The 141,777-nt window shown below is 42.7% G+C and overlaps 5 protein-coding genes and 3 long non-coding RNA genes across 10 annotated transcripts; 4 read left to right on the top strand and 4 right to left on the bottom strand.

Moving 5' to 3' along the window:
• Positions 1–25,656: 25,656 nt before the first annotated feature.
• On the bottom strand, positions 25,657–30,097 carry LOC137843799 (uncharacterized). Its single transcript, XR_011089698.1, has 2 exons — positions 30,028–30,097; positions 25,657–27,062 (listed from the first exon to the last, which is right to left on the bottom strand). It is a non-coding gene; the product is annotated as an uncharacterized lncRNA (long non-coding RNA).
• A 4,112-nt stretch (positions 30,098–34,209) lies between these two features.
• On the bottom strand, positions 34,210–36,785 carry LOC137843788 (uncharacterized abhydrolase domain-containing protein DDB_G0269086-like). The gene is made up of 2 exons (XM_068659431.1): positions 36,728–36,785; positions 34,210–35,959 (listed from the first exon to the last, which is right to left on the bottom strand). The coding sequence occupies exon 2, from the start codon at positions 35,836–35,838 to the stop codon at positions 34,693–34,695; it is 1,146 nt and encodes a 381-aa protein (XP_068515532.1). The 5' UTR covers positions 35,839–35,959; positions 36,728–36,785; the 3' UTR covers positions 34,210–34,692.
• A 3,270-nt stretch (positions 36,786–40,055) lies between these two features.
• Positions 40,056–43,562, bottom strand: LOC137843783 (uncharacterized). Its single transcript, XM_068659428.1, has 2 exons — positions 43,406–43,562; positions 40,056–42,141 (listed from the first exon to the last, which is right to left on the bottom strand). The coding sequence occupies exon 2, from the start codon at positions 42,121–42,123 to the stop codon at positions 40,789–40,791; it is 1,335 nt and encodes a 444-aa protein (XP_068515529.1). The 5' UTR covers positions 42,124–42,141; positions 43,406–43,562; the 3' UTR covers positions 40,056–40,788.
• A 2,406-nt stretch (positions 43,563–45,968) lies between these two features.
• LOC137843731 (uncharacterized) lies at positions 45,969–52,123 on the bottom strand. The gene is made up of 3 exons (XR_011089655.1): positions 51,653–52,123; positions 51,392–51,567; positions 45,969–49,984 (listed from the first exon to the last, which is right to left on the bottom strand). It is a non-coding gene; the product is annotated as an uncharacterized lncRNA (long non-coding RNA).
• Positions 52,124–55,725: 3,602 nt separating this feature from the next.
• On the top strand, positions 55,726–106,851 carry LOC137843786 (uncharacterized). 2 transcript variants are annotated; one of them, XR_011089682.1, is made up of 5 exons: positions 55,726–55,892; positions 56,080–56,156; positions 56,639–56,732; positions 57,731–57,912; positions 103,270–106,851. It is a non-coding gene; the product is annotated as an uncharacterized lncRNA (long non-coding RNA). The 2 variants fall into 2 exon arrangements; XR_011089683.1 differs by lacking the exon at positions 103,270–106,851 and adding an exon at positions 63,742–64,228.
• Positions 106,852–111,598: 4,747 nt separating this feature from the next.
• On the top strand, positions 111,599–128,335 carry LOC137843612 (laminin subunit gamma-1-like). The gene is made up of 12 exons (XM_068659054.1): positions 111,599–111,631; positions 114,718–114,825; positions 120,223–120,415; positions 120,935–121,071; positions 121,560–121,784; positions 122,276–122,417; positions 122,729–122,852; positions 124,795–124,932; positions 125,506–125,688; positions 125,790–125,984; positions 127,379–127,525; positions 128,312–128,335. Exons 5-12 carry the CDS (start codon positions 121,754–121,756, stop codon positions 128,333–128,335), a joined length of 984 nt encoding a protein of 327 aa, XP_068515155.1. The 5' UTR covers positions 111,599–111,631; positions 114,718–114,825; positions 120,223–120,415; positions 120,935–121,071; positions 121,560–121,753.
• A 269-nt stretch (positions 128,336–128,604) lies between these two features.
• LOC137843798 (multiple epidermal growth factor-like domains protein 11) lies at positions 128,605–132,726 on the top strand. 2 transcript variants are annotated; one of them, XM_068659443.1, is made up of 9 exons: positions 128,605–128,801; positions 129,194–129,326; positions 129,413–129,553; positions 130,163–130,345; positions 130,733–130,804; positions 130,898–131,024; positions 131,282–131,421; positions 132,107–132,348; positions 132,432–132,726. In XM_068659443.1, the coding sequence occupies exons 1-8, from the start codon at positions 128,727–128,729 to the stop codon at positions 132,172–132,174; spliced, it is 939 nt and encodes a 312-aa protein (XP_068515544.1). In that variant the 5' UTR covers positions 128,605–128,726; the 3' UTR covers positions 132,175–132,348; positions 132,432–132,726. The 2 variants fall into 2 exon arrangements, with proteins under 2 accessions (XP_068515544.1, XP_068515545.1); XM_068659444.1 differs by lacking the exon at positions 130,163–130,345 and having other exon boundaries at positions 128,606–128,801.
• A 2,034-nt stretch (positions 132,727–134,760) lies between these two features.
• LOC137843611 (uncharacterized) lies at positions 134,761–140,132 on the top strand. Its single transcript, XM_068659053.1, has 6 exons — positions 134,761–134,847; positions 135,055–135,186; positions 136,149–136,325; positions 138,096–138,245; positions 138,389–138,492; positions 138,991–140,132. The coding sequence occupies exons 1-6, from the start codon at positions 134,761–134,763 to the stop codon at positions 138,992–138,994; spliced, it is 654 nt and encodes a 217-aa protein (XP_068515154.1). The 3' UTR covers positions 138,995–140,132.
• Positions 140,133–141,777: the final 1,645 nt, after the last annotated feature.

Here is a 141,777-nt window from a genome sequence, read left to right as displayed (position 1 = left end):
TTTGCTGACATTGGCACACACACGTGCAGGCGAGGATGTCTGCTAAGCACATGGACAGGCTTTGAAGCAGAGGAACACGGGCAGAAGGCTCACATCCTGTCGCAGGGTCTGTAGTTACCCAAACAAAACTGGCATTTAGCAATCGGTTCTGAGGCTAATTGCAAAAGGGTGGGCAAAGATTGTTTCTCTCTACCCTGTGATGCTGGTGTTTTGCCTTCTCAGATCATGATGGTTGGATTGCCATGGGATGAACCTCCTCCAGGAAACAGGGTTGTCTGGCTCTGTGGTCACTCTTCGTAAGTCTACACTGTGCCATTTTCAACTTGTCTATGCTTGCTGCATTTGCAATGACGCCTCCACCATGAGCTATATGCACACCTAGTTTATTCTGCTCCTCAACATTAGCTTCAAGCTGTAGAAATTACACTCAGAATGTGCTTACGAGGCATCCTTTCTATAGTTAAATGTGTTATATTACTTGGGAGAACCTGTCCTTTCCCACTTGTTTTTCCTTTTATCCTAAGTGCTAGCTGTATATGGCCTATATAAAAAACTTTAAATCAGAGGAATGGTTCCCTGCGAGCAGCAGCTTCTGTGCTGCTTGACAGGTGCTCATTGGGAAGCGTTTGAAGCGTTACAGTTTTGAATGAGGGAAGCGTGTGGCAGTTTTTCTAAGGCATTTAGGTATGGAGCTAGTTGTCAGTGTGCCACTGTGTTCTCCATCAGTGCCATATTTGAGTACAGCCTAAATACCATCTGATTTAGCTTCTTTTTCTTCCCCCCTTAGAATTCCTTCTGTTAAAAGCAGCTGTTATTCCTTCATTTAAGAAAGAGAATTAAGGCAGGGAAAAATGAAATTACTTGCCTGAGGTCACTAGCAGAACTAGGAACAGAGTGGGGGTCTTGCAAATTGAAGCTCAGAGCTTTAATCACAAACTCAGATTTAAAGGCTGATGTCTGAGGGTTTTCTTTTTTTGGGGGGTTACATATCCAAGGTTTTTAAGGGAACATTCCATATGGAGCGCTATAAGCTAGTTTGAATCTGGTTATGTGTTGATACCTGGCTTTCTAATTATAACAGCTTCTAGGGTGGCTTGAAAGCATAATTATTATAGGACGTTGCAAATAAACTTTAAGAATAACCAGAAGGCCCCCAGGAAATCATGAATATAGCCGGAAAGTGAAAACTAAGTAGATCTTAGCATCATTTTTGAGCTTGTTTTCCTTCTTGTAACCCTGTCAGCGCATGAACATGTGCCTGGGGCTGGCTAGCTGTAGACAACATGGGGGGAGTTGAATAGCTCTGCTCTAAATGTGTTTTGTCCCTGGATTTCCGGAGATTGGTTTGGATGATGGTAAATGTCTGAATTCTAATATATGCTCGTTGGGAGGCATTTAGCAATCAGGATCCTCAGTGTGGGAAGCCCAGCTGGGAAGACAGACCTGTACAGGAGCTAATGCTACAGCAAAAAAGGTCTTTATTTCAAGAACCTTAACGGCAAATTTGATTTCCACCAGCCTGGTGTTTATAGACTGGTATTCTCTCCTCTACAGGAAGCCAATCTGAGCTTTCACAGGGCTCCTGCTGGAAAAAATCAAATAGCAAATTCATGCAAGGTTTGCAGTAGCAAAAGGGCAGGTGAGGATGTAACTGGTTGTGTTAGTGGGAGGTGAGGGAAATAAGAGATGTGGGAGAATGGCTCAGCAGGGGAGGAGGAAGAAGTTGCTGTCGGCCTCATTGCACTTTGAACAGCTCATGGAAAATGCTGCAGTCTGCTCTGAGTCACCTTACCTAAACCAGGTTCTCTCTGGAGAGAGAGCTCTTTGTCCACTAGGGACAAAAGGGAAGATAACGGGAAGACAGTACCAGAATGCTTGAAGAAGTTGCATTCCTCAGATGGTGATTTCTGCATTCCCCTGCAATTCTAATTGTACCCAAAAGGAAAGCTTTTACCAAAGTAGTTTCATGCATGTATTTATTTTTATTGATGAGAATGAGCAAGGAAATATGTCAATGAAAAATGTGTAGGCTTCATTTTGCAGCAGTGAGGCTGACAGTGTGCCCTGAAGTCTGGGTCACCATGAGCATCCCTGGCCAGGTTTGGACTGCAGAACTGGTGTAGACAACGTGCCTCATGTTCCTTTTCCTCGCACGTTCACTGGAGTTTGCTGCCAAAGGAAACCAGGATGTGCAGGAAGATGACAGGCAGCCAAGACTTATCTCAGCAGTGGCAGCCGGGTTGCTTTCAGAGTGCTCTGGAAAAGCCAAATGTATGGCCATTATCCCTGCTGCAGACAGAGCATATATTCCTACTCCTTTGTGGATTCCCAGTAAGGCAAGCCAGTGTTGTTATCTAGAACAAAATCCTTTGATGCCCTTTACAAGATGCAGGGATTTTTCTTAACAGAACCTGAACGTGGCCAGAGGGATGTGTTCAATTATGATTCTTTTTGCAAATTCTGCAGGCTGACTTTGGACTACGAGTTAAATGGAAGTTTTCAAACGAAACCTGAGGGAAGCATACTTAGCACAAGATATTCACTACATTAAACTAAGCCTCTTCTTCATATAAGATTAATTTTTCAGGGCAGAGGTGCCCACTGGCCCAAAAGAATAATTATATCTTCAGAATGACCCTCTGTAAAAGGAGAGGAAAAAAGGTATATCATACCAAAAAAAAAATGCATGCTTCCAGCAGATGAAAGTTGTATGTTACAGAAAATAGCTTTTTGACAGAATACTGTTGTGAAAAAATAAGGTTATGTCTGCATATCTCTTGTGCTTTTTATTCTGAAACTGCAGCCTTTCTTTTTTAAATAAATAAAGTTACCTGGCCCTGCTTATTGGGTGAAATACCCTGCTTATTGGGTGAAATGAAGAGGGGGAAAAAAAGTACTTAATTGGTAAGGGAGTATAAAAGGGTGAACGTAGTGTTATTCCTCTTTGAGTTATGGAATAAATAAGTCATCGAGTCCTACGATTTCCTCGGAACTACCATGGCCTTTACTAGTATGTCTTGGTCCAAGCAGTTTGGCTTGGTTCAAAGTTACTTGCCTGCAGAGTGTCTGAGCACCAGGGGTTTTCACTGTACTCTTGTAGGATAGGTATGTATTTGTATTTCCATTCATGTTGTTAGCAATGATATTGCCATCATTCTTAGTAGCTGATGTGCAGTAAGTGCTGTACAGTGTGACAGATGTGGGACGGAGGCGCAGGAAGCTGAAACACAATGCATCTTTTTACGCTGTTACTTGCAAAATGCCAAGTTTTGCCCATCTGTCTGGAATCTGGGACAGATACTTAACTGCAAGACCACATCCTTTATGTAATCTAATGTAAATACTCTGTCATTTTTACATTTTACAGCTTGCCAAAGAAATAGATAAACGTTACGCTGGCCATCTACCATCCACTCAGCCTCGTGTTCCCTGTTTTGTCATGTAGGATCTTAATCAACACGAAAAGCAGCATCACATCCTCACCTGACACCTGTGGTAGTGAAAAGTTTGTAGCTCTTGCTTTGTGGAATTTAGTGCTAAAAGAAGTTGAAAAGAAAGCTCATGGTACACTGGTGATACCCCTTCTTTGCTCAAAAATTTAACCACAGTTCTTTAGTGAGACCAGGAATGTTGCTTTCAGCAAGATCTTATTTGGAAGGAGTGATGAACAAATAAGATCTAGGAATAAGCTATTATGAGGTATTAAATCCTCTTCCTAACTGCATATTCAGCACACACACAAAAAAAGACGTAATAAGGAATTTCCAGAATTGGTATTAATCCTACTCTGAGGCTTTCTGGAGGTAAAGGTTGGCTCCTCTGGGGCGTTCTCTCTCCTCTTCTATAAGCAATCACTCTTCTACAAATTCTCATGAGCATGGACGCTAAGTAAAGTTGATATAATGTGATCGATGTAGCTCTTAATTCAGGTAACACTCTGTAGTATCCCATGGACCTTGGCATTGCATGGGGAAGGAATTTCAGGATGCTAAAGGGCATTTATTCTTGCATAGGCTGTAATAAAACAACAGCCGCTCTTGTGATCATTGAGATTCTACTTGGCAAGAATCAGTGTGTTTATACAAAAGCTGCCATCAAGACATTGTGTTACCATTCCAAATCAATGCAGTTTGGGGCTTGTTTTTTGGTAATAATAATAATAATAATAAAAAAAAAAAAAGAATAATTATGTGGGCCTATGTAAAAAGAAAACTTCTTCTACAAAAGCTAAATGAGATAAATAACCCCAGACAGAGCAAGAAGGCGACCTCACTAAATTGAATCCAGTCAATTTTAACATTCACAGCGCTAGAGGCAATTTTAGACTGAGTGTAAACGTAATGGAAAAAAAAAAAAAAAACACAAAACATATTCCTGAAGCTGACTTAAAGAACTTACAGTTTGAGCCCTTAATGATGATAAATCAATGATCTAGAAAATAAAATCCCTTTCCTATTAACCAGATGGGCACACAAATTCATCTCAGACTGGGATGTAAGCACCCAAAATTTTCAATTAGTTTCACATACCACTACCTTATAATTATAAGTAATTAGGCTGGAACATAGTGCAGACCCACATATATAAACTGTCTTTCTCTTGCTTTCTCTCTATAAAATGTCTATCTCCCGATTTGATACAATTCCTTTAATTCAGTTGAAAGATTCTCTGCTAACATCATAAGAGATGCACTGAAGCAGAACTCTGAAATTGAATTACAACCTTTGTATTGAGCCAGAAAGGAAAGTTGTGATTATGAGGTCCTGCCTCTGCTATTTCTTCCTTCTGTGCTCAACTTTGCAAGGCTTTTTTTTTGCCTCAGTGATGCTTCTTATCTCCAGTACCATGGAGTGCAAGTGTACTGCTAGCTGCCTGGCATGCTCTGCCTTCACCTGTCGCAGGTGACAACTTCTGAATGTCTTTGCCAAAACAAAAGCAGAAAAGGTGGGCAGGGAGAACTTGTGGGAGCTTGGGTCTGAGTGGAAATTCTCCTGACTGGCTTAATTGGCATACATTCATCGAGTTTAAGGTAGTCTGAACTTCATGCAAGCTTTGGAAAAACTAGCAGCATCTACCTGGCTGTTCTTTCGTAGACTTGAGATTTTGCAGATTTCAGAGGTGTCATCCCAGCAGTGCCAGCAAAGACTTTTTACTATGCTGAAGCAACAGACATAAATCAATCTCCATGAAAGCCTGACCATTTTGCAAGTAGGATTTATTTTGCATGGCATCTGATGGTATTTTACCTCAAGTGTGGTGGTTATTCCCTGGGTGTTTCACTACTGCTGAGTTTAATACAGCATGCAAGATGCTTGCCTGTTGAAAAATATTGGTTCTGGGAAGCCTGTGTGCACAGAACCAGACAAGGGAAAAGAAGCAAAGGAAGCACAGCTTCTGAGACTGTGCTTCCAGTAAGGTAGAAGTGTTGGGGTCTCCATTTCAGCTTTAAGGGGAAAAGGAAACTTAAGATGATTAAAGAAAAAAAAGTCAAGAGGGACATCACTGTCGCAGAGGTTCTTCACTTTTTAGTTTTGTGGTATGTTTAAGTTTATGCATCTTTAATAGTGTAAAGAAGTAAAATAGGGTATAAAGTCACTTTCTGTAATACAATGTCTGCCATGACATAAGTTTTCTGTCTGTAATGACAGTGTAATTACATTCCAGTTTTGTTTCCAAATATGTAAATAATGCTTATTCCTATGACTGGAAGGTTAACTTTATGACAACATAACAACCTTGGCTATTACTCTTAATGAAGTGCTATTAAACTCCAGATATCTAACTACATCATATTTATGTTGTAATTATTGCTACTTGCTTGGTGCGTTTCCAGTTAGATAAATCAGTGGTAATTTCCAAACGGCTAAAACAAATGCCTTGTGTAATTGTACTGTAATTGTTGGGTAATTACAGAGTAATTATATGATTATAAAATATGGTCTACTAAAACTTTTATCTTGTTTTGGGTTTGGTTTTTTTTGCACTGCCATGCAAGGTTCTGAAGTAGACTTCATGACCATGCTGTATACCTCGAAGGCAGAGGGCCTTTGAATACCAGAAGTGTTGAGTCGTGGCTTCCCATGGGTTATTCCTCATGGTTAATGGACTTCAGCACCCAGGAAATTGTGGTGAAAGCCTTTCAGGGCCTGGTGCTTTGACTTCCTTCCTAACAAAATGCCCTCACCTTCCTTCTTGCAGAATACTTGCTGCATGTCTTTGCTTACCTTTACCTGTTCACAAGATTTCTGTGAGGGTTTATTTTCTTTGTCTCTTGTCCTTCTGTCACATTTAACCATGTTGTCTCAAATCTACTTGGAGACTCAGATGAGACAAAAAAAAAAAAAGACAGATGAGGACATAAAACCACTGAAAAATCTGAAGTGTTGTTTTCATGGGAAACAACAACAAAAAGCCCTGTATTTTCAATAAAGCTGTAGGCAGAACAGTCCATTTACACTGATGTTATTGCCCTTTCTGAAACTATAATTTCATGCAACATCTTAAAGTATTCTAGTCTGGCTTTGTACCAGTTAGGATAATGGAATTACTAAGCACGTAAAAATCCTTGTTCTAGTTTGTGTGCTCCCAGAGGCATGTTCACAGGTACACATTATTTCCCTTTCTTTAAACTAGAATCCGTAGCTACTTGACAGAATTTCAATATGAAATACTTTGTCTCCCCCAGTTATTGAAATAACTGGGGATAAAACCGTCCACAGAAACCTTCACAATGCCTTTTTAAACGGCCCTTCTCTTATTGTTCATCACTGAACAGAGTGTTCCCTTTCATGCGCTCTGCAGTGTTCAAAAACTTGTTGGAGAACCTTTTTGGTGTCTTGCAGACTATAACTTTGTGCAAGGTTTTGCTCCAGCATCCTTGTTCCTTCTGCTCTGAATATGCAAGGCATTCCCCCTGTGCCTCCCAAATATCTTAACTAAATGGACAGGCTTCCCTTTATTCTGAAAGCCTGTCCATGTTGGGCACGGGGACCGTGTCTGTGTTAGCCACAAGTCCAGAAGATCAGATACCAACACATGGCGTTCGAGTGGCTGCATCTCCGAGATGATCCTGTAAGTTTTACTGTGGCTGTAACCATGTAGATAAGCCTGCAGCATGTTTGTGCTCTAATTGAATGCATTATCTGGCTAATCACGAGAACTTGCTAGTGGAATTGTTTTATTTTCCAAGTCTAGACCTGAGTAGCTGTCAGTCTAAGCTTTGATGTTCTAATTCTGTTCATACAGGTTCCTGGGGGGAAAAGAAAACACTATTTCAGAAGCAGTCAGGCATGAAAAGCAAAAGGTTCTTATCTGAGCTAATAGAAGAGACCTAACACATACAGCTGATAGTTCAGAGTGTTAACTTACGGTGCTGTACACAGAAACATGCCCTGAGTAACTATTCCCCAATATGCTTTCACATATGTTTGTAAATTACATGACACTTTTGAAAATGCCTTGCACGCTGCTTCTTGGTTTCTTCAGATTTTTTTACGACCCTTGGAAAGGAAGTATTGGGATGCTGCTTCTGTTCACCAAGCTCTGTTTGACACAAGCGAGGTGGGAAACTTGCCACTTGAGTCACAGGAACTCCGGCTGCTCTATCACAGTAGGAGAGAATAGGCTGCTCGAGTTTGCAAACCTGGTTCTCATGCCTGAGGGGCTCACTGGGGCTCACTTCTTCCTTCCTTCCCTGCCGCTGTGCAGCTTTCACAAAGGAGCCTTGCTGGTTTTAACAGCAGCTGAGAACTTTCTCGTGCCAGTTTCTGTACTTTTTTATTTTTACTCTTCGAATAACGCAAAAAGCTTGACTACTGGGAACCACTTCTGGAAATCTTTTCGATGGGTAAAATTGTCTGGGGCCTCATGCTCTTGCCTTTTCATCATCATCAGAAAAATAACAAAATCCTGTTCTGTAGGGACTGAGCTATAGCTCTCTTATCCCTGTCTCTGACTGGAGTGAATCCAGAGCAGAAATATTTCCCTCACTGCCTTATTAATTTACTTATTCTCTCCATGTTAGCAGACATTAATAAATCATGTTCTGATGACTAGCTGACTAACTTTTCCAAGAAAATCTTTCTACTGAGATGTCTAGGACAAAATACAATGTCACGCCTTCATAGGTTAGCTTTCCACTTCCGAGTGAAATTCTTTAATTTTCTTGCTTGATGTCCTTTGTTCTTTTTCCATGCAGAAACCAATGAAGGAGTTGAAATGCTTGGTACAAGATGTCATGCAGTCCACTTATACACATCTATATGTGTTTTTCTGCTGCATGTATTTGCATGAAGTATCACTCTATGCTTTTATCAAGGAACGAGGTAATGCAGAGCTGAATACTACTGCATAGATGTGCATGCATGCTTCACACAAACATATTTTATAAGCTTGTATCTTCTGATGTTTGAATGCATTTTTTGTCACGTTGATTTTCTGTTCATTGCCGTTTAGGCTTATTCAGGAGATAATATGCTGTCATGGGTGCCTAGTCAACTGGGGGTAGAATATCAAGTCAGAGAGACAGCGTGACTAAGACTGGAAACAAAAGGTGTGTTATTTTTCTTGACAGGTGCTCTAAGTTCCAGGAATTTGGAAATGTTTGCTGAAGCACCCATAGCAGAAGCCCCTATCTTAATGCCAAATGTTCAGCACTTAAGCATTTCTAATCAGATTGAGGTACTCAGCCAACACAATCTTTTTCATGGTAAGGAGAGTTTATTAGGCTGCACTAAGTTGCACTTTCAAACCAATGATCTCAACTCTGAGAAGAAACCATTTTCATGATTAATCCTGAATTTCTGCTCCTAGAGCTTTTCTGAAATGAGAAAAAAAGCAGAAGCTTTGAAGCTAATTTCAGCAAAAGCAAGAAAGCTTGCACTCCATCTGTAATTCCAAACCTGCCTTCTGAAATAGTAATTAGAGGTATTTTTACAATAAAATTTCCCCATCATGTGGATGTCCAGATGGATGGGCAGGCTTTTTCTCCTCATGCTCAATGTAAATTAGAGTAGGGAACTGGTTAGGCAAGGCTCTTGGGTTTCATTTCCAACTTTACCACTTATTCCCTGTGTGACCTATGAGTAACAGTTTATTTTAGCTAATGCTTTGTTTGTAAAATTGAGATGATTATACTTTTCCTCTGGGAGAAGAGGGGAACTGTGCTAAGGCATAAATCAGACAGTGGAAAACAGTGTAGGAGAAACTTGCAAAAAACTTTGGTTGCTACCCTGGTCTCCCCCAGGCATTTGTAATGCTTTTATGTTGGGAGAGGGGTGTTGCACAAAACTAATAACCCGTGCAGGTTTATAATCTAAAGTTGTAATGATGCAAAGATTTAAATATTTAATGGGAGGATGCTAAGCTTGTTCCCAAGCCTTTGTAGGTTGGAGTGCAAAAAGACATAAAGGGTAAGAATAGTGTGTAAAACAGTGAAGCAGTTGGCTAGGGTAATAATGGACATATGTGTGGGTAGTTTCACATGTAAAAGTTTGAGCATGAATCTTGGTTATTAACGTGGTTTGAGAACACAACTAAAAGTGCTACTGTCCAAATTTGTTGTATTTTATAGTAAACTGAAGCATGTAGATTAGAAATCTTGTGCCTTAAGCTCCCTCTGAAGTCAGTGGATAGGAGGAGATGTGCAGAGCACAGCTCATCCCATTTGAAGTCTCTGCTTTGGTTGTGGAAGGAGCCTGGAGTAAGTAGGATGCTAATGTGGTTACCACGGGGAACAGCTTTAAAGTAAGGAGTGATAAATGCAAGGCAATATCTGTAAAAGAGCAGGCTTCTTCTTTTCATCCCGTCGGTAAAGTGACTGTTAAAAGCCAACACAAAACATCTAGGAAGAGAGCATGTGTGGTAGGAAGCAGCCATGTGGTATTAATTGGAGAGTGCTGTCCTATTCACAGGCAGGCTGCAATTCCCCTTCTTTTCACAAGGACAAAATACTGGGGGAAGAGCTTCAATGGCACAAGGGCAGTTACATGCAATTTATCAGATCAGGGATAGGTGACCTTCCCTTGGGTTTTTGAAAGCTCCTCTTTAGTCCTTGAATTCGAAACAAAGCTCTTAGAAACATGGGTGCGTGCACACACATGCTTCTTCTGCCAGAGTTTGGAGGGAATCTTTTACATCTTTTAACGAGTATTTTAAAATGTGTCAGAGCTGCTTGATTTCCTTGGCCTCATAAGGGAAGGAGCCAAGAGAGAGATTTAAGCATTCACATACCATCAATAGAACAGCTGTGGAAGTGGAATTCTTTTTCCAAAAATGTATTTGTTTAACAATATTCTGTGTATCAACTGAGCTGGACAAACTGTGTAAAACTGGAAAGTTACGGGTATAGCAGTAGCACAGGATTATTGCAAAGGTGTGTGGTGCAGCCCCTAGCTCCTCTTCACCCCTATGTGATGGATTTTCTCTCCAGAGAAAGCAAAGCTTCAAAAATCCCTTCCTCCAGAATTCACCTGCTGTGCTGTACCTTTGTACGAGCTGCACACAGATCGGAGGGAGGCCCCTCCTGAGTGATTCCCCACTGCTCGCTTGTGCGCAGTGGGTCAGATTCTGCCTCCCAAGGAAATACTTTCATGCAGGCTATAACAGGGCTACCTTCCCCAAACCTCCATCTGTCTTTCATGTTTTAAATTTGACAAATTGAGCCACAGTGTGTGTATATTTATACAGTCGGTGTATAAATATACCTTGACTTCCATCCAACCTCTCTTTATCTCCAGAGATCTAGGCCCCTTAAAGAAAATGTTATCTTTTGCCAGCAGCACATAAGCATCCATTTACAGAATTTTTCATAAATAGAGCCTTCCCGAGGGCTGTATTATTGATTTACTTTTCACCTAGCACAGCACCAGTATCGTGATCAGAAAAGGCTACTCTCAAATTGTGAGGTTCTGTTTTTCCTTTAACTCCATTATCAAAACATTCACTCTTTCCAAGACCTGTAATAAAGCAGCCTACCTCTGCCAGAGAGAAATAGTGTTTATGATCTGACTCGTGTCTCTGATAATTGAGACCTGAATTCCAGAAAGTCATAAAAAGTTCCCTCTGGTCATGGAGTTACTTCTTGTTTATTTTTCTTGCACTAATAATCTATTCTTTCCCACATTTTTCTTCCTGTTAAGCACAGCACATTGAATTATCCAGTCGCTGCAAGAAGCTCTAACAGTCCTGCTGTATCTTACGAGTTGTTAGGACTGCATTTCATTAACCGTAATATACCAGCATGCAGTGTTTACGGGAATAACAACGCGTGGTACAGACAGAGATAAGCTCCTGTCAGGAAGCGTCTATAAAGCACAAGCAATTCCACTGCTTGTTCTTTATGTTTCTGATATTGTTGGTGGAATTTCAATTTTGTATCCTGCAAATGCAAGCAGTGCTTGTGATAGTTATGTGCTACTGAGATAGCACCTGCGGGCTGCAGAGTAGGGAAACATCCGTCTTTGTATTTCCGTGCATGAAACGACGAGTCAGGGAGAGCAGCGCGGCTGTGCAAGGCGCTGCACGAAATAAACCAAGGCCGTGCAGAACTCAGAATTAAATAAAGCTACAGCAAGAGGTGAGAGTGGAATAACAACAGCAACAAAGTGGGACTAGCTTGGAGAAGGGGCACTATGAGCTAAACTGATAGCAGCATACAGTGGAGAAATCACCGTGTTCACTTTTCTAAAGTCTCCTTAGCAGGAGTAATTTTCTTCAGTAGAGCTTCATCCTACAATGAGCACAGAATTACTTCTGAGATTTGGAAATAGGCAAAGCATTTTGCAGCAACTAAATTCAGGCTGCAGCATTCTTAGGACGCGAGTATTGAAAGTGAGTTATTTGAAATGACAGAGCCCACTTCTGTGAGTTAGAGCGCTTCTGTTTCCGTTCGCACTGGGTGGAGGGAAGCATCATCCTGTAGGTAATGGTCTGGAATGTTTCACTTCCACTGCAGGTTCTCACCGCTTTTGCTGTTGGTTTTACTACCTGTTACAGTAGTATATAAAGAAGTTTTAGCACTGAGGAAAAACTTACTGTGACTGCTGCTGGGTGAAAACAAGTACACAGTTGTTGCCTCCAAGCCTTTTTATGTCAGTTCTCCTTTAGTCCTCCCTGATGACGCAGATATTTAAATTGGGACCATTTAAACTTATAACACGACTTGTTCAAATCTCAGAAATACATGTTTTTATACTAATATGTTGCTCGTGTGGCTCAGAATACATTGGCGTCTCCCTTATTTTTAAGATTAGCATATGTTGAGTAGAGAGTATATTCATTCATTGCTTTATTTGCCACAGAACCATCAAGTCAGTCTTAGACTCTCTCAGAGCCTGGAAAATTTTATAAGGCTTAGGGGTTCTTCAGGAGGTCATAGAAACAGATGATGCCTTTCCACCTGATGTTACAAAAACAAAGTTTTCTAGGTGCTTGTCCTTTCCTACTGGGCTGTCGTAGATCTTACATGAATCATTGGAGTACTGGAGAATTACTGGTGAAAGCATGTATTGGGCCAGGACTAGCTGATGCTTTGTCCAAGAGACTGCTATCAAGCGGATGAAAATAGAAAATTTCCATGAGATTTGCTATTTCCCTCTCCTGAGTCTCTATACCTTCTGCCTTTCCTTGTGCAGCAGTGATTGTTCTCAGCATTAATGGCACGTTGAGGACAAAACATGTACTATTCTTTCTTTCTTTCTTTTTTTTTTTTTTCTGTTTAAATATTCCAACCATGTAATCAGCTGGAGTTCTGCTTCAAAGGAGAAAACCACTGAAGTATCAGCTGGTTTCTTTCCTGTCAGCCCTTCTCTATCTGGGTATTTTATGCTGTTTGTCAGCATGGTTTCTAAATACCTGTGGCCTCAGACTTTGAAGGAGTCCAGCCTCTCCAAAAACCGCTGATGTTTCTTGTCGTATAGTTTGCATAATTCTTGCAGTAGGCTTTTTTTTAAGATTGAGAGTCGTATGTGGTTCAAACATAAGGGGACCTCCGATTGTAATCCCCTCCTCTCCTCCTCATCAGCATGCTGTTTGTAGAGTCCAAGCACCTCTATCAGTCTTCCTCGCAACTCCCCCTTGCTTTGCTCTTTGGACTATACCTTAGGGCATAGGATAGTGTGGAGCATTACATATTTTCTGTGCTAATAAGCAAAAAGAGAAAAAAAGGAACAACAACCTGTGCAATAGCTTGTTCCAGCATGTGCTGTAAAATTATTAGCTGATTCCTTTGGAAAATTACCACCAGCACAGCTTTGCTGACTTGCACATGTATAATGTATAAATGGAGCCATCAAAGTTTAATGCACCCTTAGCAATGTACTTCCTAACACTGCCTGTGACATGGGTTTCATTTTTTTGTCTCAACAGTTTATCACACTCAGCATGACACCAGTGCAGTATAATGAAGTGCAGTTCAGCTGTGCCATCCAGGTAAATTTTGTCTTGTGTTCACTTTTCCACCATGACATGCAATACTTGTTGATGGTGTGTTTGTTTTTTTTTTCAGCCTTACGATGTAGTCAGGCTGCCTCTCTGAACTTATCCTTAATACTACACTAGTGGCCACAGGTTGTAACTAAGGTCCAGGTATTTTCTCTCTTAAGCCTTCATAATTGCATACAGACACACACAGGGTACTCTTTGCCCTAAGGAGGTTACGATTTAAACAGACTGAACTAAAGAATGTGAAGACAAATTCATTATATAGAACAACAGTAGATGGAAAAAAATAATAAAATAAAATAAAAATATAATAATAATAACAATAAAACAAGATATTTTATAACCAGGATCTTCCATGACCAATAGATCATGCTCAATTTTTTCTTAGTATAAAAATAAGGGAGAATGAATCTCAACTGATGGTGTGTAGAGAGAAGGAAGAGATGAACAGCAAGACAGAAAGTCACCTGGGTGAGAGAAATACAAGGTTGGAGTCTATTAAAAGAAAATGCTATTGCTTCTGATTTAGATTTTTTATAGAAGCATTTGCAGAAATCTGAAAACCATGATTTAGAGAGATGTTTGCCCTACAATTAGTAGCCAGTGTGGCAGATTGATTTTCAAAGTCTACACAGGAATACACCCCCTCCATCTCTGGAGAGTGTCTATAATCAAGTTGTGCAGTTGCTTCTGTACATGTAGCAAGACCATGCAGAGAGCACTGAAAAAGGAAGAGATGCAGAAGGTTCAGCTTTGAGAGTCCACACAGCTGAGTAGTGGAAAATTATGATAGGATTTAGATGCAACCACAGGAAAACCTAGATTTGCAGCACGGCTTTCAGCCTGGAAGTCAGCAGTTGTATGGTTTTACTTATGAGCTGAAACTCTAGGAGGTTGAAATCTAATGCGAAAAAAAATTAGTAGCTATGTGAAAAGCCATGCCTCAACTTTGTAGCATTCAGAAGACTGGACTGCTGAGCTGTGATGATCAACTGGCCTGTTTCCAGAGGGAGATCATCATCGGCTGTGGGCTCTGTTGGTTTCAAAATTTCCACTTTTGGTATAGCCATCAGGGATCAACAATAGATGATTGCATAAGGTTAGGTATTTTTCCTTTAATTAAATGCATTGCATTTAGCATCTTCCCCTGAAACCATGTGTTTGTTAACTTTTACTGTTGGTTGAATATATATATATATATATAGGCTTACATATATCCAACAGGAACTCTCGGCACTGTGCTAATTGCTTTGTGCTTTGTGCCATGTATTTTTGGACTAAACTAGTCATTGACTTCACAGATTTCTTTACATTCTTCTCTCCTGCAAAGAATTATGTTCTGTTACAGCTCAAGAGCTCTCTCCATATTGTCGAGCTCCCTTAAATTTTCAACCCCCAAAAGAGTTCACAGCACTACTTATTTTCGTCTACAAGCCAGCAGGTTTTGATTTAATAAGGAGTAATAATATTTTCCAATGTGGATTTATTCCAGGATAATCCAATGGCTTTTCAAAATGGAACTGCATTAGTTCTGTAAGGCTCTGATACAGGGTGGCTTCATGCCTTTCATTGCTGCCCTCCTGCTGGCTGGAATCCTGTTGCTTTGTGCCACAGGCTTCATATCATTTGCCAGCTCAGAGCCTGATTTTGGAAGCAAGAAGAACTGAGCTCTCTTCCTGCTGCTGCCATGAAGTTATGAGCATGAGTGGTAGGCAGCCCTCCTTGCTGACAAGTACAACATCTCATGCTGCACTTCTTAAATTTGTGTGAACTGTTATGTTCTTGGTGGCTTTTTAAACTATTTTTTTTTTTAGCTGACCTGAATTGTGTTTATTTAATTCCTTTAAGTTCACTGGCAAATCAGGAGCAAGGAGGAATATTTGCACAGATTCCCAAGATGTGAAACTGCTCTGGGTTCATGGGTACTGGTTTGCACAGGGTCTTGAGGACTAACCTGATGGCCTTGGAAACAGCAGCAGCAAAAACTGTTGATCAGGGAGTGTTAGAGGAATTTATGAGGACAAAATGATTCATTTTGTGAGTAGATTCAGTAGGGCTGAACCCATTTCTGAGTCCACCATGCCAGGGCAAGCAGCTCTGTAGGCTGTGTAAGGACTAGGAGTGCGAGGAAGCAGCAGGACCTCCGTGCTGTGTGAGCTGAGAGAAGGGCAAGCAGGAAGAACCTTTCCTTCCCCTTTTCCTCCCCCACTACCCATTATTCATTTTAAACATTAACCTTTTAGGGAAGTAGAAAACAATCACATATACTGGAAAGAAAAATTGGTTTGATCTTTTCCGTAATGGCTTTCGCAGCCCCAAGAAAACATGAAAGTTAATATTTAATACTAAGCCACAACAACAAAGAGAGGCTGTGAGTAAGGGGGGTGAGACGGGTTTTTTCTTGCCTTCAACGCTTACTGAGCTTCAGAAGCATCAGTAAGATCAGATTAAATTCAGAAGCATAAAGTACTTGATTAAGGTGGGGAGAAGAGTAAACTTTTCCCTGTGGGGAGGTGAGGTGACAGGAAACAGTTATTTCATTTTTGGGTTGCTTTTTATTGAGGTAAGTAATAGACATATTCCGTTGTCTCCGTGTTGTCAGAACACCTCTTCAGTCATCTCTTCCATATTTATTAGCAGAGAGGAGAAGGAGAAAGAGGTGAAATTTATAGAACATGCCATTAATTACTGCTTACCCTTCTGTTTTGATGCTAGCAAGTGATTTATTTCTAATAGGCGTGCACCGCAGGCATGGTAAACAGGCAACAAACCTGAATCAGTACCAGTGCTGGAATGAAAATTGTCAGCTCAAAAGTGCCCCAACAAACCTGTCAGAAAAAAAGTTTCATTAGAAGTCAAATAAATTCAGTTTATGACCAGCCATCTTTGTTCACTTTCGCTGCTAAGGTCACCAATTTGAGTTTAGTCGAGGGAAGCTGCAGCACTGAGGTCTTGAGAAATGCGCAGCGCAGGCAGTAGCTGAGTAATGCTGGGAGAGTTAAATGCCATCAGAGAAGTGATCACAGAGGGAGAGAAAAATAGAGGCAGTGGAAATCTGGGCCATGCATATTTCAAGAGGATAGAAGCTTAAATCTAAAATGGGTGGCACGGGTTGAAAAAATAAGACTATCACCTAACAGTGCTCCTTGAGGTTATGGGGTAGAAATCAGGGCACTTAGACTCTAACTGTAGTGAGTGGGGCTTGTTTTTAAAGTTCTGGGTTTGCTGTGTTGCCAGGTACAGGAGGGAGAGCTTCGTGTCCTGTCACAGGAGAGACAATGTAAGGGGTCAGTGCAAAGAAAACATAGAATAAATGCATTTTTCTCAAAAAGCTCTTAGGTTTCTCAGGTACCTCAGACTACCTTTTTGAAGCAATTTAAGTACTCGAGAGGTAGTTGCATATTTTAGGAATGCTGAGTGATTTACACTCAGCAAAACAGTAAACTTAAAACAGGTTCCAGGCTCATTTTCTGCTTTACTTCGTCTATATTTCCTCCGTCATAAATTTGTGCTGACAATGTCCAGGTGCTCCTGCAGGGAAAAGGCAGGTAAATTTCTTCAGGGATTTTCTCTCTCCTTGAAATCTGTGATGAGCTTTCCTACTGTAATACACTCAAGTGTTTGGAAGGCTAATAAATTGAATGGGTAGGTATAGGAGATGAGATCTGTTTCACTCATCAAAACTGATTTATTTATAGTGTCATTTCTGAGAAGTTCCACTGTGGATCTTTTTGTAGTCTATCTACAGTGAAAGCATTCATATTTTGTTAAATTAGGAGTCAAACAGATGCAGGAGATGAGAGTATGTAGATATCCTTCTTTGTTTTGCTGTCAGAATATCATGCTTTGTCCTATACCTTGGAAAGCAATGCATTTTCCTTCTCTGGAGGGAATTGCAGGGTTTAAGTAATTGGGCCTGCAATAAACTGGGCTCAGAGAACAGGGGATAACAAGCTTGCACCTCAGTTGACATTCTGGGTGAGCAGTTCATCTAGGACACCTCACCACCAGCTAAACAAGAAGCAGCTTTAGGTTCCTGAGTAAGAGAAATAGGACTGAAGCATCTTAGCACACATGGCTCTCAGTCTTGTCTCCATTCCCTCATCAGCTGCTCCTTGTGCAGTTAACTGAGAAATTTTCCAGAAGCACCTGTCTCACAAACCTTGAATCTTCTACAGAGTTCTGAAGCTCTTTCCCTAAAGGAAAGACCCTAAGTATCCATATACATCAGGCTCTAGCCCTTACGTTAGCTGGGGCTAGTATGTTCTGCTCAAGCACATGACGTAAGACAGACAACATGCTGAATTAGAAAAAACGATATTGAATTGTATGTAACAGGCAACTGTTTGAGTACCTTTATCTGACTAAAAGGCCGTGCAGCACAAAATGGACCTTGGAGCCCTGGTGGTTTATTATCAGATTATATAAGCTGACCAGTGTGCTGTTTGGAGTCTCTGCTTGCTTTCTTTCTTCCAGCTCTCTACAAAATGGAGGTCCTTAACCCCTAACCCTCTTGGTACTTGGAAACCTCAGGTTTGTGTTCGCAGAGGGAATCTAGCTCGCATCCTGTTCGTGCCATGCATGTGATGACTCGGAGGGATCCCTGCATTCCCAGCATGCTGCATACTCACAACTCAACTCAGACTACCAGAGTTGCCACTGTAGGCTTCTTTGGCAGTTTCCCAGCTTACTCAGAGAAAAAGAAAAAAAAAATTCTTAATATTTAATGTGAAGTGGATATCCCTGGAGCCAGTTCTTCCCTTCCTCTCTTACACAAGGGAAGCCTCCGTTCCCTTCCTCACAGATCAGTGAATCTCACAGTGCATTCTCAGCAAGTGCAGCAGCGTTTGCAGGAATCGCACCTGTAGCACAGATCAGAGAAACAGACTCAGCAGGGAAATCCTACAACACTCCATGAGTAGAATTGTGTAGTTGGGGAAAAAAAAATCTCTGTTTTAGCCCCCAATTTTATGTAAACACAGCTTCTTTCTGTTTCATCTAGTCCAGCTTTTACACTTGTACCAATGAAAGAACAGCTGATGCCCATGTAGTACTCAATACTAAGATGATTTGACACAAGCAGCATATGTGTGTGGATTTGGGGTGGAAAAAGAGAGACCTCAGTTTGCATGTATGTTAATGACAGGCTTCCTTTTGTCACACGTGTCCTTAAAGAAATTCATAAGTCAGTAACATAAAAGAGTAGACTGCAGGTTGAAGTACATATCCTGTGTTTTCTGTTCCCTTACAAAGAGATGCTTAATCTGGGCACAGGCTTCACCTGTTATTTCATACATAGCCAGGAGTTCCTCTGGTATTCTTTTGACATCTGATGGCATGTTTCATAAGTGCTTAGATTTTGGAGAGTGGATAGGAACATTCTCCTACTAGGAAAGCTGTCACAGTGCAGAAAGTTAGGATTTGTACCTCTTCCTTTTTGAAACTTTTCATGCTGACATTTTCTGTTCCAACAATGTAAGTAGAAAGCACTCCATTCGGAGCAATGAGCAGCTTCTTCCTACTGAAGCTCGCTCAGATTCCAGAAGTGCTCTGTGGGAAGGGAGAAAAAGGGTTGTAAGTCACATATTTAGCCAGCAGGATAATTAAGCCAGGGCGACTGAGATGAATAACTAAATTATCAGTACAAGTAAGTGTTAGAAGATTGTTTTCTGTATCTAGGTGCTAGGCATTATTTGTCTCAGCTTTTCAGTGTCCTATCCACTGTAACGGTTGTAAATGATAATTCTCTGTCTTTGCTTGGACAATCCAAACACACAGAAGGCCTCTTTCAGGGTCTTTTTTTGAAGGAGCAATCCCAATTCATTGCCTATTCTCATAAGTCAAGGAGGAGTGTTTGTTCTGGATCTGCTTACGCCTAGAGAGGTAGCAGCAGCACTGGCTCGATAGTCTACATAGCACTAAATATAGGCAAACAAAAGGGGTAGTTGGCTAAGGCTCAGCGCTGGGATCTGGGTTAAGCTGCAGGAATTACTGCCACAGCAGCAGGAACGCAACAGGCCATCTCCCTGCAGATTCAGTAAGGGCTGGAGATAAATACCTTCTTTGGCAAGAGTATCTGACTTAAGACCATCCTATCTATTGTGACAACACAATTCGTGCCACTTCTCCAGGGCAGCTAACAGCTATTACAAGCAAGTAATATCAATGCTAGCTTCCTATGCAGAGCCTGGTTTCACTGGGATCTTTGGCAGAACAAGATAAGCCCAGCAGTGTGTTACTCTTCTGTTAACTGTGCACAACTTGTAATTGACGACTCCCTCATTGTCTAGATGAGCATTTCTACTACCACTTGTTCATATTTTATGAACGTTGCAAGGTGTTTAGTATAAAGATACAACACGCATCCCTTTATATGCATTCTGTAATTATATTTTGACTTTAGTTATGTACCAGGAGGTGGTGCAGTGTGGTATGGGATGGAGTCACAGAGAAATGTGGAGCAAGGATTTCTTTTAGAAGAGACACTTGATTAGTTCCTTTCCTCATTCTTTTCTCCTGAAGTCCCCAAGGATCCGTACCTACAAGCACAAGAAATGGTTTTCTCAGTACCATTGCAGCAGAGCAAATCTTGACTTAGGAAGATTGCCCGTTCTGTTTGCAGTTGCAAGCCACAAGTGGTGCAGTGAGAACTTGATGGTTATTTCTCTGATTAAGAAGCAAAACAGAAACCAGGGCTTGCCAGAAGCACAATCAGGAGCTTTTTGCCCCTCTCTTCCACCTACATACAAACACAGGGGAACAACCCCTTCCCTCACCCTGCTACCCAGCTTCTGATACTGTTGGCTTTCTGGGCTCAAGCACACATTGCTGGCTTGTGTAGAGCTCCTTCTTCCACCAACACCCCCAAGTCCTTCCCATCAGGGATGCTTTCAATCCATTCTCTGCCCAGCCTGTGTTTATGCTTGGATAACACAAAGGGCCTCCAATAGATACAGACAGTCTGTAATTTATCTCTGGGCAGTCAGTGTCCAGACCATTCCCCCAGGCACCGGATCACAGCCACAGCCAGTTACTCAGCTTCCTACATAGTGACTTGTTAATGTGAAATCAAACCATCAATACAAGCTTCGTCTCCAGTAATCCCCAGATAGGTCCACGGCCTGAAAGCAGAATTTCATACAAAGGCAAGGGGGATCAACCGAAAAAAAAAACGTGTTTCAGGAGTCTTAAGAAGTTATTGAAGTGAAAGTTTATTCACTGGGCTTGCAGCACACAGTACCTGAGTTCCAGTTTCTGGACTTCATTCTTAGGTTATCCTCACATTGTATAAAATCTAATATCGTTCTTCTAATATCTATTTGTATCTCTATAGATGTATTTAGAAAACCTGTGTTCTGCCTAGCTCTCTGTGCCAAAGATCTCTCACGGGCCAGGACCTTGAGCACAGCCAAGAAAAGACTCCAAGCATGAGAAGCTTGAAAATACTTGAAGGTGAAATAAATGGCCTTTTGTGTTTCCCTGCAGGTTTTCTCCTTGCCAATTTGTAGACCTATATAGCAGGTTACTGTGTGTAGTTGGCTGGTGTAACTCTGAAAATCTGTTAGAGAATGGGAGCACGCATTTTGCTTAGTGCTTTAAGAACTCCACATTAGCTGTGCTCTGGGGTAAGCTTCACTGCTTTTTGGTGATATAAAAACTTTTTATAAAAAATCTTTGGCCTAGCGGTTAGCTTGCAGAAGACTTACTGTCCTTGTTTTCCCTGAAAATATTGGGTTTGTGTGGTGTGACATGCCATTTCTGGCACTTTGGTATGTATGCTCAGGCAGAGCACTTCCCAGAGTGTCTGGGCTTTTCTCTCTTGCTTCTTGTCCCCATCATCTCTCACATTCTTGGTTCTGTGCCCTCTGCACTTGGCCCCTATTTTCTTTAGCAAAATCTCTCCACTCAGCAGTGGCTGCTTCAGCCTCCTGCCCTTAAGCTTTCTTAGCATCAGTGATTCTTTTCTTCTTGCTAAGTTTTCAAGAAAGCCAGGAAAAGCCTGGTATTTATTCCTTTATGTACAAGAATATGCTGGTTAATTGAAAGGAAAAGAGATGGAGTACTTTGCAGTTGCACTAGAGCAGAGCTCAGTTAGGTAGATGTATGGTATTCATAACTATTAGCTTTTTTGCAGTTACCATCATGCTGCTATACTGAATTTTAAGAACAATTTCTTGTTTAACTAGGCAGCATCAGTACCTGGAGTTTTTCAAGATCTCTCTTCTCAGAGATTCTGTTCACAGAGCAACAAGATGGCTGTCTTGTGCTATAAGCTCACACGGAAGAAAGGAATCACACTGGGTTTTTCCTCCACCAGAGCATTTTCAAGCAGTTATGCATATGAATTTTTAAAAGTTTAATATCTTGCTTCAGCAGTTAGGCAGTGCAAATGCATACAAGCTAGTGTGCTAAGATTGCCTTTGCGCTCTAAATGCAGTTTCTGTAGTATTAGTAAATTTAAGGGGTATTGCCTGTTCACAGGATTTAGTCCTATGAAACAGCTCTTGAGCCTCCAACAGCTTGTTATTAATGGGTAAGACATTTTCTACAGTTACACAGTGGGGTTTTTATCTTTTAGTATGCTAATGCTGAAAAGAAAATAAATGCTTTTAAAAGTCAGGTCGTTTTGGGTGTACCTTGATCCATTTTGTAGCAAAGAGTATTCTTTAACACAACAGGGTTTTTTTGCTGTCTAGGTGAAGGTATGAACGATGTAAGAGATTCACATGCAACTAACAGAATACTCACATTGTTAGCTTCAGGTCATTTCACTCAGAGAACAAATACGTGCTAGGTTATTTTTCCTACACTAAGAGGCTAAAACATTTGCATCAGACCTACTTTCAGTGCACCTGACCTGGGTTAGCCCTTACACTTGCTAGTTAATTGATCAGTTAATCAAAGCTGATTTGGTGTTAGTTGCCCAGATTATCTTTCTCTATATATTTCAGCTGAAATATATAGCAGGTAACAGATTTTAAATCAGTTTAACAAAGGCACAAGTTTTTGGTTTTCACTGATGTTCTAGAATAAAAGCTTTTTCCTCTTGCGATTTAGCCCTAGCTGTGATATTCCATCACCAGTGTTGCTGCTTTTTACAGAGAGCATGTTAGAAAGCAAAAAACAATGATTTCCAATAAATATAAAACAGTGTCCTAATTTATAAGCCTGCTTTTCCAAATGGATCCCTATAGGAAGCACTAAGCACTGCAGTGAACACCTGTGTTCCAACGCATTCCCTTAAAAATAAACAATCAACATGCAATTGCAGAACTGGCGAACAAAGAAGTGACTACAGGAAATACTCTTCTCAATAAAGTAAGAAGAAAAGAAGAAAAAGCAAAAGCATTTTCCTAACAGCAGACCAGGAAAGCTATTTAACACTCATTTCTACATGAAAGCCTTTTGTAACTTCAGGCTGGTCTTGAATAGAGCTTGGTAGCCACCTTCAGCATCTTTGCCACCTCCTCACAGTGAGCTCCACATAATGATTTTTTCATGACAGTGCATTGCATATTGAAATGTCCCCTAATCTACAGCTCAGAACTGTTGTGTTGAATTGTGCAGTGAGATTAATTGATTATGTAGACTTTCGGTTAAGAAATAAAAAGTACCCCCATGCAGGGAAATGTAGCAGCCTAATGAAACAAAGCAATAGTCTCTGACACAGACTGATCAACTCTATATGTAATTCTCCTGTAAGAAATTATTGCACACTCCTATCTGCTGAATTCAGAGCTCAGTTACACTGAGCATACCCCATTACTGTGAGCAAATTACAGTGTAAATGGGCAGATTATTAAAAAGCAGGAAAGGAAACAGAAAAAGGGTTTATCTAGGATCACAATACAGATAGTGAGGAGAGAACGCACAGGGTCATGGCCTCAAAGTACCCAACGTATAATCAGCGTTCACACATTCACTGACTGTTTCCACTGAATTGTGATAATGAAATCACATATAGCGCTTCAGGAAAGTAAAAAACTCTTAAAGTTTTGCTTTTAAATGAAAGCCTGGGATACTGTCTCTTACCAGATTTAAACAAAGATCCTTTCTTTCCAACTGAGAAAATCACAGGCTGTTATTATGTGATCTCCCCTGCTCAGATACATGTTGAATAGTGAAGCAGGTTTACAAAATGAAACTCAGGATTCCTCCTAAATTTTTAATGAACTGTAATGGATGGACAGAGGAAGTGTAGCAGTTGTGCTCTAGAGGCAATGGCAAAAATAAGTGGGATGAAAGGAATCAGATGAGTTGTTCTGCAAGCAGAATCCTGTGTTTGGTTACAGAAAGCCTGAGTGTTTCCACACATGCAGTAATACAGAGATTCTGAGCTGCTCTGTGTCCTTGATTTTCAGTTACCTCATGACTCAGTGCTCACTTGTTCAGGGCCTCTGATTAATCACAATATGAAATCTTGTGATTCTCAAAAAAAAAAAAAAAAAAAAGGAAAAGCAAAACAAACAAACAAAAAAGAAAAAACATACAACTCCCTGCCTTCAAAAACAAACAAACAAAAACTACCTCAAAAAAAACAACAAACAAAACCAAAACCAACAATAACAAAAAACACTTCCCTGTCTGTAATGGCCTTGGGTTAGTGCTCAGATTTCAAACTTGAGAATGGATGGAAGAAATTCTCCTGCTTACCTTGACAGTAAGTTACCAGCTGTACTTCTAGAGGTGAAACACCAAGAGCCCCACCAATCTAGGCCAAAAAAAAATCACTATGATAACTAGCAACACTCCTTCAAGATATCAGTTCTGCTGTAATTTGTTTTCATCCCCCATGTAGCTTCCCCAGTAGCTTATTAACCCATACAGGAATTGCTTGATCCACCAGCTATAGACATATTATCAGGTAGCCTGGATTGGTGGTCTAAGAATCTTGATGAAGTGCATATGGAAAGAAATAATTAAGTACAAGAGCTCGTCCCGATTGCCCCCAGCATCTGGTTTAGCACACCTTCCAAAATGCTTACTGCAGTCATGCTGCCAATGAGTAGTTTCAATACCTATACTTTTTTTTTTTTTTCTTCTTTTGGGGTGTGTCTTGTTAAACTCTGCTTTAAAAACTTTGTGTAACATTTTGTTTGGGGACTTGGCGATTATAGCAAGCAAATGTTATCCTTATAGGTCATTAGCAACCAAGGAACTCATTTTGCATCAGGAGAGGCAGTGCACCAGATGGTGCTTCTGAGCACATGGTAAAAAACAGCTGCTTTGCTACTTACATATTTCTTTGCTTGCACAGCTAACTGCTTTTGATTAAGGTAAAAGTATAAAAAATATATGCTGTAACTATTTTTTTAGTTTGAATTCTGTTGCAAGAAAAGCATTAAGGTGCACCCTAAGCTTGTTAACCATGGTATTAGCAACAACATCAATACACTGACAGCACATTGCTGTCCCCATTCACCTTAGGTAAGCTGGTGATGCACCTGTCAAGATGGGAAACAGTGGGACAGAACATTCAACTGCATCTTATGTACAGGAGAGCACTGAATGAGAGTGGAAATGGGGAATTGACTCATTCCCTTCATTATGTGTCCTGCTGGGAATAGGACGAATCTTCTCATCAGTGCTCAAAAGCAGTGGTTGGAGGGTTATGCTTAGGAACAGCGTAGATACCTTGGGCAGTTCTGAGGAAGTTGACCATGAGTTTCGAGAGCATGGGCTGGTTGCTCATTAGCTCTCCTGGAAGGCTGGCTAGCAGTCCCTGCTTCTCCAAGGCAGGCTTGGATACTAACATGGGCCAGGATGCTTCTAGCAAAGCCTGTGCTGCCCAGCCCTGTGTCTCCCTACAGGTCAGCTGCCCCATTGGGTTGTTTCCTTTGTCTCCCACAAGACTTTCTTACCAGCTGGTTTCTTTAGCAGTTCAAGGTTGAGCATTTTTAGGTGCCTTTACTCTTCAGTAGTAGAAATGTGCTTAGGTCAGTTCTGTGACACCTTCTGAGCCACACAGATAGGACACAGCTACAGTAATCAAATTAAAGACCATTCTGCAGTTTTAGTTACTTTTTCTTGGATTGTACTTTCTCTTCTGGAGGCAGCCCCTCTGTACCCAGACCATAAGCTGCTGGTTTCCTGCCTCTCCTGTTCAGCAGGGAGCTCTCCTAGTCCTCAGTATCGTTCTCTGCAGCTGTGGCTAGGTTGTGGCAGCCCATTTCTCCTCCCTCCCTTATCCCCCATTCAGCTGTAGTCAACGCTTCATTTGAGGCAATAAAACTAGCTTTTATTGACTTTCAAACATAAAAATATACACAAAGCAATCAATTCGAGTAGCAAAACAAGAGCCCCTTGTTTACCAACCCTCCCACACAACACCCACTATTAACATTATGCATTTGTAAACATCTAGTGTTTTTATAATGTATTTATTTAGTTTGATAGTACTAATGCACTTGCTTGGTCTGTCAGGCAGAGCAAGTTATTAAAAGCAGGGGAAAGGAAGGCAGATAGTGGTGGGAAGCACTAAGAAGATACAAATTTGTACACCGCACTTTTGGATAAGTTCAGAAAGCTATTAAAAGACAAGCCCCAGTGAGCAAGAAAGAAAGGCAAGCCAAACATCTCACAAGTTGCTTTCTAAGGGAACAGAGCCATTCAGTTTTCTGCTTCTACCCCATCCAGGTTGGAAGCCCTCTGTACTACACCCGGGCTTGTAAGACAGCCAGAACTATGCAGCAGACATCCAGGCTGAAGATGACAAAAAAAATTTTCTTTCTATCAAATGTGAGTCAGAGTTTCCTTCTTACTAGTCTTTTTGTTGTTGTTTTGAGGATACCACACAGGGCAATTAATAGTCCTTTCATAGTCCCCAGGAAGCCTCTCTCTTGCCAGGTTATTGCATTGGGCTTGACCTTAGCTTGTTTTAAGCAGAGGACTTGAGTTTCTTCAGCCACCTGCAAAGAGGGCTTGGTTTGCACATCTTGCCACGTGGCCTCTTGCGTACCAAGTTGCCTTCTGCTGGTGCCTGGGCAGTCACCACATCTTTCACATCTCTAGCTCCTGTCTCTACAGCAGCCTGCAGATGCACGTCAGGTTTTGTTACTCCCGTATCCCCTGAAGCTGGTTGAGGCATTGCAGCTCTTCCCTCAGCTGGAGCACACACTGTGTCTGGACTCACCATTGTAGCAGGCTTGGTTTCAGTCTCTTCTGTATAAGGCTGGATCTCACCAAGGTCTTGTAGCTCTGCAGTTTGCACTGCTATCTGTTCCACAGACTTCTGCAGGCATTCTAGAGATGAGGCTATTTCATTTTCTATGTCTTCATTCTGTGTCCTTGTAGCATTATCTTGTGATTTCTCCTTTGGAAGACTGCTCTGCAGCACAGCCCCCAGAGCCTTCTGGGCAACAGGGAGATCACCTTCTGCATTTCCTTGCTCAGTTGCCTGCCTTTTAAAACTCTTGGACTTTCTACAGCAATACCTCTTGCGACTGATTTTGTTTCCCATGATCGAGATTTACAGCAATAATCCTGCTAGCAGCCTTCTCCAGCAAGCCTTTAGGATACTGAAAGACTTGGGCATAAACAAAGCAAAGCCTAGAAGCAGACACAGAGCCCAACTTCTTCCTTGGTGCTAAGCTGACAGACCACTCCAGAGCCAATTATCCCACCTGCAATACAGTAAGAAATTCATTAGGACCCACACCCTGTCCCTTTGTATCCCAAGTATCACCTTGGATGATTTTTCTAAGGGACATGTGATAAGAAAGTTGAAAACTCGATGTGAAACCTCCCTCCAAGAAGAGAGATTTTGCCATGAAGCTTCAAACTGTAGGTTCATTCTCTTACTTGCAACTGGAACAAGAGCAACATGATTTGGGGATTTTCTTGTGCCTAAGCACAGTAACCATCTCATTTTTATTTTGACCAGGAAAGACCCCCTGAAGTGAAGCTCAGATTCACATCTTATTTCAGAGGGGGCTGGACACAAATTGCAAGATTTACTGTTTTATTCTGTCTTAGTTCAAGGGACAGTCTTTTTTGGTCTTTTGATATCAATAAGAGCACTTAGGAAGGAAGTCAGTTACTCACCATGACTCTCAGCCAATACTGCACTTTGCAGCTATTAGTTTGTATTACCAAAGTAAATAGTATTTAGGTCTCCTCTTATTTCCTAGCCCATTTGTTAATTGTGGGAATAAATTCACATTCAGACAGGGTACTCCTATATAGGCTTGGTAGGATGCGGAAGGGAGGAAGAAGGAAAAGCAAAATGCCTCTTTGTTGAGAGATCAGAAACGGGTGGATTTCAGACCCTTTGGTAATTATTTTATCAGTCATTTACTCGGTTTCTAGAAAGCACAGAAGTGTCATCACTTCAAACTCAAGTCAGAATCAGGACAGTACATTTCAAATGCAGAGAACATTTTACCTCGAGTTATGTTTGGAGAGTGTTGTTATAAAACCACAGGATCATTAGAAAATAGATTAAGTACTTTGCAGAGAAAGATTTCAAAGGGAATTAATAGATGGAGTTGTATGTGGGTCCCTCTTTCCCTTTTCTGAAAGGTTTTCTTGTACTTTATCTTATGCAGATTAGCCATAGTTGCTAGAAAGAAGTAAACACAATTTAAACTCATAATTCAGCAACAATAAAATTGCTGTTGCTGGCAGAGAAACTGCAAATGAAGCATTATTTAAACCATTTCCAGCATCACAACTTCTCAGCCTTTATTTCTTACTCAGGTTGATAAGGTTTTGCTCTTAAGTAGGGTAGTTGGTGACACCAAGCCTCTTCCCCATAAGTCCCAGATCATTAATTCTCCTAAACTGCTGTTCCACTGCAAATCCAGTGCCACTTCTTATAGCTAAATATTTAAAGCAAAATAGAGCCGCTGTGCAACATGATATGATTACTGATGGTTCGGCACAAAGTTTAGCCATCACAATGTAAAATAACAGGAACCACAGAAAAACAGATCTATAATTTAGGGACTACAATTTTTAAATTGATGCTAATGGACCCAGAGCAGTTTTGATGCACCGTTTGAACTGTTTTTATGGATAGAATCTGCAGAAATGTGCGATTCTGTGCCAATTAGGCACTCACAAGACCACATCAGCTTCAAACTACATAGCTGTAAGAAAGAAAAAGCAGGAAAGACCAACTCAGTCACTTTCATTGTGGAAGAAAAAAAAAATCAGAAGACAAAGACATGCTATTTGATGCCAAGGCTAGAAAGAGGTCAACTTACAAATAAATTAGTGTTTTGTCAGGTTGAGTGTTCAGAGTAGGCAATTGCTGTGGCAACAGCAATGATTTTGTGTAAATGAATATAGCAGGGAAATGTTTCATGTGATTTTGGAAGGGCAGCATAATGCTAGGAGAAGAAAGCAAAATAATAGTTTATTCTATGATGTGTTTACATTTGTTATATGTTGCCATCACTACAGCAGCTCTTCAAAATCTGAGGATTGACAGATTCTTATGCTGTTGTCTCAAGAGAGGTGTTATTTATAGAAGGGCATAAAGATATACTTATTATCGTAAATACAAATGCACCAGTCATTTTTTATATGTAGTAAAATTGTTTCCCCTTCCTGATCCAAATTTGGCCGTTTCATGCTGCGAATGTTCATTCACTTTTCTAGTAGCCCCACACTCTTGCTGCCAATATTGGACCCGTTTAGTGAAGGTTTGGATGCTACCATAAGAACCACCCCTTTTGCTAAAAGCAGGAGGTAGGCCCTCCTGAAACAAGGTGACAGGAGAAGCATCAAAGACCAGAAAACCCATCAGAAGCGGCATGCACATCCCTGAATTTCAAGGTGATCCCTGTCCAGAGCTCCAGCTCTGACTAATGTGCATCCACCATGATGTGTGAATTAAGGGTAAACAATGTCCCTAGACTCCCGCGGGTGCACTTGAGGATATTCTCAGATACCAGCAGGGCAGAAGATGAGACCGCCACTGAGGATAAGAGCAGTTATTTATCCCTCTCTTGTACTGATTTGAAAAGCACAGATAGAAATCCATTTTTTGGCAAGTAATCAGAAAAGAAAAGCATTGTTTAAGGCATTATTTTCCTGCTGGTACCCTGATAGCCAGTAGCTTCACTTAGATAGAAAACATACAGAATTATGTCTAGGACAGAGCCTCCATATTCACCACCTTATGCCACAGCTTTGACAAAATTCTAAAGCTCTAAAGTAAGATAAAAAAAACAATGAAAGCCAACAAGCCAGTAACAACCCACCTTAAGTCACTGAAGTAAGAAACCCACCCCAATATCTCACATATCAAAAGCTCTCTTCTGTATTTCTTAAGTAAGTTCTTATTTTTTTGTGTGTGTTTCCACAGACTAGGTGATCTTTAAAAGTCCCTTCCTTCCAACCTGAGCCATTTCATGATTTTACTACTCATCTAACACAAATTGGGATAATCTATTTTAACATACACAAAGCTTAATGCATACTACTAGGATTTTGTTCTGAGAAGAGAGCATAACTACAGTTCTGCCAATACATAAAGGCTGAACTCTACCTCACTAGAGCAGACGTATAATAATGAAATAAATAAAAACCTAAAAAAAAAAAACACCACCCAAACTTGAGTCTGCCAGCATCCTCACTCACCTTCAGATGAAAACACCCCCACATACAGCTATCAGCACACAACTTGTAAGAGCAGGCGGGCCTTAAATAGGGCAGGGCAGCCACTCCAAATTACTTCCCTCCAGAACCTAATGATTGAATTATTGTTCCCTTATGCCAGCTCTGCTGCCTGAAAAGAAGAGGTGAGGAATTGTTTGCGTTCCATGTTTGTGAAACATCATATCATGTTCTTTGCTGGTTCAATTCATAAGCCTCTATGCATTTTGGATATCATCATCTTTTCTTCCTGAAATGTTTATACAAAACTGAAGAGAAATGTAATAGGGTATTTCTACCTGCAAATTGACAATAATAACCAGTATCGTAGACCAGCTACACAGTAGGCTTTAGGAAAAAAAGCTTGTAGCTTGGGTGTTATACTGTGGTTCTTAGGCACAATACATCTTCCTCACATAGAGGAACAGCAGATCTCAGCTGCTTTTCATCCGTTCCAAAGTGTTGCTGGCTGCTTGCATTGTGTGTCTGCAGCAAAGGAGGCAGAGCTGCTTGAGACTCTGTGATCATGTTTTCTCTGGCTGCAGAGTGCTTTCTCTCAGGAAGGTTGTTTTGACTGGCTTTTGTTTCTGAACTTGTTAAAATTTCCTGTCCTGTTGTCAAATCGCCTACAGGTTTTGTGGCTTGAAATCTGGACTTACATCTTACCAAGGGAGAGGTGCTCAAAGAAGCAAGGAAAACATTTTGTTGCCGAAGGCCAGGAAGGGATGCGCTTTTAAAGTTAAAAAAAATAATGTTTTGTATTGACAAATAATATTGACCAACAGCTGAAGCCTTGGTTAAGGGAATTGTTTGAGTTTTGACCAGCTGTTTTCAGAACACTTCACTAAGTTGTGTAAGTACTTTAAACAGTTTAGGAGAAACAGATTTCATGTGATTAAGATGCTGTTGACATTTTATGGATGCTTCAAAAGGAAAAGAAATATATATGGGAGCTCCTTACAGCGTAAGTAGATAGCAGATGTTAGGCTCCTAAAAATGCCTGTTTTTTTTTACTTCTCTCAGGTGTGGCCAGGTTGTATCTTCAAATCTTCCTGCTGAATGACAGAAAGCCTTATTTGTGAAAGTTAAAGATTCTTAACATCAGGAGCTAGGATTTTCAGAAAGCCAAAAATTACATTACAGTGCGACACACTATCCACAAGACAGTTATGGGAATCGGTGATGCTCCTTTCATGCTTATTTGCAGTGATTCATAGTCAATTTACTAGTCAAAGAATTTGCTGCTTATCATCTTAAGAGGGCAGCCTAGAGCCTGGGAACAGAGCTGAGTTTTACTCACACTGCTATGTTATTAATAAATTCTCCAGTTTGAACTTGCCTAAAAAGATGAGACAAACAGCAGTAAAAGGTACAGCGTGCAGTCACTCATCAGTGACAATGAGGCAGAGTTGTGGTGACTTAGAGATGTGCCATGCTAGGTGGTACAATTGTTCTGCTCTTATGGAGTGGTCTGTCCTTTTTTTCTAAGGGTAGGAAAAGGATTTTAAAAGCGTTAAAGTGTTCTCATGACTTAAGTCCTATTCATCTCACAAGAATCACATTTGAAAGTTTAGCCTTGTGTCTTTATCTTCAGCAGAGTTTGAATACAGCAACATCAATATTCAGCATTTTACCCAAATACTTTACAAGATGAAAAGGGCAGAAACATTAGTTTTGACATTAGAAGCAATGCAGATATCAGAAATGACGTAGAGTCTCTTCTGGCATGGCATTAGAATTCTGACATACCTCTAAAGCCATTAGAATTACAGGAGCAAAATCCTCCCCAAGTGAAATTTTGAGTAGGTTAAACCAGGACAATGCAATTGCTAGTGTTTGAGAGTAAAGCTTAGCTTTCCAGTACTTGGGGGCACATCTTAAAAACCAAAAAGAGTATGATGAAGACTCAAGGAAGGAGGAGCTGTCGCTATTCTCATTTACCAAGGAATATCTTAGGAGCCGTTTCTCAAGTTGGACACCTAGCCATTGGTCAACACTTTGCAAACATTCAGGTAGTTTTAAATGAAGACAGGATGTTGCCGAAACCTGTTTCCCAGAATTCGTGCGGTAATACATTTCATGAAAGATTATTCCCTTCTGCCTGATTTTTTCTGAGAAAAGAAGAAAGGACTACTCCATTTTCAGAGCAGGAACAGAATGATGATGGCTCAGATTGCAGGTTCCTTTCCCAGATTTGCTCTCATTTTGCAATTTGATTTAAATACTAAGACTGAAGCAAAACTGAAATGAAGCATCTACCACAATTGTTCGTGCATACTGGTGATCATTTAACAGCCCATGGTGTAAACTGACAAATTAACAGCTGTACAGCAGCCAGTCGGATGTAGGCTTAAATTTAGGAACAATGTTTGTGAAACTGTAGCCTGCGGTATTATTCTGTATGATAGCATTTGGGGTGAAAATTGATCCCTGTCACCCATTTGTTTCAGTCTGTCATGTAATTATACATTTTACTGTGACTCTAGATTAAACCAATACCTTCGGTCTCGGCTACATACTACCAACAGTCATAATGGGAATAAGAGTTGCTGAATCACTCTTATATGGCTCCCTGTTGAGTGAGATGCAAGCATTAATTAAATCGCAAGCATAAAATACAAAAACAAGTGATTTTGAAAATAAATGATTCTCCGATGCAAGAATGCAAACATCTATTTTTTCCCGGAACCAGAGAGAGATCTTGGCTCTGGGTTCTCTGAAATGTTTGCCCAAGCCCAGTGATGGAAAGCCACTATCAGAATCCTACATTGCCATTGCTTCCACGATCCTTTCCCTGGAATACATGCAAGCAAGCTTCCATCTACTTTGTGCCTTAATCTGTCCCTCATAATTTCTTCCTTTTTCCTGTTTAGCACTTGTGCAGTGTAAGAAGAAAAGGTGTTCCTTTGTCTCTACTAAAGGTGTAATTCTCTTCTTGAGTATTTTGCTGCTTTCTGCATTTCTTTGTGCCACATTGTCAAACATCCCCTCGGTTTTCTCAGCAACCGCAAAACAGCAGATGATAAATACTAACCTTTGAAAATACTTGGCAATTAATTATAGTGGCTGTTCTGAGTAACTAAGATACTGGCAGAACAGCGCACAGAAGCTTCTGTTGCTGTTTGCTGGCTTTTTTTTTTTTTCTTCAGTGATTTCCTCAGGCCTCCTCGCTCTCCTGGTGTTGGTAAGGAGGAGCCTGCCTACCCATCCACTGGCTGGTAAATCTAAATTGTAAGTAAGGAGGGCACACATTCTTCCAAACTAACATCAGCAGCAGTTTTTTTAGAAGCAACCAACCCAGGGCAGCTTGTCAACATAATCAACTGATGGAGATACTTTCAGGATTTTATATAAACAGCCAAGGGGGGTGAACGTGCTCTGTGTTAAGTGAGAGTAAAGAGACATTGCCATAAACAGCATCTCTATCCAGATTTGGTCAACAGGGAAAATTTGTTAAGGAAGGCTTAAACTGATAGGCTCACGAGGCACCAGCCTGGTCCCTTGCTTTAAGGAAATGTTTAAGGATACTCTATCTTCCTGATGTGATTAAGCTAATAAAGATAGTAAAACCAATCATCCTTTAAATAGATGCATCGCTATCAAAATCCTCATATCCTCACTCGCCTTTATCTTTTTTTTTTTCCTCCTGTGAAGACTGCTATTATAGGAAGTACACAAGAACACAATAGCTGGAAATGGTTTCTTTAGGGAAGATTAATCTTACTCTCCTTTACAATGTAGTGCTCCAGCTCTCTGTCTAGTACAGGTTCACTTATAATTCCCCTTGAGCTCTGGCAGAATAATTTGATGCAAACCCCTTTTTGGGGTGTGGAAACCAAGGAAAATAAATTAGGCTTTTTTTTTTTTTTTTTTACTAGTTCCCTTTAGCACTACATCATTTTTTAAGTTCAGGTTCAGTTGCCCAACTAACCAGGTTTGACAAGAAGCCTCTCCTTTAGGAGCTGTATAATTAGAGACAAGCAGAGTGTCTGCGGTAGCCTGATGTATTTATTACTTGCAGCAAAATGACCATCAGGAATGTCTCCTGGTGGTTATGCTCTGGAGATGACTACTTCCACAGGCCTCTTCTCCTAGTTTATTCAGCTCCATTCAACTAGCACAAGCCCTGGAGCAGCTGGCCATTAATAACACAGCAATTGATACCAATCAGTGTTAAAATATGCCCCTTTATTGATTCCAGTTGCAGCAGACTTCACAATCCACACAGCATTTCAGCATAGTTTCAAACAGTGACAGTCAGAGTAGGGTATACAGACAAGTATAATTAATAGAGCTGGCTTGTTTGTCAGAGAACACTTAACCCTGTGCAGTCAACACAGGGTGAGAAAGTTATCAAGTGCTAACCCTGGCTTGGGTGTACATGAATTGTGGAAGAAAAAGGGAAGTTATCTACATAAACATACTTGTTCTGAGGTACACTTGCTCATATCCCATCACCTCATACCACCCCCCAACTAGGGAAGGAAGGGAATTGGTGCCACCTGCAGAAGGCAGTATACCAGCTTGAAGTGTACTAACACTCTTCAAAACAGGCTTTAAGGCCAACCCTGCCCCAAGTCCTTTAGGATACAAGCACCCATCGGGTACTTGCCCATCTTGGCTCCTTGCAGGATCAAGGCAGCAGGCTCATCACTCCGCAGCAGACAAACCCTGAGTCTGCTCGGTGGTTTCTGCATCACATTTCAGGTGCTCTTTCAGCAGGTCTCTGCAGCAGGCTGGTTCTCCCCCATTGCTAGCTTTAATCATCTCCTTATCCTGCAGAGCAGTTGGAGTTTCTGCCAGACAGCATGGGATCTCTTTTGATGTTTGCCCGTCATCACCAGCCTCAGCCATTTCTCCAGCTTGCTCTGACTCAGAAGCATTTTCTTCCACATACTCAGTAATAACAACCTCTGCATCTTGTTCCAGCTGGAGATCAGGTGGGGCTTTAGCAGCACAGCATGCTTTTTCTTCCACTGTCTGCTTTTCTGCAGATCTCTGCATATTTGTGATGCCCCCTCTTGTCTCTGTGGTCTTCAGAGGCATCTCTGTCTCCCCCACGTTACACAACGCAGCTGGGGACTCCACTGCCCTCTCCACAGGCACCTCCTCATGCATCTGTTCCTTACAAGTTTCTTCTGAAACACAAGTAACTGTGGCATCTTCTACTGCATGATGTGGCTGCTCAGACTCCACTAGGGCAGGCTGATCTTCACTGGGTCCATCTTGGACTTCTGCACACACATGGACATCAGCCTTTACTGTAGTCTGTGTAGGAGATCTTGCTTTATGATCCTCACAGCTGTGTTGCTCACTGGGTTTACGGCCACTAGTAGGCTGCTCCACAGCTTGAGCTTCACTGATCTCTTGTAGACTTCTCCTGGCAGACTGGGCTTCTTGTTTTGTCTGTTCAGCAGGCTCCTGATGTTGTGTCGCCTCTGTGCTAGGTTTGGCTTCAAGGTCCTGTGGCACCTCACCATCTCGTGCATCTCTAGCAGAAACAGAGAGTGGGCCCTCAGTGTGCTGTGCATGCAGAGATGCAGCCAGATCTCCTGTGTCCCTTTGAGTTTGGGCAGCAGATTCACCTTCAGGAATATCTGATTCTGAAAGAGAAGGTTCAGGGCTTTCTGGGGACTTTCTTATACGTGCCAAATGAAAATGGTTCTCTCCAGTCCATGTTGAAGCATCGTGGGACATGTGTGCAGTTCCTGATGTCTTCTTTCCTTTGGCCTTACGAAAAACAACTTTCCTGGGAAACACACAGAGCCTCTTGTTCTTGCCAAAGATACCACCCATTGCCACAGCTGACAGGAGCAACCCAATTAACAGCTGCCTTCTGGAGGTGATGCCACCCAGCTACAAGCTGCACACTGCCTGAAGATGAGCAGGAAACAGTCCCAAAGCAGCAGCTTCACACCTGAAAGACATAGATACTTATTAGCTCACATCCATTCGCAGACATTAGTTGCCATGTTAGCACATAATATTAGCTGGAGAGCATTGTCAGAGGCTACAGGAGCAAGCTAAATACAGGTGGAGTTGCACATGAGTGGGAGGAACAAGACACAGATATGATCCTTAAAGAAATAACAGTCTGAGGAGGAAGGTTTGATTGCTTCCTAGTAATCAAACCAGGCCACTAAAAAAAAAAACAAAAACACTGAAAAGACAATTGCAGTTCCATCCAAGCTTCCAGGAGCCAAGCAGCTATGCAGGCACTGCTGTTACCTTTCAGCAGGATGGCTGCAGTGTCAATAGCATTGTTTTACTACAGACTTGTGTAGCAGAGCTGCTGAGTTTGCTAGACTGGAGTCAGACCAGTCAAGGAGGATACAGGCAAGGCAAACAAACAAACAAAAAAGCTACATGTGAATTTGAAGCCCACAAGACGTAGCATGGCTTACTCCTTAATAAGGCCATTAAAAGAAGATTAACCACCTGCAAGAAGCACAAAGCAAACCAAGAAATAAAAGAAAACCTCCAGCACAAGAGTAAGCCTAGAAAATGGAGCAGCAAGGCCTGCCATTGCACAAGTTAAACCCAAAAATACCTACTTGTACTCAGAGACCCACACTGTAAGAACTTGCATAAAAGCAAAGAAAAACACATTTCAAAAAAACCCAAAACACTAGGTGATAGACTCACAGATAGCACAAAAAGCACATCATAAAATCCCCATTCTTACCAACAAAACTCCACAACCTTCCCACTAAACAGCCATCACCTACAACACAAGGGCATCCGTCTGGCCTTAAATAGGAGGAGGTGGTCACACTCAATCTGTTCCCCCTTTGGCTCTCAATGTTAGTTCCAGCAGGTTCTTGACCCCTTAATTTTTTTTTTTTATTTATTTTTTTCTTACTGTTTTTCCCAGCCATTTCATAGCCATTGGGAACAGCATATGGCTGTCCTTCCTAAAAGCAGCTGATACGTTATTTGGATGATTGTTGTTATTTGGTAATTGGCATTGACTATTAAAATGAAAACTGAAGATGAAAACAGTGCAGTCATGAACAATGAACAGTGACCACTGCTTATCACATGCAGTGTGTAGTACCAGAGTAACAGGCATGCTAAAGGCACTCAGTGCTTCAATTTACAAATGACGTTAGTGAACCCCTGGTCTCTGGTATTATTTTATACTGGGCACTTAGAGGTGAAAAATTATCCCCCTTACCACTTTTCTGCTGTCTTCAACTGATTGAGTCATGCAATTAGCTATTTCATGGTGGCTACAGTTTATTTTAATGTTTCCAGCCACAGCTGATAACCCTCTGTTGGCGTTAACATTACCGTATCACTCCAGTTGTGTTTACTGACTGGGAGCTGCGATGCTAAATAGGTCACCTGGGCGAAATGCAGAAGCAAATATCCAGTAAAAGCAAACTAATCCCAGAGACGTGAGCATAAAGACAGATTCTAAATACACACTGCCAACAGCAATGCACCTGAGCAGGATCAAAAAGATCAAAATAACTGGATTCCAGACTATTTTATTTATTGTTAAATGAACCTACATCTTTTGATGGCAGATCTGGTTCAGCATCCTATACTTTGCCTAGCTACTCTGATTCCCTGGATTCAGAAATGCAGAAGGAGCTTTTGTTGATGTAATTCTGTGCATGCAGCCTGTTCTGAGACCGTAACAGGACAATGTCCATGTCTTGCCTTTTAAATGCGGTCCAACGTCTGCTTTGCACAATATAAAACAGGCCTCCACGTCTCAGTGGCTTCCCCAATCACATTTGCATTGGCTGTAAGAGTTTCACGTAACATCTGTTTTTCCTTAACAACAGCTTTCCAAAAGCCATTTACATCTTTTCTATTGGGCTTCCATAGAACTGAAATACATAGGCAGTTTATTGACTTTGACTACTGGAACCTTCTGCCCGTTAATACATGAACTTAATCCACGGTTTCCATTTGTGAGATACACAGATGAAAATATCTGTATCTCTACAGACTGACACAGATTGGTGCCTGCAAAACTCAGGTCACTCCAGGGCTGCAAGTCTATGCAATACACATAGATGCTTTGCAAAACAAGGTGATTGCAAGGAAATGATGCATCCACAGCTCCGCCTTGGTTTGAAAACACTGTAAGAACTTTCGTTTAACTTGTTGATTTTAAGTGAGAAGAAAAATGGCTCCTGGCTCCAGCTGTTGTGGATAGATGTTGTTGTCAGTGTTGTGTACAATGGGAAGATGCTTAGTTATCAGCTCGTTACTGGGTGGTGGGAATCCTGAGATTCAAAGTGTTTTTTTTTTTTTTTCCTTACAATTGTATTGTTGTGGAAAACAGAGACATTCCAAAAACAAAGTCCAAATTACAACCAATTGAAATAATCTAGGAAATCTGTTGCACGCAAGACACTGTGGAAGATGGCAATGTGACACATGGGAGAAGGAAAGAAGTTCTGTCAGAACAATCACATCTCTCTTGGCTAGATTTAGTATTTGTCTCCAAGGCCTTTTCTGCTCTCTGCTACTTTGATGCATTTAAAAGGGTGGTTCTACAAAAGCATACATCTGATTCTCTGACAACTTTAAAAAAAGCATAGACCTTAGGAAGAGCTTGGCTCAGATAGCAGCTCAGAATTGGGTTGCGTGATTGAACGCTGTAGAACAGGACTGTTACAAAGCCTTTTAGATGGCATCATCACTTGCAAAGAGTGTGCCGCAGTCAGTTCAGAACGCTGGGCTTTGTGGTGGGGTTTTTGATTGCAGAGAGCTCAAGCTGCTCCCTCTTACTAGAGCTGTCTCTTCCTTCCTATTCTCATGGCAGGGCCTCTCAGTACATTAACTATGGCATCTAGATACATCGGATGGTCTGCCCAGGGGCATCTCTCATTCGTCATTCAGCTGACATTACAAGACAATGACAGGCTATGTTTGAAAATTTTTCTCTTCAGAGAGTGAGAAGGGCTTTTAGACACCGAGCTGCGCAGCACGGTTTGGATACCAATGCTTAGCTTTTCCAGATGGCTCATAAAGTTTGTAAAATTTCTGCCTTTCCCTTGTTCCCAGGCTAAGGAACTGCATGCCGAAGCCTTCAAATGGTTAGGATACATTTCCTGTAGCACAGTTACTTATTATAACCCTGCTTAACAGAATTAACTTATCAAGCCATAGGCAGGCATAAACATGATTGAGTTTAATTTCTCTTGGGATTACTTACTCAAGCCTCTCTCCTGCCTGAAGTGAAGCTTTATGTTACCAAGATGAGTTTGGGGGAAAAAATAGCAGTTAAGGCACCCAGCTCCCTGCTAAGCAGCCCTTAGAAACAAGCTTTAGCAGGGAAGACTGCATGACTTTTGGCAGAACAAATCAAGTAAGACAAGCAACTTAAAGAAGTTGAGCTTTCAGTATGCTTTGCAGAAGTGTTTATTTAATGGTTCCCTACTTTTAGGTCCAAGAAGTCCATTGTTCAGCATCAGGATAGAGACAGTCCAACTAAGCTGCGAGAGTGGTTTACCAGCTTGGGCCAGCCTTGTAAGTACCAGGAAAATATTACAGATATCTATTTCTTTGCAGCATATGGACTCACAGGTGAGAGAAGCTGGCAAGTCTGAAACATGGGATGCATTGTCAGCCTAAGTGCAATTGGAAGAAAGGAGGTCAAAGTGTTTAAGAAAGCCTTTTCCACTCCCAAAACAGTTCCCTCAGAGTATTGAGTTATCCCCAACATCCACTAACTTGAAACGGTTAGCTCTGAACTCCTCAGCTTTCAGCTACATGCAGGCAAAACAAATGAAGTCATCAACATGAATTTGCCTTTGAGATTATTTTTCCCAGCATCATTTCTATGTTCTGATGCATGTTATAAAATCTAGAGATTTCAGCATGCCTTCATACCCCCCTCTCACATAAGCAGCTGGGCATTTTACTCCATATGGTCACTGAGTTTGTTAGAACTTTTTAAGAGCATTACCATTTATCCCTCAAAGCCTACATAGAAGAATGCAGAGTAGTCAGTCATTCTTCACCTTAACAATTAAGACACATTCAACATGTTTTCACCATGATCTTAAAACATTTTATTGATACTATACAGTTATGAACATTAAAAGTCAGTATATTTAAGTTACAATACACTGTCTTATGCATTCTGATCAAGACTACATTTTTCTGCATGAAGAATGTCACATGAACATTGCCATTACCACAAGAAGTACAAACAAACCAGAAATAGCATTTCATTGACTTCTTGTGAAAATATTTGTTCAATATTGACAATATGGCAGTGACAATCAATTGTGAGCTACTTCCTTGGATACTTCCCTTACAAAGACTTGATTATTTAGAGGTAGCAAGGGAAGTGGCTGTGAGCCTCACAGAAAACACTTGACTGGGCTAGATTAGAGAAGGATTTGTCTGTTCTGTTGCTGACTCTTCACAAGACTGAGGTGAAACCTCATATCATGATACCTCACTGGGGGAAACACAGTGCCCAGCATTATTTCAGTGAAACCACAGTTTAAATGAATTACTTCTCCCAGTGAGGTGTGAGAGCGGAATCAACTGAAGAATCAACTAATGGAAAAAAAGGAACAGAACTATAGTTCAAGAGAATATCTGGAAAGGTCTATTGCATATATGATCTGTTTAGAAAAAAATCAGTCTGAAGTCCAGGACACAAAGCACAAAATCCCAGGTTCAACAGCTTGAGTTTTCTTTTAGCTGAAGTTCTTAAAGCCAGGTACATCATTTTTGCTATTAGATACCAACTCATTTGATCCCCAGGTCTCAAGCTTCAGCATCTTCAGCCTCAATCTCTCCCCCACTCCCAAACACTTCAGAACACAGGGGTGCCACATTCAGAAACTCAGCTTCTTCCTTTACAGGCATCTGAGTGCAAGCCAGTGGTTCCTCTGGAAGCTGAGTTGTTGGTTGTGTGATCATCTCCTGCGGCTCTGCCTCACCTGCTAGAGTTTCTGGATCCCATTCCCTGATCTTCTCACTTTCCACCAGATCACTGAGGCATATTTGATCTTTGTCACTTGACTGGCAGAGGACTTCACTCAGTTCAGACTCCACAGAACTCAGGCTCTGCATCTCCTGTGCAGTTAGCACAACTGACTGGCTGTCTTCCTGCAAGAGGTCAAGCAGCTGGTTCGCTGACTCTGGATATTCCCCTCTTGGATACAGAGCCTCCCAAAGCATTGCAGAAGTAGAGTGCATCTCAGCCATACCACTTACTATGTCTTCTGGAGGATCTTCCGTCTTCTTGGGCTCCTGTGTAACCTGGACACTCAGTAGAGGTTCTGTCTCTACAAGACACATGATCTCGTCACTCTCAGTGGATTGAGGGCTTCCTTCAGCAAGACTAGTCCTGTCCATCTCCTCCGTGTGCTCAGCAGGAGGGCAGGGCTCAGCCTCCTTTGTCATCTCCTGCACAGCATCCAGTGGCAAGTTCCCTCCTACAGGACTCTCAGCAGTCTCTGTGGGAGGCTTGATCTCGCAGTCTTGGCCAGCTGCCATTTCCCCTGTGATTTCCATGAGGCTGAAAATGTTTGTTTCCTGCAGAGTTCCTCCAGCATATGAGCCATCCTCACTGCCAGCCCCAGCCTGTTCATCAGGCTGTCCTATAAACTCAACAAGCTTCACATCCTGAGGTGCATGCATAACCAGCTGGGCCTCAGAAGCCAGGGAAACGGGCTTTATTTTCTCTTCTGTGTTGCATGGTTTCTCTCTTTCTTGCTGGCTCTGTAATTGGGTTAAGACTGCAACCTCCCCTTCGGTCTCCCTATCCGCAGATGCCACCAAGAAATCCACAGAGCCCCAGGCTGCCTCACATTCCTCAGTCACTCCTGTGGGATCTGCAGGAGTACAGGTCTCTGTGCTCTGCTCTACAGCATCAGCAGACAGCTGTTGGTCCCAGCATGGTGACTGCACCTCTTCAGAGCCTTGTTCAGAGGCTTTCAGGGCTGGTGTGGAAGGCTGCTTCTCGATACATACTGATGGATCCCTTGAGGTCTGCAAAATTGGCTTGGTCTCACTGGTCTCTTCGTTTACTTCCTCTTCCTTCTTACATCTCCCACAAGTCCCACAGCAGATCTGCATGCTGAAATTGCTTCCCATGTTGTCACTTGACAGAACCTGCAAGAAACAAGAACTGTTTATCTTAACTGTTTCACAACAGTGTTTTGTACACCAAAGGCTTGTTGGCTTAGCTCCTGCACTTGTACACATGCAGCAGAGAGACTGTAAGGCCCCACATAACAGGGCAGACCTCCCTTTACACCAGAAGCTGAACAGTTTCTGTATGCCAGAGGACATCTTCCTAGCACACTTTGGGTAAGTATCATTACAAGAGAAGTTACAAGTGTACCACTAAACAATCATAATGAACTTAATGGTAAGAAATCTGCAGTACTAATGCAGTTCAAGTGCATCATTTCTCTGCTCTTAATCAAGGATTCCCAACAGCCAGCCAGGCACATTTATTAATTGCAAGGTGGCAGTCAACACCAAGTACCACCTGGTGTTAATCCCACTGAGTAACACAGTTCAGATGCAGTTTGTTTGCAGCAGGAACTCCTTCAGCTTGAAGAAGGAAGCTGAGCTTGGACTTTCAGCTAGAGTACCAGTAAAGGGAAGATAACTAACCAAGGAAATAGTCTTTCAACCTCAAAGACTAACTTTGCATAGTTAGTCTTGCCAAAAGATTTTTTTTTCAGGCTGAAGCCACATGGGCTTGTTTTCTTTCCATGGCCATTGCAGAGGAAGTGTCAGACTGGGGGCTAACCAAGACAGCACAGCCACACTGTAAGCCATTAGCATCTAGCACCAAGACCAATGTATTTCAGAGCACTATGTTTTGCAGCTTCTTTAAGCAGGCATCCACCCTTTCCACCAGAAGCATGGTATCATATTTACAAGAACCATTAGAAAAATAAGAAACTGCAGAACATTAAGTTGAGCAAAGTACCCTCAAGCACTAAAAGGCTTCTGAAACACAAGCATATTTTTTGGCTTCCCACTGAAGCCAGGCACATTTTTCTTAAAAATCTAATATTCCCAATAGTCACATGGTTTCTTCTAGGTTTCTGTATTTATCCTTGTTTAAAAATAAAGTAAAAAATCAGACCAGGTAGTCTTTTCAATGCAGAAGTATAACCTCTAATTAGAAATTAAAATAGTGAATATATTAGGAGCCTTAGCTTTCAATAATGCTTTAAGCCTTTGAAAATAAACAAACAAACAAGAGACCTGCATACAACAATTTTAGGACCCACAGTTATCTACAAGCCACACAGGGCGATCTCAGTCTCTTCCAATTTCCTTGTTTCCCCAGTACACTTCTTCCAACAGCAGACACCATAATTAGCTTCTGTAAATCTGTAGAGTTGGAAAAACTTACCAGCCTACAACAAATTAAAGCAACAAAAACCTCCCAGTTGTCCTTTAGACCTCAAGCTCAACTTATATAGTACTGAGGGGCCCCACAAAACCGCTTCCCCCTGCTCCTTGGGCAGCGATTCCCTGAATATTTAGTTCCTTTCCATTCTCATTCCCTTCTGGGAACAGCTGTTACGGCTACCTCCTTTATTTTACAGCTGAAGGTGTTTTATTGGCAATTCTGTGGTTTTTATCAGAGGGTAAAGTAAAAATAAAATGCAGCTTCTGTTTATTGCAAATGAGCGATCACTGGCAGTGTGCTGTAACAACACTCTGTCGTAAAGCAGGAGAGGAAGAGGCAGACTTGAGTGGTTTTCCAAGAGCAGACTGTCAGGCAGCTTGGGCTTTGCCTCAGCTCCATCTGCCCTGCCTTCTTCAGAGAGGGTGAGTTAGCAGGCTTGCTGGCTTTGCTGCAGGGGAAATGGGGTTGGGCATCCTTTAGGCTGGTGTTCTCACTTGCATCGGTAGTAGACTCAGAAATATCAGTACAAAGGTGATGTCTGTACAAAATGGAAGGGCCAGCTCTTTTGAATAACAGAAACAGACAAAAGAGTGGTGGGAGTCCTCATTATACTCCACGTGATGTGGGAGGAATATTTTTTTTCTTCTGGTAGTTTTCCTGAAGAGGTCTGTGTGTTTTGTGACTCCACTAGTTGTGAGAGCAGACACATGTAAGTCATTTGAGGGCTTCTCGTCACCTCAGTGCTCAAAAAGTTTGAAATTAGGGGCATTAGAATCATAAAACTATAGAATATACTGAGTTAGAAGGGATCCATAAGGATCATTGAGTCCAACTCCTTAGTCTGTGCATGACCACACAAGAATCAGGCCATGTGTCTGAGAGCATTGTCCAAATGCTTATTGAACTCCAGCAGCTCGATGCCATGACCACCGCCCTTGGGGAGCCCATTTCAGTACACAACCATGCTCTTGGTGAAGAACCTTTTCCTGATATCCAGTCTAAACCTCCCTGTCACAGCTCCATGCATTTTTGCTGCATTTTCAAAGTCAGCTCGGAACCTTCCCTAACACAAAACAAAAACCCAGAAGCAAAACCAAAAAAGAAAACCACAGAAAGATCAAATCTGTGTCTTTAGTATTAGTCACATCCTTGGAGAACCTAGCTGAATAGCATATCTTCAGTAAGTGGGCAGAGGGCACTCCTGAGGCTTGTGTATTACTCTTCCTAACATACTTCCATGTTTTTTTTAGTTCATTTGTGTGGTGAATAATATAAACACCCCAAGAGTGAACCTGATCAGTCTCTGAAAAGTACAGAGTTGCTTCTTTCTTCTTCCCCCTTGTTTCTCAGAACAGCCTCTCTTTTCTGGGTTTATCCGACTGTCATTCAAACTATTATAGATTTCCTTAGCATGGGCAGAAATTCTGCCTCCTCTCATAACATATTTTTTTCTACCTCCATAGGGAGACACTGATGCCATTTCTGAAGGAGCAGGCATTACTCGGGTCACAGTCAGCCCCAGGTATGGAATATTACTGTTACTGCTTTGATAATTTAAGTGAAGTCAGTATGTTGATGTATTTATGCTACACATCCCGCGAACACCGAATAGCAACTAAAATAATGGAAGTAAAAGGTGGCTTTCTATTTATGGCTCATCGTCAACCTCAAGAGAACTGGTGCATATTGATTAAATAGAGAAAGAAGCTAAGATTTTTCAGAAGTTTGACAATTTCTAATTATTTTAGTTTTTACTGCCTCTAAGGGAACCCTTAGTCTGCTTTCAATAATTTTCTCATGACCTTTACTACCTGTAAGCATGACAGTAGGTGTTTGGCCCAGTCTCTTAGCACAACCTGCTTCATCAGGCCCAGTCTGAAAAAATACTGTCATAACTGTGCGAACAAGCTACAAAATCTGAGATAAAAGCCTGTTCTCCTTAGTTGCCTTCAGAGGGGTAAGTCACCTTGCAAAAACATCACCAATTGCAGCACATGCCTGGTGATGACAGCTTACATCTTGCCCCACCTGACACAAGCTGTGCTATTGGCTGAGTGTTTGATATGTAGTTTGCTTATCTAATACAAAATAGGAACAAAACACTTTTTTACTGTGCTGTTTCAATATGAGCTACAGTTAAGATTGAGCAGCAATATAAGTATGTGTATAACTAAAACAGCATGACAGCACTTTTATTACACCGTTGGGGAGAAAAAAAAAAAAAGAAGTCTTTTGGGCCAGAGATACCACCTATCTGGAAGGGAGTATTAGCTGTCACAGGCAGAGGACAAGTATACACGGGGAAAGCTAAATAACATTGTACTCAAATGTAAAAACTAGTCTAAAATATTAGATTCTGATAAAGCTAGGGCAACTAGCTAAAGCACTGATGTCATTTGACCTGGAAGTTAGGGCAAACACTTTGCTTGTGAACAGAAACATCAATGGGACACATACTGCATGACTGAGAAATATGCAAGTGTGTATGCATGAAGTATGGTTACACATCTAGTAACCTGAAAATAGGCCTGTCTTGTAACACATGTGCAAAGATATACAGCTGTCCGAGTTTCATCACAGTGTTTTTATTTCCTTGCTGACTGCTGAATACCATAGAATTTTCCACATACACTTCATTTACTTCCACAGCACATTGGGCATCTGTTATTTTTCAGGACAAAAGCATGCCAGGCTTTGTGTTCCTACAAAAAGAACAAGGTTTAAGGCTCACTCTGATCACACTGGACTGCTTCTGAGTGCTATCTTCAGTTCCACAGCACACCTTGTTCATGCTCTTCCTCAGGCGGGGGTGGTCCCAGTGCTCAATTTCACATTTCTTTGCTCCCTGCAGCATCCTGGACTTGTGTCCTCCTCAGCCTGTCAGAAGTTCATCTTCACTTTGATTTTAAAAGTAGTCTCATTCACATAGGAGACAGCTTAGTGCAGTAATCAATACTTTTTATTTTATTTACACAAAATATCAGATGTCTCAGAAGACAAAAATCTTCTGGATATGATAATTGTTCCCAATGCTTTCAGCATCACAACAGCAACATACCTAGATGGTGAATCAACTATACAAATATTTTAAGTGCACTAATATAGGAGACAGATTCTTAGCTGAGGTAGAGTAGCTTCTGAAGAAATCAAGAATATTTTCACCCACAGATGAAGAAAATTTCATTAACATCCACACACCTGAAAAAGCAGAAATTGACTGGTTCCTGTAGGGAAGGGGAAAGGGCAGAAAAATTGGTCAAAATTTATATTGTTTTACTCAAGCCACTGATCTGGAGATGGAAGAATGGAGTTAAATACATCAGGCTTAAATACGCAAGTCATCCATTTCATAGAATCACAAAGGAAATTGTATGCAGATTCCCCATGGGGTATGCAAAGCATTCCAATGGTCACAGAATGCCTTACATTTATGTCTAGAGACTTAAAACCATAGTATTGAGATCCCTGATTTAATGTGAAAGATTATGTACTTCTACAAGTTAATGGGCTGTTACACAAGACTGGAGAGCATAAGTACTTTTGAAATAAAGCATGGACTTCCCCCTTGCAGGGTAAATACCAGCACAAGAGCTCACCAACAATAATACATCAAAATTACTTTAACATGCTTTGACAACTTATTTTGACAGGTGCTTAATTACAGCAATATATCACAAGGCATTACATTCCCCCTTCATTGCTTTGTGAGCAAGTGGCACAGGAACATAGCCCATACCTATCAAAAAGAGCAACTCCACCATATCATCTAACAGTTAAACACAAAGCAGTTAAGTCTTACATTGTTCGGTATTTCAGCACACATCAAGACAGGCTCCAAACCCCATGCCCCACTTCTCCTTGTGTCCCTGAACATTAGTTCCATTAAGTCAGTTCCTCCTCACACCGTTCCCTATTGTATCACATGCAAGGTGTTACTTAATGCCATTTTAAAATGTTTTTAGATCTGTATGCTTGTAACATTTTAAATAACATTGGTTTTAAGACTCTTGACAAAGTACATTAGAACAGTTAAAGGAAAGACGATAAACAAGAAGTCTAATTTTCTTTCCTTAGCCTTTGTGGATTTTTTGCATTTACAGCATTGGAAAGGCATGCACACTTACTGTCTGATACAGACTGTTACACTTTCCTTGCAAAAGTTGAATTGATTTGGCAGACCAACTTCAAGGGGATGCACGTGTCAGAGCCTTCCCAGCCCCTCACTGCTCAGAGGGCTGCAGAAATCCAGCTGAACCCTTTGGCCAGCTGGGGGACAAGGAGGCACATGGCTGAACAGAACTTAGCCTCTTCGACTTCTGACAAAGCCTGTCAAAATTCAAGCCTACTGCCACCTGCAGGAGATGTGCTCCCCCAGCACATTGTGGCTTCAGACCAGTTTTGGTGTCCCCACACCTGGTCACCCACCAGTGCACTGCAGCAGAACCCCCTGTCGTGGGCACAGTGAAGGCAGTGCGTCAGCAGAGCATCAGCTCCCAATTCCCACACCTTTGGTACACATGTACTGAATGTAGTGTCATAACCAATATTCCAGAGCCTTCCAAATAAATGAAGGTACTTCTTTAACCGCAATGCAAGGCCCACTGCTAACCTAGACCCACTCTTGTCCTGTCTACCCAGCATGGACTTAGCACTTGAGCTCTCTATTCACACCCTAACAGGGAACAAGATTCCATATTTTATATCAAGTGTAGCTCACATCAACCCTGTTCTCACTCTTCTTTAATGACTAAGAGTGTCTCCAGATGTTTCTCACACAGGTAAGCCAAGCTGGCTCACTTGAGACTGATCCAGGAACTAATAAGGCACACTGTCTGGAGTACTGTCCCTAGTCATACCATCCATATTCCTCATTCTGGCAATAGGCACTGCAAGAGGAACATTCCATACAGGCCCAAGAAAGAGCTGAATGTGGCTTTAACTCAGATACCATGAGCACCAGATGCTGTGAAGCCTAGATCTGAAGAAAAAGCAGCAGAAGGGGCCAAACTGTTTAGAGCAATGCCATGGGTGGAAGATGGTTTTGTTCCAGGAACCTTAAAGCACATCCCCCACCTAAATAAGTACTGGACTGAGCAAAAACAGGGCTAGCAAAAAGATCAAACAGCTTGAGACAACAGTATGGTAAGTAAAAGATTAAAAAATAATGAAGCTGCTTTCAACCCAAGTGAAACTTCAGAGGAGAGCACACATGTTTAGAAACGCTTTGAAGAATTGTGTTGCATACATCTCAGTTTCCTTTTTAAGGGAGTATTTCAAAACATCAGTGTGACAACCTCAATTAGAAAGCAAGGCCTCTTTTCACCTTATTACAGCTCGGGCCAAGGACTTCGTTGTTCAGTCACTACAAACTCCAACCACAGTAACTGCAGGAGAGCTACATTGCCTCAGCTGTTAGCCTGGTGTTTTCCCCAGCACAATGAGGCCCCTGAAGTCTAGTTAAAACATGAGAGAAAAAAAATTACTTTGGTACTAATTGGATGACAGACAGGTGCAGAACACTCACGTTACAGAATGCCCACTACAGAGCTCAGGTTTCTTCAGGTCCTGCATTTGTCTTCATTATACTGACTCTATCCATAGCTTTCAAACAACTTCATTTACATTAAAGTTGCAAGATCTCTAGAATCATCTAAGTGTCTTCAGCCAAGTCTCAGTAGTACCAGTCTTGACACATTAAGGAACTTCACTGATGCTTTGAAATATTGCACAGAAAGTATTCATTTTAAACTCAGTCATGTCTTCAGATTATAACAGACAGCTTCTAACACTGATAAAATTTCCCAGAAGGTAGAGTTACTCTTGTAAATACACAGACTGGCCCAAGTCAGTCCAGTTAAGATGCACATTACCAGGAAGAGGCATCTCTAGCCACTATCGATCATTCAGTACAGCCAAAATACATCAGCAAGGCCATTACCAAAGACATGAACGCCAGCTATTGTCCATTAGGTATTCATTCTTCACCATACAGAAGGACAACATGCTTCTAAGGAAAAAAAAAAAAATCAACCTGTTAGACACCAAAGAAGAATTCAGTTGCTCTAAGGCCCCCCCTTCGAAAAATCAGAAAGGATGTTAAACAAGCATACTGAGAGACTGTGATATAATCCCCATCTTCAGTCTGCAGGGATGGGAAGCAGTTGAAACAAGCCTCAGCCTTCCACACCTGCATGGCCTGTAATGGAAACAAAGGACAAATACAGCCTGCATGTCTCAGGCTGACAGAACAGTTTTTACAGCACATGCTCTTGATCACTTTTACAATCTTTTTCTTGCATCTGCAGAAGCCTGAAAATCCTTACAAGTTCCCTTAGCCGGCTCTTTGGCTGTACCCTGGAAGTCCTCAGGTTTGTAAGGATGTGTTGAAGCTGTGTCTGGAACTTGATCCACCTTCTTGGCAACTGGCTTTGTGTAAACCACACTGAAGGGCTCCTTACTGAGATTATCTCCCATGTTCACAGGTATGCCTTCCAGGGAAGTTTTAAGTGATGTACGTCTCCTGCCCAACAGTAGGAACCTTCTTGCTGCTACCAGAGCACCCAGCAGGCCTGTAAAAGACTAGTTATAAATGACATTAGTTGCTTTTACAAGTGTTAGCTATTCCACCTTAGTTTTTCCATTCCTAAAAACATTTCTCTTGTGAAGCAAGCTAAGACAGACTGCAAGTTTCAGTAGAAGAACCCATATTTTTAATGCAGAGATCTAACATAATCGTTATTTTTGACTCCCTTTCAAGTTTCAAGGATCTTGGTGTTGTGGGTTAGCCCTAAGCCCCACACAGCTGCTCACTCACTGCCCCCCAGTGGCAGGGAGGGGTGAAACAGCATAGGAGCAAGAAAATTCACATGCTTAGATATAAACGGTTTAATAGGTAAAGCAAAAGCTGCGTGCACGCAGCAAAATAAAGAATCCATTCACTACTTCCCACCAGCAGGCAGTGATTAGCCATTTCCAGGAAAGCAGGGCTTCATCATACCTAACAGCTACTTGGGAAGCCCAGTGCCTAACTCCAAGCGTCCTCCCTTTTTCCTTCCCCCAGCATTTACTGCTGAGCACAGCTTGCTGCCGTGGGGAATATTCCTTTGGTCAGGTTGGTTCAGCTGTCCAGGCTGTCCTTTTCCTACTTGTGCACCCCCAGCCTACTCACTGGCAGAGCAGCAAGAGAAACAGGAAAAAACCTTGACACTGTGCAAGCAGTGTTCAACACTAACTAAAACAGTGTTATCAGTGCTGTCACAAATCCAAAACATAGCACCAGAGCTACTATGAAGCAAATTAACTCTATTTTAGCCTAAGCCATTGAAGTATGGAAGAATTTATGAAGAAATACTTTACTATGAGGGTGGTGATGCCCCATCCCTGGAAGTGTTCAAGCCAGGCTGGATGGGGCTTTGGGCAGCCTGGGTTGGTGGGAGGTCTCCCTGCCCATGACAGGGGGTTGAAATTAAATGATCTTTAAGGTCCCTTCCAACACAAACCATTCCATAATTCTATTACTGTCATGCAAAAGATTTCTAGTATAGAGCTGTTAGCAAGTCCATAAAAATAGTTTCTGGGGAAACGAGAATGTGTCTTTAAGGTTAGTGTTTAAAGTTAGCTTTCTGAGCACAGTTATTTGGGTTTTATTCTGGTATCTCACCCAAATAGTTCTGTGCAATTTGTAGCAAGTTAGAGCAAATAGAGCAGAATGTATTGCCATTCATTTCAAACCCACAAATGATGTACCTACATGAACACAGCATATTTCAACTTCCACACTCTCCTCTTTCTAATTTACTAGCAAAGTTGCATCAGCAAGTTATATATCACTGCCCAAAGTCTGCCCCATAACTAGAGCTCCAAGCTGTTTCCCAGCCATCATGTTTTGTTACCAAACAAAATAACACAACCTTATCATAAGGCACTACCGAGCAATAATTAGTAAGACTTGGTGCCCAGAGCAGGAAGACATTAAAGAACACTTACCTGACTGTCAGCTAGCCAGCAAAAAGTTGCTGTAAACCTGCAACAGGCAGCACACCCCCCAGCTGTGAGCACTACAGGTTGGCTGGTCTTATGTAGGGTGGAGGAGTTGCACAGAATCACTTCCCCAAAGTCCCTGAGCATCAGTTCCTCAGGCTTTATTCCTCCTCAAGCCATTGCTGTAATGTCATATGGAAGCTAAATATAAATGCTGTATTAAGCTACTTACAAATAATGTTTATAAGTTATGCATATTTTACTCACGTTCTCACATCTATATTCTTGTGCCCCTTTGAAATTTGAAGGTTTTGTTCATAACGCTGCAAGACTATGTTCATTCATGTGAAGTGTTGGTAGCTAAACAGTAGGTCCAGCAAACCTATTTATAGATTAAACTCTACACAATTCATATCAGCATTCATTTTAGCATACTTAGAGTAGGAAATTAAGGACTTGCATGCAACTTTGCACCACTGGAGCCTTACAGGAGCAGACCGAGCTAAGTCCTTCATCCGGTGTATGTAGTATTTCAGTCTAACACTGGCAAATAGCAGTTGCCTGGTGGAAAGCAGCACAGCATCCTGGTAACACTTGGTTCATGGAGAAGGAACAGCATGTGCTGAACAGAGGGACTTCAGGAAAGTGAGCTGCATTTCTGCTGTTGGTTTCCTCTGAAAACAGAGGTGGAATCCACCTGGCTTAAGACAACTATTCAAGTACAGTGATGGCTCACACTCCAGCCTTAAAAACTTGAAGTAAACTAATTTATACCCAACTTAAGAGCATTATATGACCAATTAACTGGATTAATACCATTCTTAAATCTTTTTCACATGTGGCAAGTGATTTAGAAAGCATTACTTCACCAGCTGCTCCTGCTTTTTCTGGGAGAAAACAAACCTATACACACCATCTCTATTTTTGTGCTACCTGACAGTTTTTATGAAAAATCACCACTGGTTCTCACAGGACCAAGTCACCATTTGTTGGTACCTTGACTGTTCCTCTCATATCCTCACAACCCTTTTACAATACAGCGCTCGCTGTGCTAAAAAATGTTTTTATCAGAAGTGACATCTTTTCCAAAGCTCCTTAGATGCAAAAGGCAGCACTCAGTCTTTCAGCACCTATTGCACGGCCAGGCAGAATCAAAGAAAAGAGCTGGATTTATCCTTAGAATCCTATACAGAAAATTTAGCCATCTACTTCTCAATTCAAAGCAGGAAACAGGAGGTGTTTTTCCTGTCACGTTGCTGTGAAATCCAGAATCGTGCTTGAAGTCACTTCTTGTCAGCTTGGACCATTCCCAGCCTCTCCTCTCACACCTGCCAAAGCACTCACATTCTGCCAGGGTGCTGCACGCAAATAAAGGGGGTTTTCCTGACTGATGCCTGACTCCAATTCATACTAAATTTGAAGCGATCATAACTGGCTAAGAATTCCAAGCATTGTTGTTTCTTGTTCCTGGGGTTGAATTTATGTAAGAACCATCACCTGCAAGTAACTAAAGGACTGAGCTCCCAACTGGAAGCAGCAATAAAGTTCACATTATTTTTTCAGCCTTTAGTACGGGTACAGAAGATGCTTTCCCCATAGCCAAACACTCAGAGGAAAGGCTGGTGAAGAAGCTATTACTTTCTAACTGCACTAGACAGAAGACACCATGGGAAAAAACAGGGTGGACATTTAAAAGAATGGCAATATAGTGGGCAATAAATCTGATTCACTAATTATCTGGAGATCCCATGCCATCCTAATGGTTATATTGCACGTGGCTGACTCAATACAGCAGGATAGTTTCTCTTACAACAATTGAGAGCTTCTCTAGAGAACAATTGCAAATACCTATCAAGATCATCCTAATGTAAGTGAATGATGGTAGCAGCAACACGAGTCACCACCTATCACTGCAGTTTCTAAATCTGTTAGGAGAATATACATCCTACTGCTGACAATAAAGAAACTGCTAAATACAGTTAGGCTTTTTTATTATTTGTTTCCCCCCTAATTACAGTTATTTTATTGCAACACTGATGGCAACCCATCAGCATTTGTTCATTCACTGTAGCATTTCATGATGCCAAATCAGGCTTCAAAATATTCCTGTGTTATAGAGCTCATGTTGAATATGATTTCTTGCACAGAGCGTGAATGGTTACATGCATTAGCTTCTTATGGCTCTCAGGCTTGCTCTTAGTTTCCAAACTCACTAAAACTGCATCTGTAATCAAGCAGTATATCACAGTAGGCTATTAATTTAGAAGATAAAATAATCTGTCTATACAGTTCAGCATCCCAGGCCAACTGCCATGTGAGTGCAGGGACAGTAAGTGATACATCCTGGCTGTAACACCAGTTTAGCTCCTTTATGTTCACCACAACGCACAATTATGGAGACTGAAACTCATTTGAACTTCAACCCTACCATTCCCAGATAGGGAAAACTCAGGCTTTCAGCAAGGCAGAAGCTCACAGTTGGATTAAAAGCACATTAACCTCTTCTCAAACTCCAACACAGCTTTAAACTGTCCACATTGATATAACCACAGCTAAGCAGCTCTGCTGCTGGTCACTGTGCTGCGACCTACATTTGAGATAGTTTCTCAGGGACAAAGGGGTTTCTGAGGTAATGCACTGTTAAGAGGGCACAGAGGTAGAAGCTGGCCACAGTACGATGTCAGATAATAGCATTATCCCAAGTTTTAAACTTTTCTCCTTTTGACAGCTGTGAAGTGTCACTTGCACATGTAGCAGAGCCAGAAGGGCTGTAGAGAAGTGGTTTCTATCAGATAGTTTAAGTAGCTTGTGGAAAGGCAAGTCATTTTAAGATGACAAACCTCGGACAAGGATTAGCATGTTGATGAAAATGACATTTGGAAATAATTGCTTACATCTCTGGATTTGGGGTGAAAAGTCACATTTTTTCTTCCGAAGAAGAAACCTAGATGGGATATTGACCTTCAGTGACAAGGCCATATGAGCACTCCTTTGTGAGGGAGGCAGAATCTCTCCATCACCTTACTCTCATCTCTGGGCTGCAAAGCCAGCCTTTGCACGCCATGAATAAGACCTGGACAGGTACATGAGTTACACTTTCCATTACATGCCTCTTTTCTGCAACTGCTTCCTGCCCCTCAAAGGACTCCTGATCCTCTGTTAAACATATATTTCACACCGTGCAGCACATCATTTTAAGATAACTCCCCTACAAAAGCTTTTACGTTACTTTAATGTAATGTTCCAAATGTCCCACCAGGAACAGGGTTAAATACTCTGTTGAACATCCTGAAGCCTCTAGGCCAAGGTTAAAATTCTGCCTTGCAATGAATACTGCTGTGAAAATCCTACAGCTGGTCGGCTGCCTGCAGAAAAATCAAACCTGTTGCTTTTCCTGTGCCTGATCATTATAGTGCCCATACCATGTGCTGCCTTTCCAGGGGGCTTCCTGAAGTGGCTTTCGTTTGACCAAGTATGTGTTGATTGAAGGCAGGTTCCTGACCAGATCTATCCCCTCCTCATGGATTACTGCAAACCTGTCTTTCACTGAACCACTTCATTCCAACTTCAGGTGAGAATAAAGAATCCTAAAATATTCTTAATCAACATAAAGGTACTCTGCACTCCAGTACCAATAATATGCCTTAATATAAAGCCCACAACACCCTACTATTAGATGGAAAAATAACCAGATTTAGGACTCCAGCTTTAGTGCTCAAATGCATTAAATCAGGTTTCAGACCCTGCACTTTCTATCAGGTCAGAGCCTGCCAGCGCTTTCTCATCTCCACCCAGGTGAGAACTCCCTAAAGTACAGGAGTTTACACAAACACTTCATACCTAAAGTAGGGCAGCAGCCACCTTATGAAGCTGCAGAAAGAACAGCTAAACGTCAAAAGATTTGTTTTATATGAGCAAGTAATGCAGCAATTTAAACATACTCTCAGGTAGTCCCTAATCCAATAGAGCTGTAAGAGCAGCAAGCGCTGATTTTGTTTGCGTTGTTTTGCTTTTCCCCAACTACAATCATTACCCAATTACTACACAAAGTACACAGCAACTCATAAATTATTGATGGCCAAAGCGAGCTTTACAGAACAAGAGAGCAAACTGAATTACGCTGGTAAACTTCGAAGAAAAAACACTAAATTTTGACACACTCCCAGATCTTTAATCACTAATACTGAATTAGTTCTCAGGAATGTTTCCCTCAATAGTCTGAGGGCAATGCAGCAGATGCCTGGCCAGGCAGCTCAGCGCCCATCACACAGACCAAACCCCACACAGGCCACTGGTGCCACCATGTTGTGGGGGCCGCCATTTTGGAGCAGCCATGTGGGGGCAGCCATTTTGGGGGCATGCATGTGTCTAAAACAGCTTTAAGAAAATGTTTTATTCTCTCTTTTTGAATTTGCAGTATGGTTTCTGGGTGTTTAGGACTGAGGATGTAAGGGTAGATTGCTTCGCTAGGGCAATAAGTGGTAACTGGGAAGCAGCAGGATGGTGGGTGCATATTTTTAGCCTATTTGCAGCAGTTTTGCAGGATAAACTCAAGGGTGGATGGCTTGGGGAGCTTGCTGAGAGCTTGCAGCTTCCTTTAGAGGCAGATACAAAATAACCCCTCTGTTTACAACTGCTTGTTTCTTTGTTGCTGTAGTTTACTGGCTGCTTTCACATTTATGTTTTCATTTCAGGTCTGGAATGAGGTGTATGTGCTTGAGCTCCTGCCTGCTTGAAAATGGAACCGTGTGTTAATCAACAGAGCAAGCAGGTGGGTAGGGAAGTGGCTTGTGCATGTAGAAACAACCAGCAGCATATCTGCAGTTTATCCATATAAAAATTCTATATTTTTAACTAGTACCATGTTAGTCACTTTATGTAGAAATAGATTTAGTAGATGAAAGTAGTTATCAAAATGGAAGAAGTACATGCATCAAGGTAAGCTGTGGCTCAAATGAGAAGGGAAAATGCAGATACAGGTGTTAATTGTATTTACGTGATAGAGTTTTGTGATACCATTCAGAATCAACTTCTGGACAGGCGTATGTGTGAAAGATAGAAGACATAACTGTCGAGGAAATAAAAATAATGAACTATTTCAGCTCTGTCAGTTAAAATTCAGAGTGTCTTCCTTCTTCTGTAGGTGATTTTCCTGCATTTCAGTGCAACTTCAAAAATAACTTGGCGTAAATGCAGGGACAGTAAAACCCTAAAGAACAACAATAAATACTTGTAAGATTTTTTCACTTACAGAGTTGCTGCAGATTGAGTTAGATATGAAAACCTGGAAAAGAGTGCTGGGGAAAGAAGGGGTTCATTAGTATAAAAGCTCCTCAGACCAGGGAAGGTAAGTGACTTACTATCTTGTTTACAAGCTAAGGGGGTTTAGTGCAGTGAATGGAAATCAGATTGGAACTAAACATAAAAAAAGATAAGGTCAGATACCAAAATTGGGAGGTGCCAGCATATAGATGGTGGGGAAAGTGTGTTCTGAGCATTACTTGAGACAGCAGCTATTTATAACTTGTTTTTCTGCCATTACATAAACTTAAATGCCTTGTGAAACAGGTCTAGCCTCCACTTGCAGTGAGGTTGAGGTGTAAAGCTTGGGAGATGGCTTCTTTTACGTTGGTTCTTGAAGTTGCAAGATCGTGGAGTCCCTTTGTAAAATAGTTTATGAAGTGAGCTTGCTGTGTATGGCTTCTTAAGACGTAATTAAGTAGATCTGTAAGGAATTGGAATCAAAGGTTTTGCCATGACAAAATAACACTTCTTGCTCTTGATATAGTCCATAATTGAGGTTTATTCAGTGGAAGCTGAAAGCTTCTTTTGTTCTGATTTTGAAACAAGTGTTAAAATAATGTATACCCATGTGAAACTTTGTAATTCCATAAGCCTCAGGTGTTTGTGCTAAGCAACTGCTCTGTGTGCAGACAGTGTTATGCAGTGTATGCAGTTCTTCTCTTAGAGAAGAAGCAATTGATGTCTCCAAAAATGGATCCAGCATTTAATTAACATATGCTGGTCAAGCCATACATCAACTTGCAAAATCGATAACAGCCTGCAGGACAAAACAGTAGTGCTGTTGTATAGTTAAGCTGGCAAGGAAAATCGTGCTTCATCTTAAGGTTGTTTGTTATATGTGAGTACAGCAATGTAAGTAAATGTATACTTTATGCTTTTACTAGGCAGAAATGGTTTCCATTGGAAGGTGCACTTTCAGCTGTAAGGTATTAACAAGTGAACTATTAACATACATGAATAGATTAAAAGTGGTGTAAAATGAGAGCTCACTTTCTGCTGGACAAATGAGTTCTATGTTGATTTGTCCCCCTTTTTTTTCAGCTGCCACAGGAGGATCTGCAGTTTCTTTGAAAACCTGCCAAAACTGACATTGCCCAGCTTCTTGAGTGTTTTATCCATCCTGAGGTGGTTTGTTCAGACCTGCAAGAAGAGTGGCAGTGAGAGATGGCTCCCTGCTGGGTACAAGAAATGCTGGAGGTTTCTAGGGATGACTGTCTACATGGGTAAGAAATGGGTCATGAGGTGCTTTATTACAGGTATTTTGCTTTCACGAACAGTGAAGCTGTTTTAACCACTGAAGACAAAAGGTGTGCTGTAATGTATGCAAGTATGTAAAAGGAACTTTTCAGTCTCCCCACAGCTTTCATCTTGTTCCCAGAGCTGATGGAAACACAGAGGGAAGTCCCACCACTAATGAAACATGTCACCTGCAAGTATTTAGCTCCTAACAGCACTGGCAGGTGGAGCTCAGGGAGAAGTGTTAGTGAGTAGTTAGTTAACTCTCACATGGAATTAAATTATCTTTTTAGGAAGGTGTTAGTTGAACAGCACTATTTCTGTCATGGTTAACTGTGAAACTGTTTTAAACTCCTTAAGTTACACTATGGCTCACAGTTGTAACAGTTGTCATTTAAAGGCTGGGCTGGTAAAAATTAAAAATGGGACAATATGATGTTTAGTGATCATTCTGATCTCCAGAAAATAGAGGAAAATACACAGCATTTCAACAGAAATGTATGTTGCAGTGGTGAGAGAGAATATAACAAGACTTCTGATAATCTGTAGATGTTTTTTTGCAAGTGGCAGATTTGATTCCTTAACCTTTTTGTTCACGTAAGCAGCTTACCATTCATGCAACTCTTCTTTCAGCAAGCTGCAGTGTTCTTAGTCTGCTCCAATGAGACAGAACTACTTTCATTAGAACTCAGGACTCTGAGTTCTGTACTGTTGCTTTTCCCTCTAATTCTGTTGTCTTCCTGATTTTTGGTAGTACAGAGCTGAGCTTCACAAATTTAGTCAAACTCAGAAGCTGCATTTCCTTATAATGATTCAAACAATTGGCTTTATTCTTTGTTTTCAGAATTCATAAATTGAGAATTTTTAAATGTGTGGCTTAATGATGTATTCTTCTCTGCCTGATAAGCTTGTGCCCTTCTGAATTTAGTCTGAATACTGGTCAGCTTTTATGAACTTACGCAGTGAAGTCCTGATCCTGTAAAGAACTCAAGATGTTTTGTCCAAGCTCACTCAGGGGTATTGTGTAAACTGATGCAGGTGTGTGTACCTTTTCTAAACTGAATGTCCTGCTGGATAAGGGTTTTTCATGGAAAGCTAAACAGACTGAAATAAGTCTTAAAAAGAGCACAAAGGAGCGCGACCTTAAAAGTTGGCTGATTGAATGGTAATGTTAATATGCAAGTTCCGCTGTTGGGTGGTTGTTAGCCCTTCAGCATAGATGCAGTTAGCTTCTGATGCTACTGTGGGAACTGAGCAGTTGGTTAGCCTGCAGCACTTGCATCATTACTTCTCTAGGGGTAAGGAGAAGGGAGCTGGAGGAGCTGAAATGGCTTTCTTGCTGCCATCACGTTGAACGTTGCAATGCCTGTAGAAGTACTGTGAGTTCTAGTCCTTCAAAGTCAGTGGCAGTAGTGGAGAGGATGTCAGCAGGATCCAGTGTACAAGCATTTTTCTGGACTACAGCAGGATATTTGGGTTTGTAGGTTATTAGTAACACTTACTCCAGAGAGGTATTGAAGGGTAGGGCTTAATATTCAATTTTAGATGTGTGAAACTGGTTTAAGCCTTGCATAGGAATAGTATCAATAATTTTCTTTCATTTCCTCTTGTCTGTTTCCTGCTTCTTGGTCTGTCTTGCCTCCATGAAAGCAAAGGCTTGCTTTTTAGTGTAACATAACTAGTTAGCTTCTGATTTATTCCTTGCTTTGTATGTTGGTGGTGCTGAACACTGGTGCCACAGTTACCCCTTCGTGTAGTAAGCTTGGGAATCGAGACAAAACCAACAACAGCATAGCTTCAAGTCTGGCAGTTCTTCAGTGCTTTAAATACGAACACCCCTGCCTTCTGGCTGGAAGGGCTGGGCCCTAGGAGTGTGTTACAGGGCAGAACTGTTGCTCTTCAGCAGCAGTAGACTGATAGAGGGTACCTGAGCTCTTAGATGCTGTCTGCACCTGCACTGAATATTAAACCCCTGACAGCTGAATCTTTGTAGCTGTTGGATGAGGTTCAAGGTGAGCCCTCTACATGGAAAATACAACAAAGAAATGGAGGTCTTCACAGATTCAGAGAACAGACTGAAATGGCCAATAGATGGCCTTGGGGCTGCTTTCTTGCAGTGAGGTAATTTAGTTTTTGTTGCAGATTAATGAGTCAGGTGCTTGCAGGATCTGTGGCTCTTGCTGGAGAGTTGCAACCTTTTCTAGGACACGGTTGTTGTGCCATATGTTCTGTACCCCAGGCTGTAGAACAATGACTGAATACCAGAACTGCTGCTAGCACGAGGTCCTTAAGTGCATGGCTGGGAGGTGACTGACCACAAAACTGCAAATCTACTGCTAAATATTTGGAGAACTGGTGAGGCATTATACAAATGATGTTTATCTTGCCACAGATGATCATTTAATAGGGCAATTACTGGGTGAAGTATACGCTGGAGTGCAGTTGGAACTATTTAGAAATATTGTCTTAGTACAATACTTTTTCTTCCTGCTTATAAAGACAGAGCCAGTCTGCTGAGAAAGCTTGGAGAGTACTGCAAGCCTAAGTGCTAGGAATATAGAACTCTTTGTGGTTCATTACAATTCTTTCCTCAATGTTAGTAGCTTCAATTACGAATACCATAGTACTGAGGAAGGTAGGCAATGGTCCCTAAGAGTTTAGCTTCAGCTAGCTGAAGGAGTAAAGTAAAACCCAAGAACTATTGGCTATGATAATAATGTCTCAAGCTGATGGATTTTTGTCCTCGTGCAGACTGCAGATTCAAAGACATAGGTATACCTTTGGCTTGCCTCTTACCTTCCGTTTTTATTCAACTGAATTGTGGAGCAGTTCCTTGGGGATTTTTAATAGGGTAAGGATGTCCCGATTATTGTATTTACACTGTGTTTTCAGAAATAACAGTTCCTGCTTACACCTGCAGACTTCTCTGCTCTGGTTTTTGTTACAGACTGTATATCATCACCTTTTGATGCTGAAGCTACTCACTTGGACTGCATAATAATGAAAGTAGCTCTGTACTTAGGCTGAGAAATTTTAGACAGCACGTTTTTATTTGGCTGGGGTGAAGGTTTTGGGGAATTTGCAGGATGCAAATGATCATATTTCATATGAATACAGCTGAAAGTACCTCAGTCCTCTCAGCCACACTAAAAGCATTTAACACATAGTACCTGCGTGAGTATAGATGCTCTTACTGGGGAAGAAAACCAGTAGACTACCTTTGGAAGCCTCCAAACAAAAGGCTTTAGATTGTGACTTAAAATTAGTTTCTTTCAGATGTCCCTCGAGTCACTATTTAGTTGAATTTAGACCTCATTGAAGTTCTTTAAGCAACAGGAAAGAACAGGGCTTATGTCAGGGTTGCAGCTATGAATGGAATCAATTCATTGAAATGAACATTGCATAGAAGCGTGGCATTTATTGACAAACCTAAATTGTCTATAGGAATGTCCTTCAACAGCCATGCTTTTCTCTTTCAAGGCACTTCATAAGTAAACGTGTACAACGTAGAGGCTATATACCTTAAGCAGCCATAACTTCAGTAAATGCACTGTATACTTTGTTCATCTGTGAATAGTAATTGAGTCTTGGACTGCTTTTATAGTGCGCAGAGAGTAATACAACTGCCATGATGTATAATAATGCTTAAGAGCTCCAGGGAGGCTCATTTACATGATAGTGAGGGAAATGGTCTTGCAAGGAATAAAAATTAAGAGGTTGGTATTGTGCATGTTAGAGATATATTTTGAAATAGTGAAAGTCTGACGTGAAGGAAAATTATGGGGGGAAAAGTGGTGTAAAAGGCCATTTAAAATGCTGTTTAGAACAACAGTGGCCTTTATTTCTCCCCTCCCTTGGAAAACGGGGGTTCAGTTCCTTTGTGAGTGCTTGGTAGGGATGTTAAGTCTGGCTTTAGTGAACTGGGCACTTCTGTTCCTGAAGATCCTGATGATCTGGTGGGAGTGCAAGGAACCCAGGTACATAGCTGAGAAATGCAGAGTTTTCCGAACTCTGATGTGGTCAGATGGGAAGGAAAGATTTTATTAAGAAGTTCAATGCGTTCTCTGGGCACAACATTAGTTTTTACTTGTTTGCTGTCCGTTGAATGTCTGTTTTCTCACTGCTTTGATAATTCCTGAGAGTGTTCAAGCCTGGTCCAAACTCGGACTTAGTGGCTAAGGACTCTGTAGCTCTCATAGGCTTGCTGCTGCTTCATGGGGGTGTTCATCAAAACATCTCAACTGATGCCAGGAAGGTTAGAGCAGAAAGGCAAATCAGAAATAAGATGCTCAGGCATTTAGTAATGAGCATGGAATGTGTGACAAGTGTAGAGCCTTGACAGCATGGTATGATTTGGGCTTTCATGTTTCCTTGATGCTCGTGCATTCATTATTTCCACCCATGTCCTAAGTATTTGCTAAGAGGAACTGGAATGATTCAGTTGCAACACCTGAGTAAATTATTTGAGTTCTAAGGGACTCAGTGTTGTCTTTTCAAAAAGCAGATCTCAAATGCCAGTGAAGAACAAATATTCAGTGTCTGAAAGCTGTCTAATCTACCGTATATTGATTTCCTCTGAAAGTAATTAAGGTTAGTAGGAAGGGACCTGCACACTGTAAGAGGGTGGAAAAAATAAGGAACCGTGTTTAGCTCCACTTGTATTTTCTTTCTGCACCAGTTGGCTACTGTATCTTGCATGGGTGGTGGTCTTTGTGTTTACAGTTGGTATATGCGTATGCCGAGCCTGTTCTTTCAAATGAAATCTGGAAGATTAGCCATAAATCTGCAATAGATGAAGTCTGTTTTGTTCTGGCACCACAGAAGATCAGATCCTTCTCTTAAGGAGGGAGGCTGATGGGTATATCTTGTTCCAGAGCTTTATTTATGAAGTCACAGGCTTATTTTCAATAAGTAAGGTTTTCCTTGGACTGTTTTGCCTTGTATCTTTTGTCATTTGGAAACAAAACTTCTATTTTTCCCCTACCAAACTGGGCATACACTGCTTTCACTGTGACACAATGAGAATTCCCTCACTGTATAGTTTGAGGAGCCTCATTAGTGGTATAATTCCTCAGGTGCAGGTGTTCCTTCTACTGCAGAGCAATGAAGAAGCACTTTCCAGGGAATCTTGTGTACCTGGCTGAATGATTTGAGTTCTGAACAGTCTGTGGATGCTTTTGTTCTACTGTGAAGCAGTGTCAAACTTTATTACTGTAACTGTTTGAGATTCAAGACAGTTACACGTGGTTCTCTGTTTGTTCTGTCTAACTTCAGCATAGCAATACCACAAAGGTTGTCATTTACAGCAAGGCTGAGATGGGCGGCAGCAAGATGTGCTGTGTTTGGGTGCAAAAAGGGAATTGTGCTGTCTGAATAAGCTCGTCTGTTGCACTACCAAAGAGATGAGCACGGAACGTATCAGTACAGCTTGGTGAATGGGACTGACAGTGGAAGTGCTTTTGGGAAGAGCGGAGCCTTCTTGTGGAGTGAGGGCAGGGATAAGATGACTATGCTGATTGCTCTTGAACTCAAGAGTTTTCTTTATGATTTCTGTGTCATCTGTTCTTGTGGATGTTATCCTGGTGACTAGTCCATAGTACCTTTGAGATGCTGTAAACTTTTCATTACCTGTCCCCTAAAATGTTGATGTAAGCACCATGGCCCAGCTATTTTTGAGTACTCCCAAGTTTATTTTAAAGTCAGAAGAGAGTGAGGGGAGGGTATTTACAAATGCAGATTTTCCTGTACAGTTGGGGAGAGATCTTCTGGAAAATTATTTGCATCAGTCCTGACTTAGCTTCTGTTTTTGACTGCAGGATCTGCAACGATGGGCATCCTTAGCTGAAGTTAGCCTCCATGAATGCTCCCAGAGGTACGCTGAGGAGCTCTGAGCGTCTGGTCCATCATTTGTAAAGCATACCAAGTTCCTGTGTAAAAGATGCTGCTGGAAAGCAAAGTATTATTATTGTTGTCATAAAGTTGACATTAGTACGTCTGCGTGTCCTGGGGGAATATGCTGTGTGAGCATAAAGTGACTTGGTACTTTTCCATCCTTAAAAAGACAGTCGCTTTTAGAGCTATGCTACCCGTGTTTATAAAGTGTATCGATCCAGCAGCATCATGGTGAAATATGACTTCTCTCATTAGCTAGCGACTGGAAGTTGCTGTGGCAATTCAGTAAATTAGTATGAGTACAGACAGAGGTAGGAAATGGTGCCTGGTCTGGTGAGGGGCTGGTTCAAAGGTTTATGTGGCTGTCGTGTGTGCTTTAATTGGTGCCACATCTGTGTGCATTTACATGAAACTTTGCTTGTGCAGAACATGTTTTGCCTGGAAACAAAACAAAAACCAACAGTTTTTTTCATTTGCTAATTGCAGGTTTTGGTATGCATTTGCTACAGAAGAAGCTCTCTTTGGGAAGAAATGTTGCTAACTAAGATAGCTTACAAATGAAAGACAATTAGTAAAAGGAGACTTTGGTTAAGTTTAGGCAAAGCAGTAAATGAATGCTAAGAAGTGTCCTTTGTACTTCAGCAGGGACAGCGAAACTCCTAGTTCAGCTGTGTCCTTTAACCATAAATTGGTAAAACTTGGTGCTGAGTTTTGTCATGTCATACAGTTGCTCAAGATGGCTTTAGCCTCACTGAAAAACAGTATTTGATGTGATTTGAGGTCTGTTTCTTTGTGCAGGTATTCATTTCAACCATGAGGATGATTATTTTCTGAATATTATTGAGTGTAACACCTCAGCAAATGCTCCAGCACCTTTGTGACTGCATTCATCACATCACAGCTGCTCATTACATGTAATACCTTACCTCACTGCCATCCTTTCCATTTTGGCAACAGGAAAGCCAGTAGCTGCAGGTAGGTGAGGGCAACTCTTTCATCTTACATTTTCAGAAAGCAGTGGTGGAAAGGGAGGGAAGTACCTTAGTTGCTTTAGCTTTTTCTGTTGCTTGGTGTAAATTAGTACCCAGTATAGCTTGTTCCAGCTGAAGTGTAGCAGGCTACAGTCAGACCTTTCCCCACAAGCTGAACATGGATGGGGACCTGCTTGAGGAGCTGCTAGAAGCAGAAATGGTGACGATGCCTTACAGTAGGAACTCTAGGTTTGCTTGGGAGGCTCCTGTTTCTGTGCTTTATTGACAGTGACATGAAGTTGTGTGTAGCTGAAGCATGGGCTTGGCATCTTTGCGTCTTCAAGAGCACCATGGCGTTCAGAGCAGAAATGTTTGGTTAGCTTTAGGTACTTCTGTCCTAAAAAAGCTGTCAAAACAGGTGTGTGTGGGGGGAAGCTAGGACTGTCAGCAGTGCTAAAGCCAGTACAGGTCAAAAGCTAACAGGATTGCAGTGTACTTCTGCAATTTGTGCTCTGCTGGAGTGGCATTAATGGCTGCTTGCCAGCTGTGACACCCTGCCAGACAACTTGCATTACTGGTGCTGGTACATGCCACGATGCATGTTAATGCCTCTAATGTTGCTTGCAAAGGGCAGCAAACGCTTGCCTCCTTGGGAAAAGGCAAAGGGAGCGTGGAAGGGCTGCCAGAAAGGTGTTGCTGACAACTCTGAATTTGCTGCTGAGAGATGAATAAATAACCTGGGTAATGTTATGCAGAAAACATTTGTCTTTGTTTTAGCCTGGGCTGTGATGTGTGTAGAAGGACCACGGAAGTTAAAATAGTGCTGTTGCCACATCAGCTTTGCACTGCTGTGAATTGGAATGTAAATTTCAAGATAAGGCAGAACTGATGCAGCTGGATTCCTTACAGATGAAAACTTAACTCTGGCATTTTAACACCTCTCCAGCAGAGAGCCTGCCACCCCCCTCTACCTTCTTGGGATTTATGGCTTACTGTTAAACTGGTTGGGAGACCTAGTGCTGACAGAGCAGCCAATCCCTGAAATAGGTTTCTGGTGTCAGGCTGGCACGGTGCTTACGCCTGCATTAGGTGGTGTAGAGGCTAAACAGAAAAATTCTAGCTGGCAACTGCCTAAATAAGCCAATCACTCTGCAAGTGGACAGCAGAGCCGTGAACCTTGCCTTCCTACCCTGCTTTGTAATTTGTGTTGTGCAATTATCCTGTAATGTGCAAGGTCGGTTTTACTTATGTTACTTTCACAAGGAAGAGATTCTTCTCTTTGATTCTCCTCCAACTGCAGTATAATTTGGTGTAGTGACCTAGATGCATTTTGTCCTGGTTTCATGATAGCAACTTTTAGCAAGGAGTTGCATAGGATGAAACTGCTTAAACTTGTTTCCTGGGGTAAGGAAAGCTGGGTAGACCAGTGCCTGTTGGCCCTGGCAAGCCATTTCACGGGGAAGTGGCCTGAGAGATAGAGGTAAGCTTAAAGCATAGAGTTTATAAGCAAGATTCCTTGTATAAGCAAGGAATCAATAACGACAGACACGGGGCTTTGGTAAGCCTCTTCTACTGCAGCTTACTGAGATGGTTTTTAAAACAAACAAACAAAAAACTATTGGACAAGCTGACTCCTGGAGTGTGCAGTCCTTAGAGCAAGTGCACGAGGAAGGAGCATCTTCCACAGGTCAGGCGTCTGTCCTGTTAGCATGGCTGGATGAGGGGCAGGAAGCTTCACTGCTTTTGACAAATGACCTGTGGTCATGGACAGCACCAGCCATATGTCCTCGTGGTTAATGTGGGACATCTCAGTAAGGACAAGTTGTTTTCTGATGCTGTGCTGTGTAGGTGGGTTCCAGGAGTAAGAATGCAGTTGTCGTTTTCTAGTTTGTAGTCTTAGAGTAAGGACTGGTTGTGATTTTAAACTAGGAAGACATTTTCTACAATAAATGTAACTTGTGGGGCATATAAGTTGGTGCTTTCGCCCCAGGTGTAGAATTGTCACTGGCCACGTGTGCAAGCAGGTGCCAGTGTTCTTTAATCTTGCCTCATGAGGATCTGGGAGCCTTCCTCACAGACATTGTTATTACACTGGTGTGCCATACAGTTGCTGTGAAATACTTAAAGTATGTCTGTACAAGCTGCTGCCATATGCAAGATACACTTGTAAATAACTTCTGCTTAAGGCTACAAGAAAATTCTATAACAAGAGTTAGGGCTGTGTGAACAAACACTGAAACAATCATGTATAAGCATCCTCGAAGGGCTATGCATGCTTAACAGATTGGAGAGTAGCACCTAATTCTGTAGTTATTTTAAATGCTTTTTGACATCTTGCATGGAATTGTGTGGATAACTAAGCTTGCAGTACCCCTGTAATAGGAGTAGTGCGCTAGATCCTTGTGTTCCAGGAATGCTGCTAACAGAACAGGTAGGTGTAATAGATGACTAGGGTCAGAAGTAGTTACAAAAGCACTGAAAGCAGCTGGTGTGCAGCTCTAATGGGCTGTAGAAAACCTGCCAGGTAGCTTAAAATAGCAGATGTGTTTATGAAAGCACAGAGAAGTAGGACAATTACTTGTTTCTTCTCTGAGTAGTTTGTTCAGCGCAGAGTATTGATTAGGTAACATTGGACCTGCTGGCAAAAACAATGACAAGACTTATCCAAGATCTAAGTAGTCTGTGCCAGATGGTGCCAGTTAATCTTTGTTTGCTGGCAGCCTGGAAAAATGCTGCATGAGACAGGTTTGTCTTGCTGGCTCAAGAGGTACCCACACCTTGTCTTCCTTGTCTTTGTGTGCCAAATACTTTGTGCAGCTGCTGAAGTCTGTTTCTGAACCAAGGGGTGCATTTGAGTCCTTACACATCTGAAATTGCAGATATCAGACTCTTGAGGACTTGTGTAGCTCACTGCACACTCCAGCATACTGTGATTATTCTTGGCAGCTTCAAGTTTCAGTCTACTGAAACAAGCTGCTAGAGAAGTGCTCTGTGGCCTGCTTTTTGTGGACCACATATGGCCTTGTGTGTGCAGGAATCTTCACATTGTCTTTGGGAGGATCACAGATTGAAAAAGGGAGAAAAAGGTAAGGGCACTGTTTTTGAGATGCTTATTCTCTGGAGCAGAGCTGCCTTAAGCCAGAGATTCTTCACTTGGGCTTTGTATATGTTCATTTTAGATCTGGAAGAATTGATGAACCATTTACTGGAGTGAGGAGGGGTCTTGCAGAAGCAGGTAGCATCACCTTCCTGCTGAAACACCCTCTCAAAATGTTGCAAAAGCAAAAGTGCCATTCTACCAGCTAGGTCTGTGATTGCAAGCGTTTTCTAGACATACATTGAAATCTGCAGATGCTACACTTCCATTATTCACCCAAACCTGTCTTTCCTTCTGCTCAACATTTAATGGTCCAGTAAGCAGGACAGCAGCATCCTAGAAAGAAGGCTCAGTCATCCCAGCCCTCAATTCTTTCTGCTCTGCTGAAGTGTTTCTATTAATAGCTGGGACAAGGGCTCCTGTCCCACTCTCTTGCTCTCTTATTAGCATGCTTTTAGTTTTCAGCAGAGCTGGCTGATGTGCTTATTGGACCTTGAAGGATTTGCTCCATGTCAGATGCAAGATATGAGTACAAATGCAAGACACGCTTTAAATTCATAGAAGAATTCTCACAGGGATGGTGGTGAAAAACAGCTAAAGATGTGTTGGCGTCCCTGACTTGCATACCAGAGGGACGCCTTTCTCAGTGTTCTTGGTAGGGTGAAATAGGCACCTGGTGTTTTTCATGCAGAATGGATGATCCTGGTTTCAGTCTCTTTTAGTGGCAACGGAGAAGCCTGCTGCTTGAGATCAGAACAACCGAAATGGAAAAGCCCTGTTCAAAAAGCAAACCTTAGGAGTAAGGATTTGTAGCAGTTCATGCGGTTTTATTTCTTTTCTACGGAGGGGAAAGAATTGTTCGATATTGGCAGCAGTGCAGAAACATGAATAGAAATTAATCTGAGCACTTAGAAGTACTGATCTTTATCCAAGCATCATAAAAAGTTATCTGAAGGTGAATTGCTAATGAGCTTGTTTATAGCTAGCTGAGGAACCAAATGCAACATGCTTGTAGTTGTAAAGCTGAAAGCACTGATGTTATCGCTGGTTTGGGAGGGAGGTCAAGGATTGGCCTGTTTGTCAGAACACTTGAGGCTTTTCACGGCTACTTTTGGTCAAACACTTAAAGTACTTTGAAAAAAGCAGGGTTTAGATGAGGATTGGCAGGAGGTCTTGCCACTTCAGAGATTTTGTTCAGGAACCACAGGTCTGAAGTGCTGATCTCACCGCCGTGATGTGCATGCTGCTCTCACCCTAATCAGTGTACCAGTTTATTCCTTGTTGCGTGGCTGAAACAAACTGCAGAAGAGTGAGTTTGGTTTTATTTAGACTGTAGAGAAACCATTTTCAGGCATTCTAGCCAGTTGCTATGTGGACAGTTCTTTTAGTTCTGCTGTTACCAGATGGGAAGGGATAAGCTGATCCATAGATAAGCAGAGAACAGCCTCTTAGCAGCCTGCTTTCTTCAGAGATGGGACAACTTGTAAACGTTTTTTTCTTCTGCTTCACACCAAGTTGACATAAAAATAACGCATGTGTGAGTATATCTATTAAGGAGCAAAAGAATTAGAGAAGAATGAGATGCTTGGAAATCCTCTTAACCCTTTTAGGGGATATCAAATAAGTACAATTGATCTGAGTTTCCAGCACTGTGTTTTGTACTCTTAACCTGTGGCAGGTAAAGAGTTTTACAGACCTGTGAATTCTTAGATGGTGAGGAGCTTGAAGCAATGTTCAGGACAGTTGGTTGCTGCTATGCCAATTTCATGTATTCCAGATGAGAAATAAGGAGGAGCTCTGTAGGTTTGGTTCATGAGACTTGGTACCTGCATTTTCTACGGCTTAACATGTAACAAGTAGTTTTCCTTCTGCTCCGTTTTGAATTGTGAGTTATAGTAAACCTCTCAAAAATTGGGGGAAAACCAAATCCAGCCTGTTCCTGGGTTTTCTTAAAGTCAAAGATAGTTATGAGTTGGTAGTTTCTGACTTTGGATAAAGGCTTAGCTCAAATAAGCCTTAGTTCATTTGAAACCTCCTGTCAAGCTTTTGAGAAGCGATGCAAAAAGCACATCCATCCCTAGAAGTACCAAGAAGTGTTACATCCACCTGTGACTCTTCTGCTTAGGTTATCTTTCTGTTGGCTTAAGGCATCTTTTGAATTATTTTATGTGTTGGCAGCATAAATCTAGGATAAAAGCTAGCACCTGCATAGCCTTCAACTATGGCACAAACTAAGGAATACTTGTGCGGAAGTGGATGGAGAAGAAAGTGCTTTATAAATTTTTAAAACACTTTTGAACTATCCAAATGTTCATTATAATGCATTATTCAATCAGAAAAGTGCTTTGCAAGGAGCCGTGAAATATATCTTCATTGTGAGTGCATCTGTTGTTCCTTGCAAATGATTAGCTGTCACTGCGTTGTGAATTCTTCTTTTTGTGTGGTTAACATGATTTGTTCTAATTAAGTACTGACACTAAGAAGCTAGCTGTATCTAACAGAGCTAAGGGGGTTTGGTCATTGCTGCTTGCCAGGTCATAAACGTGGTCTGCAGACCTGTGCTTGTGCTCATTGTCACGAGTCCCATTGTTACACAGGCTGGGCTGATAGCACCAGCAGCAGAGGAAGCAGAGCAGGGGAAGACTTATTCTTAGAGCTGGCTGATGTTTCTCACTGTCCTTTTTGGTAAGGGAAGGTTGGCAGCAGTGTCAAGAAATAGTCCTGTTGCTGAAGCATAAGAGCTGTGCAACTCCCAAGGTCAGTTTTATTCCCTTCCTGTGCCCTTTAAAAGCAAAAAGTCACTACTTCCAGAAATGCAAGGGAGGCTGCTTCTGGGATTAAAAAGAAATTATGAAGAAAATATTGATAATGCATTTGCCTGGACTTAAAGGGGGGAAAAGCTTTGAAGACTTCAGAGATTCTGCTCTTTTGTGTGCTGGTTGTAGCAAAATAAGTGTAGATGATAACATGGAGTGTTAGAGTGATGTGGGGTAAGAGGGGTTTTTGGTAATGAAGGATGTGGGAGATGCTGTGGCAAAGACCACAGAGAGGCCAGGCAAATGGAAGGTGAAGGGAAGACTTCCAGGGAAGCTCTTAGTTTTTCTAGAGTGGAAACCACTTTGGGTATGAATGGGGAACTCCAGACAGCATAAGAGTCTGAGAAGATCAAACTTTCATTTTCTGAGGATGAAATTCACTTTAGACAAGAGGTTTGAGTATGTGCTGTGCAGCATGAAGTGATGTGACCTCTCGTAGTGTTTCCTTGGCAGCCTGCGTGGCTCTCGACCTGCTCACCTGTTGGCCTTAGGGAACTGGAAAACATCTGAGGTGAAAATGCAGGCAGTGGAACGTGGCAGCTGCTTGTTCTTAAATGGGACAGGCATGCATTTATGTACCTGCAAGGTTCCCTGCTGACTAATATTTCCGAGGGATGACTCAGTTTTACAGCTCAAAGCTTTATTCTGCACAAGCATGGAGCTCCATTGCATAGCTGTTCAGCAGAGGCTACGTGTGGCTGGTGGCTTTGCTGTCAAACTTTCTCCTTCAGCTGCTTTCCCAGGTTAGATCACTGTAGGACTCTTCCTGAGCTAGTGAAACAAGGTTTTTAAAGGAAGTAGCTGCTAAGAAATAAGCAGATTAGTAGCAAAATAAGTTGCTATAAGATAGACTCTGCTGTTTCCCCCTTACGCTGACCTTCACCTGGTCTCTCCTGGCCTTGCTGCTCTTTGTTGAGCTGTTGCACTCCAGATGAGTTGTCCTTCCCATTTGTTGTTGCTGGGCCTTTGTTTGCACTTGGAGGTGGAACAGCTGGGAGGAAGCTCACTGTAAGCTCCTCCAGACAGTTTCTATGGAAACTGTCAGCTCTCCAGCAGGTTCTCCGATGGGCACAAGCTGTGGATGCCTGTGAGTAATTGTTGCATTTACACACTTCCGAACCTTACCCCCGGACACCAGCAGATCTCCAAAACGGTTTCCTAGGTGACTGCATTTTCCATGCTGGGACAGGAATGGCCATGTTAGCAATGCTTAAGCAGTGTTTTCTGCACCTCCTCTTGCTTGTGATGGGGTATCAGGTGAAATCTTGGGGCTCTAGGTACCAGTCTGGGATATTGTTCCAAGTGGGAGCTGTTGGTCTGCAGTGGGTACAGGAATTATGCATTTCTGTATGAGCTGTGGTGCCCAGCTGGGTTTGTCCTTATTGCATGGCTAATAGTGCTGCTGAATTTCAAAGCAGGTTTTTGTGCTAGAGTTCTGTCCCCTCCCAGCTTCTTGTGCAACTCCAGCCTTCTCCTTGCTGCCAGGGTGCTGTAAGAAGCGCCAAAGTCCTTGATTTTGTATAAGCACTGCTCAGCAACAACTAAAGCATCAGTTATCTGCACTATTCTCGTAGTGAATCCAAAACACAGCACCATGCAGAGACTAGGAAGAAAATTAACAGTATCCCAGCCAAAACCAGGGTGGTATTGAAATGCAGGATCACTAGAATAAATAATGGATGTTTGGAATCAATAAAACTGATGTGGAGCAGGTAAATCCTCCTCTTTCCAGTAAAATGGCAGCTTAGGGAGTCAGAGTACATTATTTCAAGTTCTTCAGCTGACTGAGACCTTTATTTTAATGACTACGTGGAGTCAGTCCTTCTCTTGGAAAAGTGCAAGAGGGTTCTGGTCTGTCACTTCTGTCTTGCAAGGGCATGTTTCAACGCAGCATGTTCATGGTCTGCTGATCAAGGACTGAGGCTTTGCTGTTGGGAGATGAGCCTAGCAACAAAAGCAAGCAATGGCTGTAATATGTTGCAGACTACCGACTGTCTTGAAGCTGCGTGCTGTAATACTTCTCCTGTTGCCACCAGGATGAAGTGTAGAAACCATGTATAGCTGTGTGGAAGATGGTGCACCAGCTCCTGATAAGCAGAATTTCTACTTAATTGTATGAACTGATGGACTGGGAATATTCAGTGCAGTGTTCGGTGCCACTGAGCTGATAAGGAGTTGGATTGGAAGTTGCAAGAAATTAGAGTACTTGGAGGGGAAAAGGGAAGGCAGTTAAGGAGAGGTTGTGTGTACTTTAGAGAATGAAATCAGTTACTAAAAATAGGGGAAAATTGCATAGAATTAGGTGGGAGTACTTGTCTTCTAAATTCTGTGGATGAGCTTTAAAATGCATAGAAAGGATCACAAAATGCATGCGAAGGATCAGTTTCCATTAAAGAATATTGCTTTAGAGTAATCAGTATGCAATCCTATTGAATTCCATATCAGTTTCTTTTCTAGGCATCTGTGAAGAGCTTTCTATAAAAGGCTGCAGTTAAACCACGTCGCTTCTGGGTGGGATTTTAGTGGAGAGAGCTTCTGGTCAAGTGCTTAATTGCTAGAAGCTGAAGTTATTCAGCTAGCAGAAAATGCAGAGTGTTCAGCCTGGTCCCTTACCACTACCTACAGACATCCTGCTTGATACTCCTGGTGTTAACAGAGAAGGGTGCCTGCTTCCAGTGGAGAGCTGAAACTGTTCGACAGCTTCTGTGGCTCAGACTAGAGTATGGGCTTAAAATACTCTAAAATACCTGAATCGAAGGAGAGCACCTTGCTTGTGGTGCCCTTCTGTGGGGCAGTAAGCTGCCTTTGTAAAAATAATCACATTTTTCACGAGTGATTTGAATGCCCTTCTCTTGCTCATTTTACCCATGACCAATAATTACTAAAACCATAGGAAGGAATGCTTACGTTTGTTCAGTATGGACCTCTCTAAAACCTTGTTGGTGCTGTCTCTGGGAGGTGATTAAGCTGGTGTTTTTCCATACTCATTAAGAGCCCTGAGAGATGCTGAAAGGGCTCTCACTCTGCATTGAGCAGTTCAGCCAGTGGGGACAGAAAGGTGCCTAACCTTTTGTCTCATCTCCCATGAAATCCTTCCAAAGAAGTGCTTTTGTTTCTGTAAGCAGCCATTCCTCATCTGGAAGTGATTACTAACGGTGATCCTTGCTGAGGGGAAGGGAAAATCTGACAGAGTTCAGTCCTGTCAGGTTTCGTGGCTCCTGTTCATCCAGCTGGGTTTGTCTCCTGCATCCCCTGACATCATCGTGCAGTGACATCAACCCTCTGCGTGCATATAAATGAGTGCACTGCAGTGGCTATTAAACCTGGGACAGGGAAGGGTATGTCTGCTGCCTTTATGTAACCTGGGCACTTCCTTGGGGGAGAAGACTTTCAACTTTCTATTGGCTCTGAGAAAGCCTAGTGCTGGCAGGGCTCATTAATTTTTAATTTAGCCCTCTCTTCGCTGCACTGCTGTTGTGTTTTATGAGGACATTATGCTGAGATGAAGGCTTGTAAAACAGAATTTCATAGCTTAAAAGGTACGGTCATTATAATAATCTGCATGCTGAACTAGGAGTGAGTGGGTATTTATAGCATGGCTAATACTAATTTTTTACTGTGATGTCATCCTCACTGGTCAACTGCACAGTAAGACACAAGGTAGGCCAGAACTCCCTGGGCAGATGACTTTGGTTTGGGGGCCTTACAAATGGTAGGGTGAGTTTCACAGAGGCTGGTGCTGGAGCAAGTATGTCCTAATTCAGTTCTATCCTTATTCTACCCCAGTGCCACGAACACCTGCATCTTGGCGCAAGATTATTGGGCATGGATGCATTTCTGTTCCATCATGATAATTTTGGGATGGAAGACTTTTTTTCCATGCACTTGTCATTCATTATGCACAGAAGAGTTCCATCATCTAAAAATGCAGACGGTGCTGCTAGAGCATCCTTGGTGACAGCTGCAGCCATGGAGTTGTGCTTGGTTTTGCTGCTAATGGCTTCTGGGTTCTGCTCCTACAGGCCCCTACGTGCTCTTTCATCTGTTTTTGTTAAATCTTATACAAAATATTAGCATGTTTTTCTTCTACTGTTGGTTAAAAATGTTTTAAATGGTTTCTGGTGTTTCTTGTTAAGTGTTACTTTATGTATTATTGCAATCCAGGATATCAGTGATTTTTTTTTTTTACCATCTCCATTTGATGTTTTAGGTCCTTATCAGCTGCTGTCTCCCAGGCGGGCAGGATCAGTGTCTCAGATGCGGCTGGGCTGTAAACAGCTTTTACAGAAGTACCTTTGATAGCTGAAATATTTACTTTTTGACAACTTCTTTATGTGGCCTGTGATCTGCAGTTATCTCCATCTTTGACTCAGTCTTCTGAGAATGATGTGGTGGTTAACTTGATTGGAGCTGGACTGTTATAGAGTAATTCAGGCTGGAGGGGACCTCAGGAGGTCTGGGGTCCAAGCTCCTGCTCAAAGGTCTGTAAAGACCTCAGAATTTACTACAACTGGTTATCTTATGAGGAAAAGCCTTGAATGGGAACTGATGAGAAATTTCTTTGCACTGAGACTTCCCATCATTAAACTGCATATTTTATCGAGGTCCTTTCCTCTGTTGGAAGCTTTGTCTTTGCCCAGCCTTCATGTAGTACAATCCTTTCAATTGGCTATTCCTGACTCCCCCACCTCATAAAAACCAACTGTGTGGGGAAGACTGACAGCAAAGTACTTGCTCAGGTTCTGTTATGCTTCAGGGAAGAAAGCTTTGTAAATTCAAGAGCAAAACAAATTCTTCCTCCATTGAAGGAGCTGTTTTGTACCTACCATAGGCCTTCTCTCTGCAGGATTCATGAAATGAGCTTTTGAATTAGTGGAAGATGTCTGCCAAGGCACATAATAAAGTACAGAAAGCACTCCCTCTGAAGTTTCCTTTTAAGATGTTTATTTTCTAAAAGCTAAAATTCTGAGTGTATTATGCAGCGGATCACCAGGTACCTCTGTGTGGCTGAATGATGCTGGCAAGGGGCACCTGTTTGCTGCAGGTGGGCTAATGAGTTGCAACTTTACTAGCCCTGCCCCAGGTATTTCATTTAGAGCTTGGAGCTGTTTGTGTGGAAGCTGAGGCTCAACCGTTTCTGAATAATCAGATAATGCTTGTGCCTAGGCCTGTGGAACGCAAGAGGTAATAGATAAAGGTTTTAAAAATTTATCTACAGACTTGCAGGGTGAAATTCTGATCCATTCTGGCATTAGTGACAGTGTACGGGGCTTCAGCTGCCTCTGTAGAATAGCAGGAAATAAATTCATGAATAATGGAGAAAGAGTTTGTATTAAAACTACATTATTCAGCAAATCCATCGTTTTCATCTGAAGATCTGCAGTTTGTATCAGATTAAGAACAAGGCTAGGGGCTTGTTTTCTTTGCCTCACAGGAGTAAATAGCTGACAAATGTAGAAATAATAAGTACAGGAAACAAAGCTTTAGAATTGACTTACAGAGTTGTAGGCAAGCTGAGGGACAGTTAAGTGAAAATTCCTGGCAAAACCTGGTCTGCCCTGTGTGCCACCTGAAGAGCTCAGCGTAAGAATTGTTTCCAGCCCATTTGCTTTTCCTACAAAAAGCAGCCCCCCAGAACGGGGATTCGGAAGGCTTCTCTCACCTGAAAATCACAGCAATGTAAATCCCTGAAGCTCCTCCCCTCCCGAAAAAGTTAAAGCACAGGAGGAAGTTTCCAGGCAGCAGACTGCAGCGGTGGTGAATAGGATTTTCACAGCTCACTAACCTCGTAAGTGTTTAATAAATCTGAGATCCATCCCAAGGATAAGGTGGCCCTGATACCTAAGCAGACAGCCCCTGCCTGCTGTCATCTTTCTTAACGCTGACCCTGCGCAGCAGGACCAATTACCCAGCTAACAAACTGGAGACAAGTGTCTCCTTCTGTGCTACCCTGGCAGCGGGGCTAAAGGTACCGTGGTTGTCATGGCAATGTTGCTTCAGGTGCTGATAGTGTGAGTGGCTGTGATTAAGTGCCTGAGGATTGGGTATGGAGGTTTTTCCTCTTTTGTATGGATTTTCTCGGTTCATCATGTGACCTTGCATTGACAGATTGAGGGATGGTCTTCTCTGAGCAGTCTGATGCCGTGATTACTTGCTGAGGCAAATTGGCAAGTTCAGGACGTAGTAGATCCTATAGACACTGGTAAATGAGTTGCTGTGCTGGGAGAGATAGCTGTATATAAATACACAAAGCCTTTTGCAGGCTGCAATGCAGAGGATGAACAGCTTAGGCTTCCTGTAGGCTCGTCTTTTAACTGTTGTCATACTCCTCTGTGCAGGTGAGATGATTGTTTTGTTTCAGTCGGAGAAAAGGATTGATGTGCCTAGCTTGTTTCTTAAGCAATTGCCACCGGTTGCGAAGTTGTAGATCTAAGCAAATGTAGAGTTATGAAGCTGAGGCTCTTGCCAGGGCAGGGTAATTGGGGAGCAATATAATCACACGATTGATGTCCTAATCAGCCAGCTGGTGGCAGAAGGCCCAGCTGGCATCTCAGAAGTGATCTTGAGCATGAGCCGCTTGTTCTCTGGCTAGAGAGTCCCTGTGGAGCGTGAATGCTTTACTTCAGAGAAGTTGGCTGCTTGGCCCTTTGGCTCGTGACCCAGCGTTTAAAGTTCTGAGACCTCTTTCAGCTTGGAAATGAAGAAAACGCAGGACTAAAAGGCAGCGCTGAAGCTCTTGCCTTGTTTTTATATCCTGGTTGTGTGCATATCGCTGTGATAAGTCTATAGGCTTATCTTTTGTCAACCGGTGTGCCATAAACTATAAAGAACCATGAAATACAGTCACTCTGGGTTTATAACTGAGTGTAATTCCATTATGAAATAGTTTCGCTTCGGAGGTGAAAACTATGTCCAAGTGTACAAGGGGGATGAGTGAATAGAAGCTCTTGCAAATGCCAGCTGACCTGGCGTAAATTTGTGAGCAGCTAGGTAGTTTGTCTCACTTGTCTTATTCCTAGATTGATTTTGATTACTGCTGTTGCTTGCTATGAAGTGGAATCTTTTTCCTGGAAGTGGCTACGTCCTGCAGTGATGAGTTAAAAACAGCCTGTACGCAGAAAGCCAGCTCAGGGCTATGTGCTGGGGATGGTGCTGGTAAATCCTGGGGTTAGGAAGGACAGGAAAGATGGATGCATTGTTCCAGCAGAACGGGTAGAGGTTTAAGGCTGCTTTTTTAGAAGCAGTTGAGATGCAGAACAAAAGGGATGCAAGAGAAATTGGTGTTAGAGGTGAGACAGTGTTGTAGTTGATAGTTTTGTAGAATGATAGATTTGGGGCAAGTTTTCAATAGCTGTCTTATGCAGGTGCTGTTAAGGATGTCATGCTCCGCAGTGGCAATATCTTGCGGAAGGTCTGTTTCTTCCCTTGTACTGGGTTCCAAATTGACTTTCGGATGCAAACAATTCAGTAAAATGTTAGACACAGGACAACTAAAGTGAGGCTGTGATGCAGGAGGCTAAGAACCAGGTGCCAACCTGCCCTGATGACTTGATACCGACTCATTCAGGAATCTTGGGAAAAGCTGAAATAGAATTTGTCCTGGCTTGCTTGTTTGTCAGTGGTGCTGTTTGGTGTAAGTTTGCTTGTTTGATGTCAGTGGTGCTGATGGACCTTGAATAACTTAACTCCTTTTGATAGGTTACAGGATAGGGAGGGTAAATACCAAGCTTCCTCAATTGTCCTTATAGGTAACTAAGTTGTCATAATTGGATTCACAGGATGGTTGAGGTTGGAAGGGACTTCTGGAGACCAGCTAGTCTACCCCCCTGCTCAAGCAGGGTCACCTAGGGCGTGTTGCACAGCATCAACTCCAGGCATGTTTTGAATATCTCCAGTGGAGTTTCCACCACTTGCTTTCCTGGATAACCTCTTGCTGCTTTTTGTCAAGAAACAATTAGGATTGTTTTCTGCCCACAGAATGAGAGTGTTTTCTGTAGTCCTTCTTGTTGGCCCTCTCAGACTGGTTGTTCCTAAGGCTCAGCTGTTCTGGCAGCAGCTATGGGTCAGAAGGAAGCTAGCTGAGCTCCTATCTTCGGGCTGAGGTCCAGCTGCATTCTAAGAATGGGCTCCAGTTCTGTACTGCTGGATCCAAAGTGGTTCATTAATTTATTTTGCTGGAAATAGCATTTGTGCCCTTCGGTGATGTGGAACATTACTTAGTATTATGGCTGTGTTAGGGCATGCACCTTGAATGACAGCAGGCGAGGTAGTGATTTGCATACAGAAAGCAAAAGCCTTTACACAGTGCAGATAATGCACATTGTAAAACAGTTACAATAACATTCACTGCAGCCATGAAAACAATTTTACAGCAGATTAAACACACTTAGAAAAAGGAAAAAGATGAGAGAGAAAGCAAAACCAACACTAAATTAGGGTTTAGTCAGCAGCAGAAGAACATAAGAGAAAATGAATGTTCCAACTGTCCTCTACTGCATAGTTTTTTCCAGGCCAACTGTTCTGTTCTAATCTATTTTGTTGGGCTACAGTTTGAATTGAGAAACTGTTTTCTGAAATCACGCCTGGTAGTGAAGAATACGAGAGTTGAGACGATCAAATAGTGCTTGGATCAGCAGCTTTGTCTTGGGGTGCGCTGAGCAGAGCACTGCTGGCTGGTGCTGAGGGAAGCACCTGTCCTGCTCTTATATATAACTTGGTATAGTTGATATTCTATGACTGGAGGACAAGTTGCACTGTTTTCAGACAAATAGTTAATCTGGAGACTTGGTCTTTCTTCTTTGTCAGGTCAGCCTCGGTGCTCAGGAATAGCAGTATCCATCCAGCAAAAGGCTCAGACATTTTGGTGGGTTGTTTAGGCTGTAGCTGCCTGTAGGTGTGAAGTATTTAATGTGTAACAGAGCATGGTGTTGGTTCCTGGGTATCATTTGAAGCCTTTCTGTCAGGCACTGTTAGGTGAGCATGGTGTTGCATTTCAGGCAAATGCCAAGGTCTGATCCAGGCCAGGTGTTGAATGGCTGCAGGAACCCCAGTGCCTTATGCCGAAAGCTGTTGTAACCTGCAAGTGGCTGTAAACCAAAAATTCTGGTTTTCTAGATGAATTATCAGTGTTTTCCCACCTCTACCATATAAGGAGTGAGATCCTCTGTAATGCTGTGCTTTGGGGAGGTTTAGGCAAGTCTCCACTGCTGATAAAGCCGCAGGAAGGTGCATTGCCTTCTAAGCATAAAGGGAAAATCCTTCTCTACCTTGCTGTAAACGTGTTGTGCTGTATGCATAGGGTACGAGCATGTCAGCATTTATCAGCAGATGGCCTCTAACGTGACAGCCCTGTCCTGGTATTTGCATGCACTGCTCTGAAAATGTCTGTAATGGAATATTGCAGAAGTTTTAACTATTGAAGGGTGAGAGGAGGTTAAATGGAAGTCAAGGAGTTGATTCTATCAGGATCTTCAGGGATTTTCCAGTCTGGCAGATTCATTACTGTCAGAAATGATAACTGATTGTATCTGAAGAGGTCAGAGGAGGAGTAATTTAGATCGTGTCCATTACTTGTCAGCAAATAATGCTGCATAGAGCTGCAAGGAGTGAAATGAGTGTCTGACATTATCAGTAGCTCTCCCATTTGACATTTCAACGAGGGCTACTAGTTGTGCTCTTATACATATGTATCTTAAGCTTTAAATTATCATTACTCCTCTCTTGGTAAGGAGAGATACCTGTGGGAAGTGTGCAGTGAGCCAATTTGCTCTGGTGGCTAGGAAAGGCCAGTAACAGAAACTTAAGAGACAGTAAATTTTACTGCAGACACGTGGCTGTGCAGTCATTAAAAGCTGGCATGGGGCAATGCTCTGCTAATCACATACCCATATTGTGTGCAACTCTTCCAAAGTATTGTTTGTGCTCTAGCTCGCGGCACAAATACATCCTCGGTTAGAAAGTAGCTGGCGGCAATTGCATGTTCAAATGGCTTTAACTCTTGCAGAATGTCATTGTTTCTGCTAAATAGAAACGTGAAGAGGTAAAATACTTGGTTGGGGGGATTAGTTTAACTTTATTCCTCTCTATCCTTATGTATGTATTTAAGAGCTGAGTCAGGAGGAGAGGTTCCTTTATCGTCTTGCTGTTCCAGTGTTCCTCAGCATCTGGAAGACACTTGCTAGTGAGGTGGCTGCCCAGTGCCTGCCAGTGTTCAAGAGGCATTTGGATAATGCCTTTAGATAATGTGCTTTAACTTCTGGTCAGCTCTGAGGCTAACGGGATTGGATTCCATCTTTGTAGGTTGTTTCCACTTAATTATATGCTGGGAAATCATGCAAATCTTCTCTAGAAGAGCCATCAGGAGTATACGTAACCCCCAGTGCAGTGTTTGATACCAGGAGTTGAAAGGCAGGTGTGCTGCTAGGTCTGTGGGCAGGCTCAGCTGTTTGAGGCACTACATTTTGTTACTGCTTTTCATCAGTTCTTTACCTGGCAGATGTCCCTGCTGGCGTATAGCGTTTTAAAACAGAGGCCACTTAACTCTGCAGTTTACTGATGTAACATACTCCTCTCGCTCTGCAAGGCTGGCTGCATGACCTCTGTTTGCCAGGCCTGGAACTGAATATGCGTGGGACTAGACTGGGGCAATCTTCACATGTTAACCTACATGTGCTGAGCTTTCTGTAAAACATGTGCGAGCCTTTCTGGCTGCCCTTTGGCTTATCTGCATGGTTAGCCAAGAGCTTTGCCATTCTGAAAAGCTGCATTCCCCAATCTGAAGAGCTAACGGGGCACCTGCATTGCAGCTGCTGTGCTCTCCCAAGAGCTGACCCTCATGTCTGTGGATGTTCTGGCTCACGGGTATGTAACTTGCTTCCCTGCTCTTCTAAAAGTCAGACCTCTGTGGAGGTGTAGTGGTACTGATTAATAAGTAGGGCTTGAAGTATATTTTTTTCTTCCAAGGCTCTTTATGGGAATTGCTCTCAGCAATCAAGAGATGGAAATCAACTGAGATATCTTTTTCTTTATGAAGTAAAATGAGTAGTATCTTGTGCTTGCTATAATTTCAAGGGTGTAAAACCTGTTTATGATAGTGGAGTTTGTAATTCTGTATCAGCAGTTTTATTTTAGCAATGTTAATGGAGTGCATATTAGAGAAATCACTTTGAATAGCAGATCACGTAGTGCAGAACAGTGACAGGCCTGAGATGGATATGCATGGGACAATTCTCCTGCAAAGGTCAAAAAAGCTCTTTAAAATGTTGTAGATTTTGTCAGTCTCCTAAGCTGCCCAGAATATGGGCATGGAGTCCACCTCAGGGCAGGTCAGTAGATTTTTTCCTTGCCAGTCTTGTGTGGAATAGATCCATTATTAAACTAGAACTTGTGCTGGATTTTGAAATGCCTTATATCTGTCCAGTTCCAATGTGGCTGCTAGGAATGACTTAAATCTAACATGAACCTCTGGTTTACCATGAAAGTCTACATTGTCAGACCCTTCAGAAAGTGGAAATAGTGGTGCATGTGGCAGCAACTGCTGAGACAGTTTGGCCATTAAGATCTGCATTCCTTTTATGTTCACCTCTAGCACAACGTGGCAGGAGGGGATAAGAGACTAAAAACCAATGGCTGTCCTGTTCGTACTGCTCTCTTGAATCTTCTGAGCTGTTTCAAGTGGGAAAAGCTTGCTGTTGCTGCTCCTGTTGTGCATTGCTACTGGAAATGTTACCACTGCAGCACACAGGTGTGCTGACCACTGCACTGGGGCATCTGAGTAGGAGGAGAATTTAGAGGATGGAAAGGGAACGTGTTGGCTTTCCATGGCATCATGAAGGCACTTTAAGGGGAGTCCTGACTTTCTAGCAAGTGCCATTAGCATTTTTAACTTAAGTTGCTGAAAGTTCATTCTCTAGATGAACACAAAAGATGTTAACCCTAGTTTCATCAGAGCAACTCCAGGATTTTACAGTTGTCATCTAACTTGTCATGAGGTGGGATTCAAGAGTAACACTTGCCAAGTTAGTGGAAGAAAGTGATGCACTACAGAAAATGAAAGGCCACTGGGAAGGCAGTGGCTGAGCAGGGACCTGTGTTTATTTACGTGGGCCTGTAATGAAGCTGTTCCTGTCCTGTGTTGTAGAATGATGTCTTTAAATGAGGGTTGGTAATCCTATGTAGATCTCCAAAGCAGATGTGTTCAAACAAGCCTTGAAGGAAATGCAGTGTGTTTGTAGCCTCACTGTGGCCAGCAGCAGACAGTGTGGAAGTCATTGTTAATAATGTTCAACTCCAGCCAGGGAAAAAGCCCTCTTGTTTACACGTGGTTAAAGCGGGGTTGTGACCTGCAGGGCACAGAGCAGGGAAGATGGAATGAATATCAGCAAATGCTCTCCCGAGGCACTACGCGAGGACATGAGCCAATTCTATTGCCAGTAATGCTTTTTGTGGTACTTGGGTTTTAAGTCTCCCTTTAAAGTTACTGATCCAGCGTAAGTCTGAGATCAGATCCAAGTCCCAGTGCTCTAGGCAGATGGCTGCTTTGATTTTTCAATCTTGATACTGCTTTGTCTTATAACAGACTTGCAAAAGAAACGGAGTATTTTGAAGATATGGCTGTTGGTCTTAAGCTGATTACTATTTATTGCTCACTTCAGCAAAGTGAAGAGCCTGCCTTTTGGGACCCAGGCAGAGCATATGTATCGGCTCCTGTGAGCAAAGCAAGAGAAATGCTCTGAGTGAACGACTGAGCAGAAGAAATGGGAAACTAGCAATATTCCTGGGTTTGGTTGCTTGTGAGTTGACACTCCTGGCCAAAACGGGTTAATTTGTGCTTGAAAAGTGCTTTTATTGTGTTTCGGTGCTTGGTATAAACACTTGGGTATCAAAGAGCATAAGAATTGCAAGCTTCCCTTTATGTATGTGCAGAGAATCACCTGGTTCTGTGAATTTTAGTAATGAGGAGTGTGGGGGAGTGTTTCCTGCTGGCAGAAGTTCAGCAGGCTGCAGGCCCTTTCCTCTTGCAGGGTGGATAGCGAGTCTGCTAGCACATCTCATGACTGGCTTTCCTTTTCCTTTAGCTTGTTAGTAGAAGCTAACTGGATTTACTCTAACATGGAAACCAGGTGAAGTGATTAGAGGGCAGCCCCAGCTGTGTCTGTGTAACTTGGCACATGCCAGGCTGTAATGCACAGTTCTAATGTAATAGGTAATAACTTTGTGTGTGCTGACGTGTAATGTTTTTCTGGGATTTCAGTCTGCTACCTGATGTCTTAATGAGCTACGTCCTTCAGTTACAGTGGAATTAAATTCCTGAATTGCTTTGGATGTAGCTCTTCAGATTTTAACAAATCTCTTAGAGCCCTTTTCAAAAATTCTTTTTCCAATGAGGTTCAGTTTGTGTTCCCGTAACTTCCTTGTGCAACTTCAGCAAAGTGTCAAGAGCTGAGCAGTACATCTGAGGCAGACCCATAGTCAAGGATACCATTTAAATGAAGAGTGCAGAACACCACACCTGTTTGCATCCCGAGTATGTGATGGAGGGTTGGTGAGGGCAAAGGTACCACGACACCAAACCATAAAACTGGAGGTGGAATTTTGGGGTAAGGGGGATGCAGAATGAGGTGGGCCACCCTGGTGGCTTGTTTCAGCATGGCAGAGGAGATCTCTCTAGCCACATGGGGTGGAAAGTAACTTTCTCTTGAATATAGTATAGTTTTGTAATAGTCACCGGGCCTGGGATCTCTAGAAGAGCTGAGGGGGATTTACTTGCCTGCAATCTTATCTTCAGACTTCTCAGTATTTTGACACCTCTTGGCAATTTTCCTAAGTGCTTAAACTGCACATTACCGTGAAGAATGTTTTTAGGCAGCTACATGTTCAAATTGGGTAAGGCTTATTTACTGTCTGACTTCTGGCTCTGTTGGCATTTATTTCACTAAACACTTTCTGCTAAATGAGTTATTTTTCAGTTAAATTGAGCAGGTTCCCACACTTGCATTTTCTTTCCATTTGCATTTTCCTTCCTTCCTGTCAGTGTAAATCGTACAGCTCCATAGGTAAAGGAAGCTTTTTATTAAAAAGTCAAACATTTTTGGACATGGGGTATGATAAAAGGGGAGGAGAACCAGTGAAGGTCTAGGAGAACCTTGCAGCTTTTAGCTGTTGAGTGACATAAGCTGCTTTATGAGAGTAAGAACTATTTCATTTTACCTTCCTCTCTTTGAGGAGTGACAACTTATTGATGAGGCCAGGGGAGTTTGGGGTGGAACCAAATAATTACCTTTCTGAAAAGGCGCTGTAGGGTGCCAAGATCGATAGCTCTAATTCAGTGGTCTTCCACATACCTGGCATCCTTACTGTGCATTAAATGTCCACAAAGTGATGACTCGACACAAGTGTTTGGATTTCTTTTTGAGGGGCTAATGGCATGTTTGCTGACCTTCGAGCTTCTGACTTCCTGTGTGTTGTGTGGGATGCCTACCCAATTTTATAGCACTTAGTGGCTGTGGAGAGATGAAAATGCTTTGAAGGTGATTCTCTTTTCTTGTAGGTCCTTGAGAACCCTTTTCTGTCTCTGAGCTCTTCCTGCCTTAACTGCAAACTGAGAAAAAGGGAATAGGGCTTGTTGAACTAGCCCTACTGCCACGCTGCCTTTGGTAGGTAAGGGAACTCACTATGGTAGAGGTGCCAGCGTGCTGTCCGTGAACTGCTGGGTTGGCACGGTCCCTGTGCCATGGAGGTGCCACTGCAGCAGATTTGTCCACTGAAGTTTAGTTCTGGGCATGCAGGCTGAGGCAAGGGACCTGAAGAAATGAAATCTGCTTCTGCTTGTAGCTGGGTCTATTTATCTCCAGCTTATTTCTTGTTTAATGAAAAACACTTTTTCAAGGTTTTCTCTTGTGTGCAGTAAGGCGGCCTTAATCTTCAGGGTAATGTTTCTGTTATTGTAAAACAGTTTACTTTGCACTTCAAGAACTGAATTCCTCTGTTTCAGTGAGACTAAGGCCTGGGTTATTTTTTAGCACAGACAAAAATGTAAACTTAAAAAGTCACATTTTTTTAAAACTGGTGAAATAAAAGCAAACTTAAGGTTTTAGTACTGTATGTGAGATTGGGTGAAATTGATCACTTCAGTCTACAGCCAACTAATTTAAAATGCTAAGTGAAAAACACTGCATGTCCAACAGTGCAGTTGTAGTATAAGAGGAATGTGTCAGCTGTTGCTCTTGAAAGCTTGACTGTCTTGCTTTTTACGGTGATAACCTCCTGCGCAGACTTTCTTACATGAGTCCTGTCCCTTTTTGGATTCAAGTCTTTTACTATAGTTTCAAACACTTAAAGTCATTATCAGGCTCAAAAATCTTGAGATAAGCCTGGGCCACTCAGGCAGGCAGACAGATAACATCCATCTGCCTCAGAATGAAAGCCGGCTGACATGAATACTGACCCCGCGTCCCCTTTGGGGATATTATTGTCTGGCAGTGGCAAAGGCATACACTTTGGAATTGTAATTCTGATGAGCCCCGCTTTGTGTTCTTGGCCAGAATATCTCTACAGCCCAGACACAGCTAGATTGTGTTGCTTAGCAATGCATTTCTGCTCGAGCATTGTACAGACCTGAGGTCTTGTAAAGTTTTCTAGGCTGATCTCTTGCCTCTAAAAATTAAGACTTGAGCAATGGAAAGAGATCTTACAAGAATCTCTGCAAAAGCCGAATACTGGACCTTTATTTCCTGAGTTTGTAGGAAAAAAGTGCAAATGAAGTTTGGAAGACATTTGCAAGCAGAAGATGGGAGGGTAAGAATGAGCATCTTTGTGCAGCGATGCTGTTGTGATTTTAAGCTTACAGTGTCTGAGCAGTGCCTAAGAAATTCACCTGTCAAAGCTCCCAGTCAAAAGTGAATCCTAACCTAGATGTTCTTTGGACTACCCAGCGAGGCAGTCAGAGGAGCACAGCTACTGCCCTCCTTGAGGGAGTTTCTGTAGTGACAGCATCTTCTAATGAGCTGCTTGGTGTCAGGACCGATGCTTTAAAAAAAACAACTTGTATTAGAACATGCCTGATCTACGAGGAGACAGTACCCGGCAGAGATAACTATATTACATCTGCTGGTGAATGTCTCTACGTAGAATAGATCTCCCATAACCTTTAGAGGAAAGTGCAGGTTTAGTAGTAGTGGTATTAGATCATGGCCAAAGAACTGCCAGACCCTGTTGTCTCTGAGCTGGGTTGACTGAAGATTGTATCAAAGGAATATGACTTGGGCTTCTCTTCCACAACGGCCCTGGTGCTTTGTAATGATCACTTCGGATTTTGATAACAAGCGTGGACTCCCTGAATGCATCACTCCAGTATGTTTCCCGTTTTTACTTGTTCTTGTGGAAATTAGGTTTTGTAATGTTCTTCAAAATATTGTATTGCGGGAGCAAGGGAGTTGGATGTTCTTATCCTTGCTTCAGACGCTTCTGGGGTTGAGTTAAATACCCCCTTACAAACCATTCAATTAAGAAGGGGATTTAAAAGTTAAGATGACCCACTGTGGTCTTCCACTTGTCTGTTAACACTCAGGTGCCGCTCATGCCTCATGATAGAGCAAAGGAAAATGGTGTTGCTAAAATTCAGACTTTTGTAGCATTCCTGGGCTTTTTACTAACTTGGCTTCAATGACTGTTGGATGTGAAATTGCTCCAGCTCCTCAGTTTTTGTCTGTCTCATTAAGGGCTATACAAGTTTCATGGTGAGCTCGCATTTTTGGATTTCATTTGATATGAGCCACAAAGTGGTGAAGATGCATGTAATGGGATCTTCTTGCAATGTTATGGACTCCTAAAACTGTAGGCTTCAGCCTGCTTTGCTAAAAGCAGTCTTGTGATTTGTTTGTATGTGCCCATTAAGATGCAAAGAGTGGATTTATGGCCTGTTGTAGCCATTTGGGCTCCAATTTTGACTGTGAAAGGGATGCTGCTGCTTCAAGATTTCATTGCTTAGCAGAAAAATGTTCAAACTACAGTTCTGAGCTAGGAAATTGTGCTGCTTTAGTAATTGGAAGTTTGCTTCCAAACAATCAATAACAAATGTCATAAAGTACCAATCTATTCAGAAAATTAATTGGAGATACTTAGGAGAAATTAATAATGAATGTTCAAGTGAGTTCCTTTTTAACTTAGCAAGAATGCTAAGACAAAGTAAACATCAGAGGAATTACAGTAAAGCAGGCAAACTGTGGGGGAATTAGGTATGCAAAATAGAGAACTGTATAAATCTGCATGTTATTAATCGGGGGGAGAGTTCCTGAAATTATCATGCAGGCTGAATACTAAGTATAAGCACAAAAAATGAAATGAAGAGGTGCTCTGTGAGGAAGAAAGATGGTACAGCATATGGAGGAACTACTGCAGTCATCCTTCAAAGGCTTCCACCTTCCATGGTGGTTTATAACCTACATGGTATACAATATTTTAAATGAATATCGCATTTCCTGTATATGCAAGAAATGTTTAAGATATAAGATTAATTCATCTGATTATTCCCTTATTAGAAACCTGTGTAACCATACAGCTATTGTACTTTACCTCCTGCAACCTGGAGTTTTTCTGAAAGAACTTGAGCTTAGAAGCAAGCACAATGCTTAACCTCTGGCTGCCTTCTGTGCATACTGAAAATGGCTTCTTCAGGACGTGTGCTAAATTATTTCTGGTGAAACTTCAGAATTCTTTTTCAGATGCTCAAAGCATTTGTAGGGCCGTTCAAGACACTCAGTGCAAACAACAGGTGAAATACTACAGCAAATTCCAGGGACTTGCTAGTAATAGTCCTGATGGGGTCCAACCATGTGTGCCAAAAGTATCTTAGAGGATGCCAGGTAGTTTTCCTTTTACTACTGGATCTAAATACTGGGTTGTAAAAGTAAGCTTTCCCTTGCTGTAAGCTTTGTTTGCAGGTCTAAACCTCTTCCATGACCCTGCGTTGGTTTCCAGCCCCTGCACAGGATTCAGTGAAAAGAGGCTTAACTACATCTTCTAAAACTTCAAATTTGTAAGAAAAACTATGTAGATATTGTTTTACAGAGGATTTTCTCTTAGTCATTTTTTTCAACAAGGAACGATTAAGGTGTATTTTTAATTTTAGTAAACCAGACCTGGATGAAAAGTCCTAAGAATCATCTCCAGGCTTTTGTGAAATTCTCAGGTGTCAGATACCTAAGGAAGTTCTGGAAGGTAACTTAAATGTTAAGTGTCCTGGAAATACACTAAGGCATGGTTTTATCTCTGGTATCATTTTAAGATTTTGAGTTTGAAACTTCAAGATGGCTCCTGAATGAAGTGTAAGCCATCTGCTTTCAGGTGTTGTAATTGATCATATTTAAGTAATTTGACAGCTCTGATCTTCATCAGCCCAGCTGAGGACTTTTCTATGAAAGTACCAGTGGCAGCTCAGGAGTTGATCCTGCATCTTCTCATGTTGTTTTCCCTTACTTCTTCATGATACAAAGGTGTTTACTGAAATGCTCAAAGGCTTGGGTTTATTTCCAACATGTCATTGTGGTAAAATTGCATTATTCATAAAGCAACATTTTCCTTTTTATCCTTTGCAAAGTATTCTTCAGCAGGTGCTCATTGAGACACCCAGAAATGAAGCTATCACGCTTAGGATTACTTCCAGCTTGTATTGTTAGTCTGTGTGAAATTGGTCCTGCTGTAATTCTTGTATGATAAAGTTAGGTGAGGGTTTAGTCTGGCCCTCTGGAGATCCAGCAGAAGTGTTGTGTGTTGCTGCTGAAGTCAGAGTCACTGAGGAGCTGGGTGGAGTTTGAGGATTAGCAGACAGGTTCAGCCCAGTCACTATTATTTGTGTGGTAATGAGCACTTGTTTCCAGCTTGAATCTTGTTATCGTACACACATATGCAGGATCCTGCATACAAATGCAGCATCCACACTGCTCTGAAATGGGGACTGTCACGGATTGAGTGTTATGTCCATGCATAAAATGAACACAAAATGGGAAGAATAAGTCTTCTGAACAGTAAGACGGCATGTTTGGTTGAGTGGTGGGGGGTAGTGGTACTTTGCTAATCCCTGGGGTAGGAATGTTTCCATCAAGCCATTTTAGTTTTTGTATTGTTAGCTGGGGAGGAAAATAGTAAGCATTGTATTTCCAGATAAGCTAGTCAGGAAGGGAATAAAAGTGGCCTTGTAGTGTTGTTTGGTTACAGAAAAATGCTCAGCCAAAGCAGTAAGGACGTAGGACTAAAAAAGGAGGCTGAGGTTCTGTTCCCACATCTGCTTCCATATCACTGTGACCTTACATGTGTTGCTTCACTTGACCACGTCTGGTTTTCCCATCTGTGGAAGGGTTCTCAGCCTCCCAGGGCTGACAACTGGGCTGGTGTGGGGGTGCTGGTGGAAGAGAGTGCAAGGTTTAACTCCCCAGTAGGGAAGGTTTTCTGCTCCCTGAGAATGCTGGTACTGTTGTCTGAATTGGCAGAGGGAGAAGAAAGGAAGACAAAGAAAATGTAGCAGCACTAGCTCAGTTCCTGTACCTCTGACCTTGGTTTTCTGCAGGTTTGTCTTTGGTTTTAATCACAATGTTGTGATGACCTTCAAAGGACGTTATTCCATTTCTCTGAATGTCCTTGTAGCTGTGTACCAGTAACATCAAAATTCCCTTGAGGTTGTACCAGCTCCGTGGTTAAGCTGTTCATGGTTAATGCTGTCCTTGCCTTGGTATCAGTATATACGTTGCACAGCTTGCCTTTCTGTTCAGACCGTTTGTCACAATGAATGCGATGACGCAAGTAAAGCCAGTTAATGAAAGAGTGCAAAGTACCCAGCAAGTGCCTGGCTTCTGTAGGCATTCATGCTAGACAATAAAACTCCACGTAGTGTTTTTTTCTGATTAAGTTAGAAGTATCACTTGGAGTCCTTAAGCACGTATCTCAAGACTAAAATTGCCAAATAAATGGCCTGACTGAACTGCTTACGGAACTTTTGGTTTTACGTATTTCTATAGAAAAACGGCTTTTGTGAGTGGTTCTAATTGATTAAACAGGAAAACATTGTGTAGATGTTTTCTGATCCCACTTACCACAATATTGCTGCTGTCTAGCATTTTTATTAGCTTGAAATAAGGACAGGGTTAGAGACGGTGATGCTAGTTCACGTATGTGAACAGGCTTTTCTGTGAGCTGCTTCGGGGGCAGGTGCAATCTGCAGATGCTTTTGTCAGCTTGGAGCTGCTGATCTAACGGAAGGGAAGAGCTGCAAAGTCTGGTGTGTGCAAACTAATGGGAAGTAATGCAGCTGCACTATCAACCACCTCATTTTTCATCTGACCTTTGAGGGGTCTCCAGTTGTACAGACTCAACAATTAAAGTTCAGAAACTCCCTATAATATCATTCATATATACAACCCATATAAATTTATGGGTCTTCAGGACCAGGCACAAGGTTTACTGCAGTTCTGGTCTTAAAAAAAAAAAAAAAAAAAAAAAAAGCTCAAACTGCAGGTGCAACCATCTGTATATAGCACCAGGTTTTCTTTCTAGCTTCTCCTGCGTGGTCCCACCTGGGCAGCAGGGCAACCAGGAGACAGGTCAGCACCTTTTACATCACGGGAAATGGACTGTCTTGATTATACAGAGTGAGATGCTGCAGTTTTACTTTACACTGTTAGTGAACTTTCATCCCTGCAAGTCCAGGGATGTTGTAATTGAGTAAACTGGCTAATAACTTTTTTCTGCATGTGCCAGTTCAAGTTGAATGCAAGGGGAGATATGGTAGGGAGGGACAAAGATGGAAAATACAAAAAGAAGCTACAGATTTCCTTTCCAAAAATTAGTGCAATTTCAGTCTTGTAGCTGCTCTCCCTTTCTCCCAGTGATATTTGGCTGCTTACATCCATACTGAGTGCCTTAAAACTTACTCTGCTTTCCTGAGACACAGCATCACTTTCTCCAACTGCAGTGAGCAGAACAGGCAAATAATTCCGAAGCAGTTTGGTTAACTCTCCACGCTTGTTTTGCATTTGCAAATTGAGTGCTTTGTCAGATTTATTGCTGCCTTGATATTAATAGTTCAGGATAGATATCCTGCCTGCATATTGCTCCATCTACTGATGGAAACCAACTAGCTTTGGGGCAGCATGCTTAAAAGCAGTGCTGTTGCAAATTTAGGGTAAAAGAATGGTTGTTCATGCAGGGAGAAGACTGGATACCCCGTTGAAAGAAACTGGTGGGGAGCATTAAGAGAGGTAAATCCCACGTGGAACAGAGCAACAGAAGTAATAGAGCTTTTTCCCAGGAAGAAAAATTCAATGTATATCCAATAGGAGTAGTGACACAGCTGAATTAAGTCAGGTTTCTGCAGATTTATGGGTTACCTGACATCTTTGGGCCAAGCTTTCATCTTACTAGCCCCAGCCCTATTTTTTGTTAAGATGGGGCACTAAAATGCCCAGAGCGTGTTGTACCTTTTTTCACTGAGGTTTGTGACCTCTTCAGTGTCACTCTGTAATAGAGCCAAGGGTGAGCATCAAATGATACCGTTGGCTATGGGAAGAGTTTGTGTGTATGCGTGCTGATGAGATCTTTTTAATGGAAGAAGGAGGGAAGGCTCCTTTCAGGAAAGGGGCAATTGGGTGAAAACATCTGGATTATTGCACTTCATTTCAAAGGATGTGATAGGTTACTGTGGTACTTGAAATAAAGCTGTTAAAAAAAAAAAATCTGTAAAAAAAAAAAAAAAAAAAAAAAAAAAAAAAAACATAAATAAGGACAAGATATCCAGGTGCATGCCAAAAAGTACACAAAAGGGCTGAGCTTATTTCTTTGTTGGGTCTGAATGTGTTTTTAATGCAGTATTAGAGCTGAATGGATTTGTTTTTTCCCCTGACATTGTAAACAATTCCTATGAAAGAAACATCCAGGCAGCACTTAAGGAAGCATGGTTTTCTGAGAGACTTTGATATAGTTGCCTTTACCTCAGACTCGAGTTTTGTTAGCAGTCTGTTTTCTATTAATGAACCTTCATGCTTCCTGATTTGAAACCAGGAAGGCTTACAAAGCCCCTGAGCCTGTGTTTACTGCAGGCTCCTGTGAGCTTTATATTGGGCTTTTATTCCACATAAACCTGCTGAAAAGCTGCATCTTTGCAGGTTAATGAACACTCACAGGTGGCGGTGTAGCCTGAGATACTTGGGGATAATACACGAAGTGTCATGCCCAAGTGACTGAGCCCCACCGATGGAAGGCTGAAGCAGCTGCAGTTAGACTTCGCTCTGTTTGACCTGGTCTTGCCCCCGTGCAAGGGATGAACATTGAACCTGGGCGTAGGATTTGGATCTCTAAAATCACAGGCACTAATTCACTGTGGTGAAGGCTGCTAAATATCTGGGGCTTCACGTTCCAGCTGATGCCAGTCTTGTTGCAGCAGAGTGCCCCAGACCTCCCTAGTGCACGTGGAGCTGCTCCAAGGTGACTTTGTGCCACAGATGTATTTGCTATGGAGCTAACAGATACAACATGAAGAAGAGGTCATGCATGTGTGTCCTACCTGCCGCAGTGTAGCCCTGGAGCATTGATGTACCCCTGCAGAAACTGGGTGACGTGGTAACAGCATCCTGCAGGACTTTCAGAGCCTCTTGCCAGATGCTGCTGCTCCCCAAATCCCCTTGCTGGTACGGCGATGGTGTTGCCTTGTGTAATCTGTCTGTGGGCTGAATTGCTAGAGAGGTGGAACAAGGAAACAAAAGGCTTTTACTGTTCAGCATGCTGCCTGTTTTCCCCCTGTGACCTCCCTGCAGCACCTAACGCGTTTGTAAAGAGACTGCTGACCTGGGGCTTGTTAATTAGTGTCCCCGTGTGATCTGAGCGGCTGGCCTTCTGCTTGTCAGGTCAGGTAGGCTGTAAAACCAGGCAGAAAGTGCTGCCTTTCTAATGAACTGTTAAAAATAAGTACCAATTAAAGCATTAAATAAGCTCTTCTCCTGAACTAGCCATTTTTGTTGGTTATTAAATTAGATTGCAACACAAGAAAAGCCATTAGCAGGGACCGTTTGTAGCAGAGGGGTATTGCTCTTTGTTTGCATTAGCCAAAGTAGACAAGAGGAGCTGATAGCTTTGTGGGTTTGCTTGGGAGGTAGGTTAACAGCAGAAGGGTGAATGCCTGCCATGCAAGTGTCTGGTGTGATCGCTTCAGATGGGCAGGTGGGGACCCAGAGCCACATATGGTGTGCACAAATTGATGTGATGGACCTGAGGCTCTTGAGGGCTCTCCCATCAGAAGAGCCTGGGGGGGAAGCTAGGAACTTTTTTCACTGCTGTGGGGCTTGTTTAAAATCTTAGCGATGGCAGTGATGTGCCTGTAAAACAAGGCTGTGTGAGGCAAGCAGTTAGGAAAGTTTGGAGGTCTTTCCCAACCTGAAAGATGTACAGTTCTATGCTTCTAAGTGCAGTCAGGCGTTTGCTCATTTGAGTTCCTGGGGATAGAAGATGGATAAAAGTTGAGTGGTGGCAAGTGGGTGCCTTGTAAACTCTCAACTGAAGCAGTTTCCCAGCTTGGCAGCTCAACTTGCCTGGGATGATGACAAAAAGCTGTCCATTGATGGCTAAATCAGCTCAGCTTCTGTAAGCGGAGGACTGGGCACTGCAGCTGTTGATGCTGCAATGTTTAAAGCAAATACACAATAAAGCTGAAAAATTTTCATGGATTCAGTATCTGGAAGGATATCATAATACTTGAGGGAAGATAAAACCAAAATGTTACTGTGGCAGGACTCTTTACCTTCTGTAGATACACACCTCTGGGGTGACTTTTCTTTGTAACTGCTGTGTATTGAGACTCCGGATGTCATTGAAGTCTGTGGTGCTGGGCCCAAAAGGAAAACGACTGGAATTTAATAGGAATTGAGACTCATGCAATTTTTATAAAGATGTAATCAAGTTGTCTAAATTATTTGTTTAAATAAAGCCTTGTAGAGTTTAATGGAAAACATAGTTCTCTACAGGCCTTACTGATACGCTCCTGGAATTTCTGCAGCAGGGGTTTGCTCTGTATTAAATTTGAAAGTCTTATAGCAAGACTGGCATTTTCCATTAGATTCTGCAAGGCACTACAGGAACGCCTCATGGTATTTGACAACTTTAAAAATACTGCAGTGCATTCTTCTCTGAGGAGCTCAATTGTTGTCTTGGAACAGCTGGTGTTTTTGAAGGTCCCTGGGCTCTGTCACTAACCTTTGGGGAAAGGTTGCTTTTTCACGGAGCTCTACCTTTGCACTGCTGATTCCAATCCCTTTTAGGGGGGGAAGACAGGCTTTGAGGAGTGGCATCTTGCAGTGAGTTCTCTATGGAAGATGTAGCTTAGTAAATGTGTCCTAACTGGGGGCATTCGTGTGTGAGTCTTTAAAAATTCACTCATTCAGTAGAGAAGCAATACCGGAACTGATGCTAATGTTATATATGTAATACAAATGTCAGCTTAGACTTCTGCTTGATCTTCATAGAGCAGTAACTGTTGCCATCTTCTATTAGATTCTCTTCTTTACATGTGGCTCCTGTACAGCTATGAAAACGTAGCACACATTAAGGCAGCTTACCTCTGGACCTGCCTAATTGTGATATGTGAAGTATTTTCTGCTTCTCACATGTTTCTTTTAGGGCAACTATCAGTATTTCTGTTCTACTGAGTGAACACAAAGCATAAAGCAACTTATTCAAGAGCGCTCCAGTCCCTTTGTGAAATAATATTCGGTCCCCCCATCCTGTGCAGTCCAGCCCAATTTTCTTTGTGTTTACTTGGCGTGTTAGAATGATGCTTCCAACTTCACAGATCATCAGCTGGGGGCTGAAAAATCAATTCTGTCTCCCTGTACTCCCACAACCAGAGATGGATTTTGTCTCCATAGGTGAGTACTAATGGAAGCTAGCAAGATGGACTGCTTCATGCTTTCAAGCATGCTAGCAGTGATAAGGATGGGTAGTGTGATTGGCCTTGCAGAGATTCCATTTTACATGACTGTTGTAAATGGATGCACGTTTCTATCCACTGAATTTTACCTTTGACTTGAATCAGGGCAAAACAGTTCTGTGCATGCATAAAAGGTGCTGGGATGATGGATGTGCTGTTTTTTTCCTGTCTACTCATTGCATCTATCAGTCAGATCACTACAGATTAGACAATGTTTCAAGCACTCAACTTTGACCTGTAATAAGCATTAATGTTCACTGGCTCATTTAGTCCTTGGCGTCTGTTTACCAATAAAACCTCTGATTGCCTGTTTTGGGGAAGGCAATAGAAGCTTTTTTTTATTGTGAAGTTGCGTACAACTTCATCCACTGAATAGCTATCATATGGTAAACCTTCTCGTCACTACTGCTGTGGGCTAGTTTAATACTGTGACCATATGCTTCTAGGAATCATTTCTTAGTGTCACTCCCCTGAGTTTGTGAAACTGTATCTTCAGCAGAATGCGTGCATGCCACTTCTGCTGCCCAGCCAATGTCACCATCCCTACCAGCACCAACAGTAAGTGTGATAGTTCGAGGTGTTGCAGGCTAAGTGACACTTTCTTCTGGCTTGCAAAATGCTGGAAGGCAGTGCTGGTTTGAAGTTTTGATGGTGTCGTGAAATGCCAGCTGTAGTCTGCTGTGCATCTAAATAGATCATGAAAGGGAAACTAGGTTCAAAGCCAAATGGGTTTTCACAACAAAAGCCACACCATTTGGTGGCATAACAAAACATTTTGGCTGTCATCTGACTTTGATCTAATACAGCTTTTCAAAATCATGTTAAATTACGTGTACAGGCTTAATAAATTGAGTGACTTTGTTGGGATTGGAATGGTACATTCCTAATGTTTGTGTCACCTGATCTACATAATTGTGTGCATGTATTATCCTATTAAATGTGAAGGGAACCTAAACCCAAGAGATGAGGTTGCAGGCTTATGCTGGTGCTGTTGCCACTGTACAGAGCAGTGTATTGCAAAGGTCTTCAACCGTTGGTAAAAGAAACAACTGATAGTATTATGTAGGTTGGCTAGATCAAATATTTGCATGCTACAGAAGCATTGTTCTGCTGAGACTTGGGTTGTCTCCCCAGCGTTATGCTTCCCTGTATACCTGAGTCACAGAATATCATGAGATGGAAGGGACCCATCAAGTCCAACTCCTGGCACCGCACAAGTCTACTGAAATGTTTATACCATGTGACCAAGTACACAGTCCAATTGCTTCTTAAATTCAGACAGGCTTGGTGCAGTGACTACTTCACTGGGAAGCCTGTTCCAGTGTGCAACCACCGTCTCGGTGACAAACCTCTTCCTGATGTCACAGAATCACAGAATTGTCTAGGTTGGAAGAGACCTCAAGATCAGCGAGTCCAACCTCTGACCTAACACAAACAGTCCCCACTAAACCATATCCCTAAGCTCTACATCTAAACGTCTTTTAAAGACCTCCAGGGATGGTGACTCCACCACTTCCCTGGGCATGCCATTCCAATGCCTCACAACCCTCTCAGTAAAGAAGTTCTTCCTAATATCCAACCTAAAACACCCCTTTAGCCCGTTCCCCCCTCGTCCTGTCAGGTTCGTCAAGCAGGAAACTGAACTCCCCTTTGTGCAGGATAGGCATGTCCACTGTGTCCTGGGGGCAGCAAGATGAGCCTCAGTCCTGGATTTCAGGTTTTAGTTGCCTGAGCATCAGGTAGGAACTTGTACTGAGTAAGTGGAAGAAAGAACCCGTGAGCCTTATCTCTCAGGCAGCTGCTCAGCTGGCAAGCTGCAGATGTCCCCTAAGAGGGATGCTCTTAGAAATTTCATAGACAAACAATAATTAAAGCAATAACCATTCTGAATATAAATCTGTTCAGAGCTGGCATTTAAATTATTTTTCCCCTGAAATAGGGATGGGGAAAGGAGAACAATTAAAACAATCTTCATAGCAAATGCTGTGTGAGTGATGTTGTGGCTTTCTAAAGGAAAACTGACCATCCAAAAATCTAAACAATGCTTTTTGGAGTTCTGACACTCATTTTTCAAATGTAAATAGAATGTGTCATAACACAGGGAAAACAAGGATTTGGGCTTTGTAGGTTGTGTTGTGTTTTTGTTTTTTTTCTACTAGGTATTTTTGACCCAGTGAAATTAAGTAATCCCTTTCCTACTTGAATTTCCAGTAAGAGAATCTAGCAGATGATTGTGTTCTTGGAAATTGGTCGTACAGGCTTTCTAGGTAAGCTGGTGATTTAGAACAAGTCCAGCTGTGAGGGATGGGTATTTCCTGTAAGAGACTGGCTGCTGGGATCTCTTGGAACAGTAACACAAGTCATTCAGTGCCAAGAGTTGCAAATACCTGCTGGGCAAGGAGTAGGTGGAGGGTTAGGGACAGTCTGCTTCAATTCTGTTCTTGGCTAAATGTTCTAATGAAGAGATTTTAATAAGGGCCCAAATTCTGCCATTCTTATTCAAGTGGGTAAGAATAGCTAAAAGTACAAAGTGGCTTCTTGCCCAAAGCAGTTTAATTGACGAGGAATGTCCAGGTGCGCTGCCTTGGCTAAAAGCAGTTGAAAGTGATGGTGAAGCATGGGAAAGGAATTCTTTGCTACCTTAGTTCTGCAGAAGCAATGATGAATAATTTGGAGGTCAGCTGTACAGAATCACATAAGGATTTGGATTGGAAGGCACCTTAGAGATCATCTAGTTCCTGCCCCTCTGCTGCGGGCAAAAACCCCTCACATTAAACCAGGGTGCTCAAAGCCCCATCCAACCTGGCCTTGGCATGACTTCCTACAAGGGAGAAATGCTTGCTCAGGTAAGGCTCTACTCCCCCAGCTCAGACAATCTTGAATTTTTCCAGTTATACCAGCATATTAGAAAAATGACAACAAGCTGCTTTGGCTCTTGTTCCAGCTCCTTTCAGCCACACTCTTTTCTATGAGGAAAGCAATGAGACAAGGAAGGTAATGCGGTATCAGGAGGAGGCTAGTGCAAGATAAATGGGAAGGAGCTGAAAGGAGAGAAGCTGGCTAATTAAAACGTGACAGCAATAACCAGGCAACTAAACTAACCCCTGGGTTAAACTGTCACAACACTGAAAGTTAGAAAACTAAATGCAATCCCTGCACTGCGTCAATGAAAACCACAATTTGGCCCCTTTCTTAAACAAAAGGAATCCTCCTGCAGAGAGGATTCTCAAGAAAATGCAGTGAAAAATTGAAGGAATGCAAACTAGGGAGAGACAGGTTGTTAGTATGCTTTCTACTACAGACGTGAGATTATAAAGAATGAAATCAAAGCACTGACCGTTTCAGCAGAACTCATAAGATGTGACAAATTACCTTGTTTTGCTTGGGTTCACACCCTTTTAATTCCTAATGATGTGTACATGCATATAGTTTTCCTCTTGATGCTGAAAAACTCGGGCAGTAGAACAACAGCATCCACGTATACTGCTGCTCCCGAGCTCTCTGGTAAGCAGGAGATCAGTAGTGCAAGTAGCCCCGCTGTAGAAGGGAAAAATGACCTGGACAATCTGTAGGATTCTGTTACTAGTGCATCTTAGTGATAGGACTTGATATCAAGCCTGGTCTGTTGGAGTAGGAGAAAATTTTGCTATTGTCAATTGCCCCATATTCCATTTTTCTTGGTGTCTGCTGATCCTTCTCACGTGAAGTGCTGCATGAGAATGGCAGATCTCTTTCTATGCCCCAAATGCTTCCTTGGCTTTGGTTCTTAAGTCTGAGGAATGGGTGTGTTACCCTGAGTGCATGAAGTGAGTTTCTGGAAAACATCTGTAGGCCAGGAGAGTGACCATTAGGTCAGCTAATTGACTTCGTGCAGCTCAGAATTTTGAGTCCAGTGGGAGTTGTGTCTGGGTCAAGCATAGCTCCTAGGAAGGCACCTACATTTGGGCTGAATGCATGGAGACGGTCATCTGGTCGCTTCCTTCAAACTATTTTTTTTATTTTTTCAAGGAAGTCCTCAGTTTAGATGAGTTCGATTTAAAGGTCATCAATTCTTGTTATGTCTTAGGTTAAAATTCTGTTAGTACCATATGCTTTCTCCCCATGAAACTAATAGGGTGCTCAAATGACTTTGGCCTACTGTTGAAGATTACCAAATTTCCTCAGCCTTTCTCTAAAGTCTATTCTTCCACTGGAAAAATAACCATCTTGTGCAGTGTTCTGGTGTAACATCTCTCATTAGAAGCTGGTGTTTAGTTCAGTGCTGTTACTCCTTCCTAATTGTGGATGTGCAGGTCTGTCATCAGCCCCAAAACTTAAGGACATTGGACTCTTAGTGAATGTCGACAGAAAACGGAGCAAGGCATCTGACATGAGATGTGAAGGCAGGCCCTCGTGTCCCACTTGCTGAGCACTTTATGGCCTGGTGACACCTACCCTGTGTTCAGGGTGGACCACCTGCCCTATAAATGTAGTGTAAGATGTAGTGTACTCTAAGTATGAAACAAGCTTTTGCAATCAGTATGAAAGAAGCTAACAATGAGCTTGCAATCGTTCCTTTATGCTGTATGCTACTCTGTCCATTTTGTTTAAGAAGCTAAGCTAACATACTACCTCCAGACCACACACGAGCGAGTAAGAGATGCTGTAAGTGATGGGAGATGCTAAAGGGCTTGTTTGACACAGCTGTAATGACACTGCTGATAACAGGGAAGCTGTGGTTCAGCATAGTCTTCTCAAACAGCACATTACTCAATGAGTGGGAAACGTTTCAGCAGAATTAATCACTACCTAGAAAACAATTTCATGCTAGGGTAAACAGGAATTTTTAAAAAAATTAAACAAAATCATGTGCTGGCTCACAACCCAAGCCTTGGCTTTCAGGAACAAATGGAAAAAAAAAAGGAAAGATGTTACCTCAAAGTGTGGCTGCACATCTGCTCCACAGATGATGTTTTGGGGGTGAGGTAAAGATCAGTGGGACAGTTGCCAACTGATCATAGTTTTATAAAGTACTTAGCTTCCTGCAATAATTGCCTGGGTAAATACACATACACAGCTTAAGCCATGGGGAAGGAGACATAATTGCATTAAGAGTGAATGGGAAGACATTAGCACCTTGCAGGTTTAGGATGCAACACAAAAGGTCCAAGCGTACACCCAAATATTTAAAATCAGTTTATCTACAAATGAGTTTATCTGCTAGTCTCTGAAGGGCTGTGCAGAGCATTTTAGCCTGTGACAGATTTTTCTATATAATAAGCTCTATTAGCTAGAGGACTACACAGATGGAAGAAACTTTGAAATGTATCACGTCTGTGGATCAAAAGCTCACAGATAATAGCCCCAAAGTCAATACTCTGGTGCTCTGATGCTTGCTGGATCTGAAAAGCTTTTTTTTTTCTTTTCTTTTTTTTTGAGGTATTAGTCTAATGCATTCAGTCAGGTGCTATGGTAAAGTGGGTAGCGGCTGAAACTGCTTGTGTGCAGAGGAACCTGGTTGATGTTGAACCAGGAGGAGGTCCTGAAGTTAAGGAGTTCAGTGACTTAGACTTGAGTTCAGTTCCTGCTGTGCTGTATGTGTCCTTTGTGGTCTTAGACAAGGCACTACAAGGAAGATGAATGGCTGCTTTTACTGTTGTCCTATAACACTGCCACTTGGAGAAGGTTCATGGCCGTGTAACGGAGCAGGAGCCACAACTCCAGACAGCTGCTTCAGGGCAAGTCCTTTACAGATGTAAGAAATCAGCTTGGTAGAAAACGTGTAAGGCTACAACAGCACGTTGTAAATGCCTAAAGGGTTAGATGTATGGTTAGCATATGATGGGATAGAAGCCTGGAAAATTCCTCTGGATGTTTGCATCGTGTGCCTCAGTATCTCAAGTACAGGATGCAATTGCTGCCCTGCCTCATGACATTCATGTGGGAGAGTATGCTAGGTAAGGAGTTTGCAAACAAATGTAATAGCTCTCACTGTGTACTGGGAACACTGTTCCCTGCCAAATGATCTTGATCTCTGCTTCTATTAAAAACTTGTGTCTAAAATCTGGAAGTTCCCATTGAACAAGTTTTTTTCATGTGTCACTTTGAAGGATCTTCCAGACGCACAGAAAGGATCTTCCAGGAGAAAGTGTATACATTGCAGTGCTGCTTCCTGAATAAGCTGCAGAACAGAATAAACACCAGTATATGCAGTGTAGCTGTTATTGAAAGAAATAGGTTATTCTAACAATTGTGGCGCTAAGGCAAGTGAAGAACTCTTCAACTCATCATAACCAGACTGGAGATAGCTCTGGAGGCTGTGCTATGTTCTTAAAAATACGGTTGCGATTCAGAAAGGCAGTGGCAAAAGCTAGCTGAAGCTATTGAAAGGGAGAAGAGGGTTGAATTCAAGCACTTGAATGAAAGGAGTCTACACAACTGGAATGATCTTAACGTCTTAAAATACTTTTTCTTCAATAGGTAAAGTTGTGTGACACCTCTACAGAAAGTAAAAGTAGAAAAAAATGAAGTGAAGTAGCTATTGAGATATTTAAGCCTGTTAGAAATGATGATTCTGAACTATTTCAGACGCTATTCTGGAGGGTACGTCAGTATTGCATATAAAGCTAGTTTTGTTTCTTCTGTGTTCTTAACATTTCTACCTGCTGCAAGGCATCTCTTGAACTCCACCTGTAGTTATATGATACAGGCTGTATAAACCTCCCAGGGATAAACAGGCACCCAGCCACCTGTGAGTGGCAAAATGAGTCATATGCTGAAAAGACCCTGAAATCAGGATCGTGTGGTTGTTTACTAGCTTCAGGAAGCTAAAGGCGGTACTTAAATGTCTGCTTCGCCTCATCTCGGGTGAGATGGGGAAAGGCATGAATGCAGAACCAAACTAATGGGGTAGCATAACTCGTTAGAGTTCATATCCTTGCTTTGCTAACTGCTTTCAGACTGCTCTTGCTGTAACAACCTGCAATATGAGGCAGCAGAGTTGCAAGAAACAACAGGTTCAACTGACTGCATCCCAGCTTGTCGATGCGTGTGTGCTAGAAGGCCAGGCTCTGCTCTCCTCTCTGCAGAGGTGCCTACAAAGCCATGCGGCACTTGGCGTGGTTTCTTTAGCATGCATAAAATCCAACCTCCCCAGGCACCCTGGAGGTGTGTGATGGTAGTGCTATGACCATCTCTGACAAATCTTGTGCTGCCTGGAGGGTGGGAGCATGTTCGGTATCTCTGCATTCAGCTAGCTGCGCTATTTAATATTTAATGGTTTTGCCTTTCAATTAAATTCCTGATGGGATATGACTAGCCTGAAGTTTTCTTCCTGGCTGGACAGACACAGTGGCTTCGTCTGTCCTGTTAGAAGCCATTTGTCACTTTAATGGAATTCTCAGATTCAGATAGCAAGCATCTAATTTTTCAATACTTCAGGATGAAGAGACTGAGAAATCATTGAGTGCCTCTGATGGGTTATGTGAGGTCCCTTAATATAACACTTGCAGCCTTTGATAAATTACTAGCCTGATGTTTTTGAAAGGCTAGTTTTTTCTTGAAATATCTTTTCAGTCACTCTGTATGCTGCTGCTGGCACTCACTTCAGTCTTCTTTTTTTCTAGGCTTTGACACTTGAGCAGCTGCTTTGGCCTTGGCGACTTCTGACAGTCCAATTTCCCAAGCTAAAACCTTTTTGCAAGGTCTGAGCAGGCTTTAAAAAGGGAGTTACTTCAACTCCTGTGTGACAGGATCCGGATTTCTAGAGGATGCAATAGGCTTTAAGCTTATTCTCATCTGGAAGAAGTAAGATTCCCTTTTTCCTAAGAGCCACTTGACCCTTTCTCTTGAGTGTAAGTCAACAGTGATCATACTGTGGTCTTTTAGTACGTAGCGCAGAATGAATGATGATTGTACTAATTAAGAATTCAGGCAAAAAGAATATCTAATGGAAGTGAAGGGGGCAATTTCAAATAACATGTTGCAAACTTTTCCAGGTCAGCAGCTAATGCTGCTTTTCTGTTTCAGTAGCATTTTCTAATAAAATGCACGACAGTGTCTTACCAAGGAAAGCTCTGGTGCTGCGAGGAGCCTTTGAAGTTAAGATTCTTCCAGGACTGCACACCACTTCATGCATGTTACAGGAGTGGGGATCTGTTGTTTTGGTTTTGTGTTTTGTTTTTTTTTAAACCTCTGCTTTTTTCTTCTGCAGTTTGCTTTGTACTTTTGAATCCAACACCTTTCCATAGCTGTATTTACTGGAGTAGACCATGCTATTACAGCACCTCGTTCACATCCACGCAGAGAGGAGGGGAATAAACAGCTGCAGCTGGCACAGTCAACACGCAGTTGGGTTTCCATTCTGTGGAGATTTGCATTAAATGACCATGTTTGCCCTATTTTCTGCTGTAAAAATAACAAACAGTTTTCTACTCCTGTTTCATAGAAAATATGTAAATAATGGCACTGCCAACCACCCAACCGCAGAATTCTGTAACAGGGCTACTATAAAATGGCCTCTAACCTGTAAGAGAGAACATTCCTTCTTGAATACTGCTGTACTGTTACACCCTAGCAGTACTTAGCCCCTGTTTACCCATCGTACCCTCTCCAGGTACTGGCTTTACAGCCGGACTGATCTAACACTGGGGGGCTTTTGCTGTTTTCAGAGTCAGAAAACACTGCTCTGATTTCAATTATGGGAGATAAAATTAACAAGGCTGCAGCTGCTTGGTGGTACTTTTTATTAATCACAAACATGGTGTATTTTATTAAAAATATTAAATGAAGATCTACTGCAGTACATGTGGGCATCACTTTAATAGCACCAACTGTTTTATTAGCCCAGTCTGATAAAATTGGAGATGAAATTCAGCTATGGACATAAAATTCACACCTGATAGCACTGTTTTAGTTCAGCCCTTTTCTGATTCTAACCTAGAGTTATTTTTCTGAGCTGGGCCAAGAGACAACAAAGCATTGAGATCCTTGAAATGTGCTCAGAGAGTAGCCAAAGATCTCTTCTAGACTACGAAATCTGTGCGGAATTATTTTTGCCTGCTTTGTGGCAAAATCCTAGAATTCCCTATGTTGCTTTTCCAAAATATTTTCTTCTTTGCTGGTCCCATTCAAGTCTAAGATTTCACTAGCACACAATGGAGGTGTAGCCAACCCTGTTTATTATTCTGTAGGCTCAGAAATATTCCCCATGTTCCCTTTAACAAGCCCTCTGCATGTTTGTCCTGCTTTTTCCTGTAGGTAATTTCAGCATCAGGTTGCTTTGGTAGCTAGGCACTGGCCCGCTTCCTCTCATTTCATTTTCTGAAGAGTCAGCTCTGATTCACTGAGCTTACAGTCCAGTCCTCCTGCTTAAGGAACAGGCAGCAGCACCAAGTCAGCATCACTGATTACATTTCTGTCTATTCACTTACTTCAGAGCAACGAACAAAATGCATTTGTTAACCTATCCCTCCCTACACCTTCCAGACCATGTTTAATATTGCAGCAGTGGAAACTTCAGAAGACAGTGTTAGCTGTTCAGCGTGATTCTGGAGCTCCTTTTTGATACCAAATCTGTGCAGGATGTTAACCAGGCTCAAGAAGAGGAAGGCAGCAGGAGTCATCCTTGCTGCTGGGCACAACAGGAGCAGAGGAGCCATGGGCAATGGGGGTTAAAAGGCAAAAGGGGACTTCTTAGGCCCTGTTACTAAGGGCAGTGCAAAGAAATACAAGGCTTTGAGCATTGTCTTACCAGAGTATAATTCTCATAAATTGCAATGTAATTATGTAATATTTTAACAAATGCTGCCTGAATCCGCTCAGCGTGCAGCTATCTAGGAAGGTACCGATAGAAGTATGTGTGGTGATGAAGCAGGCTCTATGGAATTTTGGAAGTCTTGCCTGCCCTGCAATGCTGTCCAGAGACAACCCTGGGCCGTGTTTTATAATTAGCTGTTTACCAGAGAAAATCAAAACCCGTGGGAGAATAAACCAAGGAGAGGGTCAGCCTGTTCTGGCCCAGTTTCTAACCTCTGTGTTTTCTGTGTGCACACTGTTGGGTGAAATCTTAGCCCTGTAGAAATCCAAGAGTATTTTGCTGTTGATTTCTCCAGAGCTAGGATTTCCTCCCTTATTTTCTGCCTCCACACCTTTCCGTACCGCTGCTTTTATGCTGCTCTAATCCGTTGGCCACCTATGTTGGGTCTATTGGTGGTGATTTGGGAAAGCTGTTCTGCATCTTAATCTACATTTGCATGAAGATCTTTGTGTTACTCTATGTTATACCCATTTAACTTCACTCTCTCTCCAAAGTTTATTGCCTTTATAAATTTACCATTTAATTTTGTTAGTTCGGTAGGGATAAAGTTTAGCATGCAAAACAGCATGCAAAATAAAGCTATGAGATGATTTTACGCTGCTATTTTACTGCTGTTGTTGCTCACATAAGGAGAAAAACTTTAATTTATCCGTGAAGGATAGCTGAGCGTTGGGCGTGTGTTGGCACCCTGACTGTGATGGTGCCTGCTTGTATCTAACGTGTCACTGAACTTTGCTGTACCTTGTTTAAACCTCACAGCTTTTTTTCTGCAGCACTCGACTTGTTCTGGGACTGTATAACAGGAAAATAACCTCTGTATCACTGCAGCATCGCTGAGTATCTGCAGGCTCTGTCTTGGGAGGTATTGCTGCCTCGTGACATCCAGCCCCGTGTTAAGGGGTGTTAATGAACATATGGGCTGTGTGCATGGTGGGGCACTGCAGCAGCCCCTAAGCAGATGTGAATTATGCACGTGGCTTACAGGTGGCAGTAGCAGGGGCTTGCAGAGTTATTTTTGATGTTTTTTTGTGTAAATATATGCATGCATTCATGCAAGAAAGATGTGGCCCTGACTTTGCAGCTCTGAAGGTGGAATATTAATGCATTAATCCTTAGGTATGTGAGCAGCACTGTCTGCACAATAATAAGGAAAAAAAAGAAAAAAGGAGAGAGGGAAGTGGATGGGAGGAGACTCCACCCTTAGCCGTTTGCATAATTCCTGCCATTTTATGAGATAAGTGGGGGAATAACGTTGGAATGTACTTGTTTATGTACAGGAACAAAGCATGGTTTTGATTCAAACTCACAGATCTTTTCTTTCTGTGTTAATGAGAAATTTCTAAAAGCTGTTGAAGAACTTCAATCTGTGCAAATATAAGTAATGAAACTATTCTCAGTGTGATTTCTACTTCCTGCCTCTCTGCGCAGTTTTCAGCCCATTGTGCCTCCTTTTCCCTCCCTGCTCCTTTCTCCCCAAAAGACTTGCTGTGGGTAAAATGAGATTTGCAAATTTGCGTATTTGCATACTTTTCATTTAGAAAATGGACTTTTTATGAGGTTTGATGGGTGAGGAAAATTGCCTACACAGAAATGTGAACTAATTTCAGTGTGACTGATTGCAGCTTTCTGCAAGGTGAGATGTATTCCCTGGCACTACAGGTGAAGAGCAGGGACCAGAAGAAGGTACTTTTCTGCTACAGGGTAGGTAGTGACGCTTCTTAGACTTCCATTGGTTTATTGCTATCGGCAGTGAGCTGAACAGAATGAATTTTGGTGTTCAAATCAAGGAAAATAGTACCTCTTTATATTGTGAGGGACCACTAGCATAATTTTGGGACTGAGCAAATAGATCAAGAAAGATGGGAACCCTTTTAATATACAGCCAGGTCTGCTGAAGCAATAGGTAAGTCACTGATGGAGGGAGGATGAATATGTCAATTATGGAAAACAAACTCTTTTGTTCTTTTTTTCCAAAGGAGTCAATATGCTGATACTTGCCAGCCATACAGTCCGCAATGCCTGCAGCCAAGAAGAGGACACACCTATTTATTTTCCATGCTGGAGTCTTCTTCATGTATCTGTACGTTACTTCTATCAGCCCAGTTTTATAATTCAATCTGCATCTATTTGTTTTTTTGACAGAAGAGGAAAAAATAATAGCAAAACTGTTTTCTTTATAGTCAGGAATGGATAGCTACAGCTTACCGGCCAGTGCAGACTGCACAGGGCTTTGTGATGTTTCAGATGAATGCTGCTGCTGCTCTGTGAAAGGAAATTGCAGCGTCCTGGAGCGAGTCCCAGGTTATTGTGCTGGTCTCCCAGCAGCTCATTCCTGTGGCAGCACAGAGAGGTGCATCAGGCCAGATTCAGTTTCTTGCTAACGCAGAGAGGGATGAAGTGGGCAGATCCCAAACTGCTGCGGACCCCTTGGATGTCAAAATCTGCACTGAGACATTCAGAGTTCTGAACCAGGCAACCTCTGTGACCAGATAATGCTTCGTGCAGTGCCAGCAGGGTGGGTGACCTGCCGTGAGCCACCGACCCGCCCAGAGCTCCAGCTCGGCTGGTCGGAGGGAGGACTGACCATTTTTGTGCACCAAATCAGTATTTCATTCCCCAAACGAGTCCCCAGACAGGTGGCAGATGCTTTCTGTGCCTTAGTCTATCACATGCGACAGGGGCGGGTTTGACCTGAGCGTTATCTCATAAATCTGATAATTTCACAGTTTATTAATAAAATGGAAATGAGGCAATGCGACTCTAGCCATTTTTCTTGCCTCTTCTGCCTTCTATTGCATCTCCTGCGTTTTCTGAACTTTTGGAAGAACAAGGGGCAAGTGGGTCGAAAATGGGAAGAAAATTAGAAGCAATTGGCCTGGTGCCTGCCTTTACACTGCGCTGATTAGGTTTTAATTGGCAATTCTTGTCTGTAATATAAGATAATTGCAGAGATTTCCAGGAATTGTGTGCAGAAGAAGAAGAAACAGATATATCTGAGTTCTACTGGAGGAGTTTAATTAAAGACTTTATAAAGTGCAACAGATGGTGCTTTGCTAGTTAGGAAGACGGGCATCAGGCCTGTTTGTAGACACTGCCACCGTGGTTAGGGCTTCTGTGCCCTCCTGGCCGGAGATGCTCTGACACAATCTGGCATTAGAGGACTCAAGGCACTTCGTATTCTGGTCCAAGCTGTATAAGGATCCTGTTCTGAAAAGGAAAATTAAACAGTCACAGAGTGAATTCCCTTGGGCATGTGCAAGGACTGCTCTTCCCAAAGCGAGCTTTGGTTTCACTGAACTCTCCAGTTGTCCTCCTCCACTGCCCTCTTAAAGGCTTGCAGAAGTGAGAAGACACACGAGTGGCCATACAGGTTTCTTAATACAAACCCCATTAGTACAGAGGATGGAAGATTTATTTATTTATTTATTTGGATAGAAGTTCTCCCCAGTAATTCCATGTGAGCCAACGAGCGTTCTTGGACTGGCTCATGCATCCCAGTGGAATTGTGTCTGTGAAAGTTGGAAGAAGTTTTTGTTTCTGTTGCTGGTAACCGATAGGTTTCCAGAGCCCTAAGTAGCCTCTGGCTTCCAGGAGGTTCTACAGAAAGTTAAACGAAGAGAGGATATTGCAACTTCCAGGGGGGAAAAAAAAAAAAAAAAAAAAAAAGGATCTCTTTGCAGTCTTCGTTGGAGCAGGTGCTGAATCCTGAATTTTTCATTCTACTTCTAAAAGTAGAAGAATTCTTTTTTAAACAGAAGCCTGCTCTGAAGTAGGACGTGCATGAAAGTGCTTCAGGATATATTCTGCTTGTTTTGTGCTTGCAGAAGAACCCAAAGTTCTGTTTGCTCCTCAGGACTGCAAGAGCTTTCATGAAGTTTAGCCTTGTGCATCAGCAAAGGGTATTTCTTATAACAGGAAAACTTAGCTGGAAGATAGATTCTCCCCTGTAATGTCTCCTAATTTTATGAAGAATTCACCTGGGTTTTCAAATTCCAGGAAGAACCTGAAATTGCAGAACAAACAGACTGCAAAAATATTTCACACAGAGGCTGAAGAAGAATAAATTTTTGACCCTGTGGTGTCCTTTTCATATGGTTATCTTTCTGAGCAGCCAGACGGATCTGCAAGTTAATGACAAGTAAATGTGAAAGCTCCCTGCCCACAGGACACTTGGAAAGTAAGCTCTATCTCATGTTTGAAGGAGTTCTCTCACTTTTTAGCACCGCTAGTGCTAGAGGGGAGTTTACACAGGATTAGCTCTTTGGCCATCCTTTCTTTCTGCTGCTTGGTGTTCGTTTCACTTCAGGCTGTACTGGAAAGTAATTACGTGGGAGGGATTTTGTTACATTGGGCTTCAGCAAAGGCGACACCAGATGTTCAAGAAACGTTTTCAACAGAGCCTCCGAGCATTTTCTTAAGAGCTGTTTACTGGCCCCCATGGCTAATGCTTTGAGTTGGTTGATTTTATTCTGTAGCTTCAGGATCTTGCTGACAGGTGAGTGGATAACTTTCTTATTCAGGCAAACTTCTCGTTGCTGCTGTTGTATTGGTGCTGACACTGTTACCTTCTGAGAGCCTCAAGGAATTAGACCTGACAGTTGTTCAGCTCATTCTGGTTATAAACTGATAAGTCTGGTTGCAGTTCATTCAAAAGCCTTTTTTTTTTTTTTTTTTTTTTTTTTTTCAATTCATTCAGGGAGAAAACAGGCAGAGAAAGGGGATTGCTTCAAGTGTTAATCTTTTAAAAGACAGAAAAGAACCCATGTGGCCATGTTTTGGGGTAACGATAACACTAAGATGCTCGTTTGAGTGTGGAACAGATGGCTTAGTCTGAAAATAAAAAAAAAAAATCAGAACAAACAAGGTATTTTATAAAATTTGAAATGAGAACTTTTCTGCACACCTGCTCACTCATTTTTGGTGCTCAGGTACAGGCACACAGAGAAGCCCTTTGTGCGGAACTTCATGTAAAGTCCTTCCTGTTACTATAGCAAAGTTGACTTTTCAAAACAGACAACTGTATTAGGACATTGGCACCAGAATCTAAATCTAATAGTCCTGCAAAATTAAGCTAAGAAATGCAAGAAGGGAGCTGGTAACTCTGTTGATTCCATGCTCTGGAGTTCAGGTTTCGCATACCTTACTCCTTACTGAGCTTTTATTACCTTTCTCTGGCAGAACATGATGTTGAGCGACTTCCTCTAAAGGGGTGGTTAAAATTGTCTTCGCTGAGTAGACTAGATAATTAAGGTAGAGAAAGATGAAGTGACTTGGTTGAGATCACCCAGCACTGCAGTACCTCTGTCATCCTTTGGCTCTTTCCGCCAGACTGTGTTGTGTGCACTCTGATGAAAACTTAGGTTTTCAGCTTTCTGGCAAACAAAACATGACTTTTTTTTGGAAAATTATAAAGGCATCTCTGCCTACAGAGAGCAGTTTGATTTAGTTTGATAAAGCGTCTGAAACTGGGGTGCTGATCTAAAGTCTGTTGGGATTTCCCTCAGAATTTTGTGGTTAGATTATTTACCCACAAGTCTTACAGAAACAGATTTTCATGCTGGAAAAGAAACCTTTTCCTAATTTTAACCACCAAACCTTCAGAGTGACTGTGCTAATGGACATAATGGAATATAATGTTGCTGAAAAGCCAACAGTTTAGGTTTATTTCCAGTTTTGGTACTCTCTGGGTGGCTTTGGGAAGTCAGGTAATTCATGTAGGTGTAACAGTAATAATAATGAGGCACTTGTTTAACAGCGGAACATGAGATTTCCTGATTCAGTTTTCTTCTAATGAGATGCTTAGAATACTTCCAGTTTGTTTTTTAGTCATTACACTGCTGGGATGCTGCGTCCCATTCATTAACTCCACTTCTCTATAAAGGCAAAGCAACATTGTTAACGCTAAAATAATCATATTAGTAGTGCTGCTGCTAATAACACCAGTGATAGAATTGTGCAGATACATTCTGGTGTAATAATTACTGGTAGTTTAGCTTGGAGGTTTCAGTTTGTTCTTTGCCACCTTGAATTTCTTTCTTCTGCTTTCTTACAGGGACAACCTCCCTCTCACCAGAGTGCAACGTAGACTGCCAGACCCAGTGTCTGATCGACTGCAGACAGGGCCATTACTACACGGCTGGCAACTGCTTGGAATGCCCAACGGGCTCCTAGTAAGTCTCCTTCCTTCCCTCTCGCTCAGTGTTTCTACTCCTGCAATAAGAAGTTAAACACTGGGGCGTTTGCAATGTCCTCTTATGTTGAGAGAATTCTGAGAGCTGTCTTGTAATGCAGACCAGGAGGTGGGGCACAAAGTGTGCTGCTAGTTCCTCATAGATGAATAATCAGCTGACTAGGAAAACCACTACCTTCAGGTAATAAGGCTTTTGGGGACTTTCTGCAGTGATTGGCACGTTCACAGTTCCCCTTGAAGTCAATGGAAGTGATTGTTCTGCAACACAATAGTGCTATAGTCCCACAAAAAAGGTAGGCAGCCGGTGTGTTCCTAGGAAGTGTAAGCTTGATGAAACTAAATTCCCTCTGAGATTGCTTAGGACATCTTCTGTGTATTGTGTTGTGTGTTTTGGAGGGACAGGGTAGGAGTACTGTCTGTATTTGTAGTGGCAACAAAGTCTAAGCTGAGTTTCAGCTTAAAAGGAGCACAAGGTGTCTGGCACTTGGTCCAGGGAAACTGTCTTGGCATATTTATTGTGTGTCCAGGTTGGTTATTTACTGGTATGCCAGTCACAGCATGTGATGTTAGCTGAGCACAGAACAGTAGCCTGAAAACAAGGATGTCTGGGTACAAAGAGCAACGAGTTGCAGGGGGCTGGTGGCTGATTTCTAGAGGTGCTGTACCCTGGATGCTTTTGCCTTCCTCAGGAGAAAAACATTCAGGCTGTTTTCTCCGCCACAGCCAGCTCACTTCAAATGCAAGAGGTAATGGTCATCTCGGGAGTTCTCAGACACAATCCCAAACCAAGGGATTTTTCTTTTGCTTTCCCTTCCCACACAGAAAGCAGCTCACTCTCTGTGATTTTAGCTTGTCAGCTGTAAACTTGCTACGCACACAGTTAGAGCTTTCTCCACTTCAGGACCTCAGTTTGTTGGCCATGGCAACTTTGTGGTGGGTGCTCTATTACCCAGGTGAAAACTGTTTAGGTGTTAGGGATCAGATATGGGTACAACGTGGTTCTCGTATGTAATTTCTGGTTCTGCTTGACACTCAGTAAAATCTAAATAATCCCATGTTTAGGAAATTGCAGTGCATCACTGTTGGGTGTGTCACAAATCCACCGCTGATGCAGAATCAAGCAACAAGGAGAACAGGGTAGGAGGGACCACGCTTCTGTTGCAAAACAATTCTCTTCCAAAATTATGAAAGGCATAAGATGTCATTTCACATGGTCAATTAGCCAGAAACATCCTTCAGGGGAAATGATGGAGTAAGTCGGGAAGCTTCCTTAGGTTGCATGCTGTGGGTGTTTGCTGTTTGGGAAGACGCCTGATACAAAAAAAAAAAACAAACCTTGCACTTGCCCAGGCTGGTGGCCTGCCAGTCTTCACTGAGAGCACAGGTTCAGCCATTCCTGTAGTGAACGGCTGCTTGGTACAGCAGGGGGGGGGAAGAGTTTTCTACGTTAAAATCCTGGCACGTCCTTCCTACATCCTAGAGAATGCTTCCAAGCCTTCTGAGAATTTGGTAGCCCAAGGTTAGCTTTCTGTTGGGCGGTTTTCCTGTGAAAGGTGGGTTCTTTGGTGTTCCTCTGAGGCCTTCCACAGAAGTTCTGTTCGGCTCATTTGTACAGCACTCGGTAACAGTGCAAGTGTGGTGCTGCAGGTAGCAGCAGTGTTGCTGATAATTCCCTCCACGTATCAGCAGACTTCAATTCACATTTCCTGGCCCTACAGAACCCAAGCAAAATGGCCTGACAGGGAGAGCGTGGTGTAGCTGTGATTTTGCAAAGGAATATTTAATGTCACTACAGGGATGCAGTTCACAATCTGCAGTCCTACCAAGCTCTCCTCTCTCCTACGAGCCCCGTACTGCATGTGAAGATGAAGTATTTAATGAGCAGCTCCAGGTGCCTCCTGCGGAGTCACTGAACCCAGCAACTTAATTCTTACATCTGTAATTAGAATCCTTTTTATTAAATAATGAAGGGTTCCTGTGCTTTGGGTACATTACCTCCTAGTAGAAGGAGAAATGGAGTAGCTACAGAGATCGTGCTAGACCAAAGCCTCAGGAGTTTAGATCCAGCTATAATACACAGATGAAAAAACAGATGAGTTCCCATATTTCCTGTGCCTGGTATTAGGTGTGAATAGTAAGCTGTCTCTCATACATAAATCATCTGTGGGAAGTGATGGTGGCTTTGTGGTTGTGTATCACATATCATATTGCACTGAATTGTTCACAGTGCTCTGGAGAGAGCCAATGAGCTAATTTTGGCTCCATTAAAAATAATAATAGCCCAGGAAACCCTGGCTTCTTTGGACTTAGGAAGCATTTATAAACTCTGCTTACTAAAAGTTTAAACAAGTGAACAGATGTATGGTAGTGCATGGATTTTACAGTGACAGGTTTGCTACTGTATGATTGTTTAGAGTACGAGATCACCCTAAGCTGCAGTCAGATTTCAACTCCAGTCTATCAATCACAGAACCTGGAGAGAGCAAGCAAAAGTCTCTCAGTAGATGATCAATGGGTTAAATATATAGAGCATTCCAGGCTGAAATTGAATGTTTCACTGTTAAAATTAGTCCCTCTTGTGTTCTAATGGGTAGGATGCATGTTCTCCATCAGTTCTCATAAAGCTGAATAAGTCATCCAGCCCAATTGAAAAGATGTTAGATGGTAAGGAGTTTCAATACCATCACGAGCAGGAGAGGCTTGAGGATCCTCAGCGTTCTTTTCCACGGTTTGACTGACTTTAATTATATATAATCTGTGTACTTAGTCCTGCGTGCATGTGAATGAAATATCATCGCTATGCTGATACATAGCAGTATATTTCAACACAGCAGTGGCAGTTTTATGCCACAGTTAAATCCATATATTCTTTTAACACTCTTCAGATAATCCATCTGGACTTTACCAAAGCATTTCATATTAAGTCGTACAAAATCTTACTTGGAAAAAGTACTTCATTCTAGCTGGACACAAGCATTTCATCAGTAACGTACAACTGGCAGAAGGATTTTAAGTGAGGTGTCTAGAAAGTTGTTTCTCAACTATGTCTTGTATTCTTCCCTACAGGTCACTTCTGTGTGGACGGCCTTACAGTCACTCCTCCATGCCCAGCAGGGAGTTTCAAGCCCAGAGAGGGACTTCACACAGCCAGCAGCAGTTTCTCATGCTTTCCTGGTCTGTATCATAAAAAATCTTAATTTTGTGCACTGGGAATAGTAATTCTTGCTCTAAATCACACTAGGAAGTACATGCTTATGGAGGTGGTTGCCAGTTAGAGTACTTATTCACTAGGCTCTGTCTAAGGCGTTACTAGAGCTGGATGAGAGGAACACCCATGGAATCTCTTACAAATCACCAGATTTGTAGTGAAGCATTCAGTAATTACAAGCATTTTACAAAATAAAATATACTCAGGTTATAAATTCTCGGGAAGGGATGAATGATGAGAATTAGCAGAGACATTGACTAAAACTCCATCTGTTAAGTCTTGGGGGTTGCTGTTTTTGCTGAACTGCTCGATCACTGCATCAGAACAGTGTAAATGTTACCAGGACTTGGGCCACAGAGTCTGCTTGCGTGCAACTGCCCCCTTTCCCCTAAGGACAAGAGACAAGACCCCTCTGATACAAGCAGTCAGTATCCTTGCCTGAAGCTTGTGGTACAATTGGCTGAGAAGCCTTCCTAATACTAGTGCCAATTCAGGTGGCTATGTTTGAAGTGCAACTCACTGGGGCTAGAGGTCCTCAGACTGCCTGCACTGTTAGAGCTTTAGAGGAATGGCCTGCCCACTTCACTAAAATGCTCTCAGCCAAAGAAACTGTTCAAGAAACAACTGGTTTATCAATGCAAGGCGCTTGCATCAGTTAAATACCAGTTTACAGGTTGGGAACCCGTTGAGAGGGGCTGCAAATAAAGTGTCTCCTGTATTTGTAAGCAGTTTATTGTCAATTGTGTTGCCTTTAGAGCTCAACTGGCACTATGCAGCCACTGCCCTCATCTACTTTTTAAACAAGGTGAGCGAGTCCCTGGGGCTACCACATTTATCAATACTAAAGGCAGTTCATCTAGAACTATCCAGGCTGTAAAATTAACCTTTCACATACAGGACAATGACAGCAAGGTTTACAGCATCCTCCTTTCCAGCTTTATTTAAGCTACTTAGAGATAAAAGGAGTTGCAGAGACTGCCTATTTAGTGAGGTCCTGGAGGGAAATTTCTCATACCACTGAAGATTTAAGGAGAGGTAAAGGCAGAGCTTGGAGTGAGGAAGGGAAAGGTAGAACAACGTGTCTTGGTAATTACCAACATTCCTCCTGCTGGCTGTGCACTCAGGTAGTAATTGGGCCGTGATGCTCTAGGCCACTGTAGAATAATTTGTGCTGGTGCAGGGGGCTTGCAAAAATACAATGCTTGACATAAGAGGCCTTTTGAAATAGTGCAGTAAAGAGGAGAATGGGCTTCCTATGCACCTTGTCTGCTGGGTGGTTGCACCCAACAGTGTGCACAAGTCACTGGGTGCACAGTGTTGTGTGTCAAATTGGTGTTAGATGGTTGGCTTGATTTCATCTGCTGTGTCAAAACACCCCTCCCTCCCCCCCAGAAAGCAAGGCACAGTTGGGAGTTCTTTTTCCTAATTTTGTGAATGCAAGGAGAGGGTCCACAGCTGTCACTCAGCTGGGTGGGTCTCCCTGGTGTCAGGTGGTGATGCATGCAGAGCACTGTGAGTATTTCTGCAGGAATGCTCTTGGTGTGCTAAGGTCATTCCTGCTGTCTATGCCATTATAAAATGAGTTTATTTTACTCACTAGTGACATCTGGTAGGACAGGAGATCAGTGATTCAGCCAGCAGTCTCTGTCACGACAACTGTCCTAGCGAATGACACCTTCAGTGAAATAAACCCTATTTTTAGTGGAATGGACTGCATGCGCAGCTACCTCTGAAAGAAAGGACACTTCCATGAATATATATGCAGCAGTAGAAGTGAGCGTTCAATCCAGGGAACCATTGCTGACCCTCAGTTTATGAAGCATAGGTGAAAGCTTTTCACTATCTCAGTAAAATATTTCAAGCTGATAGGGCTGGAGTACCAGGCCTGGAGCACCTCTTGGGGCACCACTGGAAAGTTTAAGGTAAGGCCATCAATTGACTTTTATGTTAGCAGGAATTTTTAGGAGCAGATTCTTTGTGCAACTGTGTTTTCCTTTTGCTGCTGAGCCTGAAGGATACCACACAGCTTTCCATTCTGTAAAAGACACAGCTGGCAGAACCAGCAACCAGATGGACTTGTCTCAAATAGAAATCCATCCCATATTAAAACATGACCTTGAAGAGTCCTATTATTAGCAGTACAAATACTAAGTGTAGGTCTACATCCAGAGGTGCTTACTAGCCACTTCTTTCGTTAGAATTGCCTGTATCCTGATGGATGTGGACCTTACTATTTACATGTCTACCCTATGCAGAGGTTTCTAAGAGGTTTCACCAAAGGCAAAATGTGATTATTGTGCTTTCAATAGAAAGAAATAAAGTATAATTGAAATTATCTGCCCAAGATAATCCAACAGGTCAGTCACGGAGTAACATAATAACGTAACTTGACTGTGTGCTTTCCCTTTGGGAAAGGGATTTTCTTTCTGTATGTTTATGAATCAATCACAATAGTTGCAAACCCGTTTTTGCAGTGAGGTGAAATTAGGTTACAGATTAGTCTAAGCTTTTTTTTTATTACAACAGTAAATAAGCACTGTCATTTGTGGCTTCAGAAGCTGTAGAAGCCCTGCCCTTAAGAACTTCTAAAGTGCTGGTTAGATGAAGGCACAGGTGATGCTTGCAAGGGTATAAACACAAGGCTTGCACAGACTTCCAGCCCTGTTTTCTGTGGCATTTTTTTCTAAGCATTTTTGCTTTGGTTTGGTTTTCTAAATGAGCAGAACTTCATTTTGTATCCAGTAGGACTAAGTGTCATGCTGATGATTGAGAAATGTGTTAAAAATGGCTAGACTTTCGCAGCTCAGCAGTGGGTTAATTAATTTAAAAGGACAGCATAATGCGTGGGAAACTGATTAATTTTTAATTGTCTGATTTTTACTCTTTGAAGTTCAGAGGTGGCTGAAATGTACTTTGTTTGGTGAAGGCATTTATGTGAAGTAATAGAGTGCTTAGCTGAAGTCTTCCTTGCTACTAAGTCTTTGGTAAAATGTAGAAAGGGAGACCTGGCTTTCTGCTGTGACAATCCCACGTTGCTCAGCCTAAACCTGCCTGGCTGTCAACATTTCAGGTACCTCACTGTCTCTCACAATGGTATAAAATATGCCACTCTCTTCTTAATGATGCTGTACAAATTGGAAAATAGAGTCAGAAAGAGATTCGGGGGATGAACTCCATTCACTAAGCTTTGGCCCAAGTCCAGAGTGTTTTCTCCAGGGTCACAGATCACTGCTAGGAGCAGAAACCCAAAGTTCAGTTGCTCAGTCTCCCTTCACATCTGCTGTGCTCTTTGCCTCAGAGAGGTACATGCACTAAGAAAATAATTATCTCCTTCAAATCGAGCCATATATTTTTCTATTTGATCATTTCTTTTTTAGCGAATGACTCAGCTGCTAAAGCATCTTGACTGTTGAATGATTTTTTGCTCACCAGCTAAGACTAGGAAATTGCTGCTTTCCGCCCACTTCTGAAATTAAAACCAGAATTGCATTTACATGGTGCAGCAAGGAAGAAACCTCACATCTCATCAAGACAGCAAAATTCGGCAGACAGGGCCAGTGGCACCTGAACAAACACTGAAGAAGCTGCAGAGGAAATGAGAGTTCAAAAACACTTTCAGTTTAATAATGTAAGCTGTTATCCTATGCCTGTACTACCTTATATAATGATGTTGTCAACTCTCCGAAGGAAAACGTGGCAGAGCTAGGACAATGCTCGCTGAAAAATAGGCAGGGGACACAAGAATAAACTCTGACAAGGCAGAGAATATTTCAAGTCATACTGCCATGGGGTAGATGATGGTCTGAGCCTGTCTCTTCCATCTGTGTCACGCAGTGAGTGTGATGTACTTAACCCTCAGTGAAACCAAGTTTATCTGCATCACATTCATGGCCTGGCAGGTATGTGGGCTAGCCTGGTCCTACAAAATAGATAATGTGCTGTAAATCCATGCCCTGCTTGGTTTTCTGTGGTCCAGGTAGCCATGCTCTTCAAGTCTGGTCTGAGCTCCACAGTACGGGAAGCACTAACTACAGAAAGCTGGGCAGAAAACTTAAATTTTGCATAACCAGAGTCAAGTGGCATGGGTTCTGGTTATGTAAAACAGCAGTCCTGCTGGATTTGCTACAGGTGCAGATCCACATCATGAAGCTGTTGTCAGCTGAGGCAATTTTTTAAGAGTTCCCTGTAGGGGAACCCTACAGCTCCGTGGGGTTACAGCTCCCTTCAGGTGTGTGGATTCCAGCTCTTAGAGCTGGGGAATGAGGCAGCCTGCAGAAATCCCGGTCTTGTGCTACTGAGGTTTTGAACCTTGTGTTTATCTGTGTCATGTAGTTCACGTTTCTGAGGGGTAGGAATGAGAAGGTGGGTGAAATGCCAGGGGAGAGGTGCCCCTTGATCTGGCTTTGCCACCTGAGGCATCCCAACCTGTCTGCACGGGAGCCTTCAGTCTGTGGAGAGGAAGATTTTAATGCATCCTGATCATCTTGGGCATGCTGTAAGGTTCTTCTCCAGCCTTGCAGCACCTTGTATATACTACACACACTGGTGTAGGCTTGAGCCTTGCTGTGATAAGCACTTGGGAGGCAGCTGGGGCTCAGCCTGGACCTATTCCAGGGAGCCATGATAACACCAAGCCAGTGTTTTCCCTATTGCTCTATTCACTTTGTGCTGTTGAAAGTCCTGACTCAGGAGGACTGCAGCTACTCCTGTGCTAAATTTGTGTTCCCTTTTCACTGAGTTAAGCATTTGGGGACATCTTATAATTAAATGCACTTTCTGAATGTGACAACACAAATAATTGTTTTATTACCTATTGATCTTGAAAGTGTTTCCTTTAATGTACAGTTAGAGCACCTGTTAACACATGAGATTTTCAAGATGATCACAGCACAAATGGTTGTCATTCCAGCAGGTATCCCTGTGTTTGTGTTCAGTACATCTCCAGTCTGCAAAACCTGTTCAGCTCTTGGTATTCAGAATGCAAATATGGAAACGGCCCAGCTTCCATGGGAACACCAGGCTCTTCTACAACTGAGGTCCAGGCATTCTGGTTGTTAAATCTACCTGCGTCAGTGTGTTTTCAGGCTGATGTGTTTATTTTTTAATGCATCTTCTCGTATTATCAGCTCGGAATGCAGTCCATGTGGTTCTGCTGCTTCCAGGAGCCACTCAGTTGCAGTAATAATCAGCTAATCCAACACCACCACCTTCTGGCTTTGCAGTAACTTCCTTGCTATTATGACCGAACCTCCATCATACTTTCTTACTGTAGGTGAAAGCAACGGGATCACATTTGGAGGACCCTCTGTTTTATCAGCAGGTCATGCTCCCTTTGGGACCCTAAATGTCTTCTTTCTCTTTAGGAACTGGGTTGTGTTTGAAGTGCCCTGCTGGCTATTTCTGTCCTGCTGGAGCAAATGACCCAACGCCATGCCAGCCAGGCACATACAATCCTCTCCAAGGACAGGACGAAGCCACTGACTGCAGAGCCTGCCCGGCAGGGAGAGCTTGCACTCAGGCTGGATTAGTGCAGCCTGACTCGGAGTGCCTACCGGGGTGAGCTTTGCTTGTTTTCTGTGCTTCTCTTTAAGTCTACACATAGTTTGCCTCCACTGTTGGGGTGTTGTCCACAGGGACACGCAGTGGCATTTCCTGCAGTGTTGAGAGTTGATGACATTTTCTGGCAACTCAGCGTGATGTAGGCTGTACGGGTAGAGGAATTGTCTTAAACACAACGGATTTTGCTGCCTTCTATTGCCACAGAAAAAGTGGTGAGAAATAGTGAAACAGGCACGAGTGAAGCCCAGCCACAGATCCGTGGTTATGAACAACACAACCTGGCTTAATAACCCCCGTTCTGTTGGTGCAAAATGTTTAGCAAAACCAATCCATTCACAGTGTTTTCTTCTCAGTCTGTGTTATCAGCTGTCAGTTACATTTCTGACAGCTGCAGTACCAAGTGCTTCAGCTTTTTTCCCAGTTGCAGCTTTCTTCCTGATACGTTGGGAGGGCACAGAATTTGTCTCCCTGTTGCATCAAAGCGTTTGCCCCAAGTAGCCTGCTGTGTTTTATTAGGTTCGTGTGCCCAGAGGGGTCATCCAGCCCTCATTTTCCCAGCAACGCCTGTCCTCCAGGAACAGTTGGCAACGACTTCAACCTCTTTGATAAGTCCCAGTGTGAAACATGCCCTGCTGGATTTTTCTGTGTTAGAGGTAGGTGGCTTTATGACAAAGTGAACTCTACTCTGTACCTCGTACCGTGAAGCTCCCCAGTAAGTACCAGAGCAGGTCGCTGAGTATCACAGTGCTGGTAAATGGGGAAAATGGTGTCTGTGTAGGGTTTAGTGTTACTGCAGAGACTGTTCTGCTCACTGGATAGGTTGATTTTAATTTTACTGTGAGGTTTTCCCTTATGCTTCCCATAGTTACTGTTTATCTTCATGATCTGGAAGCAGCCAGTTTTTACAGGCTCCAAACTTTTTTGCCTGTTGGTGGCTTCTTAAACTTGGACACAAAGTTGGTGACCATTTTTGGACACAGGCACTTCACAGGATTCTCAAGTTCAGAAATAATTACTTTAGTAACCAGTTCTGCAACAGAACCTGTCATCAACAGATGAGATAATTATTGTCTCATTTTAAATGGATGAAAGGTGCAAAAGCTTCATTGCTTCTGTTAAAAATTTGGTTTTGTTTTTACAGGAACAGGGGGAAGACAGAAGCCTCCTGCTCCATGCCCAGTTGGTCACTACTGCCCACCAGGCACAAAGCACTCAACGCAGCAGAAGTGTGCCCCAGGCACCTGGAGCAATAGGACGAGGCTGGCATCAGAAGATGAGTGCTTGCTGTGCCCTGCAGGCTGGTTTTGTGTAGGAGGAGTTCATGTCCCTTCTGGCATGTGCAGCTCAGGGCATTACTGCCCTCAAGGTAGGCAGTTTTACCCAGAAATGAAAGAAATTTAGTTCATTTCTCTCTTTAGGAATTCTGTGGGCTCTGAGTCATATGCTGAGTTTATCAGCATATTTTTTTGCACCAAAGCATTTCAGTGTGGAGTTGGATAGCAAACTGTCTGTTCCAAATGATGAATACTTTTAACCTTCACTGCTTGAAATGAGCATGTTAATAGCATTATTTTCTTTCCTTTAATTTGCAAAGAATTAAAATGCACAGTCAAGTGTCCAGTACAAACACAATTATAATTTGAATCTTCCTGCCAAGTTTCGGCAGTATTTACTAAGTGGTGACTTTTTTTGGTTGGTTGGTTTGTGTTCAGAGTTGGGGGCAGTGATTTAAACATATTTAAATACATACTTAACATGTAGCTCATGTAAATACTTAACAGCAATGAAGAACAAAGGGCATTACTGCCTTCTCTCTTCAAGGCTTTAATTAGAATTGGGCTGTTTCTCTTTGAAAAGGTACGAGGAGAAGCACACAGTACCCCTGCCCTGCTGGAACTTACAGTACCAGGCTGGGAAATGGCAGAGTGGAAGACTGTGCAGCCTGCCCTGCAGGGGCTTTCTGCACCAGGGGAACCTCCAAGCCAGTTCTTTGCCCAGTGTAAGTACACTACACATGCTGTCATAGCTGTGGGTCTCTGTGCACACAAAAGGACTTGCATGTAGCATTTCAGAACACTTTTTATAAGAAGAGATCACATTCTGCTCCAAAAATGTTTGCAAAATCATTTCACCTTGCATGTTCCTGGGCAGTCTGGGCAGGTTTTTTCTGAACTGGCCTGTTTCTTGCTTCCAGAAGTGGCAGATATCCTCCATACAAGAGGCTAAGAAATGCAGAGCAGAGATGCACTGTCCTTTTCTTAGTTACTTTGCTGCAGTTGATGACTCCCTCTGTTCCGTTTTCTCCTGCAGAGGAACCTATTGCATGGAACATGGTGCAAAAGTGGCTGCAGATTGTGTCCTTTGTCCTGGAGGGTACTACTGCCCTGAGCTTGGCACTGTTACTCCTCGAACATGTGGTGCTGGCAACTTTTCAGTAAGTAGCAGTAGTTTTATCTTGGCATCTGTTCAGCATAAGGACTCAATTTTGGCAGAAAGAGGAGCTGCAGGATATACCCCCAAGGGAGGCACTGGAACAAGCCCATCTCCTTACATTATGAGTCTGCTTATTTGGGATGATTGTGTGTGGTGTTTTAAACAGTACTGCCCACCTGTGCTGAGTCTGCAAGTAATGAGAGAAAGTGCTAGCCTAGAGAAAGCACTGGGAATGTTCCTGCATGGTCAGGCTTGGAGATGCTCCAGACATGATGCCAAAAGTGCATCACGTGTGAGGTGCTGCTCTTGCTGTTACTCCCGCTCCTGAGCCTTGCAGTAGCAGTAAGTTCATGTTGTGCACCCAGCAGTGGGTAGTTGGGTAGATGCTTGCTTTGAATTTTGGTTATTCATTTTAGTCTTGCATTGTTAGTGTAAGTGCTGCAGGGGAACAGCAGAGCAGGCACCTGTATTTAGTTCCTGCCTCAAAGGATGTATTGGATTGCAATGCAGTTAAATAATTATTTGGCTGTGGAAAGTCAAACAATGAGACAGAGGCATAGAAAGGAGCAGTGGATGGCACATCGACTCTCACAACAGGGTTCTGAGACTTATTTCGTATTTATCTGCCCCAAAACTGTAGTGAATAATTCTAGCAATATGTGCCAGATTTCACTATTGAGGGGAAAATGGCATGTCACTGCTGTCAAATGAGCCCAGTAGTTCTATTCAAGCTGGTTTTCTATCACTGTGCACAAATTTTGTAGTTATCACTGGATGATTCATTAAGATAAGAGGGGAGATAAATGATGAATGGGGATGTATGTGTGACAAATGGACCTTGATTATCTTGATTATCTCTCTTTTGCACTTTGTAGTTCAGCCTGACAAAGAAAGATGAGGGAATGTGTTTGTTTTTTTCTACTCCTGCTGGCAAAAGATGTTGGATTGACTGTTGTGGGGGTCCTTCTGCATGGATAATCCACAGGAAGCGACAGGACCTGCTTCTTGTTTGTGAAGCACAGGCTGTCTTGCCTGCAGGGTGAATACACTGAATTGCATACTGTTCGTTGTTAGGTTAGATTAGGTGGAATTTTTAAGGGGAAACCTTTCTGTTTCCAATAATGTTGTTGAGCATAACAGGGAATGGTTTATATAAACAGGGTCCTGTCGTCAGTTCCCAAGGGCGATGTCTTTGCTCAGTGGCTTTATTTTTGCAGACTGTTTTATTTACTGGTGGGCTCCACTGCAGTGTTGGTTGCATTTATTTCCTTTGTATGTGCCTCAACATGTCAAACATGCAGGGATTCTTTTGCCCTCTACAAATGGGAATCATGTGTTTTTCCTGTTGTAGGACCAAGGTTCAGCCTCCTGCTTGTCATGTGTTGTTGGACATCACTGTGCTAGTGAGCACACCAGCCAGGAGGTGATGCTGCGTGCCATGATTTGCCCAGCAGGTCTCCTGTGCCCAGAAGGACAGGCAGTTGCCCCAGATGCCAGTAAAAATGCCTGCCCAAGAGGATACTACTGTCCCCAGGGAGGTGCTGTAAGTGCTTCTGCTTTAGTCCTTGGGATTTTCTCTTCTCTCATTGTGTTGGTTGTACAGTTACAGCCTGCACTGGAATCTTGCTGTGGGAACCTTTACTAATTTTTTATTTTACTGATTTCTGTACTCTTTTGGTGCTGGTATTTGCCCAACATAAAACTTCATAATACCAGGATAACGTTTTCTGAGCTGCTGTATAAAAACAACAGTGCTGTTTGGATCCCCATTTTGTTACAGCCTCTCTCCAGCATTCATACCTGCTGCCTTGTGTTGCTTTTCAGTGTTTGTTCCCAGTAACTGGAAAGAAATATTTTTCAGGTTCAGCTGCTGTGTGGTTGCATTATGGTATGCAGCAGTCATGTTAGCATCTTAAAGACCCATTTTTCTGTTTTATTTCAAGGGCTTGCCTGCTAAACCTTGCCCCAGTGGGACCTACAGTGAGCAGAAGGGACTAAGCAGCGCTGAGGAATGCTTGCTGTGCCCTGCAGGGAAGTACTGCTACAGAGCTGGGATGGAGCCTCTGGGAATTCCCCACCCTGTAAGCACAGCCCAGCTTCTCCCAACCTTTCTTTTCCAGAGGCTGCAGCTCTAAATGGAGCCTAATTAAAACCTGTCTTTCCTTTGCCTTCTGCCTGCCAATGCAGGTTATGAAAGAGAGTTCAAATGTCAGGAGTTGGTGTTGCTTTGTCTCTAATGAATTTGGGGATCTTTCCTTGTCATTGTCTTGTCCCTTGAAAGAGTGAATTCTTCAAGCATTAATAGCAGTTAAAAAAAAAAAAAAAAAAGCTATTAAGAGGAAAAAGAGCAGAAAGAGCAGTCAAGTTTCTTCAATGTGGATGAATCCATGGTCTTATGTAAGAGTGAGGTGACAACTCTTACCAATTACAGCTACTTTCCAGGTACATAAGAAGAGCATCTTTGCCATGACTGCACAGGCGAAGGATAGGGGCTGTCTTAATGACAAGATTTTCCCTTAAGAAATTCTCACCTAAAATGATTATCCTTCACGGTCAGAATTTTACTGATCTGTAATTGTAAAGGGATTATGAATTCCTTTCCTCCCCTACTTTTCTCCCCCATTTTCATGCTGACTGCCTTTTTTACTTGCTAGACTGGGGATTGCCCACCTGGCTATGACTGCCCTCCAGGGACTGGATTCCCTTTCTCCTTCCCTTGTGCACCAGGCTTCTTCTGGGATAATTCCAGTGCAGAGGGTGAAGACAGATGCAAACCGTGTCCAGCTGGCTCCTACTGTGACTCTCCTGCCATGTCAGAGCCCAAAGCTTGCCCAGCAGTGAGTTGTTCTCCTGCAGTCATCTAATGCAAGAAGCTGAGTGTGGAGGTTTATTTATCAGAAGATTTTAAATGCCTTATTCAGCTGGCTTTGTTCTGCAGGGCTTTCACTGTGGCGAAGGCAGCTCTAAACCTGAGCCCTGCCCAGAGGGCACCTACAGTAACAAGAAGGGGCTGTCTGGGCCATCAGAGTGCAGCCCGTGTGGCCGTGGTTTCTGCTGTGCTTCTCCAGGACAGACTGGGCCAAGCGGTCCCTGCCAGGCTGGCTTCTACTGCAAGGGCAGGGCTCTGACTCCAGTAAGTCTCACGGCAAGCTTTTCTCATTTTCTAATTGTCTTCCACCATGGTGTTTTTTATTAACCCAGTGACTTTCAAGAGCCACAATTTTGCACTGCACACATTCAGGGTTTTGGTGTGAGGATCCTCAAAGGCTGTGCGACCATTTCATAGTTTTCCCTCTCTACACAAACATCCCCTTAACTAAAAATGTAGCAAGGTTTATATCCAGGTGCAACGTTCAGTGGGTGTGAATCACAATAGGATTGCTAGTTTGAAAAGGCCATCCATATTTCTTCTTTCTGAATTTGCTATATTTGCCTTAAAGAGGCGTTGTCTGTCCTCTGTACAGCAGAGTGTGTCTCTGTTTTTCTTCTTGGTCATGTCTTGAGCCCAAACCAGTATGATGCCTTTAACGTTTTAGAATCATAGAATCATAGAATATCCTGAGTTGGAAGGGACCCTTAAGGATCATCAAGTCCAACTCTTGACACCGCACAGGTCTACCCAAGTTCAGACCATGTGACTAAGCGCACAGTCCAATCTCTTCTTAAATTCAGTCAGGCTCGGTGCAGTGACCACTTCCCTGGGGAGCCTGTTCCAGTGTGCAACCACTCTCTCTGTGAAGAACCCCTTCCTGATGTCCAGCCTAAACTTCCCCTGCCTCAGCTTAACTCCATTCCCGCGGGTCCTGTCGCTGGTGTTAATGGAGAAAAGGTCTCCTGCCTCTCGACACTCCCTTATGAGGAAGTTGTAGACTGCGATGAGGTCTCCCCTCAGCCTCCTCTTCTCCAGGCTGAACAGGCCCAGTGCCCTCAGCCGTTCCTCGTACGTCTTCCCCTCCAGGCCTTTCACCATCTTCGTAGCCCTCCTCTGGACACTCTCCAACAGTTTCATGTCCTTTTTATACTGTGGTGCCCAGAACTGCACACAGTACTCGAGGTGAGGCCGCACCAGCGCAGAGTAGAGCGGGACAATCACCTCCCTTGACCTACTAGCAATGCCGTGCTTGATGCACCCCAGGACACGGTTGGCCCTCCTGGCTGCCAGGGCACACTGCCGGCTCATATTCAATTTGTTGTCTACCACGACCCCCAGATCCCTCTCTTCTAGGCTGCTCTCCAGCGTCTCATCGCCCAGTCTGTACGTGCAGCCAGGGTTTCCCCGTCCCAGGTGCAGGACCCGGCACTTGCTCTTATTGAACTTCATGCGGTTGGCGATCGCCCAGCTCTCCAACCTATCCAGATCCCTCTGCAAGGCCTTTCCACCCTCATTCGAGTCCACAACTCCTCCAAGTTTGGTGTCATCAGCAAACTTGCTCAAAATGCCTTCTATTCCTACATCCAGATCGTTTATAAAAACTCGTTTTTAACCAAGTTTGCTCCTTTTTTACATGCTGCCTTTTCCAATTTCAGTTGCCCACAGATGGCGTGACAGAAAACGTGTCCCCCTGGGGCATACTGCCCACCTGGGTCCCCCTTATCTATCCCTTGTCCTCCAGGAACCTACAGCAACAGGAGTGGGTTGAGAAACCTCTGTCAGTGCTTGGACTGCCCACCCAGGTGAGTGTTATGTTGGCTGAGCACGGCTCAGTTCTGTCCCATTGCAAAGGGATTATTTAACCCTCCAATTTCCTTCCACAGCAGCCCGTCCTTATCTTCAGCCCTTTTGCAGAGGAGTCCCCTCTGGTCCCAGGGCTCCAGTACAAATGTTCTTGCATTCTCCATTGCTATATGCCTGTATCAGTAGATTTGAAACAGGGAACTTAAACTGTGTGAGTTGTATCTCAACTTTTACTGTTCCCTAGCATCTGTCAAGACTCATTATGTCTGTAGTGCTGGATGGCTTGACCTAGCAGCTCTTGCTTAAACATTCTCGTTAATACTAATTGGGTAGTCCTTTTTATATTACCAGATTGTGTTGCATCCCTTTTAATGATGCCAGAGTTACACATCTGAGTCTGAAGAAAAAGGTAGGGATCTAGCGTAGGCTTTCACCTCTCCATGAGTGTGAACTGAATAAGTGCAGGTTGTTAAGGCTAGTGATGGACAGTCTGCCTTTCAGGTGGTTATGTCTTCATGCTGCAGTGACAAATGGAGCATGAAAGATCATCACAGGATTGGTGGCACAAAGTCTGTGATTTCTGTGGTTCACTGTGAAAGAGGATGCTATTTGGGATGGAGTTGTATGTCTCTGTGGGAAAGAACCTGATTTTTTTTTTCACTCCCTGATTTCCCTGGAGAGGTAGGCAGAAAAACAGAGCAAGAGACAGCACTGGAATTCATGTTCTGTCCAGAAGATGAAGGGAATGCCCTCAAAAGCTCCTTTTTATTCCTTTGTATTTCTAGTCCAAAGAAGCAGAAAAGGCTTAAAGAAAACCACCATTTGGGTGTTTGTGTGATCTATATGCAGATGCTACTCTGTTTTTATAGAGGAGGGTATTCTTTCTAGGACAAAACTACTGAATCTGAGGGGTTATGGTCTTTAAAAAGCATGTGTGATGTGATATGTGTACTTTTTAACCTCCTTTCAAGGCCTGTAAACAAACAGGAACTAGGTCTCAGTGAGATCCCAGGTAGACTACGGGGAATTTTTTTGTGTTGCAACCACACTATTCAGTGACAAAACAAACTACCCAAGATCTTTATCTTTTTCTCCCCTACACATGGTCTTTACTGTGATGGGACAAACAGCCAAGCTCCCTCAGGACCATGTGAACCTGGCTACTTCTGTACAGGAGGTGCCAAAAGTGCTCTTCAGCAGATGGTCATGGAGGGGCATTATTCCTTAACAGGAGCTGTCAGGCCAGAGCCATGTCCCCTAGGCAGCTTCCAGCCTGTAAGTACGTTAGAATTCACTGTAAGATGCTTGTGGGGTCATCACAGCCATTGGCAACTGTACGAGTGTGTAAATAGTCATTTGTGGAGCGTCTGTAAGCAGACAGCTTAAAAAAAGAGGAACTTGGGTTTTCTAGTAAGCGGAGTAGTCACTGCCACTGTCTTCGCTTCTGCCCTGCAGGGGAAGAACTCTTGGCAGAACTAGAAAGGTTTGGGACAGGATACCAGATCTATCAGTCTGGCACTCCTCTGTTGCTAATCTGGCAGTTTTCCCTAAATTTTGCATAGTGCACATTTATTAGTGGCCTGAGGAGGCTTTAGCCTAGCACAGGTGAATTAACTGTGCAGCAACACTGCACATCTACCAAGTTCTTTGTTATGTCCCTTTTTTAGGGCCATGGTCAGGCTGTTTGCAGGGACTGTCCAGAGGGTACATTCTGCAATGAGACCGGCCTGGCTGAAGCCCAGCCTTGTCCCAAAGACAATCTGTCTGGCCAAGATGCTCCTGGAGGACCTTGTGCACAAGGTGAGACAAAACCAGAAGTTCTTTAGCTGCTCAGAAATATTTTTTTATTGCATGACACAGAGGACTCAAATGCTTTCTGCTTTAAGGCTATTACTGCATGGGAAGGACAAAAACTGCAAAGCCAGAGGATGGTGTCACTGGAAATATCTGTCCTCGAGGACATTTCTGCCCTGCAGGCTCAGCAGCACCTTCTCCCTGCCCCAGTGGAGAATACAGTAATGCAACAGGTCAGGAACAGGATCTCTGCAGCTTCAGTGTGACTTGGGAAAGCTAGATGTGGATTGTATCTCCTGTCTGTGTCCAATAATGTCTCAATAGCTGCTGACTGCTATGAGTTGCTCAGTATTTTACTTGGGACAGATAAAGGGTTTTTTGTTTGTTTGTTTTGTTTTGTTTTTTGATTTTGATTTTTTTTGTTCGTTTGTTTGGTTTTGTTTTCATGCTTTTTTTTTTTTCCTGGTGTCACATGGTGGGGGGAAAGGGATTCTTTCACCCCTGCTGCAGGTCAAATAGTAGGATTGCAGCAGTGACAGTGCACAGCAAGCTAGTAAGCAGTTAACCTCATTTCCTTACAGTTCTTCCTGCCACCTACCGGTGAGATGTGGAGGTTGCTGTGACTCTGAGATTGGAGTGGGTTTGTGAAGCTTACTGAATCAGATGCTCTTGGGAGAATGTACATATTTGAAGACCAGTCATTCCAGGAGGGCTTGCAGAATAACTTTATTTTATCTGCTGCTTCTCTAAGTGCACAAATAGACAGGAAAAAAATTGTGCACATGGTATTTTCTTCCAGTTCATCACATATTTCCTTTCACTTTTATAAATTTCCTTCACAGGTCAAGACAAATGCTTTCCTTGCCCTGCTGGGTTTCACTGTCCAAAAGAACTAAGACACCACTGTCCTCCTGGCTTCTATTGCCCTCAGAAAACTGGAACCCATTTGCATCCTTGTCCCCCTGGGACTTACAATCCCTCTTATGGACTCAGCCAGGCTGAGAGGTGTCAGCAGTGCCCTGCAGGTGAGGAAATACCAGTACTCTGATTGTCCATGTGGAGCAGTGTCTGAGAGAGTGATCTCCCTGCATCTCTCTTCTCCCAATCTACTGATGCATTCCACCTCTAGGAAATGCAAGCATAATAATACACAACCAAAGGAGATCCCTTGTCCCACTGATAGTATCCCCCAGTGAGCCGTACTTGTTGGTGTTTTCTTTTTTGTTATCTGTAGGTAGGATAAAAGTTCGGTTTTAAACTCGGGGTTTCCCAGAGGAGCACAATTTGAATCGGAATGCTGATGTTGAGGAATCAGCTCACCCAGAGTCTGAATCTTTGCCTTCCAATCAGTGCATGCAGCACAGCAGCTCTACAGTTTTTACTGACGCTCTTTTCCCTCTGTGATCTTCCAGGAATGTTCTGTGGAGACTGGGGATTATCCTCTCCAAGTGGTCCCTGCTGGCCAGGATTCTTCTGCACAGCAGGTATTGAATGGAGCATTCACAAGGACAGGAGAGAAGTGGAAAAGTAGAAACCTATATCATTAAGGAAACCTTTGGTCTTTCTTCCCGGTGTAGGAGCAAGTGTCCCAAACCCTAATGGAGCCACAAACACGAGCGCTGGTGGCCCATGCCCACCTGGCCACTTCTGCCCAGCTGGCACAGCTATCCCTCAGCAGTGCCCTGTGGGCACTTACTCAGACAGGTGAGCTTCTTGGTTCTGATGGTGCTAATCTGTATTTTCCTTCCCTTTTTATCTTTCTCTTCTACTGCTATCTACTACCTCCTTTGCTTCCCTACAGTGTCCTTAACCTGCAGCCCAGTAAGGCTCATTAGACACATCTCTGGATTTATTATAAAAGCCTCATGGTTGTTTTCCCTTGGCCAAGGGTGTAGGCATCAGGGACCTCCTGCTGAACTTGCACACTTGCCAACAGAAAGCTTGCTTCTGTCTCTCTACAGGCTGTCCATCGGGCAGGAGTCCAGCTGCACAGCGTGCCCATCTGGCTATTACTGCCGCTCTGCTGGCCTCACGGCACCCTCAGGACCCTGCTCAGCTGGGTACTACTGCCTCTCTGGAGCTTCCTCACCATCACCACCTGGTGAGTTGCCCTGGGTGAATGTCAGTGTCTCCACGTAGTTGTGTCCGACAATTAAGGGTCTTGACAACAGAGAGCTTTGAAAAATGGCAGTTCTTCCCCCAGTCCTTCTGCCTCTTCTCAGTCGTTTAAATTTTAAATATAATTAAATCCTGTATTAATTTTGTGTGGGGTATTCATACATCTGCATATATAACAAGGATGAAAAAGCAGGCAGTCCCCCATCTGTGTTACTGAATGAGATGTTTGCACTGAACGCTGGAAAGTTGTGAGTACCAGCCTGTAATGGAAGTTGTCTGATTCCCCCTTATCATTTTATTGTGTACCAGAAAGAATAACTTCCAGGGAAGAATTCCAGGCCAATTCCTGTGGACATTTAAATATTCTCCAAAATTCTTGTTACATATGAAGCAGAGTATTGAGAAAGCTGATAGGAAAAAAACACGTTCAGTGTGGCTTTGCCTGTGAAGCTAGGAAGAAAAAGACACGGTGACACAATGTTGAATAACTCCAAAGCTGAGACAATAGTCATTTTAGATACTGTGTTGTGCCTCCTCATGTCCTGTCTTCTGGGATCCCAGAAAACATAATTAAGAAGAGATCCTCATCAGTTCACTCCCTTCGTTGGCACTGACCCTCCCTCATAAGCTGCCTTTGTTGGCTTTGTCTTCTGCTTTTTGTGTCCTAGGTGTGTGGGAGAAAGGAGGCCCTTGTCCTGTGAGCCACTTCTGTCCCGAAGGAACCAGCTACCCTTAGCGTGCCTTGCAGGGACTTACAACAACCTCACCAGACAAGCTGCGTGCTTTCCTTGTGCTGCAGGCTACTACTGCCCAGAAAATACTACCAGCTACAGTGCGAATCCATGCCCAGCTGGCTTCTACTGCCCCAGGGGTGAGATGGGCCCAGGGGACCCAGAGCCATGTCCCCAGGGTGAGTTAGGATTCCCCTTACACGCCTGGTTTGCTGTAGATTTTCTGAAGACTGCTAATGCTGACCTGTTCTTTCTTTTCCAGGGCACTTCTGTCCCAAGGGCACAGCTCTTCCAGTGGCTTGTCCAGCAGGGTCACATAACCCCTCACAAAGGCAATCCAGCTGCCTCCCCTGTCCTGAAGGGTAAGAGTGAGTCCGTGACCTGAGTGTTGCATAAATGAGTAAAGGACTATGGCAAATAATGGTTTATCACACCGCCTTGGAGCACTGTGCAGTGGAAAAATGACTGACCTTACCACTGGAAAGCACTTAGATCTGACAGGAAGCAGGACAACTATTGAATGCTGTTAACAACACTAGATAATTGATTGTGGCACCAGGCAAAGTCCTAAACCCAGGTACAACTACTGTGGAAGAGGATTTAGATCAGAAGTCTATTTAAAGCAAGGGAACTATTGGCACCATAAACCTCTTTCATGTCTGAAGTAATAAATGGTTCCCCTGGCAACAGGCTGGCATAGCTGTGATACAGGGGAAGAAGGTCTTGTGTATCACCTGATGCTGGCGTTCCCTTAGGGGATTTGTCTCCAATTACTAACTGGATTTGACCTTGATTAACTTTTACAAGTTGATGATTCGCAGCCTAGATGTGTTATGACTCAAGTTAAGAAAATTACGTCTCTGTGGCTTTTGCAATTATGCCATCAATTTGGCATATGAGGAAACAACTAAGAATGTGGCAATATACCTAAGTAGGATTCTTTTGTGGTCAGTACAGCGCAGTGCAGCAGCCATATTAGGCTAGCTTCTGCCACCATTAACTCATTATTTAGGTGTTTGTGGATAGAATAGTGCTAGAAATTCCTCCCCCTCCCTCCTTTTTTTAATCGGACCTCCTTTTTTTTTTTTTTTTTTTGCCTCTTTGGACTAGGTTCTTCTGCCCCAAAAATTCCTCTTCATTTTTGGAGAATGAGTGTTCAGCTGGCCACTACTGCCCTACCAGTACTGCTGCTGCCACTCAGTTTCCATGTCCGCAGGGAACTTACAACCCACAAAATAGAAGCAGCCTCCTGTCTCACTGTACCCCCTGTGACCCAGGTAAATGGCATGTAAACGTATCTCAGGATAGGACAACTTACAAAAATTTATTTTGTATGTTCTTGAGCTTCACTGGTAGCATTTTCATGGTTCAGTGGATGAATGACAGGCTACAGTGTCTCACACCCAGTGTGTTATGTGGAAATGAAGACAGAGAAATATTCAGCTGCCTGTTGATCCTTAGGGGTTCTAAAGGCATATACTGAACTGGAGTTGGAAACACTTTGCAATTGTCTTGCTTTTTTCCTTGGTATGACTGGAGTCAAGCACTTCAGAGAACAAGCAGAAAATGAGTTACTCCTTGAATCTAAAATGTACCTTAAAGAGATGTTATATGGAAAAATGAGGGAAAAAAGTACTTGTCTGGGAGATTGTCATCTCCATGTTTCCACACGTACCTTATGTAATGCTTTATAAACTTAAATAAGGTGATCCGTGGAAAAGAAACTTAGAAGGCAAAGTTTTACACTGTGCAGATGTACTCAAGTGAGATGAAAACCAGAAGCAATATGACCACAACGTCATGTCCTGCTAAAAATTAGCTTAAATTACCTTGGGCAAACGGTCTTATAAATTGATTATACTATCTGCAGCCTTTGAGACAGTATTCGTATGCAGCACTGCATTGTTCAATGCAAATACGATTTTAGCATGAGATTTTTGCCCCACTTTTAAGTTGGGAATCGAGGTGAATCCCATCAGGTAGGCCCATAGTTAGAGACTTTTATCTCTAACTGGATTATGCGAAGCTGGATTCTACTGTAGTGGAGGAGCCATTTCTCCTAAACCTCCCAGGGTAAGCTGTGCTCGTGAAAGGAAAAAGTGGTGCCAGTTTCTAAATGGACAGCCCAATGAGATTTGTTGTGTGCAAAATTCTGATCCCTTGTCTTGGAAAAGGATAAGTGTGAAGCCATAAAGACTAAGCGATGAATGCAGACCTTCACACTATTTGAATCCAACATAGTTATTTTGCAAAGCTGTCCTCTGAGTTTGTAAATGGTATGGAATTTTTTTTTGTAACAATGGCATTTTTTCTTCAAAGATAACAATCAGTGGAGGACCGTGTCACCTGGACATTACTGCATGGTGGGGAGCAGCAGAGCCCAGCCTTGCCCTGCAGGGAGTTATAACCCATCCTGGAGTATGGCACAATGTTTGGAGTTCCCAGAAGGTTTTTACTGTAAGACTGCTTCCATAAACTACACAGATTGCCCTGCAGGTGAGTCTGATTGCACCTACCCACTCATTCAGAGAAATTTCATTTAAAGGATTAACAGATGCTCTAATAGCGGATTTGTCATTGGACCATGTTGCATGGATCACGAGTCTCTTCCAATGGACAAATCAATGACCTTGGCCAAAACTTACAACTTCTTCATGATTCAGTTCCTCTGTCTGAATGTAAAAAAAAAAAAAAAAAAAAAAGTAGTAAAACATAACATAGCAGAGAGAGTTTTGACAGTAGACATTTATAACATACTTTGAGATGTTATTAAAAAACTGGTTGCTGTTAAAACTATTGCTAATCCTCAGCACCGATCAGCTTCATTTTATGGTGCTGATGTGATGAAGGTGTCTCCCAGTTGTGATAAATTGCGTTTTTCACAGGTGCCTGTGAGGCTGGCTTGTACACAGGGGGCTCCATGCTCCCAAACCCTATGGGTGGTGCAGTGGGGAACATCTGTCCTCGAGGTCACTTTTGTCCTGCAGGAAGCTCCTCTCCATCTCCGTGTCCCCCAGGTAGGTTTGCCAGCAGCTGATGCATACCAGCATTTCTCTTCCCGGTGCTGGGTGAGCTGCTGAGCTCATCTGAGGCTGTGCCATTGTTTTGCAGCCCCTTGTTATTTTGCACTGAAGCATGCCTTTATGTTGCCCAAGGGGCAGCTGCTGTCAGCACGAGAGCTTAGCCTCTAATCCGGTGCTGTTGTATTGGAAGCATCAGCCCTAAATGTGCATTCAGACAGTAATTACACAACAGCCTCAGTCTGTGGCCTTACTTGCTGCTGTGCAGCGGTGGGGGGGAAGCTCATTCCTGAGCCATCCTGAAGGAAAGGTCACAGAGCCACGGTGAGCTGAGCACATGTAAGTCTCTGCTGCTCTCCCTGCACGGTGAGAGCTGTCCTCCAACATCACCTTTAATGAGACTGCCAATTAAATTGAATGAGAAAGACTTAGATGTTTGTTTTTTCCTTGGTTAAATCTATAGTTATATTAAGCAAGTGACTGTTCTGCTGTGCCTGGACCAGGAATAAATGGGAGTTGACCTCAGCCAGCACCCATGACCAACCTCTCACAGCCTTTTCTCATAGGAACACTGCCATCTACCTACAGCTGTACACCGTTGCCTTGTCTCTTATGGGAGTGCAGGATGATGAGATTTCCTTCCTAGCCAGCATCTTTTTGGCATCTTACATGAGAGGTGGCTGGGGCTAGTGTAGCTGGAAAGCTGATGCATGAAGAACCTGTACTTCTCTCCAGAGCCACTTCCACCGAGCAGCAGCAAGCCAGAGCCGTGTCCCACTGGCACATTTCTGCCTCTGTCTGGAATGGTTTACCCTAACGCCTGCCTGCCCTGCCCTGGGGGGAAGTTCTGACAAGGAGAGGGCCTGACCAGTGTTTCTGGTGTGTATCACGTGTACCTAACACCATTTTGGTTTTAATATTATGCTTAACCCTAATGCTGAATCTTTGCTTTCTTGCAGGATTGTATTATGCTGGCTATTTCTGTGATGCTGGATCTACACAGCCGGATCATAAGCAGTGCCCCCTGGCTCCTACTGAATCCCCGGTCCCTTTCAGCCCTGGGCACTTCAACTCTGACAGTGGAAAATGGCAGTCAAGAGACTGCCAGCTCTGCCCTGCTGGGTATTTCTGTAGTGGTGAGTGTCTGCTGGTGTATTTAAGACCTGGGGTTACACAACGTAGTGAGATGAGTTAAGTACCCACTACAAGTTTATCGCTTACAGTATTTTCTTAGGTTAATGAAGGTTTCTGCACCAGGTATAAATGCCCTAAACCATTTCTCTTCCAACGTTTCTGTTGGGTTCTCCATAGCAGTCTCAGGTCACCCAGACCACTTTGTGGTATTTTACACCTTCTTTGTTCCTTGGCTCAGACACCCTTTCTAGATGTCTTATATATAGTCATCCCCTCAGGGAAAGAAGATAACCAGGCAGGCAGGTCCTTGGTACTGGCTAGCAGCCAGGGGCTCTGCTCTGAGACAGCTGCTCCTTCTCAGAGGTTCTCCCAATCTGTCTGTGCAATATGTTTATTGGAGGTCACTCTGGTAGTTTAAGTTCACCTGCCCCTTCCATGAGGCAAAGAGGCTTTTCCTTTTTCAGGTGGGAAGCAGAAGCAGTAGAGAGGAAATGGCTCGACCGAGCTTATACAAGTTTATAGCAGAGCTGGAACCACAACTGAGATTTCCAAAATTAAGATTGAGCATTTTAACTGGAAGCCCATGTTTCCTGCAGGCATATAATTTCCTGCAGGCATATAAATCAGAATTGACTTTCCTGTCTGCTAAGATGTTCTTTGTCTGAGGCTGAACTTCAGAGAATTCTTGCTTTCTGATGCCTGTTAAGGGTGTATGCTGAAGGAGGTTGTTCTCTCAGGAGATGAAGGTTTCCTGTTGTCTTTGATCAGTAAAGGATGGTTGAAGACTTTGCTTTTCTGGTTGTAGGACTAGGAAAAATCACTTCCAAATGACCATATTCTGTGGGCTGCTAATGTCCACCTGGCTACTAATTCCATTCCCTGTTGCTGCCCATGAGACTTTTATTGCCCCACAACATCTGCCTTTCCTGTACCATGTGGCCACAGGATCAATCAGTTACAGGAGAGAGGAAGGACTTGCACAAACTCTGCCCAGCTGGACTCTTCTGTGAACAGCCTAACAAATATGAGGGGGCTGTGTGTTGTGATAAAAAGGGATCCCATGGCACTAAGGGCTGAGTCTTCCTGTGAGACTTAATGGGACAAAAAGGATTTTGAGTGCCGTAGCTTCCTTTACTTCTGTTAAGGTTCTGCTAAGTGTTAGGTGGATTGGACTGGGCAGGCAGATGCATCAGATTCTGCCAAGGACGGAAGCCAAAACAGATTTCTAAGACTCTGAGGCTGTCGTTGAAAGAGTAAGCTGAAGCCAAATCCTCCTCTGCGGGGAGAGAAACTCAGTGCCCAGGAAAATACAATGAGGCTATTCCTGTCTGGCAGCTCAAGCGTGCAACAAGAAACACAAGAAATATAACTGCACGGGCATGGTTCTACCCCCTAGATGGGATTACTCCAATAAAACTTAAGACCGCTCCTTTGTAGACATCTGAATCTGAGCTAGATTTTTGTCCTCCCTCTGTAGTCAGTGGAAAGAAAGAGGCACATCTGGGGTGCAATTCATCCTTCTTATTTTAGATGTCTGCCTTAGGGTGAGATGAATCGCACTTGAAGCGCAGTTCCTCTGTAAGTGCTGTTTCTCTCCAATTACTGCAACAGGAATCTGAACAACTGCATCAGAATACACATGATGAATCCCATGTCCTGGGTCTGGCTGTACTAAGATAGGAGGAGGAAGACTGAATATGTTGATAGAGAACGACATTGCCTGTCATGTCTTGTAATATTTCCTGAGCAAGATGCTCTCCTTTGTGTCGTAGGTTCTGGAGCACATACTCCTGAGCTGTGCCCTGCTGGGTACTTCTGTCTGCCAGGTACCAACTTCAGTGCACAGCATCCGTGTCCAAAGGGAACCTTTGGCCCCAGGGCTGGTGCCACTAGCAGCTCTGACTGTGAGCCCTGTCCAGCAGGTAAGCAGGGACATGGCAAGAGAAACTCAGGGGAATACATGGAATAGTTCAGTAAAGTGTGTCTTCTCCCTTCATGTTACTGACTCCTCCACCAGTCTTCTGTGCAAGCCATCTCATGGAGATTGCTTTTCTGTTCGTTTTAGGCATGTATTGCTCAGCACCAGGTCTGTCCCAGCCTTCTGGATTGTGCTACTCAGGTTATCGCTGTGCCAGCGGAGCCACCAGCCCAGCGCCCTTCAAACACAGGGTGAGCGAGTGCTGGGCAGCAGCACAGTAAGCCTAGCTTCCTGGGGACAAGGACTGGACTGTCACAATCTCATAGCTTCTAGTGTAATGTTTTCCAAGTATTACTGCTCTCTATAGAGTTACTCTTGCCTGCTACTGCTGCCCTTGAGAGCTCCCCAGGTTGCCTAATGTTCTGCTCTTAACATCTGCTGGAACATGGAGCTGCCTGCTAACAACTTCTGGCCAGACCTCCATTTCTGTAGATTGTACTGGAGTGTGCTATGGTCTCTTCCAAATGATGGCATCAGTGATCAGATAGCCATGGCTCAGCAGCCAACACTTTGAGAGACCTTTTTATGCCAGCTGTGTCTTCATGAAGTTTCAATGGCAGAAAGGTTGCAGGACTCAGCTCATACACAACCTTTCCAGAACCTATCTCTGTAGTACTTGGTGCCAACTTTAGTTTCAATAATATTTTTTCTTTCTTTCTTTCTCTGTTTTCTCTTTTTTTCTTACACAGGTAGAATCTGCTGGCCTAGGTGTGCCTGGTAATGACATCTGTCCTGTTGGGCATTTCTGCCCCAGTGGTACAGGGTATCCCCAGCCCTGTCCTCCTGGATCCTTCTCTGCTGTCCCAGGCCTGGAGGCAGAAGAGCAGTGCCAGCCCTGCCCAGCAGGACGGTATTGCAGTGGGGCAGGATTGTTTGATCTGGCTCAGACGTCGCTGTGTAACACAGGGTGCGGTAAGAAAGTCACTTGTTAGTGGGAAAATGCAGCTGATGGCATTACTGTAGGATAAATCAGTCTCTTGTGTGCAAATATTTATGCTCAAGATTAAATAACTGCGAAGACTTTGTTCTTAGCCCTCCAGGTTGGCCATACAGCATCTGCTTGTGATCTCACTGAATGGCTTCAAAGCTATTCCTTCTCCCTCTACATTTGCCTCACATTCTGTCCCAGCCTTATACATGGTCTTTTACTGTTTTTCCCATAGGTTCAGTTCATTACGAAACCCTTATTTAGCCTCACAATTACACTTGATGAGCATTTGAACTGGGCATCCTTTTCCCTGTTCTGTGTTTTCTCTCTTTTCCCACGAGGTGGTGCAATAACCATTGGCAAGCCAGCAGTCCTGGCCTGCACAACACAAGCAGAAAAGTGTTGTTAGCATTTGTCCATCTCACCAGTACGCCTTGGAGCTGCAGAAGCTCGGTTCATTTAATCTGTGAAAGAGAAGCTTAGGAGTGATTTCAGCGTGGTGTAACAGGATTTAGTAGGAAAAGGTTTGTGATAGCAGACAGCCCTTCAATCTACTAGAGAAAATCATAACGCAGTTTTAATATAGCTAGAAGCTGAAACTAAACTCAGATTAGAAGTAAGGTCTGCATTTGGAAGAACTGAAATAATTAGCCACAGGAACAAACTTCCTGGGAAAAAGAGGTGTTTACTACATCCTGATTAAATTTTAAGCCTTCCTGGGAATTCCTTTAACTTTAGGAAGATGGCACCTCCTGGCTGCAACAGTACTGGGGAAGCTTTTCTGGCCTGGGTTATAATGAACATTATGTGATTATAAACGACCCTTGGCTTACAAAATCTTTGAAGCTCTTGTCCGCCAACTGGGTACAATTTGTGTTTTGTTCAGGCTTCTTTCCAACACATCTATCAGTAGGACCATGGCTCTCATTTTCTTGTAGCTTAACTTCTGGTAGCCATAATATTTTTTAAATATTTCCTTATCTTTACTTATTGTGAGCATGTGGCAGAGGAGTGGTAAAGGGAAGAGTCGATGCAGAAATAGATGACGTTAAGGCAGAGACCTACAAGAAGATCAAAGATAAGAGGAGACTAAGGAAAAACAGCGAGAACTGAACACTTGGGCCCTGTGTTTTGAAATAAAATAGAAACCTTGATTTTAAAAGTCTTTTTCTTCCAGAATGAGAAGACTTTCCAGACATCTTAGAAAGATACATACAATTTAAAAAAATACAATTTAAAGGTGTTTTGTTAGCAAGCTTGTGGGGAGAGACTTCAATTTTTTCTTTGTTTTTGACCCCCATTAAAGCAAATTTATGATCTCACTGCGAGGAGGCAGGTTTGGGGCAGCTAATTTATGATCTCTATTAAAAGAATGAAATCTTGTGGCTTGCGACCTCATGGGTAAAGGGTCAAACCACACGCTGCTGGCCTGCCATGGCTGTATTCCCTGCCTCCAGCTGCCTTGGGCAGGGAGGAGAGCTGCGGCCGGACCTGCTGGGTGGCACATCTGCGTTGTGCAGGCAGTCGTGGTTTGATTTTTCCCACCTTTGTCTTTTTCCGTGCTGGGACAAAGGGCTTTTTGTGGTGGCAAAGTAAAATCGAGGTGGATTTCTGCACTGCTTCTGGTGTCTGACGCTGACACTGGCTGGGGAGTCCCCGAGGAAGGCAGCAGTGAGGCAGACTGATGCTCAGAAACAGGCCAAGGGAAGTCACGATTCACCACACAACTATTTTTTTCCCCTGCCTGTCTCCTGCAGCAGGATTTAAGGTCTGTTTCAGCTTTTTCTGCCTGTTCTGGGGGTTCAGCTGCAAACAGCTCCAAGGGCAGGCAGCCACGGTAGCTGCTCACATCCAGCTAGGGCCCTGCCACATCAGAAGAGGGCACTCCTGCACTTCAACATGATGCTGAGCTGGTTCAAAGCAAATTTACTGTTTTTTTTGAAAGGAAATCCAAAAGGACAACGCATCTCCACAGAGGTGATGCTTAAACTTTCCTTGGCTGGGGGCTTTTTTCTTGTTCAAAGCTTCCTGTCTTCTTTCCATAGGAAGATGATGTGAAATACTGTGCTCCCAGAGCTGTGGGGCTGTGTCTGGGCGAAGAAGTAGGGGCAAAGGCTGCGTGGCACTGCCAGCACACAGGACGTTTCTGTAAGGCAGGGTGAGGATATTTGGTTCCAGAGCAGGCTGTGTCCCCTCGGAGGGATATTGAAGGGACAGGAGCAAAATTTGGCACCTGCAACAGTGACAATCAGCTTCAAATGCTAATTGCCCTTCTTGCCCCTTACTTCCTTGCCTTGTCTCTAGTGAACCTGATGCTTCTTTGCTGAGGCCCAGCTGGTAAAAGCTCTTTCCTTTTTACCTGGACTAAGTTCAGAAGTAAGGACCGGCTTGGTATTCGAGCCTAGCTCACATCCCACAGGAGGTATCGACCTGTAGGTTGTGTGTTTTGTTGCACTGCAACCTGGGCTCTGCTCGGTGCTGCTGCGTGCGAGAAACCAAAGGTGGAAGCATCAGGGACAGCCATCAGTGTCCTCAGCTTCTCACCTTG

Source organism: Anas acuta, chromosome 23 (genome assembly GCF_963932015.1).
Source record: "Anas acuta chromosome 23, bAnaAcu1.1, whole genome shotgun sequence".
Lineage (NCBI taxonomy): Eukaryota > Metazoa > Chordata > Aves > Anseriformes > Anatidae > Anas > Anas acuta.
This window is presented reverse-complemented; position numbering and strand designations above follow the sequence as displayed.

Excerpts from the sequence above, each read along its gene's own strand:
- LOC137843612 (XM_068659054.1), top strand. The coding sequence starts at position 121,754 with ATGTGCAGCTCAGGGCATTACTGCCCTCAAG. Across the intron at positions 125,689-125,789 it reads AGCCCAAAGCTTGCCCAGCA|GGCTTTCACTGTGGCGAAGG; the intron begins GTGAGTTGTTCT and ends TTTGTTCTGCAG. Across the intron at positions 127,526-128,311 it reads TGCTTGGACTGCCCACCCAG|TCCAAAGAAGCAGAAAAGGC; the intron begins GTGAGTGTTATG and ends TTGTATTTCTAG.
- LOC137843783 (XM_068659428.1), bottom strand. The coding sequence starts at position 42,123 with ATGGGAAGCAATTTCAGCATGCAGATCTGCTGTGGGACTTGTGGGAGA.
- LOC137843788 (XM_068659431.1), bottom strand. The coding sequence starts at position 35,838 with ATGGGTGGTATCTTTGGCAAGAACAAGAGGCTCTGTGTGTTTCCCAGG.
- LOC137843611 (XM_068659053.1), top strand. The coding sequence starts at position 134,761 with ATGGATCACGAGTCTCTTCCAATGGACAAATCAATGACCTTGGCCAAA. Across the intron at positions 135,187-136,148 it reads TCCATCTCCGTGTCCCCCAG|GATTGTATTATGCTGGCTAT; the intron begins GTAGGTTTGCCA and ends GCTTTCTTGCAG. Across the intron at positions 138,246-138,388 it reads CTGTGAGCCCTGTCCAGCAG|GCATGTATTGCTCAGCACCA; the intron begins GTAAGCAGGGAC and ends TGTTCGTTTTAG.
- LOC137843798 (XM_068659443.1), top strand. The coding sequence starts at position 128,727 with ATGGTCATGGAGGGGCATTATTCCTTAACAGGAGCTGTCAGGCCAGAG. Across the intron at positions 130,346-130,732 it reads GTGTCAGCAGTGCCCTGCAG|GAATGTTCTGTGGAGACTGG; the intron begins GTGAGGAAATAC and ends GTGATCTTCCAG. Across the intron at positions 130,805-130,897 it reads AGGATTCTTCTGCACAGCAG|GAGCAAGTGTCCCAAACCCT; the intron begins GTATTGAATGGA and ends TTCCCGGTGTAG.